Source organism: Papio anubis, chromosome X, assembly GCF_008728515.1.
Source record: "Papio anubis isolate 15944 chromosome X, Panubis1.0, whole genome shotgun sequence".
Lineage (NCBI taxonomy): Eukaryota > Metazoa > Chordata > Mammalia > Primates > Cercopithecidae > Papio > Papio anubis.
Genome location: NC_044996.1, coordinates 96,569,582 through 96,712,073, shown reverse-complemented (window position 1 = coordinate 96,712,073; position 142,492 = coordinate 96,569,582). Strand labels below are relative to the sequence as shown.

At 48.2% G+C, this 142,492-nt stretch overlaps 6 protein-coding genes, 1 long non-coding RNA gene and 1 other non-coding gene across 17 annotated transcripts in view; 5 read left to right on the top strand and 3 right to left on the bottom strand.

The window, feature by feature from the left end:
• SUV39H1 (suppressor of variegation 3-9 homolog 1) overlaps positions 1–5,020 on the top strand; it is a 13,470-nt gene extending 8,450 nt beyond the window's left edge. For both annotated transcript variants that reach the window (XM_003917674.4, XM_003917673.5), the window contains exons 4-6: positions 2,269–2,415; positions 2,502–2,631; positions 3,441–5,020. In XM_003917674.4, coding sequence (XP_003917723.1) covers positions 2,269–2,415; positions 2,502–2,631; positions 3,441–3,574 — 411 coding nt within the window. In that variant the 3' untranslated portion in view covers positions 3,575–5,020. The remainder of the gene's footprint in view (positions 1–2,268; positions 2,416–2,501; positions 2,632–3,440) is intronic.
• Positions 1–35,443, bottom strand: part of LOC116272079 — a 40,556-nt gene extending 5,113 nt beyond the window's left edge. Inside the window, exon 1 of the long non-coding RNA XR_004180803.1 lies at positions 34,797–35,443. This is a non-coding gene — a long non-coding RNA (uncharacterized LOC116272079). The remainder of the gene's footprint in view (positions 1–34,796) is intronic.
• On the bottom strand, positions 21,331–21,437 carry LOC116272191. Its single transcript, XR_004180918.1, has one exon. It is a non-coding gene; the product is annotated as a U6 spliceosomal RNA (small nuclear RNA).
• Positions 35,444–59,751: 24,308 nt separating the features above from the next.
• Positions 59,752–71,531, top strand: GLOD5 (glyoxalase domain containing 5). 3 transcript variants are annotated; one of them, XM_009197532.4, is made up of 5 exons: positions 59,752–59,855; positions 59,978–60,046; positions 63,827–63,964; positions 68,818–68,973; positions 71,185–71,531. In XM_009197532.4, the coding sequence occupies exons 1-5, from the start codon at positions 59,793–59,795 to the stop codon at positions 71,308–71,310; spliced, it is 552 nt and encodes a 183-aa protein (XP_009195796.1). In that variant the 5' UTR covers positions 59,752–59,792; the 3' UTR covers positions 71,311–71,531. The 3 variants fall into 3 exon arrangements, with proteins under 3 accessions (XP_009195796.1, XP_003917724.1, XP_017809625.1); XM_003917675.5 differs by lacking the exon at positions 59,978–60,046; XM_017954136.3 differs by lacking the exons at positions 68,818–68,973; positions 71,185–71,531 and adding an exon at positions 64,046–64,399.
• An 11,967-nt stretch (positions 71,532–83,498) lies between these two features.
• On the top strand, positions 83,499–91,272 carry GATA1 (GATA binding protein 1). Its single transcript, XM_003917676.2, has 6 exons — positions 83,499–83,599; positions 88,069–88,307; positions 88,823–89,200; positions 89,302–89,447; positions 90,148–90,273; positions 90,754–91,272. The coding sequence occupies exons 2-6, from the start codon at positions 88,088–88,090 to the stop codon at positions 91,123–91,125; spliced, it is 1,242 nt and encodes a 413-aa protein (XP_003917725.1). The 5' UTR covers positions 83,499–83,599; positions 88,069–88,087; the 3' UTR covers positions 91,126–91,272.
• A 7,497-nt stretch (positions 91,273–98,769) lies between these two features.
• On the top strand, positions 98,770–122,334 carry HDAC6 (histone deacetylase 6). Of its 7 annotated transcripts, none has more exons than XM_009197533.4 (29): positions 98,770–98,887; positions 99,614–99,736; positions 99,822–99,950; positions 100,081–100,169; positions 102,689–102,773; positions 102,883–102,923; positions 103,655–103,751; positions 103,896–103,993; positions 105,639–105,743; positions 105,864–105,932; positions 112,069–112,195; positions 112,305–112,370; positions 112,465–112,524; positions 112,593–112,682; positions 113,022–113,128; positions 113,218–113,285; positions 113,526–113,694; positions 113,783–113,911; positions 114,107–114,275; positions 114,980–115,113; positions 115,695–115,763; positions 115,875–116,067; positions 117,468–117,617; positions 119,986–120,160; positions 120,278–120,954; positions 121,038–121,151; positions 121,288–121,434; positions 121,522–121,650; positions 121,902–122,334. In XM_009197533.4, exons 1-29 carry the CDS (start codon positions 98,792–98,794, stop codon positions 121,968–121,970), a joined length of 3,774 nt encoding a protein of 1,257 aa, XP_009195797.1. In that variant the 5' UTR covers positions 98,770–98,791; the 3' UTR covers positions 121,971–122,334. The 7 variants fall into 7 exon arrangements, with proteins under 7 accessions (XP_009195797.1, XP_009195799.1, XP_003917726.1 ...); XM_009197535.2 differs by having other exon boundaries at positions 98,859–98,977; XM_003917677.2 differs by lacking the exon at positions 98,770–98,887 and adding an exon at positions 98,950–99,097.
• Positions 122,335–126,291: 3,957 nt separating this feature from the next.
• ERAS (ES cell expressed Ras) lies at positions 126,292–127,389 on the top strand. Its single transcript, XM_021933072.2, has one exon. It carries the CDS (start codon positions 126,503–126,505, stop codon positions 127,202–127,204), a length of 702 nt encoding a protein of 233 aa, XP_021788764.1. The 5' UTR covers positions 126,292–126,502; the 3' UTR covers positions 127,205–127,389.
• A 1,070-nt stretch (positions 127,390–128,459) lies between these two features.
• Positions 128,460–133,286, bottom strand: PCSK1N (proprotein convertase subtilisin/kexin type 1 inhibitor). The gene is made up of 3 exons (XM_003917682.4): positions 133,071–133,286; positions 129,236–129,711; positions 128,460–128,820 (listed from the first exon to the last, which is right to left on the bottom strand). The coding sequence occupies exons 1-3, from the start codon at positions 133,182–133,184 to the stop codon at positions 128,625–128,627; spliced, it is 786 nt and encodes a 261-aa protein (XP_003917731.1). The 5' UTR covers positions 133,185–133,286; the 3' UTR covers positions 128,460–128,624.
• Positions 133,287–142,492: the final 9,206 nt, after the last annotated feature.

Here is a 142,492-nt window from a genome sequence, read left to right as displayed (position 1 = left end):
GGGGGCAGAGCAGCAGCTGACTCCAAGTCTTCTAGTTCCCAATCACGTCAGCACCCTCTCAGAACTGCCAGCTTATAGCCTGTCTTTTCCATTCATTCTGGAGAGCTGTTAGGGAGCGGAGACAGGCCGATCTGTTCCCAAGCTTTCAGGGTTGACCAGTCATTAGAGAATGGGACTGAAAAGAATAGGAGAAGGAACCAGGAAGCGTTTGTGCCCTGGAGGGCCTGCAGTATGACTCACTCCTGGTGAGATTGGGAGAGCAGGTAGTGGCAGAATAGGCATGAAGATGGAGACCAGGGAGGATGTGGGCACTCCCCCTGGCTCGAGGAGGGCCTACAGTGAAAAAGATGGCTCATACCCCACCCACTAGGCCCGTGAGCCTGGGAGAGGCTGCCCTTTGATCCCAGGGCTTTATCAGACAAGTGGCCAGCTTTTGAGGTAGGGGAGGAACGGGAAGCTTGGAAGGCTGCCCAGAGAGGTCCCATCTGTTTGAGCTGATGCCACAAGGAAGACTGTGTGTTCTCCAGAGGTGAAGGGAGACTGATCTTGACATATTCCACCCTCATGCTGTGCCCCTTAGGAGAGAGTCCCCACTCTTCCACCAGGTGGTAAAGCCCTTTTATGATCTGCAACTTGTTTTAGAGAATCCTTCTCTTCTCCATTCCCCCTCAAGCCCTAAGCATTGTTTCCTGATCACAATCTTACACTGTGGGTGTCTGAATCTGTCTCTCTGTGACCAGACTTTGACCCCTTGAGGGCAGGGACCAATCCTGGTTCCTGTGTATCCCCTACCCACCTGTGACCCCTGAGAATGGTGACTGGGCCTGGTCCCTGTGTCTCCCTGATCAGACCGTGAGCCTGGGTGCTGGGACTGGGCACAAGGAAGGCCTCAATAAAAACTCACCGAATGGATGAGTAAACAAACAAAAACAGGGTGCAGGGGAGCCAGGTTCCTCAAGGAACAGAACTGGAGCACGGGGCAGTGGGTAGTGTGGCCCGAGGGTGGGGGTAAATTTTGGTTTCCTCAAGGCATTGTTAGTCAGCCGTTGGCATGGAACACAGCCTTGAGGGGACAGCCAGGAGAACACCAGTGTGGCCATCCTAGCTAAGGAGATGGATTCCCAAGTCAGAAGGGCATGGTCACCGGCCCACATGAGGGTGAGCAAGGAAGGAGGCCTGAGAGGGGTCTCTGGAGAAGGGAGGGGAAGGAAAAAGTGTGGCAGGGGAGTGCTGGAGCTACCTGGAGGGCCGCCACTTGGACAGAGGACAGGCTGCTAAGCCAGCAAGCAGAATCAAAGTAAACAGCAGTCCCCATGTGTCTCCTGTGTGCTGTGCACTGTTCTTGGCTGAGGTACAGTGGGACCCCCACCCAGGGAAGGGCCTGGTCAGCTATGCTTGAGGATTGCCAGGAGGCTGCCATTGCTGGCCTCGGGGAAGAGGGGCCATGGGGCCGCAGAGGAGAGATTTGTTGGGGTGGATTGGGAGGCAAGGACAGGCTGGGGCTAGGATGGCAGCAAAGCTTCCTGTTTCCTAGGACAGGCAGGGACCCAGCTGGAGAGGAGGCACCCACTGCTGTCTGAAGCACCAGTTGACACCACGCAGCCCTGAGCCGAGGGAGAGCTCCTCTCACCGTGTTCTCCCTTCATCTTTCCTCCCTCTCTGCTGCTGTCTCTGAAGTGTGTGGCCTCAGCCTCTTTCTGGCTCTCTGGACCTAGGCCTCCCTCTGCCTCTGCCTCCACCTCTCTTGCCTGAGGCCCTTGCCCCTTTTCCCCATGGCCTGGATCTCTTCTTCCCCTCTCCCCACGCCCTCCCTGCTCGGTCCTACACGGGCTCAGGCTCCCTTGCCTGGATCAGTCAGTGTCTCTCCCCGTGGCACCCCAGGTCACTTTCTTTCTTGCCCTTGCTTTGGTCTCTCCTGATCACCTTCCTGCTCCGTCCCAGGGTGCTGGAGGCTCCAGGGGTTCTTGGGCAGCTCTTGCTGGGTGGTGGCAGGAGGCGCTCACATGGCCCCAGTTGAGCCCTGCAGCCAGGCCAGCCTGTGTTCACCGCCAGGGACTCCTCCTGTTAGCCAGAGGCCTGAGGCGGGCCGGGTGGTTGCCAATTGAGGCCCAGCTCCCCACAAAGGGCCAACAGACCCTCTGCGTCACTGCCTGCGTGTGTCCATGGGCAGGGGTGCCTCCTGCTCCCTGTCCTTCGGAGGTCAGGAGCAGTGCCGGCTTTCCTGAGCCTTCGCAGTCAATCTCCCCTCACCCATGGCCCTTTCCCTAGATCATTACCTCAGAGGAGGCGGAGCGGCGGGGCCAGATCTACGACCGCCAGGGTGCCACCTACCTCTTTGACCTGGACTACGTGGAAGACGTGTACACCGTGGATGCCGCCTACTATGGCAACATCTCCCACTTTGTCAACCACAGTGTGGGTACCCCCGGCAGGCGGGCAGGGGGTCAAGAGGGGCAGACTGGGGCCCCTCCTCACTCTCCCAACTGTTCTTTCTCGCCCAGTGTGACCCCAACCTGCAGGTGTACAACGTCTTCATAGACAACCTTGACGAGCGGCTGCCCCGCATCGCTTTCTTTGCCACAAGAACCATCCGGGCAGGCGAGGAGCTCACCTTTGATTACAACATGCAAGGTGGGGGTGGCACGGGACTGGGGGCAGGGGCGCACTGTGACTTAGGACACAAGGACCCCTCCCGAAGGCACACCAGTCACTCAGAGAACCAAGGAAAATTCTGTAGCGGGGGCTTTAAGATGCTCTTCCTGACTCCCAGTCCCCATTCGGACTACTAGACCCCTGCCTACCCCTTGAGTCTCCTCATTCCCAGCCCCTGAACCCTAACCCTGAGGCATTCATACCAACCTCTCCCAAGATTCCCGGAGAGTTAAGACACTCCTGACTCCAGTCTTGACTGAATTTCCCTCATCCCCCAGCCCCTCCCCACTCCTAGCTCCCTTTGGCCTTCTTCATCCCAAGCCTCTGGACACCCTTGTGGCCTCCAGCCAGTCCCCTCCTTGATAAGCTAGCCACCTCTGAGACCCTCAAAGGTAGGTCTTTGGCAGGAGAGTTCAGATGTACCTCTGGATGCCCAGGTGGCCCTCTATTCCTGCCCCCGCCCCCCCCCCCCCCACCTAAAATGACCCTCCTGGTTCCCTGACAGCTCCCTGCCTCCCCCAGCATTCCTCAACCCCTGGCCTGAACAACCTCCAGTGCTGAGCCCTGGCCCCAGCCCCAAACCACCAACCCTAAGATCTCCTCCCAACTCAAATTCCAGAGTTGCTCCCAGCCCCCAAGATCCTTGGTCTCATGGTATAAAGGGTAGTGGGACCCTTCATCCAGGCCTTCTAACAAGTCCCCTGCCTCCTTTCCTGCCTTCCTCCCTCCCTCCTCCCCCTCCCTCCCTGCCTCCTTCCCTCCTCTCCTCCCTGGCTGTGACTCCACAGTGGACCCCGTGGACATGGAGAGCACCCGCATGGACTCCAACTTTGGCCTGGCTGGGCTCCCTGGCTCCCCTAAGAAGCGGGTCCGTATTGAGTGCAAGTGTGGGACTGAGTCCTGCCGCAAATACCTCTTCTAGCCCTTAGAAGTCTGAGGCCAGACTGACCGAGGGGGCCTGAAGCTACACACACCTCCCCCACCGCTGCCCTCCTGTCGAGAATGACTGCCAGGGCCTCACCTGCCTCCACCTGCCCCCACCTGCTCCTACCTGCTCTACGTTCAGGGCTGTGGCCGTGGTGAGGACTGACTCCAGGAGTCCCCTTTCCCTGTCCCAGCCCCATCTGTGGGTTGCACTTACAAACCCCCACCCACCTTCAGAAATAGTTTTTCAACATCAAGACTTTCTGTCGTTGGGATTCATGGCCTATTAAGGAGGTCCAAGGGGTGAGTCCCAGCCCAGCCCCAGAATATATTTGTTTTTGCACCTGCTTCTGCCTGGAGCTTGAGGGGTCTGCTGCAGGCCTCCTCCCTACTACCCTAAAGGTATGGGGAAGCAACCCCAGGGCAGGCAGACATCAGAGGCCAGAGTGCCCAGCCCGACATGAAGCTGGTTCCCCGACCACAGAAACTTTGTACTAGTGAAAGAAAGGGGGTCCCTGGGCTACGGGCTGAGGCTGGTTTCTGCTCGTGCTTACAGTGCTGGCTAGTGTTGGCCCAAAGAGCTGTAGGGTCTCTTCTTTAGGGCTGCATATCTGAGAAGTGGATGCCCACATGCCACTGGAAGGGAAATGGGTGTCCATGGCCCACTGAGCAGTGAGAGGAAGGCAGTACAGAGCTGGCCAGCCCTGGAGGTGGGTTGGGACCAAGCTCTGCCTTCACAGTGCAGAAAAGGTACCTAGGGCTCTTGGGAGCTCTACGGTTGCTGGGGGCCCTGACCTGGGGTGTCAAGACCGCTGACACCACTCAGAGCTGGAACCAAGATCTCAATAGTCCGTAGATAGCACTTAGGACAAGAATGTGCATTGATGGGGTGGTGATGAGGTGCCAGGCACTGGGTAGAGCACCTGGTCCACGTGGATTGTCTCAGGGAAGCCTTGAAAACCACGGAGGTGGATCCCAGGAAAGGGCCCATGTGGCAGAAGGCAAAGTACAGGCCAAGAATTGGGGGTGGGGTAGATGGCTTCCCCACTATGGGATGACGAGGTGAGAGGGAAGCCCTTGCTGCCTGCCATTCCCAGACCCCAGCCCTTTGCGTTCATCCTGGGTCCACTGGTCTCAAAAGTCACCTGCCTACAAATGTACAAAAGGTGAAGGTTCTGATGGCTGCCTTGCTCCTTGCTCCCCCACCCCCTGTGAGGTCTTCTCTAGGAAGTCCTTTCTGACTACCTGTGCCCAGAGTGCCCCTACGTGAGACTGTATGCCCTGCTATCAGACGCCAGATCTATGTGTCTGTCTGTGTGTCCATCCCGCCGGCCCCCCAGACTAACCTCCAGGCATGGACTGAATCTGGTTCTCCTCTTGTACACCCCTCAACTCTACGCAGCCTGGAGTGGGCATCAATAAAATGAACTGTCGACTGAACAAACCAAGATGTGAGGTGCTTGTGTGGGTGGGGGTTGAGGGGATACAGGCTGGGAGCTGGGTTTGCCCAGTAACACGTTCCTCAAACCTCAGCCATTTGACTCTAATCCTCAAAATTTCAGCCCCCACAGCATATTACTTACACCATCGTCTATATAACATCTTGACCTAAAATAAGTTTGTTTTATACTTAAACTTTAAAATGCACTTAAGGCTGGGTGTGGTGGCTCACATCTTTAATCCCAGCACTTTGGGAGGCCAAGGCAGGCAGACTGCTTGAGCTCAGGAGTTCGAGACCAGCATGGGCAATGTGGTGAAACCATGTCTCTACAAAAAATACAAAAATTGGCCAGGTGTGGTGGCATGTGCCTGTGGCCCCAGCTACTCAGGAGGCTGAAGTGGGAAGACTGCTTGAGCCTGGGAGGCGGAGGTTGCAGTGAGCTGAGATCTCACCACTGTACTCCAGCCTGTCTCCAAAAAAGAGCCAGACCCTGTCTCAAAACAATGCAATTAAATTGACTGGTTTAGACTGGCCATAACTAGTTTTGACTGGACTTGACTGATCTTGACCTGTGTTGGCTGACTTTGACTCGTCATGATTGACTGTGACTGGTGGTAGCTAGCTGTGACTGCCTCAACTCGTCTTGACCAATCAGGACTGGCTTGGACTGAGATTGACCAGTTTTGACTGCTTAAACTGGCTGTGATCAGCCTGAACTGGCTTGGATTGGCCTGGACCAGCAGGGACTGAAATGGACTGGTTTTGACCAGCTTTGACCAGCCTTGACTGGTCTTGGCCTGCTGTGACTAACCTGGACCAGCTGTGACTGGCTGTGACTATAATTGACTAGTTTGGACTGGCCATGACTGGCTTTGACCCATCCTGACCAGCCATGACCAGTGGTTTCTGGCCTTGACTGGCCGTGATCAGCTTTGACCAGCTTAGACTAGCCATAACCAGCTTTGATCAGTCTTGACTGGCCATGACTGGTGGTGACCAGCCATGACTGGTAGTGTCTGGCTAGACCCTGCCACCTCCTGCCTGACCAAGTGCCCAGGCCTCAGGTGCTATATACAGCACTGGGCGGGGTAGGGGGAGGATAAAAGGAGTGGAGCAAAGTGGAGAGAGAGAAAACCAAATCCACTGCTGTCTAAATGGAAAAACCATAATCACTTGCCATAAGCAAACAAAAATAACCACAGAAATACATCAATGGAAATATTAAAATGTGATAATATTCTAGCTAGACCTTCTAGCTGGACCTTCCCTGCTCTTAAAGGCTTTGAACCCAAAATCTGCCTCCTGCATTCAAAATGAAAAGTTTGTGTGTGCTGGGGAAGCTTTTTCTGCAAATATTTATTGAGCATCTATATGGTGCCAGGGTATAAAGTGGAGAACGAAGAGCACATTTCAGATATACTTACTCATTTTCATCATCTCTCAACCCGAATGGGAGCCAGTGCTCTTTGTTTTTGCTCAGAGACCTCACATGCCATGACACAGATACCCAAATATTTCAAAGACCTCATACAGAGGTGACAGGATCCCAAAGAGCCCAGAGACCTCATACACAGGGTACCTAGGACATACACAGGGCACCTAGGGTATAAGGCCTCATAGACCATATACCCTGAATATTGACCCCAAACTTCTCAGAAACCTCATACCCTGGGATACACACCTACATATATCTCAGAGCTCTCATAACTGGACACACCGCAAGTAACACAGGTTTCACTGAAACTATGGGCTACAGACTCCTAAACAGCTCTTAGACCTCACATACTGCCTCATATACCGGGATTCAGACCTCAAACACATCAGATAACTTTCCTTTGATGACAGAGATGCACAACCATCTCAAAGACCTTACAACTTGAGATGTCACTACCCAAACTATTTGGAGGCTCCACACCCTGATCATTGACTTCCAAACCGCTCAGATACTTAATATCCTGGGACAGACCCCTAAACAACTGAGCTGGCATACCCTGGACACAGACTGCCCAAACACCCGAGATACCTCGCCCTCTGAAAACAGATCCTTAAATGGTTCTGAAACCTCATACCTTGGATAGAGACCCACAAATTGCTCAGAGACACCCTTGAAAACAGACAAGTAAACATCCCAGAGACCTTACACGTGAATATAGTGCCACAAACAACTCAGAGACTCAAGTCTTTGACGCAGACCCCAAGAGCTTAGAGATCTCACAGCCTGGAAACAGACCGTGCTCACAGGACTCATACCTGGGAAACAAATCTGTTTACAGCTCAAACATGACCTCACGCCTTCTGACACAGACCCCTCAACAGTTCAGAGCCAAGGCAGCCTAGGAATCAATATATTTCTATTCTGTTGGTAACAGACAATACCAAACACTTCAGAGACCTCACGCTTTGTAACCCACACACCCAAAGAGCTCAGAGACCTAGAAATCTGATTACAGACCTCCGGGAAGCTCAGAGACTTCACAATCAGGGATAAAGATCCACCAATTTCTCAGAGAACTCACAAACTGGGACAGAAATGGACCAACAGTTCAGAGACCTCACACACTCTTCTCAGACCACCAGACAGCCCAGAGACCTCACACCACAGACACAATACTAGAGAGCCCTAAAATCACATACGCTGGAACACAGGCCTGAAAACTACTGAGAGGCTCACACCTTGGACACAGATTCCTGTTCGGAGATGTCATATACTGGACATAGAGCTCCCGGAAATAGCTCACAGCCTTTATACACTGAGACAGATCCCCAAACAGCTCAGAGGCCTCACAGACCTGAAAATGTGGACACAAACCCTCTATAGAGCTTAAAGACCTCACACCCTATGACAAAATCCCTGAGGAACTGAGATCACACCCCCTGGACACGGACCCCAAATAGCTTAGAAACCTCATATCCTAGGCTCAGACCCCCAAACAGTTTGGAGTCTTCCCACTCTAAATGCAGACCTCTAAATGCTTCAGGAATATCACACCCTGGACTCAGTCCTCAAAACCATTCATGGAACTTGCCCTTTGTCCTCATCCAGAAAGATTTCAGATGGCTGACAGTCATGGACATGGATCACCAAACAGCTTTGAAACCTTTGTGCAAAGTTGGCCACAAACAGTGGAGAGACTTCGTAATTGGAACACAGACCCAAAACGGCTTAGGACCTCACATTGTGGACACAGGCTCCCAAATGACTCAGAGAACTTCTAACCTGGGAGACACACATGAAAACAGTTCAGAGACATCACATCCTGGCTAAGTATGCCCACACAGCTCAAGCACCTCACATTATGGGACACAAACCCTCAAAGAGTTAACCTCACAACCTGAAAAGTAAACCCACAAACATGCCAGAGACCTCACACAGCAGACAGACAATGCAAAAATGCTCAGAGTTGACAAACTTTACACCCTAGGATACAGACCCCTAAATAGCCCAGTGACCCAGTGACATACAACTTGGGCACAGACCCCCAAACACTAGAGAGATGTCAGAAACTGATAACAGAACCCCAAACTGCTCAGAGACCCCAAACCCTAGAACCAGACCCCTAATAAGTCACAGACCTCATACCCTGGGACTGAGACTCCCCCAACAGGAACTGTCTCACTCTTGGAAACATAACAGTTGAGGGACCTCAATACCAAGGAATACAGAGATCAGAGATCTGACACTTTGGGACACAGAGGGTGAAGCACTCCAGAGGCTTGAAACAGTAAAAAGACATTAGTACAAAGACATCAGACTCTGGAAACAAATCCTGAAACTGCTCAGAAAAATCAACCCTAGGACAAAACCCACGGCATCAAAGAGAACTCATTCGTTTGGGACATTGGCTCAAAACAGTTCGGGGGTGATACTCAAATACATCAGAGTTCTCATACAAGGGTACAAAACCTCACACCTGAAAAGAGAGACTGCTAAATAGTTCAGAGACATCATACTCTGCACAGGGACAACCAGAGAGTCAAGAAATTTCACACCTATAGACCTTCAAACACCTTTGAAAACTCACTCACTGGCGAACACACACCCATTAAAAGCTCAGAGACCTTAACCCTGGAACAAACCCCTAATGAGTCAGATATATCAAACCCTGGGACTGAGCCCTCTGAAAAGGAACAGAGACTTCACACCTGAAAATATATTCCAAACAGGTCAAGGGACTTTGAACCCAAAAGAGCTCAGGGACCATGTATCCTAGGACACCAGTGGACAAACAGCTCAGAGACCTCACAATGTAAACACAACCCGCAAAACAGCCCAGTGAACTCACCCCCCTGGAATGTAGACCAGAAAAAGCGCAGAACCCTCGAATTCAGGATTCAGAATCCTTCTGAGACTTAAGAGTATAGATCCCAAAATACAATTCAGAGAATTAATATGCTGGATGCAGAATATCAACTAATTCAGAGGCCTCAAATTGTGGGACGTACACACCCAAAGAGATCAGAGACCTCACATCCTGGACATACACCAACAAACAGACCAGGGACCTCAACCCTGTGACACGCACACACACACACACACACACACACAGAGCTCAGAAAATTCAAATTCTAGGAAACACACACCCAAAAAGAATGGGGACCTCACATCCTGTGACATACTCACAGAAAGATCAAAAACCACACAAGCTGAGACATACACCCACAAATATTTCAGAGAACTAACATCTGGGGCCTTATACCCACAAACAGATCACCGAACTCAGTCCCTGAGACACATACACATAAAAATACCAGACACTTCACATGCCAGGACATATACCCATGAGTAGATCAGAGCACTCACACCTTGGGAAATAAACCAAAGACTGTATCAGGGACCTCACATATTAATTGGGGCACACATTCACAAAGAGACCAGAGACTCAATTCCTGGGACATAAACCCAAATACCTCAGAGATCTCGCATGCTGGGACAAAGAAATCAAGACAAGTCAGAACCTCACAACCTGGGACCCAGAGCCACAAGCAGATAAGAGATTATACACTGCTGACAAACATACAAGAACAGATCAGAACCTTCACATCCTGAGACATACAACCACAAGGAGATCAAAGAGCACACATCTTGACATACACCCATAACCAAACCAGAGACTTGACATTCTGGGACACTGATCCTCAAAGAGATCAGAGAATTCATACCCTTGGACTTACACCCACAAATAGGTAACAGACCTTGCAGGCTAGAAATACACATAGAACTAGATGGACGACCTGTCATCCTGGAACATAAACCCAAAAAGAGGCCAGAGAATTTACGTCTTAGGACACACACCCACAGTCAGAACAGAGACTTCACATCCTAAAATATAAACCCACAAAGGATCAGAGATCATAAACTAAGGAATATACATCCACAAAGGAACAGATACTGTCCACCCTGGGATATATATTGAGAAAGACCAGATAAATGCACAACCTAGGAAATACACTAAAAAAATCCTGGGAAATGAATCCACAGATAGTAAACAAACACTGGGGTATACAAACCCACAAACAGATCAGAGATCATGTACCCTGGGACACATATCCACAGACAGTTTGGGGTTTCACGTCCTGGAACAAAGAGCAAAAAACAAATCAGAGACATTAAACGCTTGGCAATACATGTGAAGAGATCAGAGATAACATAGCCTGGGACACTGACAAAATGTTCACAGATCTCGCATGCTAGGAAATTTGCCCAGAAAAAGATCAGAAACCTCACATCCTATGACACACAACCTCAAACAGATCACAGACATAAAATCCTGCAAAATACACCCACAAACCATTCACAAATCTTGCATCTTGGAACATACAACGACAAACAAATCAAAGACCTCACATCTAGGGGAGGTCACACCCATAAAGACAATACAGATAACAGACCCTGAGACACATGCATACCCAGATACATATAGATAACTGACATCTTGGGAATATAGTTGCAAACAGATCAGAGGGCTCACATCATGGGATATACACTGACAAAAAGATTAGAGACCTTACAACGTGGACATGCACCCACACAGATCAGAGACCTCCACTCCAGCAATGTACATGGACAAATGGCTCAGAGATCTCACATCCTGGAGCATACAAAAACAAACAGATCAGAGACTTCAAATCCTGCAGTACACAACCATAATCCAGTCACACTTCATGTGCTGAAAAACACACCCATAAACAGATGGTAGACATGACATCTTACAGCATAACTCCCAAGAGATCAGATGATTCAAGAGTTTTGGCTTCAAATTTCTCTCTGACCTCTGCTTCTGTCATCGCATCACCTTCTGTGACTCTACTTCCGTCATCACATGGTCCTCTCTGATGTGACACACACAGTCTTCTCAGACCCTGAAGGTCCTACCTTCCTCATATAAAGACTCTTGTGATGACAGTGGGCCCACCTGGATTGTCCAGGATAACTGCCCCCATCTCAGGATGCTTACCTAATATGTATTTGCAAAGTCCCCTTTCCAGATAAGACAACATATTAACAAGCTCCAGGAATGAGGTGAGGACATATTTGGGGATCTATCATCTGACGAAACAGAACATACATGCACAAAGAGAACCCTCACATCCTGGGACTTTCACCCATGAACTGCTCACGTATCTCACAGCCGGAGTCATAGACCTCCAAAGGGATCGGAGAACTCCCACTCCTGGACATCAATCCAAAAAGATCAGAGAGCCACACACTCTGGGGCATACGCCAAATGATGCTCATAGTCCTCACACCCTGGGGATTAAACCCACAAAGACATAAGAGAACCACACTCTGCCAAGTACATTCTCAAAGAGAACCAGAACCTGACATGCGGGATAGACACTAGCGAAGAGATCAGGGACCCCACATCCTGGGACAAACAGCCTCGAACAGACTAGACTTCTGACTTTGACACACAGACACAAAGAACACAAAAAAACATATTCACTGACAGACACCCACAGACAGGCCAGGAACCTCACAAATTAGACATAAAACCACAAAGAGAATGGGACTCACACCCTCTACAAACACCCTGAGGAGATGACACACTCACATACTATGACACACACGCACAAATGGATCAGAGACCTATCTGAGAAACAACCAGAAACCACACCAGAGACCTCTAATACCACGACACGAACCACCAGGTCACAGGCCTCACATGCAGAAAATACTCCTGAAGAAGTACAGAGACCTGCTGTCTTTGGGTATAGACCCAAGAGGAGATCAGAGGTCTCCCACAGAGTGCTCCAAAACCTCACATTATGGATACATGTACCACAACAAAACCTGACTTCTGCTATAAATACCAGCACACAAACCAGAAATTTTATATGCTTATCATAAGTACCCCCAAATATTGGCAAAACAGCTCAGAAAATTCATGCCAGGGATATATACCCACAAACAGATCAAAGACCTCATATCCTAGGCCAAGCATTCAGAATCAGATCAGAGAACTCACTTCCTGAGAGAACCCTCTCAAAGAGGTGAGAGGCCGGGCGCCGTAGCTCATGCCTATAATCCCAGCACTTTGGGAGGCCAAGGTGGGCGGATCACCTGAGGTCAGGAGTTCGAGACCAGCCTGGTCAACATGGCGAAACCCCGTCTCTCCTAAAAATACAAAAATTAGCCAGGCATGGTGACATGCGCCTGTGGTCCCAGCTACTTGGGAGGCTGAGGCAGGAGAATTGCTTGAACCTGCGAGGCAGCAGTTGCAGTAAGCCAAGATCGCACCATTGCACTCCAGCCTGGGCGACAGAGTGAGACCCCATCTCAAAAACACAAACAAAAAAAGAGGTGAGAGACTTCACTCTCTGCTTCATTCACCAGCAGACATACCAGAGGCTTCACTCCATGACACAGAGACAGACAAATCAGGGAGTCTCACATCTTGAGATATAAACCCAGAAACAGGGCAAGAATTTCAAGCAAAAGGAAATATACTCACAAAGAGCTTGGAATCCTTACACCCTAGACGTACGCACCTCAACAGATCAGAAAACTCACACGCTGGCACATGTACACAAAATCAGATTGGAAATGTCTCATCCTAGAACATATGCTCCTCCACAAAAGCTGAAAGCACAAATTCTGGGACACACACCACCAAATAGATCATCAGATCAGAGACCTGCACAGAAATCAGCGACCTCCACTATCAGACACACACCCTCACAAATAGATCATGGAGTTCACATCCTGACAACCAGATAGAGACAGCACAACCTGAGACACTGTATTCATTTTCTATTGCTGCTGAAACAAACCACTAAAAAAGCTTTTTGTCATAAAACAATGCAAATTTATTATCTCAGCTGGGGGTGGCTCATACCTGTAATCCCGGCCTTTTGGGAGGCTGAGGTAGGCAGATCCCTTGAGCCCAGGAGTTCGAGACCAGCCTGGCCAACATGGCAAAACCTCTCTTGTCTCTACTAAAAATACAAAAATAAGCCAGGAGTGGTGGCGGGCGCCTGTAGTCCCAGCTACTCGGGAGGTTGAGGTACGAGAATCACTTGGGCCTGGGAGGCAGAGGTTGCAGTGAGCCGACATGGCACCACTGCACTCCAACCTGGGCGACAGAATGAGACTCTTGTCACCAAAAAAAAAAAAAAAAAAAAACTTATGATCTTACATTTCCGACAAAGAGTCTTACAGGGTAAAAGTCAAGGTGTTGGCAAAGCTGACTTCTTTCTGGAGTTCCTTGAGGAGAATCCAATTTCTTTTTTCTTTTTCTTTTTTTTTCATTTTCTTTCTTTTTTTTTTTGAGACAGAGTCTCGCTCTGTTGCCAGGCTGGAGTGCAGTGGCGCGATCGCGGCTCACTGTAACCTCCGACTCCCTGGTTCAAGCGATTCTCCTGCCTCAGCCTCCTGAGTAGCTGGGATTACAGGCACGCGCCACCACGCCCAGCTAATTTTTGTATTTTTAGTAGAGATGGGTTTTCAACAGGTTGGCCAGGATGGTCTCCATCTCCTGACCTTGTGATTTGCCCACCTCGGCCTCCTAAAGTACTGGGATTACAGGCTTGGGCCATCATGCCTGGCCAGAGAATTCCAATTTCTGTAGGCTGCCTACATTCCTGAGCTCATGGCCCCTTCCTCCACCTTCAAAGCCAGAGGTCTGTTTCACCTTCAATCTTTCTTTCTCTCTCTCTCTCTCCCCACCCCTCTTTCTTCCTTCTCCTCATCTCTGTCTCTCCTTGTATCCGTCTATCTCTAGCTCTCTTTGATCTCTGCATATGTTGTCCATCATCTTTTCTCTACTTCCATCACTATATAGCCCTCTCTGACTCTTGCCTTCACACCTCCCTCATATGAGGACACCTGTGATTACACTGGGCCTGCCCCGTTAATCTAGGATAAGCATCCCCATCTCAGGATGCTTAACTTCTACAAAGTCACCTCTGCAAAGTCCCTCACAATCACCTCTGCAAAGTCCTCCTTTCCATGTAAATTAGCATAATTGTAGGTTTCAGAGATTAGGAAGTGGACATCTTTGGGGTACCATTAGCTACCAGAGACCTACATACACACACAAACAATTCACAGACTTTACATCCTGAGTCATACACTTCCAAATAGATCAGACGCCTCCCACTCTCTAACAGACATCCAAAAAGAGCAGAGACACATTCTGGGACATATACCAAAAAATACTCAGAGTCTTCAATCACTTGGAATTAAACTCACAAACACATAAGAGAACTCACCATCTGGGACATACACACTGAAAGAGAAGATGGACCTGACATAATAGGATGTATACCCACGAAGATACCAGGGGCGCCACACACTGCAAAATACACCCCCAACAGATCAAATCTCCAAACCTGGGACATACACACGCACACTGCAGAAAGAAACATTCTCAGGCATAAACCCACTAACAGGTTAGGTACCTTACAATCCGGGACATGTTGAATTAGACCTCACATCCTTGACAAATACACACAAAAGAGACACTCACATACTGTGATATTCACTAGCAAACAGATGACAGACCTCATGTAAGAAACACAACCAAAAAGAGATCAGAGACCTTGAATCCTGCAACATGAAACTACAAACAGCCTAGAGACCTTACCTGCAGGGTATATATGCAGAATAGGTATACAGACCTGACATCTTGAGATATATAGCCACAAACAGATCAGAGACCTTGCAACCTGAGATAGATACTCATAAACAAATCAGAGGTCTCAATCCTGCAATAAGCACCCATAATCAAGCCAGAGACCTCACATGCTAGAAAAAAGAGCCACAAATAGGTCACAGACCTGAAATCTTGCAACATACACCCATAAAGAGATCAGAGAGCTTATATTCTGAGACATATTTCCAAACAGGTCAGAGGTTTTCAAACCAAGGGAAATAACCCACAAATAGCTCAATAACTTCACAGCTTGGACACATACACACCTCAACAAATATATATATTATACACACACACACACATACAATATATATATTATATCTACTATCGGCCCTCGGATTCAACCAACTCTGGATCAAAAACATTGAGGGAAAAAATAATTTAAAAACATAGTAAAAATAATACAAATAAAAACAATGTAGTATAACAACTACTTACGTAGCATTGTGTCAGGTATTATAAGAAATCTTGAGATTATCTATACAGAAGAATTTACATAGGTTACATGCAAATACCATATCATTTTATATAAGGTACTTGATCGTTCATGGATTTTGGTATACACAGGGCTCCTGGAACCAATTCCCCCAACCCACAGATATTGAGGGACAGCTATATTGTTACATATATATATGAATATATATGCCAGCATATAAATCACATATGCTTGAAAATAAACCTAAAAAAACCTTCAGAGATCTGATAACCTAGAACATTAGAACATGTATGCCCCAACAGCTCAGAGAACTCACATCCTGGGATGTACATCCATAAAGAGCTCAAAGATCAAACATCTCCTAGGGCATGCTTTTACAAACGGATCAGAAAACTCAGATCCTATGATAAAACCCTCAACAAAGGTCAAAGACTTCACACAGTGGTTCATTCACCAGTGAACACATTAGACATTTCACACCATCAGACACCACCCACAAACAGATCAGGGAATTCACATCCTGAGACATACACCAACAGATCAGAGACATCACAAACTGGACATGTATCCACAAACATCAGCGGCTACAGGACCTGAAACCACAAAGGGTTCACAAACTTTCTTTCCTGGACACACATACCCAACTAGATCAGAGATCACTCATCCTAGGACATGAATCCAGAAACAGACCAGAGAATTCATATTCTGGGACACATATCCTCAAAGAGGTTAAAGACCTTCCACCCTGGTTCATTCTCCTGCAAATAGATCACAGAATTCACATCAGATACACCCCTACATGTGTATCAGGGAGTTCACATCCTGGCACATATACTGACAAATAGATAACAGACCTCACAACATGGACGTGTAACCACAAACAGATCAGAGACCTCAAATACTAAAAATAGTGCAGAGCCCTCAGATTATGTGCCATACAGCATCAAACAGGTCAGGGAACTGAAATCCTGGGATATGCACCCACAAACAGAGTAGAGGCCTTACAACCTGCACATGAACCCATAAAGAGACCACAGACATCAAACTCCGCAACACAATCCACAAACAGATCAGAAACCTCAGGCCCTGAGTCATATATAACGAACTGATCAGAAAGTTCACGTCCTGGGATATACTCCACAAGCAATGCAGAGACCATACACTCCTGAGACACACACCCACAAACAGAGATCTCAAATCTTGCAATGTACAACTCCAATGAAGTCAGATACCTCACAGGTTAGGAAAACACCAGAAATAGACCTGACATCTCGTAACACAGAACCATGAGCAGATCAGAGAGCTCATGTGCTGGGACATTTCTTTACCAGCAAGCAGATCAGAGGCCTCAATCCTGAGACATACACCCACAAAGAGCTCAGAAACCTCACACCCTAGACATATAAACCTAAACAGACCAGACACCTAACAACCTAACATCCTGGTACATATGTAAGCAAACAAATCAGAAACCTCATGTCACAGGAAACACCCCCAAACAGATGACAGACCTAACAACCTGGAACAGAATCCTTAAATATCTCAAAGACTTCACCTACTGGAATATACTCCCAAAAATCAGCTCAGAGATGTCACATCCTAGGACATGCACACACAAACAGCTCAGAGACCACAGATTCTGGGACACACACCCTCAACATTCAGAGACCTCTCAATGTGGTTCATACACCTGCACACATATCAGAGACTTCCACCATCAGACATACACTCACAAACAGATCATGGAGTTCACATCCTGGGATGTGTACCAATAAACAGAGATCAATGCTGTAACAAATCATAATCATAACGTCATAAAACAACACATATTTATTATCTTACTTTTCTGCAGGTCAGAAGAAAAAAATGGGTTTCAAAGGGCTAAAATCACAGTGTCAGCAGAGCTGCACTACTCCTGGAGGTTCTAGGGGAGAATCTGTATCCTTGCCTTTTCCAGTTTCTAGAGCTGTTTGCATTCCTTGGCTTGTGGCCCCTTCCTCCACCTTCAAAGCCAGGAGCATTTCATCTTCAAATCTCTATCTCTCTGATATCTGCTTCTGGCATCACATCTGCTTCTCTGACTTGGACTTTCCAGCCTCTCACCTCTAAGGACCCTTGTGATTACACTGGGCTCACCTGGGAAATCCAGAACCACCCCGACATCTCAAGATGATTACTTAATCACATTTGCAAGGACCTTTTAACATGTAAAGTCACATTCACACGTTCCAATGATATAAGGATGTGGACATATTTCGGGAACCTTCACTCCACCGACCAAGATATACATCTACAAGCAATGAAAAACATCATTTGCTGAGGTATCCACCACACATAAGCAACTCAAAGACTCCACATCCTATGTTGTATAATTCCAAAGGGATCAGGGACCTCCCACCCTTGGACATGCATCCAAAAAAGAAGTGAAGCACATGTTCTGTGTCATATACCCACAAAGAGGGTGGGGACTTCACACACTGGGACATATAATCACAAACAGAAGATACTTCACACCCTTGAGAAACACACATGAGGAGATTAGAAACTTAAATACTGCAATATAAAGGCAAAAGTAGAATGGAGGCCTCATCTGAGAAATACACCCACAAAGAGATGAGAGACCACAATTCCTGCAATACATTACTCACAAACAGATCAGAGACCTCACACCCCAAGACATCCACAAACAGAACAGAGATCTCAACCTGTAACATACACCCACAATCAAAGAAGAGATCTCACATTCTAGAACAAACAGCCAGAGACTGAGTATACACCTAACATCTTCAGAATACACCCACAGAGAATTCAGAGTTCATATCCCTGGAATATAAACCCACAAAAATATCAGAGACCTCAAGCCATGCATAATATAGTCCCAATAAGCATTGTGACTATATTATATACCATAATATAATATATATTATATTACTATATAATACAATATATATTATGGTATATATATATAAATATAATATATACTATACCGTCATCTGTTCATGTTAATATGTTAACATATTATATATACTATTATGTATATATAATATATACTTAACATATGCTTATATGTTAATATATTGATATATTAGGATATAATATAATCATACAATAATTATAATTCACAATTATAAATATTGAGAACATATATATTATGTTATATAATATGTATTACTATATTATATATTATATAGTGTATATGTGTTCACAATATTTATAATTCTGAATTATAATTATGTTATAATATATTACATTATATGTTAATATAATATAATTATATTAGATAAATATAAAATATATAATTATAATACATTAGATTAATATAACAAAATTATGATTATATTAGATTAATATATAATTCACAAAAATGAAAAATAATAATTATTGTGAATATATTATGTAAGGCTTGAGGTCTCTGATATTTCACACCTCACACTTGGAGATACACATCTAAACAGATCAGAGGCATCTCATCCTGGTACAGGTTGGATATCCCTTATCCAAAATGCTTGGGACCAGAAGTGTTTTGTAGTTTGGATTTTTTTCAATTTTTGGAATATGTGCATTCCAGTTGAGCATCCCACACCTGAAATCTAAAATGCTCCAATGAGCGTTTCCTTTGAGCATCATGTCAGTGCTCAAAAATTTTCGGAATTTTTTTTTTTTTTTTTTTTTTGAGACAGAGTCTCTGTTGCCCAGGCTGGAGTGCAGTGGTGGGATCACGGCTCACTGCAACCTCCACCTCCCAGGTTCAAGTGATTCTCCTGCCTCAGCCTCCTGAGTAGCTGGAATCACAGGTGCGCACCACCACACCCAGCTAATTTTTGTATTTTTAGTAGAGACGGGGTTTCAACATGTTGGCCAGGCTAGTCTTGAAATCCTGGGCTCACGCCATCTTCCCACCTCGGCCTCCCAAAGTGTTGGAATGACAGGCATGAGCCACCATGCCCGGCCAAGTTTTGGATTTTGAAGCATTTCAGAGTTTAGATTTTCAGATTTGTGAGGCTCAACCTGCATAAAGATTTTCAAATGAATCCGAGATCTCATATTTCAGAAATACCTACAAAACATCAGAGACCCAAAACCCAAACACAACCCGCCCACAAATACCTCAGATACCTCACATACTGGAACATACACCCCAAATCAGCCAAGAGACCTCACATCCTAGGACATTCACCCACAAACAGGTCAGAGACCTCATATCCTGAGACGTATACTCACAGAAACCTCAGAGAACACAAATTGAGGGATAGACACTCTCAAACAGGTCAGAGACCTCCTCCCTGGTTCATACACCCACACACAGATGAAAGACCCACCACATAAGACACGCACTCGGCTGGGCATGGTGCCTCACACCTGTAATCCTAGCACTTTGGGATGCTGAGGTGGGTGGATCACCTGAGGTCAGGAGTTCGAGACCAGCCTGACCAACATGGTGAAATGCTGTCTCTACTAAAAATACAAATATTAGCCAGGCGTGGTGGCACACGCCTGTAATCCCAGCTATTGGGGAAGCCGAGGCAGAAGAATCACTTGAACCCAGGAGGCGGAGGTTGCAGTGAGCCAAGATCGTGCCACTGCACTCCAGCCTGGACGACAGAGCAAGACTCCATCTCAAAAATAAATAAATAAATAAATAAATAAATAAATAAACACACACTCACAAACAGATTGGGGGTTCACATCTTGGGATGTTCACTAACAACTGGACAGAGACATCATGCACCTTGGACAAGGTGCTCATTTCTTACTGTTGTAACAAATCACCACAATCTTAGTGCTGTGAAAAAACACAAATTTATTTATTATATTACATCTGTGTAGGGTAGAAACCCAAGAATGGGTCTTAGGGTACTAAAGTCAGGTGTCAACAGAGCTGTCTTCTTTCTGGAGACTCTAAGGAAGAGCACGTTTCTTTGCGTTTTCTGGGTTCTAGAGCTGCCTATAGTCCCTCATCCCCTTCCCCCTTTCTCCATCTTCACAGCTGACAGCAGTTCATCTTCAAATTGCTCTCTGATGTCTGCCTCTGTCATGGCATCTCCTTCTGTGACTGTGCTTCCACCGTCACATTCCCTTCCGTCATTTAGGGCTCCCTGGTCATATCTCTTTCACTGGACATCTTTGAGGGATGCTTTATTCAGCCAACCACAGACAGGTGTGCACAAACAATTAGAGATTTCACCTCCTGGGATATACTCCCATGGACAGTGCAAGGACTTCGTGAGCTGGGACCCACATCCACAAACACTTGTGTCATCATATCGCTGTCTCTGACTCAGTCTGTGTCATTACATTCAGTGAAAATCCAATAAAATATCCCCATCTCAAGATGCTTAATTTAATCACATCTGCAAGGTACCCTTTAAAAAAAATTTTTTTTTTTTGAGATGGAGTCTTACTCTGTCACCCAGGTTGGAGTGCAGTGGCACCATCTCTGCTCACTGCAACCTCCACTTCCCAGGCTCAAGCGATTCTCTCTCCTGCTTCAGTCTCCCGACTGCCTGGGATTACAGGCGTGCACCACCACATCCATCTAATTTTTCTATTTTTTGTAGAGACAGGGTTTCACCATGTTGGCCGGGCTGGTCTCAAACTCCTGACCTCAAGTGATCTGCCCACCTCAGCCTCCCAAAGTGCTGGGATTACAGGCATGAGCCACTGCACCTGGCCTTTAAAAAATGTTTTTAATAAACATTTTTAAAATAATTTAATTTTTAAAAAATTTTCTGGAACGCTTCACGAATTTGCATGTCATCCTTGCACAGGGGCCATACTAATCTTCTGTGTATCATTCTAATTGTAGTATATGTGCTGCTGAAGCAAGCACTTAAATTTTTATATATTAATTTAGATATACATTTTTATAGATTTAGGTGTACAAGTACAGTTACGTTACATGGATATCTTGTGTAGTGGTGAAGACTGGGCTTTTAGTGTACCTACCACCTGAATAATGTACTCTGTATACAATAGGTAGTATTTCATCCCTCACCTCTCTCCCACTCTCACATCTTTTGGAGTCCCCCATGTCTATTATTCTACTCTGTATGTCCATGTGTACCCATTGTTTAGTTCCCACTTATAAGTGAGAACATGCAGTTTTTGACTTTCTGTTTGAGTCATTTTACTTAGGATAATGGCCTCCAGCTCCATCCATGTTGTTTGCAAGGTACCTTTTAGCATGTAAGGTCACATCACAGTTTCCAAAGATTAGGACATAGGCATCTTCGGAGGCCTTAAGTCAACACAACAAAAACATACATGCACAAACAATGGGAGACTTCACACTCTTCCAGAAAGCTCAGAGACCTGAAATGCTGGGACATACACCACAAACAGCTCACATACCTCATCCTGAGTTATACATCTAAAAAGTGACCACAGACCTCCTACCTTGAGACATACATCTAAAGAGAGCAGACACACACGTGGTTCTGGGACATACACCCACAAACAGGTCTGGGATCTCACAAATTGGGACATACACCCACAAACAGAACAGACCTCATACCCTTGATAAGCAAGCAAAAGAGGTTTTTTTGTTTGTTTGTTTGTTTTTTTGAGACAGGATCTCACTCTGTTACCCAGGCTGGAGTGCAGTGGTGCGATAAAGACTCACTGCAGCCTCGAACTCCCAGGCTCAGGCAGATCCTCTCACCTTAGCCTCCTCAGTAGCTGGGACTACAGGCACGCCACCAAGTCTGGCTAATTGTTTATTTTTTGAACAGACAGGGTCTCACTATGTTGCCCAGGCTGGTCTCAAACTCCTGGGCTCAAGTGATCCTTCCACCTTAGCCTCCCAAAGTGCTCAGATTATAGGTGTGAGCCACCATGCCCAGCCAAGATATTTTTTAAAAACTCTCATACTGTAATATACACACAAAAATAGATCAGAGACTTCATCTGAGAAATATAACCAAAATGGATCAGGTCTAAAATCCTGCAACAAGAACCCACAACATGTTAGCTATCTCACATCCTGGCAAATACACCCAGAATAATTAAAGATACTTGACATCTCGGGGTACACACCCACAGAGATGAGAGACCTACAATCCTGGGACATACACCTGCAAACAGATCAAAGGCCTCGACCCTGAGACATACCAGCAAAGAGCTCAGAAACCTCATACCCTGGATGTATACACTTTAAAAAATAATACAACTTGCAGCCTGTTATGTATATGAGCATACAAATCATAAATCTCATAGGCTTGGAAATAATGCCAAAAGCCTAAGATATCTACCAACCTGGGATGTACATCCATGAATGGCTGAGAAGACTCACACCTGGGATATATATCCACAAATAGCCCTGAGACATCACATCCTAGGATATGTATTCGGAAACATTAGGGAACTCGCATCCTGAAAAAACTCCCTCAAGGATGTCTGACTTATCTCAACCCAGTTCATTTACCAGAAAACAGATCAGAATCTTCACACCATTAGGCATATACCTACAAAAAAAAGATCAGGGAGTTCTCATGCTGGGATATACATCAGCAAACAGATTAGAGACCTCATAACTTAGACATGTAACCACACAGAGACCACAGGCCTCAAACCCGGCAACATATACCCATAAAGATACCAGAGACGGCCGGGCATGGTATGGCTCATGCCTGTAATCCCAGCACTTTGGGAGGCCAAGGTGGGTGGATCATTTGAGGTCAGGAGTTGAAGATCAGCCTGGCCAACATGGTGAAACCTCACCTCTACTAAAAATGCAAAAATTAAGGCCGAGGCGGGTGAATCACAAGTTCAGGAGAATCCCAGAGACCATCTAGCTAACCGCGGTGAAACCCGTCTCTACTAAAAATACAAAAAGTGAAAGCTGGGGCGAGGCTGGCGGTGGCTCAAGCCTGTAATCAGCACTTTGGGAGAGCTGAGATGGGATCCGCGAGGTGGGAAGTCGAGACCATGCTGGCTAACCACGGTGAAACCCGTCTCTACTAAAAAATACAAAAAATTAGCGGGCCGAGGGTGGCAGGCGCCTGTGATCCCAACTGCTTTCGGGAGGCTGATGGGAGAATGGCCGTGAACCAGGGGCCGAGGCACCACAGTGAGCTGAGATCAGCCACTGCACTCAACCCTGAAGTGACAGAGACTCCGTCTCAAGTGGCTGGATGTAGTGGTGGGCACCTGTAGTCCCAGCAGCTTCTCGGGGAAGAGCTGAGGCAGGAGAATGAGTGTATGAACCAGGGAGGCGCAACTGCAGTGAGAGCCGAGATAAGCCACTCCAGCCCTGGTGGTCAAATGAGAGACTGTCTCAAAAAAAAAAAAAAAAAGAAAAAAGCATAAAAATTAGCCAGGCATGGTGGGGCGGGGCACCTGTAGTTCCAGCTACTTGGGAGGCTGAGGGAGCAGGAGAATCACTAGAACCCGGGAGGTGGAGGTTGCAGTGAGCTGAGATAGCACCACTGCACTCCAGCCTGGGCGACAGATCGAGACTCTGTCTCCAAAAAAAAAAGATATCAGAGACCTCACACTCTGAGATATACACCAACAAACAGATAAGGGAGCTCATTATGGGATATACTCCAAAACACATCAGAGACTATATATGATCAGGGATCCTAAATTCTGCAACATACACTTACAAGCACATCAGAAACCAGACATGCTATGAAAAAAAAAGTCAGAAATAGATCATAGATCTCATATTCTGTGACATACACCCACAAAGAGATCATACGGCTCATATCCAGGAACAGGTACCCACATGTACCCACAAAGAGATCAGAGGATTCAGACCAAAAGATATACACTCACTATGGGCTCTTTGAAACCCCACACCCTGGACATTCACAACTAAACAGATTATATTAGGCACATCCAGAACATATATAGAAACATGTGAGAGTCCTCAAAGTTTGGTATGTATATGCATAAAGAACTAAGCTTGGGTGCGGTGGCTCACACCTGTAATCCCAGCATTTTAAAAGGGAGGCTGACGCAGGAAGATTACTTGAGATCAGGAGCTCAAGACCAGCCTGGTCAACATGCACAAACATGCCCGTCTTACTAACAATACAAAAATTGGCCAGGCATGGTGGTGCATGCTTGTAATCCCAGCTACTCAGGAGGTTGAGGCAGGAGAATCACTTGAACCCAGGAGGCAGGGCTGCAGTGAGTGGTCGCACCCTGCACTCCAGCCTGAGGCGACAGAGGCCGAGACTCCATCTTTAAAAATAAATAAATAGGCGGTGGCGGTGGCTCAAGCCTGTAATCCCAGCACTTTGGGAGGCGAGGCAGGGTGGATCCACCCGAGGTCAGGGGTCCAGACCATCCTGGCTTCTTAGCGGTGAAACCCGTCTCTACTAAAAAGATACAAAAACTAGCGGGGTGAGGTGGGGCCTGTAGTCCCAGCTACTCGGGAGGCTGAGGCAGGAGAATAAGCGTAAACCGGGAGGTGGAGGCTTGCAGTGAGAGCTGAGATCCAGGCACTGCACTCCAGCCTGAAGCGACAAGTGAGACTCTGTCTCACAAAAATAAATAAATAAATAAATAAATAAATAAATAAATAAATAAATATTAAATCCTGCAGTATATAATACAAACAGATCAGAGACTTCACACACTGGGAAATCAACTCAGAAATGAATCAGTCCTCTCAAATTGTGACATACTATCCAAAAGAGACAAGAGAGTTCATATCCTTGGGAATAAACCTGCAAAAAAAAAAAAATACGAGCCTCAAATCATAGAACATACACCGTCACATAGTTGAGAAACCTCATGTTTGGAAATACACTGAGGAATAGATGAAATACCTCACACATCCTCGAAAAGATCAGAGACATTACATCATGGGACATACACCTGCAAACAGATTGATGATGCCAAACTCTAGGAATTAAATCCACAAACTGATCAGAGACCTAATATGCAGGGACATATAATCACAAATAGATCAGAGACCTTATATTATTTACATGCACCCATGAAAAAAATCTCACATACCAGGATACACAATGATACAATGATAGCCACGGACCTCACATCCTGAGACACACAAGAAAAAGGTCATAAGCCTTATATCCTAGTAAATAAACCCCCAACCAGCTCAGGAACCTCTCACTGTGGGACACACTCACAAACAGATAAGAGATCTCACACTTAGGTTGATACAATCACAACCATATCAGAGAACTTCTATTCTTAGCATATACCCATGAAAGATGCCTCACATACTGGTAATTACAATGACAAACACATCGCAGACCTAAAATCCTGGGACATACACGCACAAACACAGATCAGATCAGTGACCTCACACACTGGGACATACATCCACAAACATGTCAGAGATCTTCTATTCTAGTAAATACATCTACAAACATCAGAGACCTCAACCTCACATCCTGGGACATACTTGCAGAAATAGCCCAGATACCTAAAATTTCTGCATAAATCATCCCTTAATTTGCATGTAACTAAAAGTGGGCATAAATATGACTGCAGGACTGCCTCTGAGCTGCTACTCTGGGCACACTGCCTATGGGTAGCCCTGCTCTGCAAGGAGCAGCACCTCTGCTGCTGCTATACACTACCTCTTCAATAAAAGCTGCTGTTTAACACCACCAGCTCACCCTTGAATTCCTTCCTAGGCAAAGCCAAGAACCCTCCAGGACTAAGCCTCAACTTTGGGGCTTGCCTGTCCTGCAACCAGATGAAAGATCTCAAACTGAGTATATCCATGAACAGATAAGAGACCTTACACACAGAGACATATGTGGGCACATGGATCAGAAACTTCTTACTTGGGAACATACACCCAGAAACAGACCAGAGACCTCATATCCTGAGAAATATACCAACAAACTGACTTTGACATACACCAATGAAAATCACATACTAATATATGGCAACAAATGGATCAGAGACCTCACATCCTGGGAAATACACCACCAAACAAATCAGACACCTCACACCTCTGCATATATACCATCAAAGAGCTCAGAGACTTCACACCATGGGACCTACACACCCAAAAAGATCAGATACTTAAATCCTAGCTCATATAACCACAAACATACTTGAGAACTCACTCTGAGCAATCCACCCCCAAACAGATTAGAAACTTCGTATCCTGGAACGTATAGCCACAAAAATATCAGAGACCTCATACCCTTGTCACTTCACATATACAGGGACATATACAGGGATAAACAAATCTGAGATCTTACACGCACCCACTAAGAGCTCAGGGAACTCACATCCTGGGAAATATACCCACAAACATGTTAGAGACCTCACACCCAGAGATGTACACCCACAGCCACAGCAGAGACCTCATGTCCTAGGACCATACACCCTCAGACAGACTAGTCCTCATATTCTCCAACACACACCAAATAAACAGATTAGAGTACTGACATCCCTAAAAAAATACAACCAGAAAAGCTCAGAAATATAACATCTAGGGAAATATAGCCACAAGGAGCTGAGACTCACACCTTGGCACATACATCCACAAAGAGATCAGAGATCTAACATTCAGAGACATAAAACCAAAAACAGATCAGAGACCTCACACCCTTGACATGCACTCATGAACAGAGACCTCACAGCTGGGATGTACAATGACAAGCAGATCAGAGGCCTCATACCCTGGGATGAATACTCACAAGCAGGTCAGAAACCTTACACCATTGGACATATACCCACAAACAGAACAGAAACCTCAAATATACTTCCAAATGGATCACAGAACTCACATCTTGGAATATATACCCCCCCAAAAATCAGAAATATCTTATTCTAGGAAATATAGATTCAAACAGATTAGAGACCCCACAACTTTGGACACACATGATCAAAGAGCTCAGATACCTTGCACCCTGGTATATACACCCATGAACAGAGATCTCATATACTGTGACATACATGTCAGGGATACACATAAACAGCTCTGAGTTGTTTATGAGCTTTACATCCTGAGACATACAAAGAGTGCAGAGCACCGATTCCCTCTGCCCTCAAACTCAGAAATATCAAAGTCGGGACACAGGCTCTCAAACACATTAGAGACTTCATTCCAGGGACTCAGTGGCCCAAACAGCTGACACCTAGTGTTCTGGATGCAGACTCGAGTCACCTTGGTGATGTCTCTTCCTGGGACTTAGAAATCCATATACCTCAAAGAATACACAGAAACAATACACAGTCCTCCAAAGAGTTCATGGATGTGAAACCCGGGACACTGACTGCCAAACACTTCAGTGACCTCATACCCAGAACAGACTGCCAGAGAGCTCAGATAATTCAAATTCTGGACTTGATCACATTCTGGATATGAACAGAAAAAAAAAAAAGCCCAGAATCCCCATGCTTTGGAACATAGATCCCCAAATAATTCAGAGATATAAAAACCTAGAGAGAAAACCCCAAAAGGTCACTTAAAAATGCGAAACACAGAATGCCCAAAAGACCCAGACATCATGGCATGGATACAGACCCGGAAAAAGCTCCAAAGTCTCGAACTCCAGACAGACCCATCAAAGAGCTCAGAAACACCTCTTATGAGTTATCTATTGCCACATAAAAAACAACCAGCTTTTGGCTGCTTGAGCATCCTCGAATGATGGCTGGCTTCCACTAGAGTCAGTGATCCAAGAAAAAGCACAGCAGAAGCCATAGTGCCTTTTAAATTTCCCTCTAGGTAAGTACTGCTTTGCTGCATCCCACAAATTTGGTAAGTTTTATTTGGATTTTCATTTAGTCCAAACTATTTTTTATTTCTCTTGAGACTACTTGGAGCCACTGGGGCCCTGCATCCTCCCCTAAAGTCTTTCTCTGGAGTTCATACCCTGCCTCTCACATAAATGTATAAACCTGTCTCATAACCACAGTTTTTGGAAGAGGAACAAAGTTTTTTCTCACTGTGCATCCTTGCCTCATGGTGCACAATCTATTATGCATGTTCTCAAGAGAACCACCGAAGTAAAATTGTGGATTTACTGGAGATGAAGACACAATTCTGTTTACTCTTTCTTAAACCCAACATACATTTACATTAAACAACATGTGCACATGATTCCTAAGTTCCAACTGAGATAGTCCCAGGCCCACACTGGCCCCTGGCATTTATATGGATTGCCTGCTTCCCTTCCCCTAGCCCTGAATTCTGCTTTCAGAAGGAGTGTGGGATTAGGGGGAAGGGACTGAAATCAGGAGAGCGTGTAACTGTGCATTGTCCTACCGCTTCTTACCAGTCTTGTAAAAACCTCAGCAGATCAAGGTTTAGAGAGATGATCCAAAACGCTAGACTCTCCTACCATCCAACCAGGACTTGGGTTCCAGGTTTTGAAAGAGGGTCTATCAGACTCCAAAGTCCATGTGTTCTGGGTTATCATCAGCGTGATCAAAGCCTAAGGGAAGATGGACTCCAACATCCATCTGAGCAACGTCCATCCTGAGAGATGGGGGTCCCCACTCAGTCGCTGATGTCAGGAGACACAGAACAAACATCTCCCTACAACAACAATCTCCACAAACAGTGTCAACGGAGACTGTGCCCTCCAGAACAGAGGGTGAGATAGGTTCTGAAGGAAGTTGGTCATTTATACTTTATGGTCTAGGCCAAGCTTGTCCAACCCAAGGCCAACGAGTCACATGCAGCCCAAGATGGCTTTGAATGCAGCCCAACACAAATTCGTAAATTTTCTTAAAACATTATGAGATATTTTGGCAATTTTTTTTTAGCTCATCAGCTATTGTTAGTGTTAGTGTATTTTATGTGTGGCCCAAGACAATTATTCTTCCAATGTGGCCCAGGGAAGCCTGCTGGTCTAGACAAAGAGGCTGGGATTGCTGTGAATCCTGATCCTAATGTGGAGTGGAGGAGTTCACAACCAACTGTGGGGTTCCTACTTCTCACCACCTTTCTTTTTCTTTTTCTTTATTTTGGAGACAGAGTCTTGCTCTGTTGCCCAGGAGTGCAGTGGTGCGATCTCGGGTCACTGCAACCTCAGCCTCCCAAGTAGTTCGGATTACAGGCATGCACCACCATACCTGGCTAATTTTTGTATTTTTAGTAGAGACAGGGTTTTGCCATGTTGGCCAGGCTGGTCTCAAACTCCTGACCTCAAGTGATCCACCCACCTTGGCCTCTCAAATGCTGGGATTCTAGGCGTGAGCCACCATACCCAACCCTCACTGCCTTTCTGAACTGGCATATAGTTCAGGCAGAGGGAAAGGGGGATGTCACACATACTACATGTCTGGATTCGGTATGTGATAAGGTCACTAATTCCTGATATAGCACCCCGAAAGAGCTCAGAGCTTTCAAACCTTGGAACAGAAACCGTAAGACAGACCACAGACCTCACACTATAAACCTCAGACAAAGACCCCCAAATTGTTCAAATGCTTCATACCCCAGACCAGTGGTTCTCAACCAGAGGCTATTCTGCCCCCCAAAGAACATTTGGCAATATCTAAGGACATTTTGGCTGTCACAAATGTGTGTGTGTGTTGTGGGGGTGCTACTGTCATCTGTGAGTTGAAGCCAGGGATACTGCTTGCCAGTGTCCTTTAGCCAAAGACCCCCGCCCCACCCAGGAACATACCTGTAGTTGAACAAGTTGGGATGATTACTCATTGCAGCGAGGGAGAACGCACTCCATGGGGAAGTGTGGGGTGGTGGGGTTTGAGTGATTTGGGGGAAGGTCTAAGGAAGTGGGGGCTCACTCTAGATTAGATGCTGTCAAAAAACAAGGGCAATTTTACAATTGGGTATTTCAATAAATCTTATCTATAGGGAGGGCAGAACAGAGTGAGGCTAACGCTGTCATTGGTAAGGAAGTGGCAGTCACTCATTTTAACCAAGAGAGGAGAATATTTGGTATTTTATGGGCAACACAGTGAATCCTTATTTTTGTTTGTGCTTAGACAGCATTATAAAGTGGCTGTGTTCTATTTTTTTTTTTTTTTTTTTTTTGAGATGGAGTCTCGCTCTGTCTCCCAGGCTGGAGTGCAGTGGCGCGATCTTGGCTCACTGCAAGCTCCACCTCCCAGGTTCATGCCATTCTCCTGCCTCAGCCTCCAGAGTAGCTGGGACTACAGGTGCCCACTACCACGCCCGGCTAATTTTTTGTATTTTTAGCAGGGGTGAGGTTTCACCGTGTTAGCCAGGATGGTCTTAATCTCCTGACCTCATGATCCGCCCGCCTCAGCCTCCCAAAGTGCTGGGATTACAGGCATAGCCACCACGCCCGGCCTATTTTATTATTTTTTTGATACAAGATCTCACTTTATCCCCAGGCTGTAGTGCAGTGTGGCATGATCTCAGCTCACTGTAACCTCAAATTTCTGGGTTCAAGCAATCTTCCAGCCTCAGTCCCTCAAGTAGCTGGGATTACAGGCACCCGCAACCATGCCCAACTAATTTTTGTATTTTTTGTAGAGACGGGGTTTCACCATGTTGTCCAGGCTGGTCTCGAACTCCTGAGCTCAAGCGATCTGCCCACCTCGACCTCCCAAAGTGCTAGGATTACAGATGTGAGCCACCTCATCCAGCCAAGCTCTGTCGATTTTATCATGGTCTCAGACTAACCTTACCTGAGGCTAGTATTCGGTGAGATTGTTCATGTCTGTTAGGAGAATAACATGGCCTAGCTACGGGGTCAGGCCTGCTTCTGGGTATCAGGGGCTGCTCCCTTCTTTCCTCCCTTTCTCTCTCATGCTAAACATCTCTTACGGGTGAAATTATATCCCCTCAAAATTCCTACGTTGAAGTCCTAAACCCCAGTACCTCAGAATGTGACCTTATTTGGAAATAGGGTTGTTGCAGATGTAATTAGTTAAGTTAGAGATCATGCTGGAGTAGAGTGCCTAATCCTAATCCTGCGCTACTGTTGTCTTTATAAAAAGGGGAAATTTGGACACAGACACACAGGGAGAATGCCAGGTAAAGATGAAAGCAGAGATGGGGTGATGCAACAGAAGCCAGGGAACAGCAAAGATTACCAGCAGGCATGCGAAGCTAGGAAAGATGCAGGGCACACATTCCCCTCACAGCCCCCAAAGGAACCAACCCTGCCAACACCCTGATCTCACACTTCCAGCCTCCAGAATTGTGGGACAATACATTTCTGCCATTTAAGCTACCCAGATTGTGGTACTTTGTCATGACAGCAGCCCTAGTAAACGAATACAATAGATCCTACAATGCAAAGAATAGCCCTCCATAACAAAAGAAATTTCTGGTCCAAAATGTCAATAGTCCCAAGGCTGAGGAACCCTGCCCTGGACACAGAATCTAAAAGTATTTACTGACCTCATAATCTCTGATAGAAGACAATAAAAACCAGCTGATAGTACACACATCTTTGAATATAGTCCTTCAAAGTGCTCAGAAACCTCACACCTTGAACATGGAAGCCCATACAGCCCAGAGAAGACAAGCCTAACGAGACCACTAACAGGTCAAAGACATCATACTCTGCAACAAAGACTACCAAGAAGATGAAAGCGCTAGCATCTAAAAACATACACCAAATGTTCAGAGACAACACATCACGAGACACAAAACCCAAGAGAGCTCTGGGTCCAAAGAGCTCAGATATTTCACACCCTGGACACAAACAGGTGAACAACAGCTCATAAATAACAGTGTCATTCATTTCCTGGTTTAAAAAATTGTACTAAGATTATATAAGTTAACATTAAGGGAAAAAGAGTATACAAGAACTCTCTGTACTATTTTTATAATTTTTTTAAGTCTAAAGTGCTTTGAAAATTTAAAAAACGTTAAAGGCTGGACACAGTGGCTCACATCTGTAATCCCAGCACTTTCAGAGGGTGAGGTGGGTAGATCGCTTGAACTCAGAAGTTGGAGATCAGCCTGGGCGATATGGTGAAACTCCTTCCCTAAAAAAATACAAAAATTAGCCCAAGGTGGTGGTACACACCTGTATTCCCAGCTACTTGGGAGGCTGAGGTGGGAGGATTGCTTAAGCCCAGGCGGTCGATGCTTCAGTGAGCCATGATCACGCCAGTGCACTCCAGCCTGGGTGACAAAGCAAGACCCTGTGTCCAAAAAATAAAATAAAATAAAAATTTTAACAAAAATGATCACAGGACATAAAAGGGAATTTAGAAAACTTAAATAAGGCCAGGTGCAGTGGCTCATGCCTGTAATCCCAGCACTTTGGGAGGGTAAGGCAGGAGGATCCCTTGAGCCCAGGAGTTCGTGACCGGCCTGGGCAACATGGTGAGACGTGGTCTTCACAAAAAAATTAAAAAAATTGGTGGGGTGTGGTGGCACATGGCTGTGGTCTCAGTTACTTAGGATCAGGAGGCTGAGGTGGGAGGACTGCTTAAGCCCAGGAGGTCAAGGCTGCAGTGAGCCATGTGCATGCCACTGTACTCAGCCTGGGCAACACAGTGAGACCCTGTCTCAAAACAAAACAAAACAAAAAAAAAACTTAAATACATCTTGCCAACAAGCACAGAAAACAATGTTAAGCTCCTCTAGCAGTCACAGAAATGCCAATAAAAGAAAAATGAAAATCAATTTTAAGAAAAAAAAAAAGGCCGAGTGCGGTGGCTCACATCTGTAATCCCAACACTTTGAGAGGCTGAGTCAGGAGTATCATTTGAGCCCAGGAGTTTGAGATCAGCCTAGGAAACAGAGGGAGACCCTGTTGCCACAAAAAAAAATTATTTTGAGACAGGGTCTTGCTCTGTTGCTCAGGCTGGAGAGCTGTGGTGCAATCACCGTTCACTGCAGCCTTGACCTCCTGAGTAGCTGGGACGACAGGCACGTACCACCATACCCAGCTACATTTGTGTGTGTTTGTTTGTTTGTTGGTAGAGATAGGGTTTCACCAACTTGGCCAGGCTGGTCTAAAACTCCTGGGCTCAAGTGATCCACCCACTTTGGCCTCCCAAAGTGCTGGGATTACAGGTGTGAGCCACCATGCCCAGCATACAAGAAAAAAAAAAAAAAAAAAAAAAATTAGCCGGGCCAGGCATGGTGGTATGTGCCTGTGGTCCCAGCTACTCAGGAGGCTAAGGTGGGAGGATTGTTTGAGCCAGAGGTCAAGGCTGAAGTGAGCCATGATTGCACCACTGCACTCCAGCCTGGGCAACAGAGAGAGACCCGGCCTCTAAAAACATACAAAAAGGCCTGGGCAACATAGTAAAATCCTATCTCCACAAAAAATAAAAAAAATTAGCCGGGTGTGGTGGCATGTGTCTGTAGTCCCAGCTACTCAGGAGGCTGAGGTGGGAGAATCACCTGAGCTTGGCAAGTGAAGGCTGCAGTGAGCTGAGATCACACAACTGCACTCCAGCCTGGGTGACAGAGCAAGATCCTGTCTCAAAAATAAATAAATAAAAGTAAAGACACACACATAAAAAAAAAAGAAAAAAAAATCCTGCACATCCGGGGACAAAGATCCATAAACAGGTTAGAAACCTTCGGACATTCTGGACCAACGTAAACAGAAAAACAGAAAAGAAAAACAAACAAACAAACAAACAAAAAGAAACCAACCCTGGGACAGAGACCCACAAACATCTCAAACACCTAAACCTCTGAGACACAGATTTTCAAACAGCAAAGAGCCTTTACAGTCTTTTTATAAGTCATACTCTGAACTGAGATTCCAAAACAAATCAGACTTCACATCCTGCACACAGTCCTCCAAACTGCAGAGTGTAATAACTACCTTATGATGAGCTGACTTGACTTGAGAACCACTTTATTCCTACTACCTACCCCTCTCACCAGCCAAACACCTCCCCTGTCCAATGTTTAACATCCCATCATTTAAAAGTGTACTCTTTTAAGTCTTGCCCTCGCTCCAAAATTCTCCTTGTAATTGCCACAAGCTCTTCAGCATCCCAGAGCATGAAACCATGCATCTCTCTTTAGTCACTTATGGCCCACCCCATCACACTCCTAGTCAGGCCTGGTCCTGGGAGAAGCCTCCAAGTCACCCTCTTCTGGGAGATGGGAGCTGGCCTGGAGGAAGATCATGAGATCACCTTGAATCTTATCTGCTGGACTCAGACCTACAGGTAGCCTGAAAAACAAATGCCAGGGACCTGGAGAAGAGTTTTTCTCAGTACTGTTGTGAACGGTGAGTGGGTCCTGAAATCAGTATAATGGGATGCAATAGGCATTGTTTAAAAAAAGAAAGAATAGGTAAAAGAAAATGGAAAAGATTACCCGACACACTCTGTGCCAGCCCTTGAGTACAAGCCAATAATGCCAGCTTCTTTTACAGATGCACAAGTTGAAGTTCCCAGACGGGATTCGAACCTACGGTCTCCAGTAGCCAAAGCCCTGCCTCGGCAACCCTGAACGCCAACCCAGGAGCCAAAGCGCTTGCGCCGAAACAGCAGCCAATGGGAGCGCGGAGCCGAAGGACCCGGTTTGTAGCCTCTTAGTGATCCCGGAAAACCTCGGTACCCTGGAAGAGCTTAGGTAGGCAGTCTCGCGGTGACCAATCAGAGCTCAGGGCAGGACTTTGTCCCGCCCTACGCAACTCGTCCAGGAAGCAATCACCGCTCCGCGGCCTTGCTCCTCACCCCACCCCCGGAGTTGATTCGCATCTGTACAGCCAACCCGGCGGGAACGGATATATTAATAAAAGCTTGGTGGTGGCGGCTTCCAGAAAGGTGGACGCTTTAGGCCGAAGATCCGGTCCGCCCGGCGCGGGGGTCGGTCCAGGCAGAGCCATTCTCTCCTCGGTCTAGGGTGGAGGCCGATCCACTCGCGGGATGAGGAGACCGTTCGTGTCTCCACTAGTACAATGGTGTCTTCCGGAATACACGACCCCTCCCCTGTGGTACCTCCCATCACCGTAGTGGTATGGTCCTGGAGCTGCACAGTCTAGCCATTAACCCTTCATTTCCACCGCTCACACTCTCCTTGTGTGTGCGACAAGGACTCTTTCATGTCAATGTCAAGTGAATCAATCTTCAGTTCACCGCAAAACTACTAAATGGACTCTCTCTTTCATGCCTTCCTCCTGCCCATGTTCCAGCCCTGTCTCCCCAAACCCATGTCCCAGAGCACTCTCCTTGCCCCATACTCTGATCATCCGGTTGAGAGCAAAGGCCCAGGCGTCCAAACCCTTGCTGCAGAGCCACTGCCCATTAATGGGCATTCATTCCCCTGAGGCCACTGATGGAAGTGTGCCTTTGTGTGGCAGCATTTATCAAAATAAAAAGCAGACACCCCTCCTTACTGGAATGTCACCATCATGAAGGCAGGGAGGGATGTGTATATTTCTAGACCCCCAGAGTCTCCGCCTGAAACTGCCCTGCACACAGTAGATGCTCAAAAGGGGATCTGTTGAATAAATGACTCCTTTGGCCTGGCAGTTTCACTTTTAAGGATGTGTTCTAAGGAAATAATCATACATACGTGCACAGTCCTGTGTGCACAAGAATGAGAGGAGCAAACAACTAAGGGGGAAAACGGCAAACGCATAAAGGCAATTATACCATACAGTACCAGCTGGCTGTGAAACAGAATGAGACCTCATTACTGGAAACGCCCAGATAGCTCAGGGACTTCACATCATTGCACACAGAGCACGAAAGAGCTCAGAGATCTCACACCATGGGACACAGAGTCCAAAACAGTTCAGGGAACTCACACTGAACACAGACCACAAAACAAAATTTAGAGAACTCAATAATGGAACATATCTTAATAGATTCTCAGTCACTTCATAGATCTCATCCTCATCACAAAATCCTACAAACATTTCAGAGACCTCATACCCTGGGGCACAAAGGCCGAAACACCTCAGGGACGTTGCAAGCTGGGAAAACAAATCCCAAACACCTTACATACCTCATACCCTGGACACAGACTCCAAAACAGCTCGGAGACCTCACCACCTGGGATACAGATTAAATCTGTACAGAGACCACATCTTCTTTTTGCAGGGTCTCACTCTGTCACCCAGGCTGGGGTGCAGTGATGTGATCACAGCTCGCTGCAACCTCTGCCTTCCCAGCTCAAGCAATCCTCCCACCTCAGCCTCCCCAGTAGCTGGGACTACTGGAGCAGGCCACTACACCCAACTAATTTTTCTATTTTTTTCTAGAGATGGGGTTTCACCAGATGGGAGCCTCGAATCCTAGGCTCAGGTGATCCACTGGCCTGGGCCTTCCAATGTGCTGGGATTACAGGCGTGAGCCACCGTGCCCACCATGAGACCACATAACTCCATGTAGACAACAAAACAATTCAGAGGCCTGAACACAAACAAAATGAAGGTGACACACTTGTACTGCCTGGAGAGACCACCTAAAGAACATGCTGTTAATGCAGGCAAAGCAAGTGGGAAAAAAATGCTCAAAGAACGGCCTCATAACCTGAGAACCAGCCCTGAAAAGTGTTCTGAGATCTTACACCCAAACAGCTCAGAAATCACAGAAAATATATTCTTTTACCATAATGGAATTAAACTAGAAATCAATAACAGAAATATATCTGAAAAATCCCGAAATACTTGTAAATTAAACAAAACACTTTTTTTTTTCTTTTTTTGAGACAGAGTTTTTGCTCTGTTGCCCAGGCTGGAGTGCAGTGGCATGATCTCGGCTCACTGCAACCTCCGCCTCCTGGGTTCAAGCGATTCTCCTGCCTCAGCCTCCCCAGTAGCTGGAATTACAGGCGCCTGCCACCACGTCCGCCTAGTTTTTGTATTTTTAGTAGAGGTGAGGTTTCACCATGTTGGCCAGGCTGGTCTCGAATTCTTGACTTCAGGTGATCCACCCACCTCGGCCTCCCAAAGTGCTAGGATTACAGGCATGAGCCACCCCGCCCAGCCACAAAACACTTTAACCCATGAGCCAAAGAGAAAATCACAAGGGAAATTAAAGAACTATTGTGAATTGAAAAAAATGAAAATACAACAAATCAAAATTTATGAGATACAGCTAGAGTAGTGATCAGAAGAAAACTGATGGCATTAAAATGCTTACATGAGAAAAGAAAGGTCTCAAATCAATTATCTGAATTTCCAATTTAGGAAAGTCTAAAAATTACACCTGAAGGAATGAAATAATAAAGATAAGGGCGGCCAGGCCGGGCGCCGTGGCGCAGACCTGTAATCCCAGCACTTTGGGAGGCCAGTGTGGGCGAATCAGACGTTGGAGACCAGCCTGGCCAACATGGTGAAACCCCATCTCTACTAAAAACACAAAAAACTGACACCTATAATCTCAGCTACTTAGGAGGCTGAGGCAGGAGAATTGCTGGAACCAGGGAGGCAAAGGTTGCAGTGAGCTGAGATCACGCCATTGCACTCCAGCCCGGGCGACAACAATGAGACTCCGCCTCAGAGAAAAAAGCCGGGTATGGTGGCACATGCCTGTAGTCCCAGCTACTCGAGAGGCTGAGGCGCGAGAATTGCTTGAGCCTGGGAGGCAGAGGTTGCAGTGAGCTAAGATTGGGCCACTGCACTCCAACCTGGGAGGCAGAGTGAGACTTCGTCTCAAAAAAAAAAAAAAAAAAGAAATTAAAAAAAAAAAAAATCAACCACGTTTGGTGGCATGTGCCTGTAGCCTAGCTACCTGGGAGGCTGAGCAGGGGGGAATCACTTGAACCTGGGAGGCAGAGGTTGCAGTGAACCAAGATCATGTCACTGCACACCAGCCTGGGTGGCAGAGTCAGACCCTGTCTCAAAATCAATAAAAAATAAAAATGTAAGAGCAGAAATCAATGAAATTGAAAGCAAAAACAATAGAGAAAATCAATGGAGGCCGGGCACAGTGGCTCACGCCTGTAATCCCAGCACTTTGGGACACCGAGGTGGGCAGATCACCTGAGGTCAGGAGTTCGAGACCAGCCTGGCCAACATGGTGAAACCCTATCTGTACTAAAAATATAAAAATTAGCTAGGTGTGTTGGTGGGCGCCTGTAGTCCCAGCTACTCAGGAGGCTGAGGCAGGAGAACTGCTTGAACGTAGGAGATGGAGGTTGCAGTGAGCCAACACAGTGCCACTGCACTCCAGCCTGGGCAACAGAGTGAGACTCGAAAGGGGAAAGGGGAAGGGAAAATTAATGGAACCAAATGCCAGTTCTTGGAAAAAAACAATAAAATTCAAAGTCTCTAGCACCAAAAGCAGCACATTTTTCTCATAAGATCCAAATTCAATAAAAGTCTCTGCAAAAAATTTCTCTTCTTTCTGAAATCTCAACTGAAAGGGATTTTACTCGAAACAGCCTAATTAACAGGTCTTTTTCTTTTCAAAAAAAAAAAAATTCTTATTTATTTATTTATTTAGAGACAGGATCTTGCTCTGTCGCCCAGGCTGGAGTGCAAGGGGGTGATCATGGCTCACTGCAGCATCGACCTCCTGGACTCAAGTAATTCTCCCACCTCAGCCTCCCAAGTAGCTGGGAATACAGGTGCACACCACCACACCTGGCTAATTTTTTGTATTTTTGGAGAGACAGGGTTTCACTATGGTAACCAGGCTGGTCTGGAATTCCTGAGCTCCTGATCCCACCTCGGCCTCCCAGAGTGCTGGGACTACAGGTGTGAGCCACCGCGCCTGGCCAAAAATTTATTTATCAGTTTCTTTGGCGTGAGTTGAGGAAATCTTATGTCCTTTATACTTAGCTAGACTATACTGGTTTGTATCTGACTTTCTACTATTTTTGATATTGAATGAACCATTGGATAGTACTCAAAGAGCTTCAAAAGGACTTTTTTCTCGTTCATAAATGTCTACTGTTCAGAAAATTTATCACGAAATTTATACCTACATTTTAGCAGCTTGAGAGTTAAATAAACACAAAAAAGAGATTCTTAGCAACCCCAAGAACTTAAAAGATTGAATTTAAGCATCTCACAGTGCTCTGTTACACGTCGTTATGCATAAACAAATCCTAAGAACTCGTGAATTTACCACAAATTGTACTGGATATTCAATGCAAATAAAGCCAATTTTGTGCTTACTTGTGAGGGAAAGCTGTACTTGTCAGACGATATATTCCAGAACAAAGCCAGACCTTTGGGAAAGTTTTGGGAAGCCAGGTCTTCAGTGATGGGCACACTTCGGGAAGCGGGAGCATTGAGAGGCAGGCCACGGGGCTTTCTAGCATGTTCCTCTACTCACTGCAATAAGGCTGCTACCAAGGCGCGACTTTAAAATGGCGGCGACAGGAAAGACTGCTCGCTGACTGGCTGTTGTCTAGAAGGGTGGGGCTGTCACTGATTGGCTGACTTTGGCTGACTTTCACGGGGGCCGTTGCTAATTGGCTGAGTTTCAGGACTGAGTGTATATCACCTAGTGATGATTGAGTATATTTCCTGATTTGCTTGCTCCCTTCTCTTAGTGTACTTGGAGGGATGGAATTTCTGGGTCATCAGGGATGCATATCTTTAAATTTTCCTAAATAATTTCAAATGGGGCCGAGTGCGGTGGCTCATACCTGTAATCCCAGCAGTTTGGTAGGCTGAGGTGGAAGGATTGCTTGAGGTCAGGTGTCCCAGACCAGCCTAGCCAACACGGCGAAACCCCGTCTCTACTAAAAAACAAAAATTAGCCGGGCGTGGTAGCGCACGCCTGTAATCCCAGCTACTTGGCAGGCTGAGAGGCAGGAGAATCACTGGAACCTGGGAGGCGGAGTTCGCAGTGAGCAGAGATCACAACACCATATGCTGTAGCAGCACACCCCCCCAATTCCATCTCCACCTCTTTCTTTACCTTCCCCTGCCAACTGTGCTCTCTGCGAACCTAGAAAGGTCAGGGAGAGATGGGGGTGAGTGTTACTCACATGCCAGCTCAGGAGTTGACTCTAGTTCCCACTTTTTTTTTAGAGACAGTCTTGTTGTCGCTCAGGCTAGTCGCTCAGGCTAGAGTGCAGTGGTGCGGTATCAGCTCACTGCATCCTTGACTTCCCGGGCTCAAGCAATCCTCCCACCTTAGACTCCCGAGTAAGCTCCCACATTCTTCATGCCCTACATGAGCAGTGGCTCACAGTCAAGTCCTGATCCTTTCTCCACATGGCCTGCCCCCATTCCAACCACTTATACTTCCCCTGACGCCCCAGGGCCCCGCGCGGCCCCTGACCTCTCACCTGCCTGTACAGCCCAGATGTGATTGGTGAATATTTTCTCTTTCTTTTTTTTTTTTTTGACAGTCTCACTTGCCCAGGCTGGAGTGCAGTGGTATGATCTCAGCTAACTGCAACCTCTGCCTCCTAGGTTCAAGCGATTCTCCTGCCTCAACCTCTTAAGTAACTGGTACTACAGGCGTGTGCCACCAGGCTAATTTTTGTATCTTTTGTGGAGGTGGGGTTTCACCATGTTGGCCAGGCAGGTCTCACACCTGTAATCCCAGCACTTTGGTAGGCTGAAGGGTGGATCTCCTGAGGCCAGGAGTTCAAGACCAGCCTGGTCAACATGGTGAAATCCCATCTCTACTAAAAGCACAAAAATTAGCCGGGTGTGGTGGCATGTGCCTGTAGTCCCAGCTATTCAGGAGGCTCAGGCAGGAGAATCGCTTGAACCTGGGAGGCAGAGGTTACAGTGAGCCGTGATCGCACCACTGCACTCCAGCCTGGGTGACAGAGTGAGACTCTGTATCAAAAAAATAAAAATAAAAAATAAAAATAAGAACTGAGGCCAGGCACGGTGGCTGACACCTGTAATCCCAGCACTTTGGGAGCCTGAAGCAGGAGGATCTCTTGAACCGAGGAGTTCGAGACCAGCCTGGGCAACATAGCAAGACCCTGTCTCCACAAAAATGTTTAAAAATTAAAAAATTAAAATTGATCCATATTCCCATTAATAGGGATGTCTAAATAACACATGTGTTAACCTTGAGTTAATGGAAAGAGCCAGGAAGGGTCTGGTTTGGTTTTGTATCTGTAAAATTAAAATTAGGAAGTGTTAAACAAATGTCTTCTATGGTTTTTGTTACTTGAACCCAGGGGTTCAAGTCTATAGTGAGCTATGATTTCACTGCTGCACTCCAGCCTGGGTGACAGAGCAAGACCTTGTCTCTAAAAAAAGGGGAGGAGGGCAAAAATATATAAAATTAATATTAGCAACTTTTTTTTTTTCTTTTTTTAAGACAGTCTCGCTCTGTCACCTAGGCTGGAGGGCAGTGGCACGATATCAGCTCACTGCAACCTCCACCACCCTGGTTCAAGCAATTCCCCTGCCTCAGCCTCCTGAGTAGCTGGGATTACAAGCGTGTACCACCATGTCCGGCTAATTTTTTTTTGTATTTTTTAATAGAGAACATGTTGGCCACACTGGTCACGAACTCCTAACCTCAAGATTCGCCTGCCTTGGCCTCCCAAAGTGCTGGGATTACAGGCGTGAGCCACCACACCTGGCCATTAGCAACTTTTAAGCAAATGTTTTGTATGCTTTTCATTACTTATAAAAGGCTCTCTGAAGGATAGGATGGGGCCATCTTAGAGATCTGGACCAAACACCCATGTGATTCTTCCAGAAGACTGTGATTTGACGGACTGTCAGAGATGAGAAGACCAAATTCCTGGCTCCCTTTCCACATCTTCCTGATCTCAAGGCTTCAGGGTTGGAGTCTGAAAATCTGAATTCTGGCTATGTAGCTTTGACCAAGTCATGTGTCCCCCATGGGACTCAGTTTTCCTTCTGCCCAGTGGGGAATCATAAGTGCCATTCTGACTTGTCACAGGGTTACAGGTTTGTCGGGAGTTTACAAGACAGTGAAAATGAAGTATCTTTGACTAATTAAATTAGCTCTCAGAATAGTACACATTTTAATGCTTTTATTTATTTATTTTTTACAAGAGTGTGCCACCATGCCCGGCTAATTTTTTTGTATTTTTGGTAAAGACGGGGTTTCACCATGTTGGCCAGGCTGGTCTCGAACTCCTGGCCTCAAGAGATCCTCCCACATCTGCCTCCCAAAGCTCTGGGATTACTAGCGTGAGCCACTGCACGTGGCCAAAAGTTGTTTCTTTGGAGCAAAAGAGGTGATAATGCCAGCATATTCGCTTGCTAAGATTTCCATAACAGAATACCAGACTGGGTGGTTTCAACAACAGAAGTTTATTTTCTCACAGTCTGGAGGCTAGAAATCAAAGATCAAGGTGTCAGCAGGGTTGGTTTCTTCTGAAGCCCGTCTCCTTGGTTTGTAGATGGCCACCTCTTCCCCATGTCTCCACATGGTCCTTCCTTCTTGTGCACCCATGTTTGTGTTCTGATCTCCTCTCCTTATAAGGGCCACAAGACAGATTGAATTGCAGCCCACCCTGCCAACCTCATTTTAATGTAATCACATCTTTAAAGGCCCTATCTCCAAATACACTCACATTCTGAGCTACTAGGGGCTTTAACATATGAATTGGAGGGGGACAAAATTCAGTCTATAACAGCCAGAGATGAATGTTATCTATTTGCGTGAAATGGGGAAAGAGTAGAAGGCAGCTGGCTGCATTTGGGCTGGGGTGGTTTGCTTTGGGAAGAGCTCATCAGGTATGGGCAGGTTGCTCACTCAGTGGTGGCCGTGGGTAGCAACACAGGCTTTGTCAATGAAAATACATAATCATGACCTCACTGTTTTGGCAAAAAAAAAAAAAAAAAAAAAAAAACAATTTGTTGTTGTTGTTGTTGAGATGGAGTCTCACTCTGTCACTTAGGCTGCTGGAGTGAAGTGGCGTGATCTCTACTCACTGCAACCTCCGCCTCCCACAAGCAATTCTCCTGCCTCAGCCTCCCTAGTAGCTGGGATTACAGGTGCCTGCCACCACGCTTGGCTAATTTTTTTTTTTTTTTTTTTTTTCCAGACAGAATCTCGCTCTGTCACCCAGGCTGGGGTGCAGTGGTGCAATCTTGGCTCATTGCAACCTCTGTCTCCCGGGTTCAAGCAATTCTCCTGCCTCAGCCTCCTGAGTAGCTGGGATTAGAGGTACACACCACCATGCCTCGCTAGTTTTTTTTGTATTTTTTTAGTAGAGACCAGGTTTTACTGTATTGGTCAGGCTGGTCTCGAACTCCTGACCCCAGGTGATCCACCCTCATCAGCCTCCCAGAGTGCTTGGATTACAGGCATGAGCGACCACGTCCAGCCTAATTTTTGTACTTTTCGTAGATATGGGGTTTCACAATGTTGGCCAGGCTGGTCTCAAACTCCTGACCTCAGGTTATCCACTCCACCTTGACCTCCCAAAGGGCTGAGATTACAGGCATGAGCCACTGTGCCCAGCCACAAAGATGTAAACTCAAAAAAACACTCCAAATCCCACTACCAACAAATAATCAAGGTTCACACCATGCTCTCTCCACATACACAGATAGAAGGCAAGAACACTGGGGGGAAAAAAAAAACTGGAGCCAAAAATAAAAGAAGGCAAGAACACTGGGTGGAGAGACAGAAAGAAACAAAAGCAATTTTTACAAATGGATGTGTACTGTGAGTGTTAGTTTAAGTAAAAAGTGTTATACTTTTCTGCAATTGAATCAACAGAAGAAAACCAAATGGACACTGTGCTAGTTTCTTAATTCTTAATGCTGCCGTAACAAGTTACCACACACTTAGTGGGTCAAATCAACACGAATTTCCTCTCATACAGTTCCTTTTTTTTTTTTTTTTTTTTTTTTCTTTCTAGAGACAGGGTCTCACTCTGTCACCCAGACTGGAGTGCAGTGGTGTGATCTCGGCTCACTGGAGCCTCTGCCTCCCAGGCTGAAGCTATCCTCCCGCCTCAGCCACCTGAATAGCTGGGGCCACAGGTGTGCCACCACCATGCCCAGCTAATTTTTAAATTTTTTGTAGAGATGGGATTTCGTCATGTTGCCCGGGCTCATCTCAAACTCCTGGGCTCAAGCGATGCTCCTGCCTTGGTCTCCCAAAGTACCGGGATTACAGGTGTGAGCCACCATGCCCTATCATACAGTTCTGGAGGTCTGAAGTCTACTATGGGTCTCAATGGGCTAAAAGCAAGGTGTCAGCAGGGCTCTGTTGCCTTTTAGAGGCTCTAGGGGAGAAACTGTTTTTCTGCTTTTTCCAGCTTCGAGAGGTCACCCACATTCCTTTACTCATGACCTTCTTCTTGCATCTTCAAAGCCAGCAACTGTGGTTGTGTCTTCTCAAGTCACATCACTTCTGCCTCCTTCTACTTTTAAGGACTTTTGTGATGACCTTGGGTCTACCGGATAATCCAGGATAATTTCTCTATCTTAAAATCAACTGGTTAGAAACCTGAATTCCACCTGCAACCTTATCTCCATTTTTTTTTGTTTGTTTGTTTGTTTTTGAGACAGGGTCTCTCTGTTGCCCAGGCTGGAGTGCAATGGTGCGATCTCAGCTCACTGCAACCTCCACCTCCCAAGTTCAAATGATTCTCCTGCCTCAGCCTCCCAAGTAGCTGGGACCACAGGCGTGTGCTACCACGCCTGGCTAATTTTTGTATTTTTTATAGAGACGGGATTTCACTATGTTGGCCAGGCTGGTCTCAAACTCCTGACCTCAAGTGATCCACCCACCTTGGCCTCCCAAAGTGCTAGGATTACAGGTGTGAGCCACCATGCCTGGCCTTAGTTCCTTTTTACCATGTAACATAGAATATCCCCAGGTTCCAGGGTGCAGGTATTGTTCTACCTACACAGGAGGAAGGGAGGGAGCGTAGAGGGAGGTGGTAATCCACAAAAGTTTGGGTTTTTCTTGGAGGAAAGGCATGGAAACACCACGGCCCCCAAGACTGGGGGAGCAGGGTTGTCTCTGAGCTGCCTTTGCAGGTGGCAGTGAAACAGCCGACAGAAGGAAGCTAAAAGGCCACCAGAATATCCACTCTTCCCCAGGGACTCCGATGCTGGGTTAGGGGCTCTGAGTGAAGGCAGTGTCAAGGCCTCAGCTGAAATCAGGTTGTTAGCTCTGAAAGCAGCTCCAGCTCCCCTGTGACGGGGGAGCTCTCCGTCTTTCTCTGACAGCCCCTGACTCCATGCCACTCCCCCTGCCCCTGCCCCACTTCCTGCCTCCAAGGGCCTCGCACATTCCCAGGAATGCAGACTTCACCTTTCTCTTCCGTCTCCCTTAAACCCAATCAGCCTCAGCAGTTTAGGGTTATAAAGTCCAGCAGAAACCATCTTGTCTAACCCCCTCACTGAATAAACAGGGAAATGGGCCCCTGGCTCTGTCCCTGGCTCTGTCCCAGGAGTCCTTTATATACCCTCAGAGTGACCTCTTCAAGGACAACCAAAAATGACCTTAATCCCAGGGGAAGAGAAATCCTCACCCCTACTAGGTGGCAGTCTCTACACCTTCTCTATTCAAGACTCAGTAGGGGCCGGGTGCGGTGGCTCATACCTGTAATCCCAGCACTTTGGGAGGTGGAAGCTGGCAGACAACCTGAGGTCAGGAGTTTGAGACCAGCCTGGCCAACATGGTGAAACCCTGTCTCTACTAAAAATGCAAAAATTAGCCAGGTGTGGTGGCGCATGCCTGTAATCCCAGCTACTCGGGAGGGTGAGGCAGGAGAATCTCTTGAACCTGAGAGGTGGAGGTTGCAGTAAGCCAACCTCACGCCATTGCACTCCAGCCTGGACAACAAGAGCAAAATTCTGTCTCAAAAATAAATAAATAAATAAATACTCAGTGGGCAGCCAGGCACAGTGGCTGATGCCTGTAATCCCAGAACTTTGGGAGGCCCAGGTGAGAGGATTGCTTGAGCCCAAGGAGTGAGCTGACCGTGGCACGCCACTCCAGCCTGGGTGACAGAGTGAGACCCTGTATCTTAAAGACTCAGTGGGCCTTCTCTGAGGTAGACTCCACAGCCCAGTCCCCAGGGCCAAGTCAAAGCCACAGGGTCACCAATGCACGGAGTGCCCTTTGAGATCACTAAGCTCACCTCTTCCTGATACAGAAAAGGAAAACAAGGTGCAGAGAAGGCAAGGGACAGAATCCAAGCCACACAGCAGCGCCAATGCAGAACTAGGCCTAGAACTCAGTTCACCTTGCCTCCAAGTCTGTGGTTCTATGAAATATGCTTTCCACTGCTTTCCCTACAATCTTCATCTCTATCCCCTTCTTTTGCACTACCCCATCCCTACTCTCTTCAGATTGGAGGGCAGAGATCTATCCCCCCTCCACCATTTTTTTTTTTTCTTTTTTTTTGAGACGGAGTATCACTCTCTGTCACCCAGGCTGGAGTGCAGTGTCGCAATCTTGGCTCACTGCAGTCTACGCCTCCTGGGTTCAAATGATTCTCCTGCTTCAGCCTCCTGAGTAGCTGGGATTACAGGCGCACACCACCACTCCTGGCTTTTTTTTTTTTTTTTTTTTGTATTATTAGTAGAGATGGGGTTTCACCATGTTGGCCAGGCTGGTCCTGAACTCTTGACCTCAGGTGATCCACCTGCCTCAGTCTCCCAAGGTGTTGGGATTATAGGCGTGAACCACCGCGCCTGGCCTTTAGTAGGGCTTTCTATTAGTTAAAGGGGAAGAATGCCTAACTGCCAAAGTCTCTTTACACATAATCTCTTAACTACCCTTTAGGATGGCGAGGCTAGGTTCTAGCATGCCCATTTTATGGACAGGGAAACTGAGCTACCGAGCCTATGTGATTTCAGTGTTTGTCCTCAAGTCCTCACAAACTCCAGATTTGAGAGAAAGGCAGACATTTTCTTTGAAGTAGAAATACACTTTCTAATAAAAAGGCAACTCACAGAACAGGAGAAAATATTTGTAAAGCATATACCTGACAAGCGATTAAGATTCAGAATCTATAGAGAACCCCCAAAACTCAACAATGAAAAGACAAACAACCCAATTCAAAAATGGGTAAAGGACTTGAATAGACATTTCTCCAAAGAAGACATACAAATAGCTAATAAGAACATGAAAAGATGTTCAGATCACTAATTATTAGGGAAATGCGAATCAAAACTAGAATGAGATACCACCTCACATCCATTAGGATGGCTACTATAAAAAAAAAAAAAGGAAATAACAAGTGTTGGCGAGGATGTGGAGAAACTGAAACCCTTGTGTACTCTTATTGGGAACATAAAATGGAACTGCCACAGTGGAAAACAAAATGACAGTTTCTTAAAAAGTTAAAAATAGGCTGAGTGCAGTGGCTCACGCCTGTAATCCCAGCACTTTGGGAGGCCAAGGTGGGAGGGCTGCTTGAGCTCAGGAGTTCGAAACTAGCCTGGCCAACATAGCAAAACCTCATCTCTACAACAAATGTAAAAATTAGCTAGGTATGGTGGCATGCACCTGTAGTCCCAGCTACTTGGGAAGCTGAGGCAGGAGGATCACTTGAACCTGGGAGGTGGAGGTTGCAGTGAGGTGAGATTATACCACGCCCTTCAGCCTGGGTGACAGAGCGAGACCCTGTCTCAAAAAAAAAATAAAAATAAAAAAAATAGAATGACCATATGATTCAGCAATTCCACTTCTGGGTATATATCCAAAAGAACTGAAAACAGGGTCTTGAAGAGATATTTGTACAACCATGCCCATAGCAGCATTATTCACAATAGCTAAACCATGGAAGCAACCCAAGTGTCCACAGACAGGTGAATGGCTAAGCAAATGTGGATTATCCATACAATGGAATACTATTCAGCCTCAAAAAGGAAGGAAATTTCGGCTTCTCACACATCCTACAACATGGATGAACCTTGAGGACACTATGCTAGGCGAAATAAACCAGTCACAAAAAGACAAATACTGTATGATTCCACTTATATGAGAAACATAGTGTAGTCAAAGTCACAGAGATGGGCCAGGTGTAGTGGCTCACACCTGTAATCCCAGCACTTTGGGAGGCTGAGGCAGGAGGATCACTTAAGCCTAGGACTTCAAGACCAGCCTAAACAACATAGCGAGACCCTGTCTCTACCAAAAAAGTTAAAAATTAGGCCGGGTAGGCCGGATGTGGTGGCTCACGCCTGTAATCCCAGCACTTTGGCAGGCCGAGGTGGGCAGATCACGAGGTCAGGAGATTGAAACCATCCTGGTTAACAGTGAAACCCCGTGTCTACCGAAAAATACAAAAAATTAGCTGGGTGTGGTGGTGGGTGCCTCTAGTCCCAGCTACTCAGGAGGCTGAGGCAGGAGAATGGCGCGAACCCGGGAGGCGGAGCTTGCAGTGAGGTGAGATCGCACCACTGCACTCCAGCCTGGGTGACAGAGCGAGACTCCGTCCTCCACCCCCTCCCCCCAAAAAAAATTAGGCCGGGTGTGGTGGCTCACGCCTGCAATCCCAGCACTTTGGGAGGCCGAGGTGGGTGGATCAAGAGGTCAGGAGTTCAAGACCAGCCTGGCCAACATTGTGAAATTTCGTCTCTACCAAAAATACAAAAATTAGCCGGGCATGGTGGCATGTGCCTATAGTCCCAGCTACTCGGGAGGCTGAGGCAGGAGAATTGCTTGAACCTGGGAGGCAGAGGTTGCGGTGAGCCGAGATCATGCCACTGCACTCCAGCCTAGGCAACAGAGGGAGACTCCATCTCAAAAAAAAAAAATTAGCCAGCCATACACGTGTGGGCCCGGCTGCTCAGGAGGCTGAGGCAGGAGGATTGCTTGGGCCCAGGAGTTCGAGGCTGCAGTGAGCTGTGATTGTGCCACTGCACTCTGTGCTGGGTGACAGAGTGAGATTGTGTCTCAAAAAGAAAAAAAAAAATCATAGAAACGGAAAGTAGAAGGGTGGTTGCCAGGGGCTTTTGGGAGGAAAGAATAGGGAGTTGTTGGGTACAGAGTTTCAATTTTACAAGAGAAGAAGAGTTCTGGAGATGGATGGTGGTGATGTTTGCACAATATTATGAGTGTATTTAATACCACTGAATGGTACACTTACGATGATTATAGTGATACATTTTGTCATATGTATTTCACCACAATGTTTTAAATGGGGAAGAGGAGAAAGAAATGCATCTGCTAAACAAGCGGAGTCCCAGCATGCTGGTAGGCCTGTGTTTGCAGGAATACCAACTGGCCCTGAAGGTGGCCATGGTTTGGGAAGCCCTGACTGCTGCCTCACTGGTTCTCTGGGCTTTGTCCTGGGAGATGTGCTGGGGCCAGCAGTGGATGGGGAAGAAGCATGGTAGGTCTCTGTTACTCAACGGAAAGTGCTTCCATTCTAAGGAGACAAGAAATCGTCTGCTGGAAACATTTAGTAAAACCAAAGGTATCTTCGATCCGTTTATGGAAAGGAGTGGCTGAGTTCTCCCAGACATACCCTGAAGCCTGTTACCAAAGCCAAGCCAAGCATCAGAACACCAAGCAGCATCTCATTCACCTCTGGAGAACAGGGTCCCACGTCCAGGAGCCTCCCACAGTGCAGCCAGTGTCCAGGTTGGAGGTGCAGATGCTCTCCTGATTACCACCTCTGCTCTGGCCTGGTTCTCTTCACCCTGGACAGAGCTCTTCCTGCAGTAGAGGAAGCAGTCATCTCCTGGAAGCCAGGAGGTCCTTCTGGAAGAATGCTTCCCTGTCCCTGAGTTTTCCAGTGTGCAGAGAGCTTTTCCACACAGAATTTGATCCACTGTATTGAGGAATTCCTTCTCCTGCAGTAACAAACCAATCTGACAATGCCATGGCTTCACAGGCTAATAAAAGTTTATTTCTTGCTCTCATCACAGACTGCCGTGGGTGTTCCTGGTTAACGAGCGGACTTCCATGTGGGGGCTAAAGATCCCAGCCTCCCTGGACACTGTGGCCTCACCACCCTCCACTCGGGCTCAGGACCTCCAAAACATAGACAAAGAGCAATGGGGAAAGCACTACTGCTTCTTAAGGACACACACCATTTTAGCTCAAGTTCCATTTGGGAGAATTGGTCACATGGCCCCACCCAGGGGCAAGAAGAGACAGTGGGAAGTGGAATTTCTGGCTGGACAGCTATTTTGCAACAGCACAACATGTGTGACTTTTGGGAACAGCCAAACATCACTGTGACACCCTGTCAGATGGGTATCATCCCCATATTACTGATCAGGAACCTGACGCTCAGTGCAGGCAACAGACTCACTCCAGGTCACTTAGCTAGATTCGTTATCATGATCACAAACTAGGTGTCCACTCTTCCAGCTCCTGGCCTGACGCCACCTTGATCAGCCAGCTCACTGCTTTGAATTTTAGGAAGAGTCTCAGGCCTCCTCATCCAGAGGGTGCTTTACTTTATAAAGCAGTTTTAACCTGAGAACTTCACCTCATCTTCAAAATGTCCTGGTGAGGGAAGCAGGAAGCCAGTGATCCCCATTTAACAGACTAAAAAAAAAAAAAAAAGCAACTGAGTATAATCAGTTCTGAAGAGCAGTGAAAAGCCCAAGGTCCCAGGCACTACAGACCTTCCCAGCAATAGATTCCAGATGTTTCTCTTCCTCCGGTATCCTCAATGTCCATGAAAAGAGGCCGGCTGTGGGTCTTCCACGGTGATGAAAAGTGAAGCCCACATTCTATAACCCGTCTGTCATGTGCACTGCTTAGGTGATATTCAAACTTTCCCCCCTTTTGTCGGTGACTCCTGAATGTGGACCTCCAGCATCATTCCCTCCCCAGTGTGTGTGACCTCAGGGGCACCCCCTCCGCATTCTGTGTGACAGCACAGCTGTCCACCCCACAGTCTGTCTGACCCCAGGAGCGTCCACTTACCAGTCTGTATGACACGAGTGTTCATACTCTTGTGATGACAGAGATGTCCCTACCACAGGGTGTGTGACTCTAGGAGTGTCCAAACCCCTATCTGTGTGACTACAGTTGTGTCCACATGCCAGTATGTGTGACCCCAGAAGTGCCTAACTCCAAAGTTGTGTGACACCAGCAGCATCCAGCCAGTCTGTGTGACCCCAAGAATGTCTACAACTCACTGTGTGTGAGTGTTCAAGCCCCCATGTGAGTGACCCACGGGAGTGCTGACCCCCCATGTGTAGTACCCCATGACAGCCTGCTGCCCTTCCTATGTGATCCCAGGAGGCACACTGTCCAGGGGGTGTTACTCCATTTATGAGACCCAGCGATGTTCACACCTGACCTGTGTGACCCCAGGGTAATTCACATTCCAGTCTATGTAACCCGAGGGCCACCCACACTGCAACTGCTGTGACGTCAGCAGTATCTACTCCCAAATCTGCATACCGAGGAGTGTCCATGACTATCCTGGGCGACCATGGCAGCATCCACACCTCAGTCTGTGACCCCAGGGGTACCAATTCATCATTTTTTTGGACCACAGGAATATCCACTTCCCTAAAACTGAGATTGCAGGAATGTTCACAACATAGCCTATGTGACCACAAGACTGTCCCCCCCTTAGTCACTGTGGCCCCAGGAGTATCCACACCCCAGTCTGTGTAACACTAGGAGTGTCTGGTCCACAATGTGTGATTTCAGAGGTGCCCACTGCCCAGTGTGTTTAACATTAGGAGTGTCCCAAACCCCCGTGTGACCCTGGAAATGTTTACTCTCCAATATGGGTGGCCCTTGGAGTGTTCACACCTCTGTCTATATGACCCCAAGTCTGTCCACAGTCCAGTCTGAGTGACTCTAGGGGTGTCAAAACCCCCATCTTTGTGAACGGCCAGTACTCTAGGTGACCTCACTGTTGTCCACATCTCAGGCTGTATGAGCCCAGGAGTGGCCACATTCCAGTCTGAGAGGCCCCAAGAGGCTCTACATTCCAATCTGTGTGAACCCAGGGACATGCACATCCCAGACTATCTGACCTTTAGGATGTCCACATCCTGGTGTATGGGACCCTAAGGATGTCCACTAGCCAGTCCGGATGACTCAGGAGTGTCCGCTCCCCAGTCTACGTGGGAAGTGTCCACATACAAATCTATGTGACCCTGGGAATGTCCACACTCCAATCATTGGGACCCCAAGACTGCCCACCCCTCAGTTTGTTTGACAACAAGAGTGTTGAAACCCTAGTCAATCTGACCCCAGAAGTGCCTGCATCCCCCTCTGTGTGACCCCAAAAGTGTGCATTATCCAGTGTGTGTGATTTCTAGAGTGTCCGCTCTGCAGTGTGTGTGGACTCCTGGAATGTCCAGAACCCCATCTGTCCACATGTTGTCCACATGCCAGTGTGTGCTGCCTCAGGTGGTATTCACACTTCTATCTGTGTGACCCCAGGAGTGCTCACACCCCACTCTGTGACTCCAGGATTACCCACACCCCTGTCTTTATGACTGCAAGGTTGTCTACACAACAGTCGTGTGATCCCAGGAGTATCCACACAACAATTGCACAACAGCAGGTTCCAAGACAGTACTAAGTTCCTCATCACCGCCACTCTCGCACACCTCTGTGGTGCGACCTGTGAGGGGCTGTTCATGCCTCAATTCAATGGATCATTTTGTCCCAAGCTCCCTCCAACACCATTAAGTGGTCTCTTCTATTCCTATTGCCCCTCAGTCTCTCCAGTGGACTATTCAATTTCCATCCCCCGCTTCCCAACCACATGAACACACACAGGTGCCCAACTGCATACACATATATGCACATGCACATCCCCAAATGGACCGTCCCAGCATCAGACCCTGCACAGCTTGTAGAGAGCAAAGATCAAGGAAGCCAACCCCCTGCTGCAGGCCCCACCCCATAGAGAGTAGTGGGGAGGAAGTCAGGAAATGCATTCCTGACGAGAGTAAAACCTTCTAGGACCTTGTGAAGCATCTACAGAGAAATCAATATTGGACTCTCTCCCCACTCCCCCCAGCTCCATGTTGGCAGGGACATTTGTCTGCCTTATTTTCTGTTGTCTGGTCAGCATATAGAACAGTGCTGGGCACACAGTACACACGCATTAGGTGTTTGTTGAATGAATGAAACTTGATCAAGCAATTCCACTTTTGGCTGGCGTACAATGGTGCGATCTTGGCTCACTGCAACCTCCACCTCCTGGGTTCAAGCAATTCTCTTGTCTCAGCCTCCTGAGTAGCTGGGATTACAGGTGCCCACCACCATACCTGGCTTATTTTTGTATTTTCAGTAGAGACGAGGTTTCATCATGTTGGCCAGGCTGGTCTCAAACTCTTGACCTCAGGTGATCCACCTGCCTCGGCCTCCCAAAGTGCTAGAATCACAGGCGTGAGCCACTGCGCCTGGCCTGAGCAATTCCACTTCTAACTCTAACACTCACACATGTGCACAAAGCTGTGTGCACAAGGCTGGTGGGAGCAGATCAGAAAAACCTTGTAAATGTCCATTTATAGTGAATGACTGTTGCAGAGTGAAATGAATGATGGAGGTTCATGTCGCTCCACAGAGCACCTGCAGGATGTGATACAGAATGAGGGGGACCTGCTGCATTTCTGGAGGGATTGCAGAGGACTTCAAGGAAGCAGGAGTGGTGATTCCTACCACATGCCCATTCAACTCTCCTATTTGGCCTATGCAGAAGACAGATGGATCTTGCAGAACGACGGTGGATTAGCCAGGTGATGACTTCAACTTAACGTAAGCTTAACTAGGTGGTAATTCCAACTGCAGCTGCTGTACCAGAGGTGGTTGCATTGCTTGCGCAAATTAACACATCCCTTGGTACCTAGTGTGCAGTTATTTGATCTGGTAAATGCCTTTTTTCTCCATCCCTGTCCATAAGGCTACCAGAAGCACTTTGCTTTCAACTGGCAAGGCCAGCTGTACTCTGTCACTATCCTGCCTCAGTGGTATATCAATCAACTCTCCAGTCCTATGTCACAATTTAGTCCACAAAGACTTTGATTGCCTTTCCCCTCCACAGGTATCACACTGGTCTACGACATTGATGACATTATGCTAAGTGGACATAGTGAGCAAGAAGTAGCAACTACTCTAGACTTATTGGTGAGAAATTTCTGTGTCAGAGAGTAGGAAATAAATTCAACAAAAATTCAGGAACCTTCTACTTCAGTGAAATTTCTGGGAGTCCAGTGGTGTGGGGTCTGTCAACATATTCCTTTTTTTTTTTTTTTTTTTTTTTTTTGAGATGGAGTCTTACTCTATCTCCCAGGCTGGTGTGCAATGATGCAATCTTGGCTCACTGCAACCTCTGCCTCCCCGTTCAAGCGATTTTCCTGCCTCAGCCTCCTGAGTAGCTGGGATTACAGGCACGTGCCACCAAGCCCGGCTATTTTTGTATTTTTAGTAGAGACAGGGTTTCACCACATTGGTCAGGCTGGTCTTGAACTCCTGACCTCGTGATCCGCCCGCCTCGGCCTCCCAAAGTGCTGGGATTACAGGCGTGAGCCACTGTGCCCAGTCAATATATTCCTTCTAAGGTGAAGGATAAGTAGTTGCATCTGGCCCCTCCTACAACCAAAAAAGAGGCACAATGCCTAGCAGGCCTATTTGGATTTTGGAGGCAACACATTCCTCATTTGGATGTGTTACACAGGCCCATTTACCAAATGACATGAAAAGCTGCAAGTCTTATGTGGGGCCCAGAACAGGAGAAGGCTCTACAACACGTCCAGGCTGCTGTGCAAGCTGCTTTGCCACTTGGGCCATAGGACCTAGCAGATCCAGTGGTGCTTGAAGTGACAGTGGCAGATAGGGATACTGTTTGGAGCTCTTGGCTACATATATATATATATCCTATAGGTTAATCACAGCCTAGCCCTTTAGGATTTTGTTTTACTTTATTTTTTGAGACAGGGTCTTGCTCTGTCACCCAGACTGGAGTGCAGTGGCACAATCACAGCTCACTGCAGCCTTGACCTTTCAGGCTCAAGTGATCCTCCCACTTCACCCTCCCTAGTAGCTGGGACTGACTGCAGGTGTGCACCACCACATCTGGCTAACTTTTGTAATTTTTGTAGAGATAGGGTTTCCCCATGTTCCCGAGGCTGGTCTCGAACTCTTGGGCTCAGGCAATCCACCCGTCTCAGCCTCCCAAATGAAACTTGGTGAGCCTCCTTTAGGATTTTGGAGCAAAGCCCTACTATTCTCTGCAGATAACTACCCTCCTTTTAAGAAACAGCTCTTGGCTGGGCGTGGTGGATCACTCCTTTAATCCCAGCACCTTGGGAGGTTGAGACCAGCAGATCTCTCTCGAGCACAGGAGTTTGAGACCACCCTGGGCAACATGGCAAAAATCCATCTTTAGGCCAGGCGCAGTGTCTCACGTCTGTAATCCCAGCACTTTGGGAGGCCGAGGTGGGCGGATCACGAGGTCAGGAGATCGAGACCATCCTGGCTAACACGGTGAAACCCTGTCTCTACTAAAAATACAAAAAATTAGCCGGGCGTGATGACAGGCGCCTGTAGTCCCAGTACTTGGGAGGCTGAGGCAGGAGAATGGTGTGAACTCAGGAGGCGGAGCTTGCAGTGAGCCGAGATAGCGCCACTGCACTCCAGCTTGGGCAACAGAGCGAGATTCTGTCTCAAAAAAAAAATAAAAAATAAAAATCCATCTCTATAAAAAAATACAAAAAGTATTAATAGCTGGGTGGGGTGGTGCATGCCTGTAGTCCCATCTACTCAGGAGGCTGAGGTGGGAAGATTGCTTGAGCCCAGGAGGTCGAGGCTGTAGTGAGCTGTAATTGTGCCACTGCAGTCCAGCCTCGGTGACAAAGTGAGACCCTGTCTCAAAAAAAAAAAAAAAAAAAGAGAGAGAGAGAGAAATAGCTGTTGATCTGCTACTGGGTCTTAGTAGAAACTAAATACTTGACCATGGGCCACCAAGTTACATTCCTGCCCATCATGAACTGGGTGTTACCCAACTAACCAAGAGTCGGTGTGCACAGCAGCGCTCCATCGTGGAATGGAAATGGGAAATATGTGATGGGGCCTAAGCAGGCCCTGAAGACACAAGTAAGTTACATGAGGAAGAGGCCTAAATGCCCATGGTCCCCACTCCTTCCACCCTGCCTCGTTTCTCCCAGCCTGAACCTGTGGCCTCATGGTGAGTTCCCTACAATTAGTTGACAGAGAAAGAGAAGACTTGGGCATGGTTTACAGATGGTTCTGCATGTTATGCAGGCACGCTCTGAAAGCAGACAACTGAAACACTATGACCCCTTTCTGAGACATCTCTGAAGGACAGTGGAAAAGGACAGTTGACAAGGGGTGGACTTGTGATGGTAAATTTTATGTGTCAACTTGATAGGGACACAGGGTGCCCTGTTGAATGTTATTTCTGGGGGGATCTGTGAGGGTGTTTCCAGATGAGGTTAGCAAATGAATTGTTGGATTGAGTAAAGCAGATGGCTCTGCCCAGTGTAAATGGGCATCACCCAGTCCACTGAAGGTTGGAATAGAACAAAAAGATGGAGGAAGGTGGAATTTGCTCTGTGACTGCTTGAGGTGGAACACCAGTCCTTTGTCCTTGGCTGGTACTTACACCATCAGCCCTTTGTTTTTTTGTTTTGTTTTGTTTTTTAGAGATGGAGTCTCGCTCTGTCACCCAGGCTGAAATGCAGTGGCACAATCTTGGCTCACTGCAACCTCCACCTCCCGGGTTCAAGCGATTCTCCTGCCTCAGCCTCCCAAGTAGCTAGGACTAGAGGCATGCACCACCAGGCCCGGATAATTTTTGTATTTTTAGTAGAGATGGGCTTTTGCCATGTTAGTCAAGCTGGTCTTGAACCCCTGACCTCAAGTGATCCGCCCGCCTTGGCCTCCCAAAGTGCTGGGATTGCAGGCGTGAGCCACCATGCCCAGCCAACACCATCAGCCCTTTGGTTCTTGGAACTACACCACTGGCTTTCCTGGGTCTCCAGCTTGCTGATAGCAGATTGTGGAACTTCTCAGCTTCCAAAATCACATGAGCCAATTCCTTATAATATATTACATATTGGTTCTGTTTCTCCTACTGGTTCTGTTTCTCCAGAGAACTCTGACTAATACACCCAGCAATTCCACTTCTAATTCTAGTACTCGGACATGTGCACAGAGCTGTCAGAACAAGGCTGGTAGGAGTAAACAACTAGGAAAATCTTATAAATGTTCACTGATAGCCAAGGACTATTACAGAGTGAAACGAATAATAAGGGGTTCATGTTACAGCACAGAGTGCCCACTGGACATGACACAGAATGGATGGGACTTGTGTGTACCTGTGGGGGTGGGGGTTACCTTCTACAGGATGTGCTACAGGCAGGGAAAAGCAAGGGGGAGTCAGTTACAGTGACCTAGTGCATCTGTGTAGTGTGCACACACACACTATGTAAACACAGAGAACTGAATCTGGAAGGAAACACCAGAATTTGACCCCAGTGGTCATTTTGGGGAAATGGGGGTGGAGATGATTGCTAGAGTCCATGTACTGATGTGTTGTTCAAATTTTTTTTTTTTTTTTTTTTTTTTAAGAGAAAGAGTCTCCTTCTGTCGTCCAGGCTGGAGTACAGTGGCACAATCTCAGCCCACTGCAACCTCTGCCTCCCGGGTTCTAGTGATTCTCGTGCTTCAGCCTCCCAAGTAGCTGGGATTACAGGTGTGTGCCACCATGCCCAGCTAATTTTTGTATTTTTAGTAGAGATAGGGTTTCACCATATTGGCCAGGCTGGTCTCGAACTCCTGACCTCAATTGATCCACCTGCCTTAGCCTCCCAAAGTGCTGGGATTACAGGTGTGAGCCACTGCCCTCGGCCTGTTTTTCAAATCTTTTATACAAACCTGTATTCACATATTATTTGTGTAACTCTTTTTAAAGGAAAATCATATGCTTAAAAACAATATCTGGCCGGGCGCGGTGGCTCACGCCTGTAACCCCAACACTTCAGGAGGCCAAAGGAGGCCAATTGTAGGCAACATAGCAAGACCTCATCCTTACTAAAAATACAAAAATTAGCCAGGTGTGGTAACGCACACCTGTAGTCCCAGCTACCCAAGAGGCTGAGGCAGGAGGATCCCTTGAGCCCAGGAGTTTGAGACTGCACTGAGCCATGATGGCACCAGTGGGCTCCAGCATGGGTGACAAAGTGAGATCCTGTCTCAAAAAAACAAAAACAAAACAATATCCACAACACAAAGTGTTTGTGTTGGGGGTAACTAGAAACAAAAATCTCAAACTCACATGCTCCAGGGGCCAGACAGGTAACTTGTAAGACAGATGGGGAGCTCAGCAGCTCAGCTCAGGGTAAAGTGAACAACAACCGGGCTGATGAATGTTCTCTGACTCTCAGCAGTGGAAAGTGAGGGTGAGTGGGGAGGAGGAGGAAGACTGCAAATCTCATCCCCCAAAACTCATCCCCCAAAATAATTCAGGAACATCACACCCTGGGGCTCAGAACTTTTTTTTTTTTTTTTAAACAGTCTCACTCCATCGCTCAGGCTGGAGTGCAAGGGCACAATCTCAGCTCACTGCAACCTCCGCCTCCCGGGTTCAAACTATTCTCCTGCCTCAGGCTCCTGAATAGCTGGGACTACAGGTGCACACCATCATGCCCGGCTAATTTTTGTATTTTTAGTAGAGATGGAGCTTTACCATGTTGGCCAGGCTGGTCTCAAACTCCTGGCCTCAAGTGATCCGTCCACCTTGGCCTCCCAAAGTGCTGGGATTACAGGCGTCAGACACCGTGCTTGGCCAAGGGGCTCAGAACTCTTAAGAGTTTAGGGATCTTGGCTTGGAAACAGACCCATAATAGGTCAGAGCAGTCATACTCTAACTCAGATAGCTCACAACTTCACACCCCTGACACACACTCTCAAACAGCTCACAGATCTCACACTTTGGAGACATACCCCTAAGTAGAACAGAGGCATCACACCCTAGAATAAAGATCCCCTTAATACTTGGTGGTTTTTCAGTATTATTATTATTATTGAGATGGAGTCTCGCTCTGTTGCCCAGGCTGGAGTGCAATGGTGCCATCTCAGCTCACTGAAACCTCCGCCTCCCGGATTCAAGCGATTCTCCTGCCTCAGCCTCCCAAGTAGCTGGGATTACAGGCGCCCGCCACCACGCCTGGCTAATGTTTTGTATTTTTAGTAAAGATAGGGTTTCACCATGTTGTCCAGGCTGGTCTTGAACTCCTGACCTCAGGTGATCCACCTGCTTTGGCCTCAAAGTGCTGGGATTACAGGTGTGAGCCACTGCACCCAGCCTTCAATGTTAACAAGAAGTAATCCCTTACACATCCACTTTAAGCTTTTAATTTCGAGGCCCTGAGTTTAATGTCAAAGTCCTTCCATTTGCACCACTTACCTGTGTCACCTCCCACAGTCCTCAGCCTGTGCCCTCCCATTCCTGCCCCTTGATCTCCAGGTGCTGAGCCAGAGGGTTGTCGGGAGGCCCCTGGACAAAGACACCTACCCTGCCATGCTGCGCCATCTGCCCTCCAGGCTGCCAGTCAAGATGTGGGGCAGGATTTTGGAGAAACAGGTGAACAAAGTGGCCGCTGGGGTTCTGGGGCAAGGGTGTTGACACTGAAGCTAGTCTAGTAACCTGTTTCCCTTCTCTGCCGGCTTCCATTTCCTGTCCTCCTCTTTCCCTTTCTCTTTCAGAGACAAGCAGAGGGCAGCAGAGGCCCATGGAAAGGCCCGGCTCTAAGCCACGGAGGGCCCTGTGCTCAGGTGTGCAGGGCTGGGCCAGGGCTGAGGGCTGGCTCCTCCCCCAGTTTACCAGGGACAGGTGGAGAGATACGAAGGTGACTCACGCAGGGTGTCCCTGAAGCTGTCATGATTAAGGCCGTGTGGAGAGAGGCTAAGAAACACAGCACTGACCTTGAGCTTTAGGAGAGGAATTCAGAGGCCCCTGGCAACCTGAAGGGGACCTTGAAGAGGACCCTGTAGGAAGACAGAACCATTCCCTGTGGAGGAGGCCAAAGGAGGAAGGACATGGTGTTCCGGGTACTCTGACTATAGGGATTTTATAGGTTGTGGTGAGAAATGAAATGGATTACATTTTTGTAGAGTGTGTAAAACAGGGCTTGGCACACAGTAAGCCTTGTGTGATTACTATGCCTTTTTTTTTTTTTTTTTTTTTTTTTTTTTGAGACCGAGGTTTGCTCTTGCTGCCCAGGGTGGAGTGCAGCAGTGCGATCTCAGGTCACTGCAACCTCTGCCTCCCAGGTTCAAGCGATTCTTCTGCCTCAGCCTCCCTAATAGGGGATTACAGGCGCACACCACCATGCCCACCTAATTTTTGTATTTTTAATAGAGACAGGATTTCACCATGTAGGCCAGGCTCAAACTCCTGACCTCATGTAATCCACCCACCTCAGCCTCCCAAAGTGCTAGGATTACAGGTGTGAGCCACCGCACTCAGTCCTTTGTGTGATGACTATGTCTTGATCATCATTTTATAAAGCAGGCTTTGTAACTTCACCTCCAAGACCCCGCAGGATCCAGACCCTGCCTTGTCCTCCCACTCATCTCTTACTCACTCTTGGGTTCTGAGCCACGCTGGCCTTCCTGTTCTTGAAGAGAGCCATCCCTGCTCATCCTTGAATTTACAAGGATGGAGCTCCGAGTCCACAAAGCAGGATCTGGGGAGTGAATCTGAGCTGGCAGGGAACTGAATAATGGGAGGAATAGGTGGAGTTTATTTCCAATAGACTATCAAAATGATACGGATGTGGCCAAAGCAGTGCTTAGGAAAAATCTATAGTTCTAAATGCATAGATCAGAAAAGTAGAAAAGTTGAAAATCAATGACCTGAGCTTCCCTATCAAGAAACTGGGAAAAGAATGGCAAATGGAACCTAAGACAGTAGAAGGAAAGAAATTATAACAGCAGAAACTGGTGAAATAGAAAACAAACATACAATAAAGCCAACAATGTCAAAAGTTGATTCTTTGAACAGAATAATAAAATATTAGCAATGTCTATTTTATCTCGAGAAATTAAGAGAAAATATATAGATTGCCAATTATCAGGAAAGTAAATAGGGTATTGTGACAGATTCTATAGATGTTAGAAGGTTAATAAGGGCTGGGTGCAGTGGCTCATGCCTGTAATCCCAACACTCTGGGAGGCTGAGGAGGGAGGATCGCTTGAGCCCAAGAGTTCAAGACCAGCCTGGGAAACACAGTGAGCCCTCACCTCTACAAAAAAATGAAAAAAGAAAACAAAAAATAGTTGGGCATGGTGGCACACACCTGTAATCCCAGCTACTAGGGAGGCTGAAGTAGGAGGATTGCTTGAGTCCAGGAGGTTGAGGCTGCAGTGAGCTGTGATCATGCCACTGTACTCCAGGCTGGGCAACAAAGCAAGACCCTGTCTCAAAAAGGGAATTAAAAAAGAAAGTTAATAAAATTTTTTTCAACATATGACTTTATTTTCAATGGAGCCAAAATGTTGGTCATTTTCTCTTTCTACAGTTCCTATGTCCATGTGGATCTTTTGTATCCACTGGGAGAGCAGAACTCAGCAACTTCGCTAATGCCTCCTCCGCTCAGGAAAATAGAATGGTACAGGATTTTTTTTTAGCTGGAGCTCAGTGAAATCAATTGTTTAAAATGGGCTGGTTTCAATGGAACTAAACGCAGTGGAATAGAAAATAATAAAATAGCAAAGGGTAGAATGGAATCCAATTGAATCGAATAGAACAGAATAGAAATTAGTCAGACTTTGTGCCAAGCACTGTCCCTAGTTGTTCCAGTAGATATTTATTTATTGAACAAATATGATTGAACCAGTTGTTTGGGAAAGAGTGGGGAACAAAACAAACAGAAGCCCCTGCTCTTATGAAGCTTACATTCTAGTCAGGGAGACAGGCATTACCATCTGCAAAGGCCCTGAAATGAAAGGTACAAGGGTGGTCCTTATGAGGAACAGGAAAAAGGACAGTGTAGATTGGAGTTCAAGAGCAATGGATGAGACTGTAGAGATAGGGGGTCATTGTAACTGAGTCTAGATTTTAAGAAGATAACTACACATCATCATCATCAATCCTTTTATAGCACTTGATATGTATCGGGCATTATTCTATGCCCTTAAAAACTACTTTTTAAAAACTCTCACAATACTCCTATATGTATAAAATCATGCTCATTTTATAGAAGGGGAAACCAAGGCACAGAGAAATTAGAGAAATTATTTAAATGTCAGTCTGGCTCCAGAATCTTTTATTTTTATTTATTTATTTATTTATTTTTTGAGACATGGTCTTGCTCTGTCACCCAGGAGTCTGGTTGCGTGATCATAGATCATTGCAATCTCTGGTCCCAGGCTCAAGTGATCCTCCCACCTCAGGCCCCCAAGTAACCGGAACTACACGTGAGCGTCCCCCAACCTAGCTAATTTTTGTATTTTTTTGTAGATACAGGGTCTCACTGTGTTGCCCAGGCTGATCTCAAACTCCTGGGTTCTAGGGATCTGCCTGCCTCAGCCTCCCAAAGTGCTGAGATTCCAGGCGCCACCGCCAGAATCTATTCTTTTAAGCACTATACTCCATTGCTTATAGTGCCAGACCACAGGTGCTTTATAATCCTGTAGCAGAGATACTGTAAATACACAAATTACTAAACAATTCAAGTCAAGAGAAAGATCTGATGGGAAGTGTGCTGACAGCGGGAAAGTGGAAGGGGTGGTAGTAGTCCTCCCTCTGGGTGTCAAGGTGGATCTGTAAACACGCATGCCCAGAAGCCTTCATTTCTTCTGAGATGCCCCCTTCTTGTCCTGTTCTCTGTGACTGAAGCTGCAGAATGAGAAAGGAGGGGGCTGGGTAAAATTGGCCAATTCACAGAACTGGGCCTCCTCTGTGTCTTGTCACTTCTTGGAAAAGAGATGAATTCTATTTAGGGGAAAACAGGGAGGGCATTGTCTTGGTCTCCACTCCACTAATCTTCACTTCTGGAAGAGGAGAAAGGGAACAAGAAGGCCAGGTACAGTGGCTCACCCCTGTAATCCCAGCACTCTGGGAGGCCAAGGCAGGCAGATCACTTCAGGTCAGGAGTTTGAGACCAGCCTGATCAAAATGGTGAAACCCTGTCTCTAATAAAAATACAAAAATTAGCTGGGCATGGTGGCGCACACCTGTAGTCCCAGCTACTCAGGAGGCTGAGGCAGGAGAATCGCTTGAAGCCAGGAGGCGGAGGTTGCAGTGAGCTGAGATTGTGCCACTGCACTCCAGCCTGGGCAACAGAGTGAGACTCTGTCTCAAAAAAGGAAAAAAAGAAAAGAAAGGGAACAAGAAAACAGTGGAGAGTGGTCATGGCAGACAGGTGGGCGCTCGTGAATCCACACATGGGCAGTAAGACTCTACCAATAAGTATTCTCTCAGGCCTTTCCCCTTGAAAGAGGGTGAGGAGGAAGTAGAGTAATTGGGGAGGTAGGGGGAGGTAAGGAGAAGAAAACACGGGCGTGACAAGTGGCAATGTGGTCTCCTCTGACTTTTTTTTCTTTTTTTAGTCATGGAGGGACAGCAGTCAGACCCCTCCCCCATGTCTTATCCGTAGACTTGACCACATCGTGATGACGGTGAAGAGCATCAAAGACACCACCAAGTTTTATTCCAAGATCCTGGGCATGGAGGTCGTGACTTTTAAGGTAACCACTTTCCCAAATGCCAAAATTCAGGTGGGCTAAAATTTGTTGATAACACTTTAACATATAACTTAACTCTAAAAGGAAAACCACGGGAAATCTGAGAGAAAATATAAAGAGATCAATAGAGGAGATTCCAGATTGAATATATGGGCTTCCAGAGAGACAATGGAGAAAAAGGAGAGGAGGAAATTATCATAGAAACAATACAAGAGAACTCTGCAGTCGCCACATGAAAAAGGTTAACCAAGTATCCAGCATGTTGACACTTAAATGGATCCTTATGAAATTATAGAACATCAAACTGAAAAAGTAGATGCTAAGAGCTTTCATAGAGATTAAAAAGTAGATTATCTACAAAGGAAAAAAAAAAACAAACAAATATCAGATTTTCCAAGAGACCAGAGACCAAAAGATAAAAGGACACCTTCAAGACTCTGAGGGGAAAATTTTCCACCTAGAATTCTATGTCCAACCAAACTATTAACCAAAGGTAAATGTAGGGGCCAGGTGTGGTGGCTCATGCCTGTAATCCCAGCACATTGGGAGGCCGAGGTGGGTGGATCACTTCAGGTCAGGAGTTTGAGACCAGCCTGACCAACATAGCAAAACCTCGTCTCTACTAAAAATACAAAAATTTGCCATGCATGCTGGTGCACGCCTGTAATCCCAGCTACTTGGGAGGCTGAGGCATGAGAATTGCTTGAGCCTGGGAGGCAGAGGTTGCAGTGAGCCGAGATTGCACCACAGCACTATCTAGTCTGAGTGACAGAGCAAGACTGTATCAAAAAAAACCAACCAAACAAACAAAAAGGTAAATGTAGAATAAAAGCATTTTTAGTCATGCGAAGTCTTAGAAAATTTCCCACTTGCTTTGAAAATTACTTAAGGGTATGCTATATCAAAATGGGGGACTGGCCGGGCACGGTGGCTCATGCCTGTAATCCCAGCATTCTGGGAGGCAGAGGTTGCAGTGAGCCGAGATTGCACCACTGCACTCCAGCCTGGGTGACAAAGCAAGACTCCATTTCAAAAAAAAAAGATGACTAATCTCAGAATATGGAAGTCAGGCCACAACAGATCCCAAGAGGAGGATCCCAGAAAGGCACTTAGAGAACAATCAGTCCAGTTTGGTACAGGTGTAAGAAAGACCCCAGGAAAGACAGATCCAAGGGAAAAAAGAGGTTTCCAGAGATTGAACTATCCTTGAGAATTTGGAACAACTTCAAAAAAGGCAAATGCAAAGAAAGCAAAAAATGCCTAAGATGTGCTTCAGTAAGTGAATGGCTATATCAACTGTGGCACATCCAGACAATGAAATATTATTCAGTGATAAAAATAAATGGATTATCTGCCAGGTGCGGTGGCTCACGCCTGTAATCCCAATACTTTGGGAGGCTGAGGCGGGTGGACCACCTGAGTCAGGAGTTTGAGACCAGCCTGGCCAACATGGTGAAACCCCATCTCCACTAAAAATACAAAAATTAGCCAGGCATGGTGGCGGGTGCCTGTAATCCCAGCTACTCAGGAGGCTGAGGCAGGAGAATCACTTGAACCCAGGAGGCAGAGGTTGCAGTGACCCAAGATTGCGCCATTGCACTCCAGCCTGGGTGACAGAGCAAAACTCTGTCTCAAATAGATAAATTAATTAAATAAAATAAATGGACTATCAATCCATGATAAGACATGGAGGAAACTTAAGTGCCTATTACTAAGTAAAAGAAGTGGGGGAGGCTGTGCATATGTGGGGGCAAGGTGTATATATCCCTATACCTTCTGTTCACTTTTGCTGTGGACCTAAAACCGCTCTAAAACAATTAAGTACACATGAACACCTCCCCCCCGACACACACGCACATATAACTTAAATAGAAAGGGCTCGAGGAATCACAAACAGGAGAAGAAAAATTTTTTTGGACATGGTCTCGCTCTGTTGCCCAGGCTGGACTGCAGTGTTGCGATCATGGCTCACCACAGCCTGAACCTCCTGGACTCAGGTGCTTCTCTTGCCTCACCCTCCTGAGTAGCTGAGACTGTAGGCACGTGCCACCACATCTGGCCAATTTTTTCTATTTGGGTAAAAATGTTAAATCTAACATGGAACCTTATGCAGAAATGTAGTATTATGCAACATCAGACTGGATGTGTACACAGCAACATGAATGGGTCTTGAAAAGAACGTGCTGAGTGAAAAATGAAGAAACAATCAGGTCTACAGCATGCTACCCTTTACAATACACACACATAAAACAGTAACACACTTTTTACAGCAATTTATGAAAACCCAAGGATACACATCAAACACATTATAATGGTTGCTTAAGGTAGAGATGGGAATGGAGAATGAAGAGAAAAAGATAAATAAAACAAGAGATAGTCCTTGCGTGGGCCAATGGTGACAACGAGGTGTATGATGCCTCAACCTCTGTACTTGGACACAATGGAGTGAAATTTCAGAACATTCAGATTAAGAAAAATCCTAAAGCTGCAGTAGTGGAAGATGGATGTATCACCAACCAAATAATAGAAAATGCAGATGAACATCAGACTTCTTAACAGCAACACCACATTTGGGGAAGACAATGAAGCAACATATTTAAAAGGCTATGGGAAAATAAGCTGCAACCTACAACTGTACACTGAGCCAAACTATCTTCAAGTCCAAAAGTGAAATAAAATCGGCCAGACGTGGTGGCTCACACCTGTAATCCCAACACTTTGAGAGGCTGAGATGGGTGGATCACTTGAAGTCAGGAGTTCAAGACCAGCCTGGACAACATGCTGAAACCCTATCTCTACTAAAACTACAAAAATTACCCAAGCATGGTGGCTTGCGCCTGTAGTCCCAGCTACTCGGGAGGCTGAGGCAGGAGAATCGCTTGAACTCAGGAGGCAGAGGTTGCAGTGAGCCAAGATCTCACCATTGCACTCCAGCCTGGGTAACAGAGCGAGACTCTGTCTCAAAAAAAAAAAAAAAAAAGAAAAGTGAAATAAAGTCATTTTCTGATTGAATGGATGTGGTATCATTCATAGTGATATAAAAGAGATAGAAAAAGAAAAAAAAATGGCACATGTTGAGAGGTCCAGGAGAGGGAGGAGCCATGAAGAACATGGCAGGGCTGTGAGTTAGTCTGTAGTTGATCTACAAAAATAAACTTGCAGCCAGGCGTGGTGGCTCATGCCTGCAATCCCAACACTTTGAGAGGATGAGGCAGGAGGATCACTTGAGCTCAGGAGTTGGAGTCCAGCCTGGGCAACATACTGAGACTATTGTCTCCACACACACACACAAAAAAAAGTTTTATAATTAGCCAGGCATGGTGGTGCGCACCTGTAATCCCAGCTACTCAGGAGGCTGAGGCAGGATTGCTTGAGGCCAGGAAGTCAAGGCTGCAGTGAGCCATGATTGCACCATTGCATTCCAGCCTGGGTGACAGAACGAGACTCTGTCTCTTAAAAAAATTAAATAAATAAAATAAACATGCAAGTGGGTTATTTAAAGATTGTAAAGGAGCTAAAAGAGAAACTAAAAATGATAATCAAATTGTGTTGGAAGAGGTAGTAATGTGAATGAGCTAAATTCTCATTTATCATAGCAGGGAGATGATAGGAAATATCTCAAGTTGCTAAATCAAGAAATAGTGATGCGGCTGGGCACACTGGCTCACACCTGTAATGCCAGCACTTTGGGAGGTTGAGGTGGGGATCACTTGAGCCAGGAGTTCGAGACCAGCCTGGGCAACATGGGGAGACCTGGTCTCTACAAAAAATAAAAAAATTAGCCAGGCATGGTGGGGTGTGCCTGTGGTCCCTGCTACTCAGAGGCTGAGGCTGCAGGATTACTTGAGCCTGGGAGGTTGAGGCTGCAGTGAGCCATGATCGCTGCCCTGAAGCCTGGGCAATAGAGCAAGATCCTGTCTCAAAAAAAAAAAAAAAAAAAAAAAGAGACCAGCCACAGTGGCTCACGCCTGTAATCTCAGTACTTTGGGAGGCCGAGGTGGGCAGATCACCTGAGGTCAGGAGTTCGAGACCAGCCTGGCCAACATAGAAAACCCCATCTCTACTAAAAATATAATAATTAGCTGGACATGGTGGCGTGCGTCTGTAGTCCCAGCTACTCCGGAGGCTGAGGCACAAGAATCACCTGAACCAGGAATGTGGAGGTTGCGGTGAGCCAAAATTGTGCCACTGCACTCCAGCCTGGGCAACAGAACAAGACTCTGTCTCAAAAAATAATAATAAATAAATAAATAAACAGTGGTGCATCAGTTAGGGACTTTGGAGGCACATAGGAGAAAACTCAACTAACTAACTGTGGGTTAAACAAGACAGAGTTTTCTTTTCCTCTCACTGAACAACCAGTCCAGAGGTAGTCAGGTCATGGGCAGTGGCTGGGAAGCAAGAGGAAGTGAATGGGCAATAAGAGCCAGCACAGTGGTCCCGGAAGCCCCACCCACACCTCTGCCTGCATCTCATTACCCAGTCCAGCTAACGTGGCCTCCGGACGTGCTGGGAAATGTAGGTTTTTTAAGTTGGGCACACAGTTGAACCCACTGAAATTTCTGTTGTTTATAAGAAATAAAGGGGAAATGTATACTCGGTAGGCAAATTGCTATCTCTGCCTTGGGTGGTATAAGCACTATTTGGAGATACGGAAATAATTTCAGGGAGAAATGAACTCGTACACTTGCCTCTAGGGAATGAGACTTGGGTGGGGCAAAAGGTTGTTGTGTAGTAGCCCCATTCTAGTTTTTATTTTTTTAAAACCTTGTTGGGATGGGTGGAAAGGCTTCATCTCACACTCACCTTGGAGGTTTAATTCTAGGCTGTTGTCTCTGCCCTTCCCCGCCAAGTAGGAAGACCGGAAAGCACTGTGTTTTGGAGACCAGAAATTTAACCTCCACGAGGTGGGAAAGGAATTTGAACCCAAAGCCGCTCACCCGGTTCCTGGCTCCCTGGACATATGTCTGATAACAGAGGTGCCTTTGGAGGAAATGATCCAGCACCTCAAGGTGAGTGGGACTTCTCTTCTTTTTGCAAAAGCTGCTGCAAACACAGTGAAAACAGAAGCATGACCCAGAGAGGTAACGAGTTTTACCACAACCAGATAATGTCTGCACACAGTTATGTACTCACTATTTTGACTGACATAATTTTTTCATGTAAATAAATGTATTTAAAAAGGAAACTAAGCATCCCCATCGTAAAACAAACCAACAAGAAACAAAAAAACCTACATTTATACACTTACTTTTTTTTTTTTTTTAGATAGTCTTGCTCTGTCGCCCAGGCTGGAGTGCAGTGGCGTGATCTCAGGGTCACTGCAACCTGCACCTCCCAGGTTCAAGCGATTCTCCTGTCTTAGCCTCCCAAGTCGCTGGTACTACAGGCGCGTGCCACCACACCTGGCTAATTTTTGTAGTTTTAGTAGAGACGGGGTTTCACCATGTTGGCCAGGATGGTCTCAAACTCCTGACCTCAAGTGCTCCACCCACCTTGGCCTCCCAAAATGCTGGCATTACAGGCATCAGCCACGTGCCCAGCCCTAAATACATTTATATAAAAAGAAAATGTTCATCTAAGTACACGAAAAACCCATTATGTCTTGGCATAAAGGAAAAGTAACTGTAAAAACCAACAGCTATAAAAGCATAACAATGTCATTAGATTCTAGCCACTTCCATTCCCTGTACTCCCTGGCCCTGACATTACAAAGGGAGATATAGCAGGTGGTTAAAGAGATACTAAGAACTTGTTAGCATCCACCTTCTTTGTATAACAAGAAGGACTGAAAGAAGATTGAAGAGGGAATAATTTCTGATTTGCTGTTATTTAATCCAGTGTCTCTGTAATACTTAAAATGATGTCATCTAGAAGAGGCATTGGCTGGGCATGGTCACTCACGCCTGTAATCCCAGCACTTTGGGAGGCTGAGGTGGGAGGATCATTTGGGCCAGGAGTTCCAGACCAACCTGGGCAACATAGTGAGATCCCATCTCCACAAAAAATAAAAAAATTAGCCAGGCATGGTAATGCATGCCCGTAATCCTAGCTACTTAAGAGGGTGAAGTGGGAGGATCACTTGAGCCCAGGAAGTTGAGGCTGCAGTGAGCTATGATCATGCCACTGCACTCCAGCCTGGGTGATACAGCAAGACCCTGTCTCTAAAAAATTAAAATAAGGCCAGGAGCACAGTGGCTCGTGCCTGTAATCCCAGTGCTTTAGGAGGCCAAGGAGGGAGGATCACTTGAACCCAGGAATTTGAGACCAGCCTGGGTAACATGGTGAGACCCTGTGTCTACATAAAATACAAAAAAAATTAGCCGGACGTGGCAGTGTGTGCCTATAGTCTCAGCTACTTGGGTGGCTAAAAGGTAGGAGGATTGTTTGAGCCCGGGTGGAGGCTGTAGTGAGCTGTGATCGCACCACTGCATACTAGTCAGGGTGACAGAGCAAGGCCCCGCCTCTACAATAAATAAAGGGATATTAGTTTCCCTTTTGCAGAACACGGATTGAGGTCTTATATATATTCTGTGCAAATAACCTACACACCTTCTTTGGGAAGTGTCAGTGAAAAAGACTGGTTTGGAAGGAAAATGGGTGAAGCATAGGGGTTCAGAGTATGGTCGTTGACCCAGACTACCTGGGTTCGAATTCTGGTTCTGCCACTTACTAGATAATACTAGGCACTATTATCCTTCCCATTTTACAGATGAGGAGACCAAGGTACAGGGTAGTTAGGTACTGTGCCCAAGGCCATCTAGCTGATAAGTGGCTGGAACAGAGTGATGGGGGGAGGATGATAGGAGATGAGGTCAGAAAGATACAGTGGTGTTCTAAGGTCTTCTGGGCCACTATAAGGAATTAAATTTTACAGACCGGGTGCAATGGCTCATGCCTGTAATTCCAGCACTTTAGGCGGGCAGATCACTTGAGGTCAGGAGTTCGCGACCAGCCTGGGCAGCATAGCAAGACCTCATCTCTATGAAAAACAGCTGGGCATGGTGGCATGTGCCTGTAATCGCAGCTACTCAGGAGGCTGAGGTGGGAGAATTGCTTAAGCCCGGGAGGCAGCAGAGGTTGCAGTGAGCTGAGATCTCACCACTGCACTCCAGCCTGGGCAACAGAGTGAGACTCTGTCTCAAAAAAAAAAAAAAAAAAAGAATTAAATTTTGGTCTCACACACTTTGATGAATGACTTTTGTCTTTTCTTCCCACCTCAGGCTTGTGATGTCCCTATTGAGGAGGGGCCAGTCCCCAGAACAGGGGCAAAAGGGCCTATTATGTCCATCTACTTCCGAGACCCCGACAGAAATCTGATTGAGGTGTCAAACTACATCTCCTCGTGATGGAGGCACATTCTGTCCTCCTCCTCCATTCTGTCCCCCTCGATGTCGCCCTCTCCTTTCCTTCCTGCAAACCCCCACCCAGGCCCAGAGACCTCTGAGGACTGAGGACTTAGGCACTTCACACATCCTGCTCAGGGGAGACCCAAGACAGGTTTGGGACCAAACCTACATGTCTGTATGTCATCCAAACTGGCCTAATAAATGCATAACCTCTCTACAAATACGGGATCTTCGTTATTGTATTGGAGCCATGCATGGGTGTTTATGTAAGGTGTGAGATCTCTGAGCTATTCGGTCAGAGGCCTATGACCAGGGTATGACACCTCTGAGCACGGAATCTAGGATCATCCCCTTGGGATTCAAGGCTCCTGACAGATTTCTCCTTGTCAGTGACGCCATCATCTTCATCCTTTCCTAACTCGCCTCACTCCTCCAGTTGCTGCCTGCTGTTTCCTCCATTCCTGGGCCTCGCAGAATCCCAGGATCTCTCATTCCCATCAGACCTTCCAGGACCAGCATCAGGCGATACTACCTCTTCCCGGAGAGCCTTCTCTAGTCTCACTCTCAGGGTATTTAGCACTTTCTACCTTTGGATCTAGTAGATCGAAGAGTTCAAGACCAGCCTGGGCAACATAGTGAAACCCTTCCCTCCACAAAATAAATAAATAAATAAATAAACCAAATCATCTCAATTGAAGCATAGCTCATGGCAGGGTAGGCGGGACAAGGTCAAATTTCCTCTGTTTCTGTGCCCCTCCATCATTCAGTCAACTAAAAATGTATGTTAAGCACCTACTGTGTGCCAGGCACTGTTCCAGGCACTGGAGAGACAGCATTGAGCAAAAGAGATAAGCATACCTCTGTTTGTGGAATTGCCATTCTAGTGGGAGAGATAGAAAATAAATAAAACTAAGTAGGTAAAATATTAAGTATGTTACAGGTTGATAAATGGTTTGGAGAAAAAGAAAACACGGAAAAGAGGGAATGCAGATAAAAACTGTTGGGGCAGGTTGGACACAGTGGCTCATCCCTGTAATCCCAGCACTTCGGGGGGCCAAGGCAGGCGGATCACTGAGGTCAGGCGTTCGAGACCAGCCTGACCAACATGGCAAAACCCCGTGTCTACTAAAAATACAAAAATTAGCCGGGCGTGGTGGCCTATGTCTGTAGTCCCAGCTACTCGGGAGGCTGAGGCACCAGAATTGCTTAAACCCAAAGGCAGAGGTTGCATGAGCCGAGATCGCGCCACTGCACTCCTTCCTGGGTGACAGAGCGAGACTCTGACTTGAAAAAAAAGAAATTGCTGGGGCAGCTTCTGATGTCTAATGAGGTGGTCCCGGAAAGTGTGACTGAGAAGGGTCTTGAGCACAGATCTGAAGAGATGAGTAAGTCACACAGCTAGCCAGTGGAGGAAGGGCACACCAGGCAGAGGCATCGGCCAGTGCAAAGGCCCTAATGCATGAATGTGCCTGGTGTGTGTGAGGAACAGCAAGGAAGTCAGTGGGGGAAGCAAGCGGTATAGATGGGTGGGGTCTGGCAGGCCAGGGCAAGGGCTTTGTCTTTTACTCTGAGTGACAGGCAGCTGAAGGAAGGTTGTGGACAGAGGAGGGACGTGATCTGATTTAGGATTTAACAGGCTCCCTCTGGCCACTGCATGGAAAATATACTGTCAGAGCGAGGGTGGAAACAGGCGATCAGTGAAGGGGAGGCCACTGCAGTGGTCCACGCAAGTGTGATGGTGGGACATGGGAAGTGATTTTTATTTGTTTGGGGTTTTTCCTTTTTTTTTTTTTTTTGGTAGAGTCGGGGTCTCACTATGTTGCTCAGGCTGGTGTCGAACTCCTGGCCTCAAGAGATCCTCCTGCCGGGCGCGGTAGCTCACATCTATAATCCCAGCACTTTGGGAGGCTAAGGCGGGCAGATTACGAGGTCAGGAGATCAAGACTATCTTGGCTAACAGCCTGGGTGACAGAGCCAGACCTGTCAAAAAAAAAAACAAAAAAAAACCAGAAAACCTGCTACAGTTTTTGTTTCTTCTTTCTTTCCTTCCTTCCTTCCTTCCTTCCTTCCTTCTTTCCCTCCCCCATCCCTCCCTTTCTTTCCTTCCTTTCCTCCTTTCCTTTCCCTTCCCTTTCCTTCCTTCCCTTCCCTTTCCTTTCCTTTCCCTTCCCTTTCCTTCCTTCCCTTCCCTTTCCTTTCCTTTCCTTTCCTTCTTTTTTCCACTGCCGGAAAATGCTACAGGTTTTAGGAAAACCTTTTACATACTAAAACTCATATCCTTATACTCCCTCTCTTCGCAGCACTTTTGGGGCTCCTTGGCGGTTCATTCACAGGGTCTGGCTGAACTACCCTCTGAAGACTATTTAGCGACCAGAGTCCAGAAGACCAGGGGCTCCTTTACTTCAAGAGACTCTCACACATGCTCCTTTATCCATCACTCCTTCACTCAGGAATCCGCACACTTTCCTTCCCACTTGCCTGACTCATCTGCCTGTCCCTTCTCTTGTTTTAGAATCCGAAATGTCCTCAGGCCTCTTCTCTAGCTGACATCCTCTTTTTTGGGAACTCATCCAGTCCCTATCTTCAAAATATCTCCAGAATCTAACCATTAAAAAATCATCTCCTGGCTGATTTAGCCCTGCCTCCAGCCTGGGCAGCAGAGGCGAGAGACTCTGTCTCAAAAAAAAAAAAAAAAAAATCATCTCCTGGCTGGGTGCGGTGGCTCACGCCTGTAGTCCCAGCAGTTTGGGAGGTTGAAGCAAGAGGATTTTTGAGCCGAGTCTCGGCTCTCTTCGCAGGCACAGATCTGGTGGGGCTAATCTCGTCGTGCAAGCTCCGCCTCCTGTTCACCCCATTCTCCTGCCTCAGCCTCCCAAGTAGGTGGGCTGAGCGTGATGCCACCGCCTTGACTAATTTTTGTATTTTCAGTAGAGGCGGGTTTCACCATGTTAGCCAGGATGGTCTTGATCTCCTGAGCTTGTGATCTGCCTACCTCGGCCTCCCAAAGTGCTGGGATTACAGGCATGAGCCACTGTGCCCGGCCCCGGCAAATTTTTAAATTTTTTGTAGAAACAGGGTCTCGCTATGTTGCCCGGGCTGGCTTCAAACTCCTGGGGTCAAGGGATCCTCCCACCTCAGCCTCCCAAAGTGCTGGGATTACAGGCATGAGCCACCAAGCCCAGCCAGGTTTTCTGCCTCATTCTAAAAGACAATTTGCCATGGACCCAGACATTATATGCCCGGAGATGGATGATTTATGGATGAAAGGAAAGAGAAAATGAAGGAATAGAGGAAGGAAGGAAGGAACAGATGGGTGGATGGGTGAGTGGGTAGGTAGATGAATAAATGGGTAGATGCTCTGATATTTCCTCCCTCCTCCCCTGAGAAACTCCTTCACAGTTGTGCAGAGAGAGAGGAATATGAGTTTATAAATTGCAGATTTGTTATAATAGGGAAAGAAACTAGAAACAATGTAAATGTTCATCAACAGATGAATGGTTAAACAAAATGTGGTATATCCGTTCCATGGAATATTACTTTCAATAAAAGGGAACGAACTTATGAGGCCAGCATTACTCTGATGAGAAAACTAGACAAAGACATCACAAGAAAACTACAGACCAATATCTCTTATAAGTATAGATGCAAAAATCCTCAATAAAATACAAGTAAGTAGAATCCAGCAACATATAAAAGGATTATACACCACGGCCAAGTGGGATTTATCCTAAGAATGCAAAGTTTGGTCAACTAATGGAAATCAATCAATATAATGCATTATATTAATATAATAAAGAACAAACACCACATGATCTTTTCAGGAGATGCAGAAAAAACGTTTGACAAAATTCAACACTCCTTCATGATAAAAACACTCAACAAACTAGGAATAGAAGAGAACTTCCTCAACCTGATAAAGGACACCCACAAAAAACCCACAGCTAACATCATACTTAATGCTGAAAGTTGGAAAGGAACAACACAAGGATTCCCCTTCTCACCACATCTTTTCAACATTGTACTGGATGCTCTAGCTGGGGCAATTAGGCAATAAAAAGAAATAAAAGGTATCCATATTGGAAAGGAAGAAGTAAAACTATCCCTCTATGCAGATGACATGATTTTATACATAGAAAATATTAAAGAATCCACAACAAAACCATTAGAGCACCATTAGTGCATAACCATTAGAGCAAGGTTGCAGGATATGAGATTTTGTATGATTCAAGATCATACAAAGCTTAACCATATATGCTAGCAATTAACAATCCAAAAGTGAAATTAAGAAACTATTCCATTTACAATAGCTTCAAAATGAATAAAATACTTAGTAATAAAATGAATGAAAGAAGGGCAAGATTTACACACTGAAAACTATAAAATATTATTGAAAGCACTGAAAGAAGACCTAAATAAATGGAAAGACATCACATGTTCGTGGACTAGAAGACTTTATAGTGTTAAGATGGCAATACTCCCCCAATTGATCTATAGGCTTGATGCAATCCCTATCAGAATCCCAGCTTGCTTCTTTGCAGAACTGACAAGCTGATTCACATGGGAGTGCTAGGGGCCCAAAATACAACAATCTTGAAAAAGAAAAACAAAGTTGGAGGACTTGCACCTCCCAGTTTAAAAACTTACTATATAGCTACAGTAATCAAGACCATGTGCTACTGGCATTAAAACATACATATAAATTAACGAAATAGAATTGAAAGTCCAGAAATAAATTCATACATTATAGGCAACTGATTTTTTTGAGACAGGGACTTGCTCTGTTGCCCAGTCACAAACACAGCTCACTGCAGCCTCAAACTCCTGGGCTAAGTGATCCTCCCACCTCAGCCTCCCAAGTAGCTGGGACTACAAGCATGCACCATCATGCTCAGCTAATTTTTTAAAAACTTTTTGTAGAGACAGGGTCTCACTGTGTTGGACAGACTGAACTCCTGGGTTCAAGTGATCCTCCCACCTTAGCCTCCCAAAATGCTGGGATTACAGGTGTTAGCCACTGTGTCCAGCCAGCAATTGATTTTTGACAAGTGTACCAAGACCATTCAATGGGGAAAGAATGCTCCTTTCAACAAATGGTGCTGAGACAGCTGAGTATCCACATGCAAAAGAATAAAGTGGGACCCCTTCCTCATACCATATACAAAAAACAACTCAAAACAGATCAAATACCTAAATATAAGAGCTAAAACCATAAAACTTTTAGAATGGGGGTCCCCAACTCCCGGGCCACAGACCCATCTGTGGCGTCTTAGAAACTGGGCCACACAGCAGGAGGTGAGCTGTAGCTTGCTGCCATTCATGAAGCTGAGCCCTGCCTCCTGTCAAATCAGCTGCAGCATTGGATTCTCTTAGGAGCTGAAACCCTATTGTGAACTGTGCATGTGAGGGATCTAGTTGTGCACTCCTTATGAGACTCTAATATAATGCGCTTGAATCATCCTGAAAACATCCCCACTTCTGTGGAAAAAAACTGTCTTCCACGAAACCAGTCCCTGGTGCCAAAAAAGGTTAGGGACTGCTACTTTAGAAGAAAACAGGCATAAGTCTTTGTGATCTTGGATTAGGCAATGGTTTTTAGACATGACATATAAAGCATAAGCAGCCAACGAAAAAATAGATACATTGGAGTTCATCAAAACTATAAGCTTTCTGGCCGGACGCAGTGGCTCACGCCTGTAATCTCACCACTTTGTGAGGCTGAAGTGAGTGGACTGCTTGAACTCAGGTGTTCAAGACCAGCCAGGGCAACAAGGTGAAACCCTGTCTCTGCAAAAAGTACAAAAATTAGCCAGGAATGGTGGCATGCACCTGTAGTCCCAGTTACTTGGGGGACTGAGGCAGGAGGATCACTTGAGCCTGGGAGGTCAAGGCCTCAGTGAGCCACGTTCATCCCCACTGTACTCCAGCCTGGGCGACAAAGTGAGACTCTGTCTCAAAAAAAAAAAAAAAAAAAAGTGAAAAGACAACCTATAGAAGACAATGTTTGAAAATCACATATCTAAAAAGAGTCTAGTATCCAGAGAACATAAAGAACTCTTACTACTCAACAATGAAAGGACAAACAACCCAATTCAAAGTGGGCAAAGGATTTAAATAAACACTTCTCCAAAGAAGATAAATGAGCCGGGCACAGTGGCTCATGCCTGTAATCCCAGCATTTTGGGAGGCTGAAGCAGATGGATCACTTGTGGTCAGGAGTTCAAGACCAGCCTAGCCAATATAGTGAAACCCCATCTCTCCTAATAATACAAAAATTAGCCAAGCATGGTGGCGGGCGCCTGTAATCCCAGCTACTCAGGAGACTGAGGCAGGATAATCGCTTGAACCCGGGAGTTGGAGGCTGCAGTGAGCCAACATCATGCCACTGCACTCCAGCCTGGGTGACAGAACAAGACCACATCTCAAAAAAAAAAAAAAAAAGAAGAAGAAGAAGATAAATGACCAACAAGTTTATGAAAAGATGCTCAATATCAGTGATCACAGGGAAATGCAAATCAAAACCATAACGAGATACCACTTCACACCCAGTAGGACGGCTAGAATCAAAAGAGGGACAATAAAAAGTGTTGGAGGCCAGGTGTGGTAGCCTGTAATTCCAGCACTTTGCAAGGCCAAGGTGGAAAGATTGCTTGAGCCCAGTAGTTTGAGACTAGCATAAGCAACATGGCGAAAACTCCACCTCTACAAAAAAATTACAAAAATTTAGCTGGGTGTGATGGCATGCACCTGTAGTCCTGGCTACTCAGGAGGCTGAGGTGGGAGGATCACTTGAACCCAGGAGGTTGAGGCTGCAGTGAGCTGAGATCATGCCACTGCACTCCAGCCTGGGCAACAGAGTGAGACCCTGCCAAAAAGAAAGAAAGAGAGAGAAAGAGAAAGAGAAAGAAAAGAGAAGAGAAGAGAAGAGAAGAGAAGAGAAAAGAAAAGAAAAGAAAAACAAGTGTTGGAGAGAATGTGGTTAAATTTAAATTTGAATCCCCGTACAGTAGCTGTGAAGAACACTTGCAGTTCCTCAGAAAGTTAAACATAGAATTACCATATCACCCCGCAATTCCATTCCTAGTTATATACCCAAGAAAACGAAGAACATATGTCCACAAAAAAACTTTCACATGAATGTTTATAGCAGCATTATTCATGATAGCCAAGAGTCCATCTATGGGTGAATGGATAAGCATAATGTGGTATTTCTTTTTTCCCTTTTACCTTTTGAGACAGGGTCTCACTCTGTTGCCTAGGCTGGAGGGCAGTGGTGCAATCACGGCTCACTGCAGCCTCAACTTGCTGATCCTCCCATCTGAGCCTCCCAAGTAGCTGGGACCATAGGCATGCATCACCACACCCGGCTAATCTTTTTTGTAGACACGTGTTCTTGCTATGCTGCCCAGGCTGGTCTCGAACTCCTGGGCTCAAGCAGTCCACCCACCTCAACCTCGCAAAGTGCTGAGATTACAGGCGTGAGCCACCATATCCTAGCTATAATGTAGTAGGTATTTTCATACAGTGGAATATTATTCAGTCATGAAAATGAAGTACTGATACATGCTACAACATGAATGAACCTTAAAAAATCTATGTGAAGTAAAAGAAGGCAGTTACAAAAGGCCACATATTATATGAATACATTTATATGAAATGTCCAAAACAGACAAATTCATAGAGACAAAGAGATTTGCGATGGCCCGGGGATGGGAGGAGAGGGAAATGGAATGGGAGGGTGAATGTTAATAGATACAGAGTTCCTTTTGGGGGTGACGAAAATGTTCTTGAATTAGGTAGTGGATAGTTACACAACCTCGTGAATATACTAATCGCTTTACTATACATTTTAAGAGTGAATTTTATGGTTAAGAGTGAATTTTATGGTATGTGAATTACGTCTCAATAAACAGAAAAAGAAAAAAAAGAATGAACTATTGATACACACGACAACGTGGCAGAACGTCACAGACATTAGGCTGAGCAAAAGCAGTACATACTGTATGATGTGCTTCCATTTCCATGAAGTGCAAAAACAGGCCAACAAAAACCCTGGGCATCATATGGTGTTTATGGGTACCAACATATGGAGCGATGGAGTAAAAATACTCATGAGGAAGATAAACACCAAGCTCAAGGCAGTAGAAGGAGGGAAGGAAATGGAATCAGTACAAGAGCATCTGTAATATCACATATCTTTTAAAAACAATCTGAAGTCAATAAGGCAAAATATTAATGTTTGACAAAAGCAGATGCTTGTTACAGTACCCTTTATACTTTCGGTTTTTTTAAAAAAATCAACCAACAGTTTGGTTCTGAGGGCAAATGCTTGACTCCTTAGCCAGGCTTTGGTTGACATTTGCCTTGGTGCTTTTGACACCACAGTCTGTCAGGCTCTGTCCCCACCCTGGTGAGCTCCACAGTACAAAGAGGCACAAACAGTACAAATGCCATGGGGCCTGGACCAAGCAGGGGCCCTAGAACCCCAAAAGATGCCAGGAGGGAGTGAGCCAGTCAGGGAAGGCTTCCGAGAAGAGAGGACATTGAAGATGAGTCTCAAACTTAGGCCTGACGGAGAAGATGCGCGGCCAGGACACCCCACCCCCACCCCCGCCCTCGTCTCCCCCAAAGCCTGATCTGGCCCTGCCGATTCCCTTATCTGCCCACTCCCAGCTGCCTCCTTGCCGGCTGAACTGTCGCCGCAGACTTCTGAGCCCGCGCCCCCTCCACGAGGATGGGGGAGGGAATGGGGTGAGGCCTGGCCTCACAGCCTTTGGGTTTCCAGCTCTTGCTGGAGGCAGGGCTCTGGGGTGCCCCACTCCTCACCCTTGGTTTCTCTTCCTGAGCCCTTTGTGCTCTCCAGAAATGAAGAAATGGGGTGAGTCCAGCAGCCTAATCCTTGTCTTAGCTCTTAGACATGCCTCCAGCCTGCCATTCCCTGTGAGGACAGATTTCCCTATGTTGTGACCACTGCTTCTAATAATAATAATGATAATGAGAATTCCCATTTACAGAGCACACCATTTATGGTGTGCCAGCAGGCCCTGTGCTGAGTGGTTCCTATACATGTGGGGGGCTATGACCGTACCCGTTTTCCAGATGAAGAAACTGAGGCTCAGAGGGTGTCTGGCCCAGGAATCACACAGCAAATCAGTGTCAGAGTTGAGACAAGAACCCAGGGCCCTGGAGGAACATCTTCATTTCCTAACACCTATGTAGACCCAGTCTGGAGGTGAGGGCAATTATACACACTTGCACCACAAGGAGCTGGTAAGAATGTGATAGAATTATGGGTGGAGGGAGCTTAGCACAGTGCCTGGGGTCACTCAGCAAATAATGCTGCTGCTGTTATTATTAGTCTATTAATGCTACCATTAATATCAGAATTAAACAAGCCTGGGCAGCATAGCGAGACCTCATCTCTACTGAAAAAAAAAAATTTTTGCCGGGTGTGGTGGCATGCACCTGAAGTCCCAGCTACTCAGGAGGTTGAGGTGGGAGGATCGCTTGAGCCCAGGAGGTGGAGGCTGCAGTGAGCTGAGATCATCACTGCATTCCAGCCTGCGTGACATAGTCAGACACTGTCCTCCAAAAAGATTTAGTATGTATCATTATCACTATTGTTGTTAGAATTAGAATAGTTTTAGAATTAGTATTAATAATAGTATTACTGTTAGATTAAAATTAGTATTAGCATTAGATGAGTATTACTATGAAAATTAGTATGTCCTTATAGAAGTTGAGAGTAGAATAGTGGTTACCAGCAGATGGGAGGGTAGGAGGCAGGGAGGGATGGGGAGAGGCTGTCAATGGGTACAAAGCTACAGTTAGATAGAAGGCATAAGTTCTGGTGTTCTAATGCATAGTACAATGACTAGAGTCAACGATAAATGTGCATTTCAAAATAGCTAAAAGAGGCGTTTTTGAACGTTCTCATCACAAAGAAAAGATGAATGTTTAAGGCGATGAATATGCTAATTACCTTGATTTGATCACTACACAATGTATACATGTATCAGAACATCATGTTTTACCCCATATATATGTACAACTATTATGTGTCAATCATAAATTTAAAGAAATAAAATTAGTTTTAGTGTATTAATATTACAATTAATATTGGTATTACTCTTGGTGTCAGCATATTATTAGCATTAGTACTATAAGTAGTTGTAGGGTTAGAAAGGGCTGTGTACTCTCCCCTGTATACAGTAGGTACTCAATAAATAAGGATACTTAATATTTATTGAGATTTCAGATTCAAGTAAGCTAAAATCATGTAACATGGGTTAAAACTCATTTAGTCTCCCCAGTCACTGCATGGAGTGGCTTATTGGGGTATACTATTACCCCATTTTTACAGATGAGGAGCTAAATTCCAGAGGGGATGGTAACTCTCCCAAGGTCACCCAATCCGTTAGTGTTTAGGGCAGTCTCTGAAAGAGGATGAGCTGGCTCTAGAGTCCATCTCCTGAAACCACTGCCACTTAAGTCAGAGGAGTCTTTGTAGTCGTTCTCCTTATTACTGATGTGGGCTCAGCACGGGGTGTGGCACACCAGCAGGAGCTCAATAAATAGGAATTCATGGGCTTGCTCTCTTTCCTCCTCAAATCTCTCATTTTGCATATGAGGACACTGAGGTTCAGAGGAGTGAGATAAGAATGGTAAGATCCCTCCAGGGTGGGCCAGTGGGCAAGTCGACCCCACTGACCTGGGGCTCCATCCTTGCCCTCTGCCCTTTGTAGGTCTCAGTCTCCCCATCTGTAGACTAGGTGGGCAGGACAGCTCCTTGTCCCATGTGTGCATGTGTGTCAGATGCTTTCATGTGGAAAAAGTGCTCAGGTTAGGTACAGGTCTATGAGACACTGTGGTTGTTGTCATTAATATTTGGAGGAGGTGGAGCAGGGCAGGAGTGTGGGTACTGGGGTGCAGAGGTCTAGCCACATTCTGGTTGTCCGTTGCTGAGGGCTGAGGGCAGAGTCACAAGCTACATCAATTCACATCCCCCCATCCCACTTGTGTGGGCACCACATGCCAAGGGTGTGATCCAGTCGGCCACCGGAGGTCTAATGACCTTCCTCTGAGTCTGTCTCTGAATATCCCTCTGTCTCTGTCTCCCTTCTCAGTTCTCCACTTGTGTCTTTGGCCTCTTTCCCTTTCAGGTTTTGTCTGTCGCTTCTGTCCATCTCTGTCTCTCATTCTCTCTTTGCCTCTCTCTATCTGTCTTTAATGGTCTCTGGTTCTCCCCGGATGTCTCGCCCTCTTTGTTTCTCCTTTCCTTTTGTGCCCTCTCTCTGCCTCCTTCCACGTCTGTCTCCTTCTCTATTTATCTCTGTCACTCTCTTTCTCCCCATTTCCATCTCTCTCCGCCTATCTCTGTTTTTGTCTGTCTCTCTGCCTCTGTCTCTCCCACTCTATCCCTATCCTTCCCTACCCTATCTCACTCCTCGAGGAATCATCCCTGGCTCCCACCTCAGTTTCCCGCCTCCAAGGCAGCATGGTGGGGAAGAAGTTGAGGCCGCTGTCCCTGGGTGTTCCTACCCCCACACCCTCACCCCAAGACAGCCTGTTACTGCGGCGCCAACAGCCACAGTCGCCTACATCTGATAAGACTTATCTGTTGCCCCAGGGCAGGCTGGAGCTGGCGTAAGCCCCAGTGGGGCGCTCAGTGAGTATGCCCCTGACTCCCGCCAGCACTGGCCTGGCCCGCAGGCTTAGCCTGGGTCATCAAGGTATCCCACAGGCTCTAGTTCAAATCCAGCAGAACCTCTCTGAGCCTCACTCTTCTCACCTGCAAAATGGGTACAGCCACATCCCTTCTCTCCCTGCAGCCAGGAAGACGCACATACATAGGAGTCTAGCCCACACCGGCCCCGCACACCTTAAGGGCTTTACTCTCTGAAAAGCCCAGTGAAGTCATGAAACCATATCTGCTATTTTCATTTATCTTGGTTTCAGCTTCTTTTGCTTGTCTGGACACTACAGTCCCTGGGAGCCTAAGTTGAGCGGGGTTCAAGAATCCCCAGCGTGGGCAGGGAGGGTGGAAGAGGGCCTCCAGTGCCCAAGAGGTGCCCCACAAGCATGGGACCCGGCCCCTCCCCTGGACCGCCCCACCCACTGGGGCACCAGCCACTCCCTGGGGAGGAGGGAGGAGGGAGAAGGGAGGGAGGGAGGGAGGGAGGGAGGGAGGAAGGGAGCCTCAAAGGCCAAGGCCAGCCAGGACACCCCCTGGGATCACACTGAGCTTGCCACATCCCCAAGGCGGCTGAACCCTCTGCAACAACCAGCCCAGGTCAGTCTCAGCCCCCACTGAGCTCCCACCAAGGCAACCCTGGGCCTGCTACCCCTACCTTTATGGCTACCCACCCCTCAGCTTGCTCCAGGCTCCCCAACCCACGGCTGGTCCCCAAAGTGTCAGCCAGCCCTGAATCCCTTTACAGCTCCTCAGACCCATCTGTCTTTCCAACTCCCATTTCTACCCCAAATCTACCCCCTAAACCCCACCTCTTTCTGCCCTCCCATCCATTCCGTCCAAGATATCTATATCCTCTGGATCCTTTCACTTTGCTCCCTATACCCCTAGGTCTGTCTCCCCTGAACACTAACTCTGCCTCTCAAAACATGACTTTATCCCCTGAAATCCTTTCCCTGTCCCATATCTGATTTCCACTCACCCACACTTGTCTCTGTCTCCCTGACTTCTCCTCCAAACCTCACTTTTCTGCTCCCAAACCCCTTATCCGCTCTATAACACCTTGTCTTTGCCCCACTCTCTCTGAGCCCCCAAACCTGTCTCTGATCTGCCAAACCCTAGCTCCATCCTCTTACCCCATCTCTCCCTCTCAAACCCACTCTTTGTTCCCAATGACTTCTCTCTGATCTCCCCAAACCATTTCTCTCTCCCAACTCCCTGCCTACTCAGTAAAATATCTTTGTCACTCCAAATACCAAGTCGACTCCCCAAAATCTGTTCTGCCGCATGAACCCTCATGTCTGCCTTCCCAAAACCCTATCTCAGCCCTAAAACACATCTCTTTGTCTCCCTGAATCTCTCCAGCTCCAAGTCTTTCTCTACTCCAATTCTATCTTGGCTTCTCAAACTCCCCTTTAATCACTAGCCACATTTCTGTCTCCAAACAGATCTTTCACTCCTAAACTCCATCTCTCCTCCAGAAAAACCCTTGAACTCCCCAGATTTTTCTATGACCCTCAGAATCTGACTCCCACACTACTTCTCAACTTTATTTCTGACTCTCAAACTTTGCCTCTGATCCCCCAACCTCGTCTGTTTTCACAACCTATTCCTGAGCCCAAAATGTGTCCCTGAACTTCCAAGCTTGTCTCTGCTCCATAAACCCCCATATCTGCCTTCCCCCAAACTCCATGGCTACACCCCAAACCTCTCTCTGACTTAACCCCATATCTGACCCTCAAACTCCACCTCTATCTCCCCGCAAGCCCCGTATCTGCTCCCTAGACCTTATATCTGCTCCTTTCAGCCCCGTGAGACCCTCCCTTGAGGGCTAAGATTGGAATGTTACCTGGGGTGAGGGGCTGGGGCCGAGGGAGAGTGGAGGGTGCCGGCTGCTGCCTGCTGCCACCGTTGGGGCAACACTTACTCTAGTGGGGCAGCTGATAAGGAGCTTTCATATCCCCCAGCCTCGAGATAAACTTTATCTCTGTCCGGAGAGTGATAACTGGGGGTGAGGGGGCTGGGCCCCTGCCATGGGAGGGGTGGGCAGCCCTGGACTCACCAAGGTGTGAAGTGCAGGGGTTGGGGGCAGTGGGGCTAGAGGGAGATCATGGTGTGCAAGGTGGGGTTGAGGGGATGAGGGAATAGTAGGTGAAAGAAAGAGAGCAGGAGACACACAATGAGACAGGGACGGGAAGGAGAAACAGAGGGAGAGATGGGAAGAGAGAGACAGAGACACAGAGACAAAGAGCAAGAGACAAAAGAGACAGAAAGAGAAAGGAAAAACAGAGAGAGAGAAACTTAATGAGTAAGAGACAGAGACAGACAAACGGCCGGAGAAAAAGAAAAAAAGACCCAGGAGCAGAAAAGGAGATAGAAATGCAGAGATACCCGCAGGTAGCACTATGAAGAGACAGAGACTAACACAGAATTAGAGACAGAGAGGAAAGAGATAGAGACCAAGATGGGGAAGCAAGACACTCTCTTCAGAGAGCAACAGCAGGCACCCTGGGGCTGTGAAGGTGTTGGTGGTGGGCACACTTGTGGCCCATCTCTTTCCTAGCACAATCCCCAAGCCTGGGCCTGCCCCTTAGCCTGTCTATACCATGGGTCATGTAAGCAGGGGTGAAGGGCAGTTTGAAGACAGCCTTCTAGTCTAGCCCTGTCACTCCACCCTACAGACACAGAAACAGAGCAGGCCAGCACAGTAGGGCCAGGGCCAGCATTCCAGGCTCCTTATCCCGAGCTGCATGTGGCTGGGTATGGTTAGGGGTATGAGACTACTACGAGGCACATGGACATAAGGTCAGAGGACCCAAAGAGAGGGAAACAGAGGGAAGAGACAAACAAGCGGGAAGAATGGGAGACATGCAGAGATGTTCAGAGAGATAGAGGAAAGGGAGAAAGCAAGAGTAACAGAGAGAGCCAGAGAGAGAAACATGGAAAGACAGAAAACAAGACAGAAAATCATCAAACATTTATAAAAGCACAGAAAGAGGCCGGGCGCGGTGGCTCACGCCTATAATCTCAGCACTTTGGGAGGCCAAGGTGGGCAGATCACTTGAGGTCAGGAGTTCAAGACCAGCCTGGCCAACATGGCAAAACCCCATCTCTACTAAAAATACAAAAATTAGCTGGGTGTGGTGGCACGTGCCTGTAATCCCAGCTACTAGGGAGGCTGAGGCATGAGAATCACTTGAACCTGGGAGGCTGAGGTTGCAGTGAGCCAAGATCGCACCACTGCACGCCAGCCTGGGTGACAGAGTGAGATTCTGTCTTAAAAAAAAAAAAAGCACAAAAGGAGAAGACAAGACAAGCTATATCATAGAAACACAGAAAGCTGGGGGAGCTACAGAGTCAGACTTGAGAGGAAACAGAGTCAGGGGAAAGAGCCCTGGGGGACAGAGAGGTGGAGAGCTAGATGACAGAGACACACACAAGGCAAAACAGAGGCAAAGGACCATCCCACAAGTCTCAGCTCAGCTGCAGCCCATCACCACCCCCAATACAGCAGATGGGGAAACTGAGGCCTGGGAACTGAAAGAGCCTGAAAGCAGAACTATGGCGGGCCTCCCAAGGGGAAAGGGTACCGGTAGAGGTACCTCCCACCTGTCACCCTCTTCAGAGGAAGTCAGTGGCCTTGGGGTGATTTCAAAAGTTGGGCGGGGAAGGCAGAGATAAGCAGTGGGGGGTACTGACCCCCCCACACCAAGAATTACGGAGGAACTAAGGGGGCCTTCTGTCTGTAGATGCAACGGAGGTGGAGGGAGGAGGGAGTCAAGCCCGGAAACCATGGGGTTTCTGAGAAAGTTAGAGGGCAAGATACAACAGATAGGGATGAAGTTGGGGAGCAGAGGATGGTGAACCCCAAAGTCCTGGGGGAAGTGACCAAGAGGCTCAAGGGACTCTGGTCCTGCACCCCATCCCACCTTCACCCAGACTCTTCTAGAGGGGGAGGGAAGAAAGGATGGGGGGATGGGGAGAATAAGAGGAAGTGGAGGAGGGGAGGAGAGGAGATGGGGAAAGGGAGAAAAAGATGAACAGAAAAGGGAGAGAGGAGAAGGATGAAGAAAATGGAGGGGAGGAGAAAATGAGTAGTAGGAGAAAGGAGTGGAGAGTAGATGTAGACAGGTGAAGAGAGGCCGAACATGGTGACTCATACCTGTAATCCCAGTACTTTGGGAGGCTGAGGTGGGAAGATCACTTGAGGCCAGGAGTTCAAGACCAGCCTGGGCAACATAGTTATACCGCATCTCTACAAAAAAAAAAACAAAAACTAGCCAGGCGCGGTGACATACACCTGTAGTTCCAGTTACTCAGGAGGCTGAGACAGGAGGATCACTTGCGTCTGGGAGGCAGTGGGTGTAGTGAGCTGAGATCATGCCACTGCACTCCAGCCTGGCAACAGAGGAGACCCTGCCTCAAAAAAAAAAAAAAGTGGTGTGTGCGGATGGGGGAGAGGGAGATAAGGTGTGTGAGGAAGATATAAAAGGAGAATGAAGACAAAAAGAGGAGGACAAGGAAGAGGGGAAACAGGAAAGGAAAAGGAGGAGGTCAATGAGGAAAAGAAGAAGGTAGAGAAGAAAAAGGAAGTAGGAGAGGAGAATGAGAAAAGAGTGGAAAGAGAAGGAAGTGGGGAAGAGGGGGACAAAGAAGAGATGGGAAGAAGAGAGATGGGAGAAAGAGGGGGAAAAGGGAAGAGGGGGAGGAAGAGAATGGAAGGAAGAAGGGAGAGGTAGGAGCAGATGAAAGTGGAGGAAGAGCGAGAGGAGGGAGGAGAGGAAAGACAAACGGGGCAAGATAGAGAGAATGAGGAGGAAGATGAAAGGAGGGGCACACAGGAGTGGAAGGGGAAGATGCAGGAGGAAAGAGAGGAGAGGGAGGAAGAGAAGGAGGGGAAGGAGAAGGGAGACTAAGGTGAGGAGGAGGAGGGGAATGGGAGGTGGGAAGGAGGAATATGGAAACTGAGGTGATGGAGTGGGAGGAGGGGGAAGGAGGGAAGAGGAGCAGGTGAAAGGAGGTGAAGGACAGAGGATTTCTGTGTCTGAGGACCCCTTCTGTCTTCGCAGGTTAACCCCCAGAGGCTCCATGGAGTTCCCTGGCCTGGGGACCCTGGGGACCTCAGAGCCCCTCCCCCAGTTTGTGGATCCTGCTCTGGTGTCCTCCACGCCAGAATCAGGGGTTTTCTTCCCCTCTGGGCCTGAGGGCTTGGATGCAGCAGCTTCCTCCACCGCCCCAAGCACAGCCACCGCTGCAGCTGCAGCGCTGGCCTACTACAGGGACGCTGAGGCCTACAGACACTCTCCAGGTAACTCCATTGGGTGGCTGTCTTGGCATTGGCTGAGTGCTGTTGGGGTTGCCATGGAGATCCTTGGCTAGGTCAGAGTACCACTGTGAGGATATCTCAGAAAAGGCTGGAAGCTTCTCAAATGGATGTGCTGACCACTTTCCCTAGTTAAGGGCAGACCTGGGAATCCCAATGCTCCTCAACCTGCCACATTGGGGTGACCACACTGAAAGGCAATATTGGAAGTATGTGGTGGTTGCCCTAGTTGTTGAGTGATCTGTGGAGCTCCAAATCCCAACAGTCATCCTCAAAAGCCCACTTGGAAATGGTCATAGGTTATTGCAGAGGCCACACTGACCAGTGGGTGTCAGGATCCAGGAAGCATCCAATGGCCAGCAGCTGTTCTGGCAGCCTGTGGAAAAGCTGGGAACTTGGCCACCATGTTGGGGGTGCCGGGAACCACTGCACCCTGACATGGGCTGACCCTAGACTGATTTTGCCTCTTCTTTCCTCTGTCCCTACCTGCCCCCCAACAGTCTTTCAGGTGTACCCATTGCTCAACTGTATGGAGGGGATCCCAGGGGGCTCACCATATGCCAGCTGGGCCTACGGCAAGACGGGGCTCTACCCTGCCTCAACTGTGTGTCCCACCCGCGAGGACTCCCCTCCCCAGGCCGCGGAAGATCCAGATGGAAAAGGCAGCACCAGCTTCCTGGAGACTTTGAAGACAGAGCGGCTGAGCCCAGACCTCTTGACCCTGGGGCCTGCACTGCCTTCATCACTCCCTGTCCCCAGTAGTGCTTATGGGGGCCCTGACTTTTCCAGTACCTTCTTTTCTCCCACCGGGAGCCCCCTCAGTTCAGCAGCTTATTCCTCTCCCAAGCTTCGTGGAACTCTGCCCCTGCCTCCCTGTGGTGAGGAACTCAAAAAAGGACAGGGAAGTTGAGGTGGGAAGGGTGGCTCAAAGTAAAGCTGAGCTAAGCCTAGCTCCCTCTTCTCCTCTTCACCCCACCAGAGGCCAGGGAGTGTGTTAACTGCGGAGCAACAGCCACTCCACTGTGGCGGAGGGACAGGACAGGCCACTATCTATGCAATGCCTGCGGCCTCTATCACAAGATGAATGGGCAGAATAGGCCCCTCATCCGGCCCAAGAAGCGCCTGGTAAGACCACAGACCTGCTTCACCATACACACAGGAACCCCTGTCCTCATCCTGTACAAGCAGCCACCTCTTCTCATTGTATAGGAACGCTGTTCTCATGCTTACAGGAAGCTACTGCAGGCCACCCTGTACAGGAACCCCTGTCCCAATATCACATGGAAACCTTTGCCTTCATCCTACACAGGAAAATTTCATTCCGTATGGAAATCCTTGCCCTCACCCTACATAAGAACTCTTGCCCTTTCCCTGTACAGGAACCCAGATCTATAGAAGCTCCTATCCTCAATCTACCCTTATAGGCTTCAAACAGAAACCTTTGTCCTCACCCTGTACACCAGTGTTTTCGTCCTTGGCTTCACACTGGAATCACCCCAGGTCCCTTCTCCCAGATGTGCTGATGGAATTGGACTGGGGTGCTGCCTGGGCATCAGGATATTTTAGCTCCCCAAGTGATTCTGATACGCAGCCAAAGCTGAGAACCACCAATGTAGTCCCCCATAGAATACAGAACAAAAGAACCTTATACCAGACAGGAACCCCTGTACTGGCCCCATACAGAATCCTCAGGCATCACCTTGTATACAAAGCCCTGCCTTTAACCTGACCCTCAATTCTTGGGTCCTCCTGACATCCCCTGTGAGCCTCTTACCCCCACTTCCACATCCCCAGGGCACTGATCTCACATCCTGTTGTCCCCTAGATTGTCAGCAAACGGGCAGGTACTCAGTGCACCAACTGCCAGACGACCACCACGACACTGTGGCGGAGAAATGCCAGCGGGGACCCCGTGTGCAATGCCTGCGGCCTCTACTACAAGCTACACCAGGTGACACCCTGCCCCTTGGAGCCACCCCTCTGCTTTCCCTGTCTTCATGCCACACTGCCCCGGACTCTGTTCCTGTTCCACCTTCTCTCTTTCCCCACAACCCTCTTTCTTCTTTCCCCTTCCTCCTTTCCCTCCTTCCTCCCCCTTCCCTCATCTCTTCTACTTTCCCCCTTCTCTGTTATTACCCTCCCTCCTTCCTTCTCCATTCCCTCCTCCTCCACCCTCCTCCCTCCTCTCCTCTCCCCTACTTCCAGGCATCAGTTAATGTCCACCCCCCTGTCCTAGACCTTGGGCAGCTCCTATCAGCCTTGGAGGCTTTCCCAAGCTCAGGGTTTCACAACCTCAGGATTCCTTAAGACAATCTCTGCACCCCAAAATTATCTTACCCTGAAGGAAGTGGGGTAGAGAGGGTGTCCCTGGTTGAGACACAGAGATGCAAAGGTCTGGAGTTGGGGACACCCGCAGCCTCCCTTTTGGCAGGTGAACCGGCCACTGACCATGCGGAAGGATGGTATTCAGACTCGAAACCGCAAGGCATCTGGAAAAGGGAAAAAGAAACGGGGCTCCAGTCTGGGAGGCACAGGAGCAGCCGAAGGACCAGCTGGTGGCTTTATGGTGGTGGCTGGGGGCAGTGGTAGCGGGAATTGTGGGGAGGTGGCTTCAGGCCTGACACTGGGCCCCCCAGGTACTGCCCATCTCTACCAAGGCCTGGGCCCTGTGGTGCTGTCAGGGCCTGTTAGCCACCTCATGCCTTTCCCTGGACCCCTGCTGGGCTCACCCACAGGCTCCTTCCCCACAGGCCCCATGCCCCCCACCACCAGCGCTACTGTGGTGGCTCCACTCAGCTCGTGAGGGCACAGAGCACAGCCTCCAGAGGAGGGGTGGTGTCCTCCTCCTCTTGTAGCCAGCTGTCTGGACAACCCAAGTCTCTGGGCCCTAGGCACCCCATGGCCTGAACCTTCAAAGCTTTTGTAAAATAAAACCATCAAAGTCCTGAAATTGGGGGTGTGTCTGTGTGTGGCTGGACAGTAGAGCCAGGTGGAGTGTGTAGCAATGCCTGTGGCTTTCTGATGACAGTGCCTGCCTGCAACGTGTGACCATGTGAGGCTGGCTGAGGCGGCACATGTGACACTTTGTGACCAAGGTTTATGTTGTGTGATTGGAACAGTCTATGTGAAGCTTTTTGTGAAATGTCCAGGTGGTTCCATATGTCATGGTAAGAGGCCATGCAGGGCCTGCTGACGTTGGGGGTGGTGCCGTGTGACTGTATGAGCACACTGGAAGTGTGTGTGATGGAGCAGGTGATAAGGAGGTGTGCAGGGCTGTGGTCGTGCAGCTGGGCACAACGCTGGGGGACCTTTGAGACAGCAGGACAGCATACATGGTGGGCACAGAATCTGATAAAGAGTCTTGGAATGTTGAAAAAGAAGTGTGTGTCAGGATGTGTTCGTGGGTCTGGCAATGGCAATATTTTGCTGCAAGTCCCTGTGCATGGGCGTGGGTGTGCGTGTGTGTGCATTACGTGTGGCATGTACCATGTCACAGTGTCTCTGAGTGGCCGACAATGTGAGCAGCTCTGTGTACATTTGTTTGTTGAGGTCTCAACAGGCAGAGTTTCAGAGGGTGTAAGTTAGGGACTCTCTTCCAAGGGACAAAAGACACGTTTAGGAAAGGAATGCGGAGAAGGGTGGAGCTGGAATGGTAGCTGGCAAGGTCAGAGGCCAGTGCTGGGGCGTGGGGTTGTCTGTGGGTCTTCCTGTCGGATGGGTCTTATCTTGCTCAGCCCAGCTCGGCCTGCAGCCCTGTGGGAAATGGCAGAGAATGAGAGGGGGAGATTAGGGGGACAAAGCAGCCCCTGGAGGTAGTTTCAACCTCAGTAGGTGGAGCGCTCCACACAGGGCCAACCCCTTCCCCAACACTCCCACTCACCTGGGTGAGCTGCTCTCCCCACAGCGAGTCTGTTCCTCAATTTCACAAACACACAAGAGCATACTCTGAGTCAGGGGACATCCTAAGGCAGACTGTTTAAGTGGCTCAATGGAGGCCACACAGCCGGTGGCAAGGGGCCCAGCGGGGCAGTCTGGCCTGGGGTCCATGTGCTCAGTCACTCCCCACAGCCAGCAGCAGCACCCTTTCCTGAGGGCTCACTGTGGGTCGGGCAGCAGGCTTGGAGGCTCCAGTTGCTTTAGCTCATTAGTGCCTGAAACAAAGATTCTGAGGATAATATACCCATACTCATTTCACTAATGGAAGAGTGAGGCCCAGAACTGATGAGTAACTTACCCTGACCACCAAGTTTAAAGAGCAGATTTTGGATGGGGTGACACACCCAGCCCAGCAAATAAGTGCTGCCCACACTTAACTGCTCTTTATGGCTTCTCCCCTAGAGCCCTGGATATGGGGGTTGCAGGGACCCATAGATCCTGACCATATTATAGGTAAGCAGTTGTCCTCCACAGAACACCAGCCCATCCATCAGCTAGTGGGCATGCCAGTTCCACTGAGTAGCCTGCTGCAGAATCACAGGAGTCTATGCTCATTGTGGGCATTGTCCACAACAGCCCTGATCCCATAAAAGACATGTGTCTGGCCTCCCCTCAGAAGCCCAGCCCTCACACCCTGCAGGAGGCCCCATCCTCTAAAAACCCCTCTCAGAACCTGTGCTGGACACATGCCTGGCCCCACCTTGTTCAGGAACCCTGGGCCTCACCCCCATAAGTATAGCTCTCCAAGCCTGGTACAGAAGACTAGCTCTGAAGCTCTAGGGGAACCCTTCATCTAATTATCGACAGGAAACCCATCCTGATCCTGTACAGGAATGCCAGCCCTTGGATAGTAAGAACCTCTGCCTAACCCCAGCTGGAGACGTCTGAACTAAGCTGTAAGGAAGCCCCTGCACATCTTGGACAGGAACGCTTGTCCTGACCATCCACAGAAGCCCCAGTCTCCCTATATGAATCCTGTATCGACCTCAGACAGGACTACCTTTGTCCTCACACTGCTGCAGTCCTGTCCTCCAGGTAGCATTTTAAAAACACCTCACTCACAATAAACTGAGTAGTAAACCATGAACCCAGCTCTGTCTTTACAGAAATCCCTGTCCTCAACCTCTTCAAGAACCCCAACTGTGTGTGGAACCTCTTGCCTTCATTGGTGACAATGATCCCTGACGTTGCCCTGCACAACAATCCGTGATCTCACACCCTATCCGGTAGAGTCCACAGGAACCCATGATCCAACTCTCAACATGAACCTCAGTCTTAAACTTGTATAGAAAACCACTTCCTGACCTTATGGCAGGAATGCCTGTCTTGACCATTTACTTTAAGCCATGACCTCAGCCTATACAGGCACCTATGGCCTCACCTGATACAGGACCCCCCCCTTCTCACTATATGGGTGGCATTTACTGATGCTGCATGAGGCTCCTGGTCCTTACCTTGCATTAGCTCCACTACCCTAATCCTCTACAGCAGGGGTTCCCAATCCCCAGGCCATGGACTGGTACCGGTCCATGGCCTATTAGGAACTGGTCCACACAGCAGGAGATGGGCAGCAGGCAAGCAAGCATTACCACCTAAGCTCCGCCTCCTGTCAAATCAGCAGTGGCATTACATTCTCATAGCAGCACGAACCTTACTGTGAACTGTGCATGCGAGGAATCTAGGTTGCACACTCCTTATGAGAATCTAACTAATGCCTGATGATCTGAGGTGGAACAGTTTCATCCCCAAATCATCCCCCGCCATCCATGGAAAGACTGTCTTCTACAAAACTGGTCCCTGGTGCCAAAAAGGTTGGGGACCACTGCTCTACAGGAAGCCTGACCCTAAAACTGTACCGGAACCTCTGACCGGTCTCTGCAGAAAGCCTTTGTCCTGAACCTCAACAGAAATCCTTTACTTTTACAGTAATTTATTTACAGGAATCTCTGTAATTTACAGGAATCTCTGATCTTTATAGGAATTTACAGGAATCTCTGATCTTTATAGTAACTCCTAGCTTCACTCCCTGGAAATACACTGCTGATCCTGAACAGGAAGTCTAATATGATTCTCTAAAACAGCCTTTTCCCTGGCCTTGTCCTAGAAGCCCCACCTGCACCTTGTACAGGAACCACTGCCCTGACCCAACAGAAGAAACACCAACCTGAATCTCTGAAGGGGCAGTGTCCTAACTACACACAGGATCTTTGTCCTGACCCCGCACAGGAACCTCTATGACCCTCAGCGGGAACCTGTGTCCTAAGCTGGCACAGAAAATCCTGCCCTTACACTCAACAGGAACCTTTGATTTGCCTCTTTAGAGTAATCCAAAGAATGAACCAGTATAAAAAACCTCTACACTGTAGAGGAACCTCTGTTCTGAACTTGTAAAACCCATAATCAGAATCACCATGAATACCTGCCTGGAGACTGCACAGGAACCCCTGGTCTAACCCCCAATGGACCCACCTGATCTGTCTGTCTCTAGTAACACAGCTCTGATCCTGGACAGAAATACCCGGCCCGAGTATGCTGTGATCCTCTGGCCTGGCCATCTACAGAAAACCACTCTCCTGGCCTCAAAAGGAACACCTAACCTTAATCTGTATGGGAAGAAAAATGCCTTCACAGCTTTCCCTCTCACTTTACAATGTCTCCAATCTTCGTATTTCCCTGCAAACCTGCCTTACCAGGTAACAGAATCATTCTCCTGACCCCAGACAGGAAACACTAACCTGACCCAGAGATGCTCCTACCCCTACACAGTAAGAGTCCCTGTCTCAATACTTTAAAGAGAACTTTCTATAGCAGTGCTGTCCAATAGAAATATGTGAATCACACGAGTAATTTTATATTTTCAATGTAGCCACACTAAAAAGAGAAAAAAAAAACAGATAAAATTATTGTTAATAACATCAATATATTTTTTACCCAATCTATTCAAATATTATCATTTCAACATGTAATCAATATAAAAATTACTGAGCTATTATAAACTTTTTATACTGAGTTTCGTGATCTGGTGTACATTTCACATTTATAGCATATCATCTCAAGTTGAACTGGCCACATTTCAAGAGCAGTAGCCGCATGTGGCTAGTAGCTACCATATAGGACAGCATAGGTCTGTGGGGTCTATGGAACCCTATAGCAGACACTGCTATAAGCTCATTGAAACCTGTTCCTGTTCTTCCTGAGCTCACTCTACCTTTTCCAACATCCCCTGCTGATAGATATGGGCACAAGACGGGTTCTGACCAATGGAGTATGGGCAGAAGTGACATATACCAATTCCAGGCCTGGCCCATAAAAATCTCTCATGCAATCCTCCATTTTCTCTCTTTCCCTGTCTACTAACTGAAAACCAACTAACTCCAAGGACCTAAAGGAGGACAGAGTCACAAAATAGAGTTTGCCTGGGTCCATGAATGAACAGTAGTAAATATTCAGATTGGCTTTTGAATGAGCAATAAATAAACATTTATTTGTTAAGCCCCTGAAATTCTGGGTTACAGCAGCTAGGATAATTTAGCCTAATTAACAATAATCTCTCTTTTTTTTTTTTTTTTGAGACGGAGTCGCCCAGGCTGGAGTGCAGTGGCGCAATCTTGGTTCACTGCAACCTCCGCCTCCCAGATTCTCCTGCCTCAGCCTCCTGAGTAGCTGGGATTACAGGTGTATGCCACCACGCCCGGCTAATCTTTGTATTTTTGGTAAAGACGGGGTTTCACCATGTTGGCCAAGCTGGTCTCAAATTCCTGACCTCAAATTATTTGCCCACCTAGGCCTCTCAAAGTGCTGAGATTACAAGCGTGAGCCACCATGCCTGGCCAGTAATCTTTTTTTTTTTTTTTTTTTTGAGACAGGATCTCACTCTATTACCCAGGATGGAGTGCAGTGGCACAATCTCGGCTCACTACAACTTCTGCCTCCCCTCCCAGGCTCAAGCGATCCTCCCACCTCAGCCTCCCAAGTAGCTGGGACTACAGATGCACACCACCACACCCAGCTATTTTTGTGTTTTTTATTGAGACGGGGTTTCATAATGTTGCCCAGCTGGTCTTGAACTCCTGAGCTCAAGCAATCTGCCCTCCTTGGCCTCCTGAAGTGCTGGAATTACAGGTGTGAGCCATTCTTCCTGGCCAGTAATAACCTCTTGACTGAAATCTACACACTTGATCTTACTATCTATATGAACACAAGCTCTGAACCTATACAGAAACACCTGTGACTCAGTACTGGCCCACCTGATCTCTTTGTAGGAAGCTGTCATAACATAGGTCTAAGAAGCCCCATCCTGGCCCCGAACGGTGGCTCACACCTGTAATCCCAGCGCTTTGGGAAGCTGAAGCGGGCAGACTGCTTGAGTCCAGGAGTTTGAGACCAGCTTGGGCAACATGGCAAGACCCCATCTCTATAAAGAAAAAAAAATTAGGCAGGCACGGTGGCATGCACTTGTAGTCCCAGCTACTCGGGAGGCTGAGGTGGGAAGATAGCTTGAGCCCAAGAGGTTCAAGCTGCAGTGAGCCGTGTTCACACCACTGCACTCCAGCCTAGACAACAGGGTGAGACCCTGTCCCGTCTCAAAAAAAAAAAAAAAAAAGCTTAATCCTGAACTTGTACAGGAACAGGAACCCATAGTCTGGAGCTCTCTAGAAACCCCTGCTTGATTCAGTAAAGGAACAATAATATAGAAACCATAGGAATCCCTGGAATCCCTGTCCTCACTCTGTCTGATCAAGAGGATCAGAGGGCACATTTGTAATGACCCACCAGAGGTACACTAGAAGTGACCTGACCCTGCCCATGAATCCCTGTCCTCACACACCTCACACAAAAGGAAAAAAGGCCCCTACCCTCAATCCTGTAAAAGAATCCCAGCCAGATAGAGACGATCAAGGCCTGACACTACAGCACAGACCGGCAAACTACGGCATTCAAGCCAAAGCCAGACTGTGGGCTGTTTTACATTTTTAAGTTGTGTTTTAAAAAGAGAGAGAAAAAAAGAAAAATGCCACTGAGACCGTATGTGGCCTGCAAATCCTAAGATGTTTACTCTCTGTCCCTTTATAAAGTTTGCTGACCCCTGCTCTACAGAAACCTCTCTTCTGATCCAACAGAAAAATGGGCCTTGACCCTTTGCAAGACTCCCTACTCTTTTAGGCTGCAGGTATCACAACTGTAAAATTTTTTGTACTGTGTTATCATTGTATGTGTTTTCTTTGGTGAGTGTAGGGGTTTAAAGGTCTTAGGTCTGCAACTCTTTTGCGCTGAGACAAAAGATAGGTTCAGGTAGGAGGGGTGAAAGGGAATCGGCGTCAGGAACTGCCATCAAGAGGATTAGAGGGCACAGCTACTGGGCGGTGAGACCGTCAATCTGTCAGTCTGATGCTGAACCCTCGAACTGCTTATCTCTCCGGTCCCAGCTTATAGCCCGGTAGGAAATGGTGGAGAATGAGAGAGGGAGATTAGAGGACAAACCGGCCTCCTGCAGAGCTGACATTCAGACACGGAGTGGGAGTTGCGGGGGAGACAGGGTGCCCAGGGACAGCTCCCCAGACTCACACACACTTTCTATTACTGCTTGGGAGCAGTGGTTACCCGTTGGAGGGGGCAGATAGGGAGAGCTGCTGCCCATGAGAACTCCCCTCCTCAAGTCCATTCTGGCCCTGGGCACTATTATTATCACAACTTTCCAGATGAGGAAACGGAGCACAGAGCTGTTCAGTAACTTGCCCAAGGTCACATGGTTAAGTCCCGTAACCTCAGTTTCCTTATCTGCAAAGCAGTCTTAATAATGGGAACTACCTCATAGAATTGTGGTTTACAACGATGCCTGTCACATAATACTTGCTATCATTACCATTCCCTGCCCCCACTAAGACTCCTTCCACCCAGAATATTGCGGCAGAATATTAATAGCTAACATTCGGCGAGTGCTTCCTGTGTACCACCGTAGTGAATATTAACTTGGAAAATCATCACAACATTTAGCATCGTCACCACGCCTATTTTGGCCGCCGCCAGCCAAAATCCAGTGGCAACCTCGCTCTCGACCCAGCCACAACCAGCCCGCCCGCTCTACGTCATCACGGCGTGTCGCGCGGGAAGTCGCGGGGAAAAGGGAAGACGCCCCTTCCTAATTCCTTCGCTTCCTTGCTTCCTTTCGCGACACCGCCGGCCCGAAGGGCTCTTAAGTGACTGGACAGGGACGGAGGGGCGGCGGCTATGGCATCCAGGACGACAGCGACGGTAGCCGAGGCACGGCAAAGCTTGCGCCTCAGCCCCGTTGGGAACTGCCGGCGCCTGCGTTTTACGCAAGCGCAGCACAGCTGGCGTAGCACGCCGACGCACCGCCCCGACGCCTGTGAGCTCGCGAGAGGTGTGGCTCAGCACAGCTGGCGTAGCACGCTGGCGCGCTCCCCCGCCGCCTGTGAGCTCGCGAGAGGTGTGGCTCGCGCGAGGGGCGCGGCCTTGAGGCACGCTCCCCTCTGGAGGCGGGATCTGGGCGGGCAGTCGAGAGACCAGGCCCAATGGAAAAGAAAGGCCAGGGCGCTCGCGTCCCCACAGGTCGCCAGAAACTTGGCGGAGCGAGCCAAGGGCGGAGTTTGAGAAAGGGGCTGCGTCCAGTGAGTGGAGCGGCGAGTACAGCGCGTCGACGGCGGAGGCGGGAAGGGGGCGGAGGCCGACCGAAGGCGGCTAGGGACTGGCTGAAGGGGGTTAGCGAAACGTTAGCGGTCGGGTCTGGGCAGGGGGTGGAGCTGGTTGAAGGAACGGGGCAGTCCCCTGAGGAGCGGGGCTGGTTGAAACGCTAGGGGCGGGATCTGGCGGAGTGGAAGGTACCGGTCCGGCCCGATGAGGGGTGGAGTTAAGTGAATCGTTAAGGGTGGAGCCGGGGCCGGGGCCGGGGCTGGGGCCGGCTGAGTGAGAGGGTGGGTGATTATCCCGGGAGGTAGGCCGAAAGGGCAGATTCGTGAAGGAATGGGGTCTGGGCCGGGCTTAGAGGGTCTGGGAATGGGGTTTGGGAGAGTGGAAGGGGCGGTGATTGGTTGGAAAGGGCAGGCCCTAAAACGGACTGAGTGAGCCAGGGGGCTCATTGCTCAGTGAAAGGGCAAGACTAGGGAAAGAGAATCCTGTAAAAGGGGTGGAGTCTAGCGGACCGGGCGGGGCCAGGTAGAATGGCCACCTGAGTGGAGGGAGAAGGCCTGAGAGAGGCGGAGTTTGGAAGGCTGTGGAGAATCAGATCGTGTAAGGAATGGAATCTAATAGAGGGGGCGGAGCCTGGAAAAGGGCAGAGAGGTGGGGTCCTCAGGGCACACTAGCCCCCTCACATACCCACGCTCCCACCTCTCCAGAACCGCGGCAGGGGTCAAGCCTCCTCAACTATGACCTCAACCGGCCAGGATTCTACCACAACCAGGCAGCGAAGAAGTAGGCAGAACCCCCAATCTCCCCCTCAGGACTCCAGTGTCACTTCGGTGAGGCCCTAGACCCGCCCTCATGAGGGGGAGAGGGAGCAAGTTGGTCATGCCCTGGACTCTGACCCTTCTCTCTGATTCACAGAAGCGAAACATTAAAAAGGGAGCCGTTCCTCGCTCCATCCCCAATCTAGCGGAGGTAAAGAAGAAAGGCAAAATGAAGAAGCTCGGCCAAGCAATGGAAGAAGACCTAATCGCGGGACTGCAAGGGATGGTGAGCAGGGCCTGGCTGCAGTTTAGACTCCTATGACAATCAAAACCCAAAGGTTCCCAACCCTGGACAGTTCCCTCTGACTCCGGGCCTGAAATGGATCTGTATGTCCTTTTTTTTTTTTCCTCTGCAGGATCTGAACCTTGAGGCTGAAGCACTGGCTGGCACTGGCTTGGTGTTGGATGAGCAGTTAAATGAATTCCATTGCCTCTGGGATGACAGGTGAGGCTGGGTCCTCCAGGCTGTCTCCAAAACACAAAAATACACACATTTAGAGCCCATTAGCAAGAATAAATCCTTTCTTACCCCAGCCTGGATACTGGAAGCAGATGATTTGGAGAGGTAGGGCTCACACTTGAAAGGGTTCTTCTGTGTAGCTAACAAACATTTATTGCCTATTGTGTGCCAAGAGTTGGTGATACAAATGTACCAAACAATAGACAGGGTCCCTTCTCTAGGAGCGGATTGATGAGTAGGAGGGCAGATCATTAAACAGCCAACAGCAGTATGATGTGTTTAATGAAAACAGACTAAAGACCAGGGGATTCAAGGGTGTATAAAAGAGGATCCTAAACTAGTATCCAGGCTTCCCAGAAGGCTTTATAGAGGAAGAGACGTTTGTACTGAAACAGAAGGATGAAACCTCCCATTTGCTTTACTTTTCAAAAAGAATCAGCAAATCTTTTTGACTATATGTTCTGACCTCTCCTCACCACCTCCACTGCCACCATCATCATCACTCACCTAGACTTGCAGAAGCCTCCTCCGTGGTCCCCTGCTTCCAGCCTCACCTCTATTGTCTGTTCATGCAGCAACCTAAAAAAATACATATGAGATGATGTCTTTGTTAAAATACTTTAAGGAGGCCGGGCACAGTGGCTCACGCCTATAATGCCAGCACTTTGGGGGACCAAGGCAGGTGGATCACTTGAGGTCAGGAGTTCGAGACCGGTCTGACCAACGCAGTGAAACACCGTCTCTACTAAAAATCCAAAAATTAGCCGGGCGTGGTGGCACGCACCTGTAATCCTAGCTACTTGGGAGGCTGAGGCAGGAGAATCACTTGAACCTGGGAGGCAGAGGTTGCAGTGAGCCGAGATTGTGCCATTGTACCCCAGCCTGGGCAACAAGAGCAAAACTCTGTCTCAAAAAAAAAAAAAATGCTTTAAGGGCAAACTGTTGCCCTCAAGGTAAAGTCCAAATTCTTCATCCTGGCCTCGAAGGTTCCACATGATCTGGCTCCACATCACTTTGTGACCTCATCAGCCAATCCTCCTCACCCACACTAGTCCCCTTGTTCTTCCAACATGCCAGGCACCCTCTTACCTCTGGTCTGTACCCTGACCAACCCCTTTCCCAGAGATTCTTTTCGACCTTCTCTTCCAGCTACCTTTCACATCCCAATGAGACTTTCTCAGAGAAGGTTTTGCCTGACCAAACCCTACCCCAGTACCTGATCTTATTTTCCTAGCCCATGACATTGTTTGCTAATTGTCATACTTGTGTGTTTACCAATTAATATCTATATCCCTTATCCCAACCTAAGAGTAACTTACTATGGGAAAAGACTTCTTTTATGGAATACCTATTTACCATCTATTGAGGAGCTAGGAATGCAGCAGTAAACAAAACAAACAAAAGCCCGTGCCTTCAGGGAAAAGGGGGAAGACAGACAATAAATAAACGAAAAGTAAATGATACACTGTGGTAGAAAAGGGCAGTGTTATGGAGAAGCAGTAAAGGGAGGATAGTAGGAGAAAGTACAGTGGAGGAGACTTCAATTTTCAATACGCTGGTCAGGGCAGGCCTCACTGACATTCGAGCAGGGATCTGAAGAGGTGAGGGAGTAAGTCATGGAGACAGTTGGAGGAAGAGTATTCTAGGCAGGGCTGGGGGGGCAGCTAGAGTAAAGTTCTAGGGCTGGCTGAAGAGTATTTGGTTCGACTGAGAACCAGGGAAGAGACCAGTGTAGGTGAAGCGAAGCAAAGGAAAGAAAGAGGGGTAGGAGATGGGGTCAGAGAAGTGATGGAGAACAGACAGTTTTGGGCCTTCTGGGCATGGGAAATACTTTGGCTTTTACTCAGAATGGGATGGGAGCCTCAAAAAAAAATGGGACATGAACTGATTAGGGTTTTAACCAGTGTCTGGCTGTCATGCACAGAAAGGACTGTTGAGGTGGCGAGGGTCGAAGCAGGGAGGCCGAGGAGATGCCACCACAGCCCAGGCAGGAGGGTATGGTAGTAGCAGTGGCAGTGGTGAGGAGAGGGTCACACTCCAGAGCTGATGGAAGGCAGGACTGACACCACAGTTTTGGGTTTTTTTTTTTTTTTTTTTTTTTTTTGAGACAGAGTCTCACTCTGTCGCCCACGCTGGAGTGCAGTGGCCGGATCTCGACTCACTGCAAGCTCCGCCTCCCGGGTTTACGCCATTCTCCTGCCTCAGCCTCCCGAGTAGCTGGGACTACAGGCGCCCGCCACCTCGCCCGGCTAGTTTTTTGTATTTTTTAGTAGAGATGGGGTTTCACTGTGTTAGCCAGGATGGTCTCGATCTCCTGACCTCGTGATCTGCCCGTCTCGGCCTCCCAAAGTGCTGGGATTACAGGCTTGAGCCACCACGCCCGGCCTCACACCACAGTTTTGGGGTAAGCAGCTGTGGAAGGGTGGATGGGGAGATGTGGAGAGAGCAGATGTGGAGCTCCCCAGTGTCCCCATGCATCTGTGACTGTGTCTCCATCTCCCCAGCTTCCCGGAAGGCCCTGAGCGGCTCCATGCCATCAAAGAGCAACTGATCCAGGAGGGCCTCCTAGATCGCTGTGTGTCCTTTCAGGTAAGGCCCCCAAGCCAACACTCTGGGTAAAGGGCAGGGAGCTGACCTGACCTGGGCTCAGCCCATGCCTTAACCCTTTATCCCGCCTTTATTCCTCATCTCTCCCCAGGCCCGGTTTGCTGAAAAGGAAGAGCTGATGTTGGTTCACAGGTGAAGGCTTGGGAGCCTTGTAGGGATGGGGAGGAGCCTGCCCTGGACAAACCAGGGCAAGCTAAACGCTTTGGGAAGGAATGTCCTTCCTTGGGCAAGTCGCTAAGCCTCTCTGAATCTATGTCATCGCCTGTAACAAGGGAACCAGTAAACTTAAGTTCTTCAGGAGAGTTCGATGTGTGTCAGGTGCTTAGAACAGGGCCTGATGTATCATCAGTCCATCATGAGCTATTACTGTTATCATGATCTGATTGAACAGATGGTGGATGTGTGGACAGAGTGATTGGGTGGATGTGTGGATGTGTGGACAGAGTGATGGTGGATGTGTGGACAGTTTCCCCAGGGGCTGCAGGAACCCAGATTTAGAGGCCTGGTGCTGTGTGGCTCGAGGAAAGCTAGCTTGGCAGAGTGGGTATCTGAGCTGAGCTTTAAGAGGAGAAAAAGAGTGAGTCAGATGAAGAGGGTGACTGAGGGAAGGGAAGAACAGACAGCTAGACAAGAGTGGCCAAAGGCCTGAAAGTAGGATTTGGTATGGCTAGAGCAGGGGAGCAGAGAATATTACTGGAACTGAGGCGGGCTAGGGAAGAAACAGAATGTGTCTTAAATCCCGGCTATTCCTTCAGGTTGACAGTTGGGGGAGCCGAGCCCTAATTTGACCAGGGGTTTGGTGTGTGGACGGCTCAGGTGGGGAAGAGACAGGGCCCTGAATCTCATCTCCCATCTGTGTCTAGCCTAGAATATATTGATCTGATGGAAACAACTCAGTACATGAATGAGGGAGAACTCCGCGTCCTAGCAGACACTTACGACTCAGTTTATCTGCATCCGGTATGGATGAGAACTGTGGGGGCAGGGAATGGTGGCAATCTTGGGGTCCCTATCCCTATGCCCACCCCACCCTGGGGCAAGCAGCTGAGTGGATAGGGCTGTTCTCTCCCTCACTCCCTCTCTGGCTCCCCACTGTCTCTCCAGAACTCATACTCCTGTGCCTGCCTGGCCTCAGGCTCTGTCCTCAGGCTGGTGGATGCGGTCCTGGGGGCTGAGATCCGGAATGGCATGGCCATCATTAGGTAGGACTCTCCAGCATTTGACTTTTTACATTGTTTTAAAGTCCTTCCTTCAAGTGTAAAATGTATTGATATGGGTAATATATTCATGTGATTCAAGAATCCAAAGGTACAAAAGAGAATATAATTAAAAATCTGTCTCCCATCCTTGTCACCCAGACACCTGCCTCCTCTCATGGGAGGTAGTCATTGGAACCACTGACTCATGTGTCCTCCCACAAAGTCTTATTCAAGAAATAAATACCATATTTCATTGATTCTAAGGTGTACATTTTTTCATATCTGTAACATCTTGAAATCCAGATGCATCTTACAAACAGTGACATCTCAGAATTCCATTGGCAGTATTTTCTGCTTTGTTTTTGGCATGTAAAATCATGGTACATCTTATCATCGTTGGCATCCCAGAATTGATGAAATGCAAAAGGTTTCTCCTCCCTCCCCTGTTTTTAACCACAAATGGTAGTAACACGACATACTCCCTTCGTACCATCTTTTCACTTACACATCTTGGAAACCTTTCTCTGACAGCATGTATCTTGGAGCCCGGTACAACACCATTGTGTAAATGTACTCTTTGTTAATCAGCTCCCGACTAATGGGCATTTTGGTTCTCCTCAGTCATTTGCTGTTTTAAAAAAAATGCTACAGCAGGCCGGGGGCGGTGACTCAAGCCTGTAATCCCAGCACTTTGGTAGGCCGAGATGGCTGGATCACGAGGTCAGGAGATTGAGACCATTCTGGCTAACACAGTGAAACCCCGTCTCTACTAAAAAAATACAAAAAACTAGCCGGGCGAGGTGGCGGGCGCCTGTAGTCCCAGCTACTCGGGAGGTTGAGGCAAGAGAATGGCATAAACCTGGGAGGCGGAGCTTGCAGTGAGCTGAGATCCGGCCACTACACTCCAGCCTGGGCGACAGAGCGAGACTCCGTCTCAAAAAAAAAAAAAAAAAGAAAAATGCTACAGCAAATATACTAGTACCTTTATAAAAATAAAATGTTATTTTATACTAACATAAAATAAAAATGTTACTTCACCCTTTTTAAAATATAGGTTGTGGGCTAAGTTCCTGCAACAGAGTGACTGGGTTTGAGAATGTATGCATTGATCATTTTATTTTTATTTTTATGTATTATTTATTTTTTGGAGACGGAGTCTTGCTCTGTCACCAGGCTGGAGTGCAGTGGCGCAATCTTGGCTCACTGCAACCTCCGCCTCCTGGGTTCAAGTGATTCTCCTGCCTCAACCTCCCGAGTAGCTGGGACTACAGGCACCCACCACCACAGCTGGCTAGTTGTTTGTATTTTTAGTAGAGACAGGGTTTCACCATGTTGGCCAGGATGGTCTCGATCTCTTGACCTCGTGATCCACCCGCCTCGGCCTCCCAAAGTGCTGGGATTACAGGCGTGAGCCATCATGCCCGGCCTTTATCATTTTAATGAACATTTTCAAATCTCCTTTGGAAACAGAGGGGTAGATTGGCAGGGGGTGAGAGTTTGAGGGGCTCCATTACTCAGTTCCCGGCAGATTTTTAGGCATCAGCATTAAAGGAATTGGTGGTCCAGGATTAGAGAGCAGGGGATAGTATGTCTCTGAAGAGGAGGACCCCTCACACACTCCAGGCTGTTACTTTCTTGTCTTGCCCAGGCCTCCTGGACATCACGCCCAGCACAGTCTTATGGATGGCTATTGCATGTTCAACCACGTGGCTGTGGCAGCCCGCTATGCTCAACAGAAACACCGCATCCGGAGGTCAGCAGCAGAGGGCAGATGTGATGGAGGTGGCATGGGGTGGGGTGTCCTGGTCTGGGCTCTTCCCCCAGATTCACCTTGATCCCCTTGCACAGAGTCCCCTCTCTCTCCTGCTCCTAGGGTCCTTATCGTAGATTGGGATGTGCACCACGGTCAAGGAACACAGTTCACCTTCGACCAGGACCCCAGGTATACCCCAACTCCCACCTAGGTGCTAGACTCCCAGCCACCTCCCACCCTTACAGGCCCAGCCAGAAGGGGTCCAGAGGGAGGAAAAAGCATTCACATTCATGGGGCCTATCCTGGGATCAGGATCTGTGCTACTTTCTGTGTGTCTGCCGTCTCTCCTAATTTCACTCTGAGGCAGGGACTGTTGGGTTCCCCATTTTACAGATAGGGGGACTGAGGCTTATAGGTTAAGAGGTCACACAGAGAAGAACTGGGAGAGATGGGATTTGACCCACAAATATTTGAAGATCTTATTCACTGATTAACCCTTGAGTTGGAGTGAACCTCAAATTAGTGCTTTATTTTTTCTGATTAGGATAATGCTTCAAATTTGTTTATCCTTTCAGTAGATAGTAAAAAATAAATATAAATAAATAACAAACTATTTGTTTAAAGAAATTAAATAATACAGAAGTGTCTGAAGTAGTGAGTCTCCTCTAATTTCCATTACCTCAAAAATAAGTGTTGACAGTTTAGGTTATATCCTTACAGATTTTTTTCTACAGATGTCTGAATTTTTATTATTATTGTTATAATTATTAATAACACTGCCTAATGGAATAATTCTCCCCATGTTCTTCGACAACTTGCTTTATTCATTTAACAGCATATCTGGGACATTTCTCCATGTTAGTACCCCTTAAAGTATCTTGTTCTTTGTAGTATTCAATTTTATGACTGTACCTCTGGTTATTTAACACCAGGACTTTTAAGATGCTTCCCAGTTTTTGCTATTACAAGCACTTCTACTGTGAATAGGCTAGTAAATATGTAATTCTGCACTTCTCTGAGTCTATCTGTAGGATGAATTTCTAACTGACTTTTTGGCTTGGGCCAAAAAGTCAGCATACTTTAAAGTCTGGTATACACTGTCTGACTTCCCTCCAGGAGGGGACCAGTTTACCCTTCCTGCAGAAAGTGATTGAGCAAGTCCTTGTGAGTAGGGGACATTACTAAGTACGGGTTGATTATCCCTTATATGAAGTGCTTGGAACCAGAAGTATTTCAAATTTCAGATTTTTTCAGATTTTGAAATATTTATATTATATTTAGTGGTTGAGCATCCCTAATCTGAAAACCCAAAATCCGAAATACCCCAGTGAGCATTTTCTTTGAGCATCATGTTGGCCTTCAAAAACTTTAGGATTTTAGGGCCAGGCGCGGTAGCTCATGCCTGTAATCCCAGTACTTTGGGAGGCTGAGGCAGGTGGATCACCTGAGGTCAGTAATTCAAGATCAGCTTGGCCAACATGGTGAAACCCTGTCTCTACAAAAACACAGAAAAATTAGCCAGGCGTGGTGGCACACACCTGTATTTCCAGCTACTCAGGAGGCTGAGGCAGGAGAATCACTTGAACCCAGGAGGCAGAGGTTGCAGTGAGCTGAGATCACACCTCTGCACTCCAGCCTGGGTGATAGACCGAGACCCTATCTAAAAAAAAAAAAAAAAATGTTTAGGATTTTACAGCATTTCAGATTTCTAGATTAGGGATGCTCAACCTGTAGTAGTTGTTTTATCTAGCCTTCTACCCAGCTGACTACAGGGAATCCACTTATCCAAGACATTTTACATCTGAAGAATCCAATTTAGGTTGGTTGTTCTCTAGACATTGCTTTACTATTTTCCAGCATTCAGTGTTCCTGACAGGTGTCTGCTTTTCATTCCTTTACAAGTAATCTACTTTCTGCTCTGCAAGGTTATCTTGGTGTTCTTTTTTCTTTCTTTCTTTCTTTTTTTTATTAGATAGGGTATCACTCTGTCACCCAGGCTGGAGTATAGTAGCGAGATCATAGCCCACTGTAACCTCAAACTCCTGGGCTCAAGCAATCCTCCTGCCTCAGCCTCCCAAGTAGCTAGGACTGCAGGCATGTGCCACCACACCCAGCTAATTTTTTAAATTATTTGTAGAGACAGGGTCTCACTATGTTGCCCAGACTGGTCTCAAACTCCTGACCTCAAGTGTCCTCCCACTGCAACCTCCCAAAGCACTGGGATTACAGGCATGAGCCACTGTACCTAGCCTTGATGTTCTAAACTTTTACCCTGGCCTTTTCACTCTGCTCAGTAGTAGGTAGACATTTTACATCTGAAGATTCATGCTTTTCTTAAATTCTTGGAAATTATTCTCTATTAGATCTTTGATAATTTCTTCTTTGTTTTCTCTGTTCTCATTCTAGGACTTCTATTAGTCAGATGTTAGACTTCCTGGGTTGATCCTCTATGTCTATCTCTTTTTGAGTTTTTTTTTTATTTATTTGAGACAAGGTCTTGCTCTGTTGCCCAGGCTGGAGTACAGTGGCACAAATGTGACTGACTGCAGTCTCGACCTCCCGAGCTCAAGCAATCCTCATGCCTCAGCCTCCTGAGTAGCTGGGACTACAGGTGCACACCAGCATACCCAGCTAATTTTTTAATCTTCTGTAGAGACGGGGTCTCACCATATTGCCCAGGCTTATTTTTTATCTCATGTTTTCTGTCTCTTTTTTCTTTTGCTGTGACCTGGGAGATTTTGTCAACTTTATCCTCAAGCCCTTCTGTTGAATTATGTATTTAGATATTCTGTTAAACTCCAAAAGCTCTTTCTTCCTCTCTGTTTCTGTGCCCTCTCATTCCTGATCTTGTTTTTATAGAGTATGAATTAGAATTGCCAGCCGGGCGTGGTGGCTCATGCCTGTAATCTCAGCACTTTGGGAGGCCGAGGTGGGTGGATCACTTGAGGCCAGGAGTTCAAGACCAGCCTGGCCAACATGGTGAAACCCCATCTCTACTAAAAATACAAAAATTATCCAGACGTGATGGTGCGCACCTGTAATCCCAGCTACTGAGGAGGCTGAGGCAGGAGAATCGCTTGAACACAGGAGGCGGAGGTTGCAGTGAGCCAAGATCATGCCACTGCACTCGAGCCTGGGTGATAGAGGGACACCCTGTCTTTAAATAAAAAAAAAAAAAGAAGTGCCTTAAGTTTCTTCTGTTGTCTGAATTATGTCTCTTTATTCTGAGGCTGGTTGAATTATTTTTTCTTGGTCCTTCTCTTTTATGCTGATGGTTTCCCTCAAATGTCTAGCAATCCTTATTTGGCTATTTATACCCAAGAATGAAGGCCCATTGTAGGGAGCAGAGGACTACGCTGCTGCTGCGGTGTTTGTAGATCTGTTTTCCTGAAAGGCATTTCCCCAGAATGGGGACAGGGAATGTCCACTGACAGGTTGCAACGTTAGCGAGTGTGGGCAAGTACCCGGGCATTAGATGGGATCCTGCCAGATGTCAGAACAAAGGAGGCCTCTTCTTTGGGGTAGTATCTCTTTTCCCTCAGCCTTGCCAAAGGTGTGTCTGTTCTACTTACCTTTCCCAGTCTAGCTTTGGGCTTTGTTGGTCATCTCTACTGTTTTATTATAGTGGGTTTTTAATACTTCATTAATTTTTCTGGTTTTATCTTTATTATTTTTTTCCTACTACATTCTTTATTTTGTTCATTTCTGGCTTCTGGAATTGAATGCTTCAACATTTATCAACTCATTGGCCGATCTCATTTCATCTATACCTGTACCCACTGCCCTCTTCCTGTTTTCCTTCAAAGCTAATCCCAGATACCTACCATATAATTTCTCCTGTAAATATTTCAGAATGCATCTCTAAAACATAAGTATACTTTTTTAGAAAAGCATTACCTTAGTATCAATACCTGAAAATTAACAAGAATTATTTTCTCAATCTGCCAAGGGTCTGTCATTCAAAGAATTCTTTAATATCATTAATCATTCTTTTTGTTTGAATAAATGCATAGGAGGCTATAGCTGTGTGTTCTTTCGTGGGTACACTATTGACTACACACACAGATGTGAAACGTGTGCACATTCAGTGCATTCTTCCTTATAAACAAACATGTGTAAACAAACAAAAAGAACATGTCCATACCCTTGAATCTCCCAGCTCCCCATCTCTCAGTCTCTGAACTCCAGCAGCAGGGAGACAAACTGGACAGTCCTTAAAATGCTGTTGTGAAGACAAGGAAAGCAGATGATCTAAAACTAAGTAGTTAAAAGAAACAAATAACTTTGGTGCATTGGTGATTCGATGGGGCTCTTCAGAAGGGATTTTGTGTGCATTGACCTGGATCTGTACTGGATTTCTCCAGAAAAGAAACCTCAGGTTATCTTGGGTGCCCCCTTATCCTGCTCAGCATGAGACAGAGCACCCTGGGGCTCCTGGAATCTCAAAGTCTACTTTCTAGAAATTCATTGAAGTCTCTTATTCTCTGACATCCTTTCTTCCACTCTCTCTTTCTGGGTTGCTGTTTATTTACAATTTCTTTACTGTATTTTGACCGGGGTGGTAGGAGGGTGAGGTAAACCCGTGCTATCAGTCCACCATTTAACTTGAAGGTGGTTGAACTTATTTTGAATTTCCCTTCTGTTTTCTTTTTAAACTTAGCTTCCTTGACTGCTAGTTCTGTTGTTTGTTGACTTTGATGGCTCTCTTTTAGAGTCAGCTTTCTTCAGATCTTTTCTTTATTGCTGTCTTCCCCGATGATTTTTTTTTCTTTTTCTTTTCTTTTCTTTTCTTTTTTTCTTTTTTTGAGACAGTCACACTCTGTCGCCCGTCTCCCAGGCTGGAGTGCAGTGGCCCAATCTCAGCTCACTGCAACCTCCACCTCCTGGGTTCAAGCAATTCTCCTGCCTCCATCTCCCAAGTAGCTAGGATTACAGGCACATGCCACCACGCCCAGAAAATTTTTTGTATTTTTAGTAGAGATAGGGTTTCACCATGTTGGCCATGCTGGTCTCCAACTCCTGGCCTCTAGTGATCCGCCCACCTTGGCCTCCCAAAGTGCTGGGATTACAGGTGTGAGCTACCGCACCCGGCCCCTGATGATAATTTTTATGTCCTACTGTGTTTCTCTTCCTCTAATGATTAATTTACCAAAAGTTTAGAACCAAGATTTATCTATCAATGTCAAAAATAAAACAATCATCCTCCACCCACTCAAGACCAGAGCTTTTGCATGTTTTTATTCCCAAATTCCAAGCTCCTTTCCCTCAATTTTAAGAATCTTTTTATATCACTTGCATTAAATTTCACAACTACATTATCAACACATTAAAATGTGACTCTTAAGTTTGTCTAGATTCAGTGCATACCACTATTTCTTGCATTTCCCTAAAAAAGCTGCCTTAGATCCTCTCTGGAACAAGGCAGGGGGTAAATGACCAGATAGAAGGATGGATGGATGATAGATTATTCATTTTGCTTTCCCCAGTCAGAATTAAGCCCTCCCATGGCCCCTTGCTGGGCTTTCTGTTAAAACACGTGCATCGCATCTTTTCAGTATCTATTTTGCATGTCGGTCCATCTCATCCCTCTGAGTGCTCACTCTCTTGCCTATAAAATAGAAGTAGTAGTAGAGGTGACCTGTAAGGCATTGGGGAGAAGGAATTGCCCTCTCACTGGCCTTGTGGCAGCCCCAGCCAGCACCCCGTCTCCAGTTCCACCCACAGAAGCAAGTCTCACCCCTTCCCCCCAGGTCTCTCTACTTCCTGCTAGAGAATCACCCAACTCCCCAGCCTGGCTTGAGGCTTTTTTCAGCCTTAGCTAGCTCCCCGCAGCTAAGAGACCCATGCTCCATTTGGGACTCCAGCGTCACAGTGTTTGACCTGCTGTTACTACTACCTTTGTCATAGGGGCAGGTAGTGGGCAGACATGATCTAGAATACCCCACAGAGTCAGGAGCCCCCATGATCTGGGATAGACCCTAGAGCTGAGCCTGAAATTGGGTGGGCACTGAGGGGGCAGTGATGTTTGCTGAGGAAGAGGTTCTAGTGAGAGACTAAATGAATGAGTGAGTGAGGTAATCGATAAATAAAGATAAGAATGGATAAATGCTAAGATAATTAAATTGGTGACTGAATGTAAGGATAAATTAATGGAAGAATGGATTCATGGATTAAATAATTAATGGGGAAATTAATGAATGAGAGAATGAACGAGTGGTTGAATGGGGAAATGAGTGGTAGAGGAAACTGGCAACTGTTGGGTTGGGAGTGTCTATGGGGATTGACTCTTCTCCAACTCTCTTACCTCTTTTTCTTCTGCCCCCAGTGTCCTCTATTTCTCCATCCACCGCTATGAGCAGGGTAGGTTCTGGCCCCACCTGAAGGCCTCTAACTGGTCCACCACAGGTTTCGGCCAAGGCCAAGGATATACCATCAATGTGCCTTGGAACCAGGTCAGCATCCACCCACCCTTTGTCCCCAAAGTGAGGCCCAGCCCCGCCCTTCTGTCAGCAGCTCGGGACAGGTGGCTGAACATCCCCCACTACACTCCTGTGTCTGCAGGTGGGGATGCGGGATGCTGACTACATTGCTGCTTTCTTGCACGTCCTGCTGCCAGTCGCCCTCGAGGTCCTGGGGGTCTGGGGTGTGTTGGGGGAGAGGAGTGGCCTTGAAGGTTAGGCCATGAGGGCAGGTAGCCTCATGGAGTCTGTTCCCCCTTCAGTTCCAGCCTCAGCTGGTCCTGGTGGCTGCTGGATTTGATGCCCTGCAAGGGGACCCCAAGGTAAGGCAGGCTCCCTGGGGCGGCAGATGGGCTGCACGGAGCCAGACTGACCCTCCATGTCCCCCCAGGGTGAGATGGCCGCCACTCCGGCAGGGTTCGCCCAGCTAACCCACCTGCTCATGGGTCTGGCAGGAGGCAAGCTGATACTGTCTCTGGAGGTGAGTGACTCACCTTCGTCCCTCAGCCTGTGGATCCTGGAGGGCTTAAGAACGAAGCTTTCAAGTCCAACAGGAGTTCCTGGCCCAGCATTTCACTTACTAGCTGGACAACCTTGCATAAGTCACTTCACTTCTTTGTGCCTCCGCTTTCCTTCTGTAAAACGAGCATAATAATGGTAATCACCTCATATCATTGTCCAGTGAATTCAATGAGGCCCCCTTCTAAGTTCCTTGTTGCTTGACATTTGGTATGCACTCTCTTATTATTATCATCATTATTGTTATTCCCTGGTCATGTCTGGTCCTTTCCTGATCCCCCTTCACAACTCCTTGCCCCAGGGTGGCTACAACCTCCGCGCCCTGGCTGAAGGTGTCAGTGCTTCGCTCCACACCCTTCTGGGAGACCCTTGCCCCATGCTGGAGTCACCTGGTGCCCCCTGCCGGAGGTGAGCCCCAGTGGAGGAGGGGAAAGCGGGAGCCTCACTGCCTGCCCACATTCCTTGACCTCATATTTTCTCCCTGCCCTGCCCTGCAGTGCCCAGGCTTCAGTCTCCTGTGCTCTGGAAGCCCTTGAGCCCTTCTGGGAGGTTCTTGTGAGATCAAGTAGGAAGTGGGGTGTGGGCCTGGTGTGGGGTGGATGTGGGATGAGCCCTGGGGCAGACTGTCTTCGGACTTTCTCTGACTTTACTGGGCTGCCTTGGAGGTAGAGGGTCAGACCCTCTCTCTCCCTGGGCCCTGGTTTCAGGCCTCCCACCCCATTTTCTATTTGGGGTCACCTGAGTTCCAGAGTATGACAGGGATTCAGAGTGAGAGGGTAGGACAAACGTGGCCTCCCCCTTGTAGCTGAGACCGTGGAGGGGGACAACATGGAGGAGGACAATGTAGAGGAGAATGAGGAGGAAGGACCCTGGGAGCCCCCTGTGCTCCCAATCCTGACGTGGCCAGTGCTACAGTCTCGCACAGGGCTGGTCTATGACCAAAGTATGATGAATCACTGCAACTTGTGGGACAGGTAGGCATTTGGAGGGCTGGATGAGTAGGTGTTGGGGGTCCCTCCCCATCAGGCACTAAGCCCCTACCTCTCATTTCCCCACTGCTAGCCACCACCCTGAGGTACCACAGCGCATCTTGCGGATCATGTGCCGTCTGGAGGAGCTGGGCCTTGCTGGGCGCTGCCTCACCCTGACACCGCGCCCCGCCACAGAGGCTGAGCTGCTCACCTGCCACAGGTCAGACCCCAGTGCCTGGGGTGGGTGGCTTCCCAGGACTGTGGATGAGGTCTCAGGGGCTGGAGCTTGGGTTTCCCCTCCCAGGGAGCTGCTGCAGGACTTGAGAGGGGCTGAAGTTCCTGTCTTGCGGGTGGGGTCCAGGGAGGGGATGGACCCTCCTCACTGTCCTGCCGGTGCGCCTCTCTGTACCTCCAGTGCTGAGTATGTGGGTCATCTCCGGGCCACAGAGAAAATGAAAACCCGGGAGCTGCACCGTGAGAGTTCCAACTTTGACTCCATCTACATCTGCCCCAGTACCTTCGCCTGTGCACAACTTGCCACTGGCGCTGCCTGCCGCCTGGTGGAGGCTGTGCTCTCGGGAGAGGTGTGTCCTCTGGGCTGGGGAGAGGAGGACCTGGGGAGAATGGAAAAAGAGGGCCACCTGCTGTTTTTGGAGGCTCTGAGAGAGTCAAGCAGGGCCTGAGGAAAGGGGCCATGGGGAGGGGCACAGGAGGGGGCGGGCCTAGAGGCTGCAGTAATAATGGAAGGAACTGGAGAAAGGGAAGGGTGGCCAAGTGGGGTGGCTCACATCTGTAATCCTAATGCTTTGAGAAGCTGAGGTGAGCTCAGGAGGTCAAGGCTGCAGTGAGCCATGATTGTGCCACTGCACTCTAGCCTGGGCAACAGAGTGAGACTCTGTGTCAAAAAAAAAAAAAAAAAAAGGTTGGGCACGGTGGCTCATGCCTGTAATCCCAGCACTTTGGGAGGCCGAGGCGGGCGGATCACGAGGTCAGGAGATCGAGACCATCCTGGGTAACACGGTGAAACCCTGTCTCTACTAAAAAACACACAAAAAATTAGCCGGGCGTGGCAGTGGGCGCCTGTAGTCCCAGCTACTCAGGAGACTGAGGCAGGAGAATGATGTAAACATGGGAGGCGGAGCTTGCAGTGAGCCTAGATAGCACCACTGCACTCCAGCCTGGGCGACAGAGCGAGACTCCATCTCAAAAAAAAAGAAGAAGGAAGAAAGGAAGGTGAGGGTGAGCTGGAGGGCAGGCTGTCTGATCTTAGCACCCTGCTGCTTCCTAGGTTCTGAATGGTGCTGCTGTGGTGCGTCCCCCAGGACACCACGCGGAGCAGGATGCAGCTTGCGGTTTTTGCTTTTTCAACTCCGTGGCTGTGGCTGCTCGCCATGCCCAGGCTATCAGTGGGCGTGCCCTGCGGTAAGGACTCCTGGGGACCCCCCCCCAAATCCTGATCCTTGTGGGGACCTGGATGCTCTCCCCAGCCCATTGCTTACTCATCATGCCCCATGGTCCAGCTCCCAGGACTTCCCCAGAAAGAAGTAAGGGTACAGCCCTTACCCAGAGAAGGACTGAGGATGGAGCCTCTCAGTGCCTATTTAGATAGGACCCCCAGATCATATTACCTGGGTGCTTATAAAACAGGATTCAGGGTCCCACCCCAGCATTTCTGGCCTATAGCAGCTGCCTCGACAGAACCCAGGTCCAGGCTCCTGATGCATACTCCAGAAGACCCAGGAACCAGTCCCCAGCATTAGCTGCCCAAGGCCCAGGGTCCAGTTCCCTAGCAATGACCCAGAAGAGCCCAGGGCCCAGCCCCGAGCACTTGCTCAGGCCTACAGGGCAGCCCTCGGGAACCAGGATCAGACTTTTCTCCTTAACTGATAGGACTAGGGTCCTGCCACTCAGCACTAAATGCCCCTACAGACCCCAGGGGTCTGGCCCAGCCCTCTTCCAGGGGGTTAGTATCCTAGGTTACTGAGGTGCTGTCTTCTCCCCAGGATCCTGATTGTGGATTGGGATGTCCACCATGGTAATGGAACTCAGCATATGTTTGAGGATGACCCCAGGTAAGGGGCTGCAATCAGGGGCCGCAGTGTGATCAGGGAGGTGAGTGAGCACCTCAGGGGTACTGGAGCCCCTAACCAGCCATGGCCCCCTTCCTACCCCCTCCCCGGCAGTGTGCTATATGTGTCCCTGCACCGCTATGATCATGGCACCTTCTTCCCCATGGGGGATGAGGGTGCCAGCAGCCAGATCGGCCGGGCTGCTGGCACAGGCTTCACCGTCAACGTGGCATGGAACGGGCCCCGCATGGGTGACGCTGACTACCTAGCTGCCTGGCATCGCCTGGTGCTTCCCATTGCCTACGAGGTACAGCTCAGGATAGATCGCAGGATGTATGTGACATGCCTGTGCAGGTGGCAGCCTGGACCTGCCTCCTCAGCATGTGTGCGTCTGACTGCCAGGTGGCTGATGATATGAGACAGCCCATGGGTGATTAATGAGGCTACCAGGGCAATTGGTGACTGTGATCACTTTGTGTATTTGCCTGTGCACAGGTGACTATATGACTGCCTTCTCTGTGTGACACTATGTGGGTGACTGTCTTGGCTGTGTGTGTGAGGGCCTTCTGACTATGCAGCAGTGGCCCGTGTCCTGGCTGGATCTGTGTTGTGTGTGTGCCATCACAAGTGCTTGAGTATGTGTGTGTGCGACTCTGTGCAGGCAGGTATTTCTCACCTTTTCTCTGTGTGATGGGTGTGATATTGTATGTCACTAAATGCAACCATCTCTGTGACAGCCTGTGTGGGACCCTCTGGATGTGAAAGGCTGTGTGTTACAGCAGTCACTGTCTGGCTGTCTGCCCTGGCTGTTTATGTGTGTGTCTCTGACTGGGAGGTAGCTGCCTTCCCTCTGTGTGAGCTGGGGGGCTAGTGGCTTGCGTATGGCTGACTCTGGGAGGGAGGGAGGGGGTGTGAGCACCGCTCTGTCACCCTGGGCGCTGATGTGCATCTTTGGATCTGCACATGCGCGGGTGGCCAGGACAGCCTTCTGTATGTGTACAACTGTATGTGCAAGTAACCAGCTCTTGTGGACACACCAGAGTGCATGTCGCCATTGTGGCTGTGTGGTAATGGCATGTGTATGTGACTCTGCAGGGTGGCTGTGGGTTATTGTCCTCTTTGAGAAACTGTGTGTGTGTGTGTGTGTGTGTACATGACTAGTGCAGATATGTAGTACTGGTCTATATGGGACTGTGTGTGGCAGTACTTGTGGCTCTGTGTGACTATCTTCTCTGTGTGTGGCACTTGCATTGCCATCTTCTGTTATGGAAGTGTGCAAACACCTCTCTTTGACACTATGTATATAAAACCCTATATGTTGTGTATGTGTGTCCCACATTTGACCCTGGGGTGTGTGTGTGTAAGGACATGTCTCTGTCTCTCTGTTTTTCATGTCACTCTCTTGACGTCTGAGTCTGTCTCATGTCTCATGACTATGTCTCATGTCCCCATCTGTCCCTTTCTACTGTCTCCATGTCTCTAAGTCTGCATCTGTTTCTTCTGAGTCTGTATTTCTTTTCTTCCCCTCTTCATTTTCAGTCTCTGCTTCTGCATCTCCTAGTCTGCAGATCCTGTGTCTCCATCTCTCTGACTGGCATCTCCATGTCTTCATTTGTCCTTTTCTCCATGTCTCTGGGTCACCATCACTTACTATCTACCAAAAGCCCCCACCCTCATGCTTATACATCTCTTCTCTCCCTGCCTCAGTTTAACCCAGAACTGGTGCTGGTCTCAGCTGGCTTTGATGCTGCACGGGGGGACCCGCTGGGGGGCTGCCAGGTGTCACCTGAGGGTTATGCCCACCTCACCCACCTGCTGATGGGCCTTGCCAGTGGCCGCATTATCCTTATTCTAGAGGTAATTCTCTCTTGGTCCCTCTTCCCACAGTGGGAGGGTAGTTTGGAAATGTTGGCACCATCACTCAGGACAGTTTCCTGAAATCTCCTTTGAGTGTCCCTGCCTGGGATTGTTGGCACATACTGGGTAGTAATAAGAATAACAGCAACATTAACAGCCTTAATTGAGTGCTCACTATGTACAGAGCACTCTTCTGAGCACTTCATGTGTCTTATTCATTCAGTTACTTGGCAAGGCAGCCTTATGAGGTAGGGTCAGCTTACCTCATTTTCCTCTCTCAAGATCTGGGAAACTGAGGCAAAAAGAGGTGTGATGACTAGCCTGAGATGGCACATTTACTGATGGCAGAACCAGGACTTGAACCCATGCAGCCTGGCTCCAGGATTTGTACTTTTTACTCTACCTAAACTGCCTCTAACAAGTTCCTGGGACAAAGGAAATTCACTGACCTTTGTAAATGGCCCAGTATCCCCATGCCCTGTGCCTCAGTTTCCTCATTTTTATGAGGCAGGCTAATCATGGAGGAATATCTGGCATATGGTAAATGCTGAATCTGTTGGATCTGGTTTTTTGTTTTTTTGTTTTTCTTTCTTTTTTTTTTTTTTTTTTTGAGGCAGAGTCTCACTCTGTCACCCAGGCTGGACTGCAATGGCACGATCTCAGCTCACTGCAGCCTCCACCTCCTGGGTTCAAGTGATCCTCCTACCTCAGCCTCCTGAATCACTGGGATTACAGGCACCAGCCACCACGCTCGGCTAATTTTTGTAGTTTTAGTAGAGATGGGGTTTCACCATGTCTGCCAGGCTGGTCTTGAGCTCCTGGCCTCAAGAAATCCACCCACCTCAGCCTCCCAGAGTGCTGGAATTACAGGCGTGAGGCACCGCGCCTGGCCCCTGGTTACTGTTATGCATTGTTCAGATATTAATCGGCTCAGCAACCTTCTGTGCTCTTATTCTCTTTTCTTTTTTTTTTTTTGTTTTTTGTTTTTTTTGAGACGTTGTCTTGCCCTGTTGCCCAGGCTAGAGTGCAGTAGCGCAATCTCGGCTCACTGGGTTCAAGCAGTTCTCTGCCTCAGCCTCCCAAGTAGCTGGGATTACAGGCGCCTGCCACCACACCCAGCTAATTTTTTTGTATTTTTAGTAGAGATGGGGTTTCACCATGTTGGCCAGGCTGGTCTTGAACCCCTGACCTTGTGATCCACCCGCGTCAGCCTCCCAAAGTGTTGGGATTACAGGCATGAGCGACTGTACCTGCCTCTTTTTTTTTTCCTTTTGAGACAAAGTCTTGCTCTGTCACCCAGGCTGGAGTGCAATGGCACAATCTCGGCTCACTGCAGCCTCCATCTCCTGGGCTCAAGCAATTCTCATGCCTCAGCCTCCCGACTAGCTGGGACTACAGGCACATGCCACCATGCCTGGCTAATTTTTGTATTTTTAGTAGAGATGGGGTTTCACCATGTTGGCCAGGCTGGTCTCAAACTCCTAACCTCAGGTAATCTGCCCGCCTCGGCCTCCCAAAGTGCTGGGATTATAGGGGTAAGCCACCATGCCTGGCCTGTGCTGTTATTTTCACCACTTTACAGATGAGGAAAATAAGTCACAGAGAAATTAATTGGCTTGCAAAAAGTCCCACTTACTGTGTGCCCAGTACTGCTTGTGACAGGACACGGTGGGAGTTAAGAACACAGATGACTCCATCAGAGAGCCCAAGTTCAAACCCCAGTGCTGCCTCTTCAGCTGTTATGACCTCGGACGAGTCATCTAACCACTCTGATCCTCAGTTTCTTTATCTGTAAAAAGAATAGCAACTGGGATTCCTGTGGAATGTAAAAAAAAGTCAATACAGGAGTCCATGTGGAGAGGGAGTCCAGTTGTTCCTGTACTAGGTCAGGGCAGGGTCTTTTGTATGGATTCACAGCAGTCGTCTTGTGCAGGTCAGGTCAGTGGTTACTGTATGATGTGAGGCCAGGGGTTCCTGGACAGTGTGAAGACGGATTTCTGTATGGCATGAAGGCAAGTTCCTGTATAGATTGAGCACCTGTGGTTGTGAGGATTGAGTTAATATGCATGAAGTACTTAAAATCAGGTCTGGCACACAGCAAACAATAAATGTCAGCTGTTACTAATGCTTTTATCAGTATCGTTATCTTGCACTTTACGTCACAATTTACTCCCCACAACAACCACCTTACACAATGGGTGCTGCCCATCTTACAGGTGTGGGTTCTGTTCACTTGTTCCCAGTACTCTCCCTCCCTCTCCAGACTTGCAGGGCTCAGTAGGGAGGATTGGGGAGGCAGGACATGTTGCCCTCCAAATTCCCCAATGAACCCCCACCATACTTTTCCCTCCCCTTTTCCTTAACAAAGGGTGGCTATAACCTGACATCCATCTCAGAGTCCATGGCTGCCTGCACTCGCTCCCTCCTTGGAGACCCGCCACCCCTGCTGACCCTGCCACGGCCTCCTCTATCAGGGGCCCTGGCCTCAATCACTGAGACCATCCAAGTCCATCGCAGATACTGGCGCAGCTTACGGGTCATGAGTGAGTGGATTTGGGGGCGATGGAGGGAACTCAGGGAAGGAGGGGGCTGGGGGGCAGGGATTAGAGGTAGGAAGGAGGACAGTACCCACACTCAAGGATCTCCCTCCCTGGTTCCAGAGGTAGAAGACAGAGAGGGACCCTCCAGTTCTAAGTTGGTCACCAAGAAGGCACCCCAACCAGCCAAACCTAGGTTAGCTGAGCGGATGACCACACGAGAAAAGAAGGTTCTGGAAGCAGGCATGGGAAAGATCACCTCGGCATCATTTGGGGAAGAGTCCACTCCAGGCCAGACTAAGTCAGAGAGAGCTGTGGTGGCCCTCACTCAGGACCAGTCCTCAGAGGCAGCCACAGGGGGAGCCACACTGGCCCAGACCATCTCTGAGGCAGCCGTTGGGGGAGCCATGCTGGGCCAGACCACCTCAGAGGAGGCTGTCGGGGGAGCCACTCCGGACCAGACCACCTCAGAGAAGACTGTGGGAGGAGCCACTCTGGACCAGACCACCTCAGAGGATGCTGTTGGGGGAGCCACGCTGGGCCAGACTACCTCAGAGGAGGCTGTAGGAGGAGCTACACTGGCCCAGACCACCTCGGAGGCAGCCATGGAGGGAGCCACACTGGACCAGACTACGTCAGAGGAGGCTCCAGGGGGCACCGAGCTGATCCAAACTCCTCTAGCCTCGAGCACAGACCACCAGACCCCCCCAACCTCACCTGTGCAGGGAACTACACCCCAGATATCTCCCAGTACACTGATTGAGAGTCTCAGGACCTTGGAACTAGGCAGCAAATCTCAGGTAAGGCCCACCACACCCAGGTAGGGGCAAGAAGGGGCAAGAATCAGGCTTCTCTGATACATCTCTTACTTCTGCGTGTCCAGGGGGCCTCAGAATCTCAGGCCCCAGGAGAGGAGAACCTACTAGGAGAGGCAGCTGGAGGTCAGGACATGGCTGATTCGATGCTGATGCAGGGATCTAGGGGCCTCACTGATCAGGTGAGCTCAGGGAGAGGCTGGGACTGTGGCTTCCTTCTCTTGCCACTTTGTGTCTCCAGGTAGGAGCATGTGATAAATAAACATATAATGGGGAGATGGGGTCTTCAGCTTACTCAGTTTCATCCACCCACTCCAGGCCATATTTTATGCTGTGACACCACTGCCCTGGTGTCCCCATTTGGTGGCAGTATGCCCCATACCTGCAGCAGGCCTAGACGTGACCCAACCTTGTGGGGACTGTGGAACAATCCAAGAGAATTGGGTGTGTCTCTCTTGCTATCAGGTATGGAGCAGAGGAAGGGGATGGGGCGGAGGTTGGAACTACAGGGGGGTGCTGACCCCCACCTGTCACTCACACCCCCAACCTCAGGTCTACTGTGGTCGTTACATCAATGGCCACATGCTCCAACACCATGGAAATTCTGGACACCCGCTGGTCCTCAGCTACATCGACCTGTCAACCTGGTGTTACTACTGTCAGGCCTATGTCCACCACCAGGTGGGCCCTGGGTAGACCCTTCAACACGTGCACACTCACCCCACACACACACACACCCCTTCTGTGATTGGGTAAAGGGAGACCACAGGCCCCTCTGCATGGCTGCCTCATGTGATTATTTTGCATGGGGCGGGGGCTGTGGGATAGTCCAGAAGACAGAGTGGTTGAGGGCTGGAGTGGGGGCAGCCCTGCAGCCGAGGTAGAGGGGTCCTCACTCTCTCTCACCTGCCCTATTCTTGCCTCCTCCTCAGGCTCTCCTAGATGTGAAGAACATCGCCCACCAGAACAAGTTTGGGGAGGATATGCCCCACCCACACTAAGCCCCAGAATACGGTCCCTCTTCACCTTCTGAGGCCCACGATAGACCAGCTGTAGCTCATTCCAGCCTGTACCTTGGATGAGGGGTAGCCTCCCACTGCATCCCATCCTGAATATCCTTTGCAACTCCCCAAGAGTGCTTATTTAAGTGTTAATACTTTTAAGAGAACTGCGACGATTAATTGTGGATCTCCCCCTGCCCATTGCCTGCTTGAGGGGTACCACTACTCCAACCCAGAAGGAAAGGGGGGCAGCTCAGTGGCCCCAAGAGGGAGCTGATATCACGAGGATAACATTGGCGGGAGGGGAGTTAACTGGCAGGTATGGCAAGGTTGCATATATAATAAAGTACAAGCTGTTAAAAAACCTGGAGAAAGCCTTTTGACTTTGAGCAGGTGGAGAACCCCACATCCCTGGCCAGCAGAGCCAATGAGTAATGAAGGAAAGAGGGAGTGGGTCTCTGTCAGGTCAATCCCCTACCCATCCATTGCCCCCAAAAAACTAACTGAAAATAGAGCAGCCATTTTGACTGGCTCCATGGGAGATGAAATGGTAGAATCCATGAGAAAATGGGTGCTTGCCTTAGAAATAGGGGCCTCACAGCCAGTCCCAGCCACACCCACACCCTAGGCTGAGAAGGCAAGAAAACTAGCAGGAAGTATCCTCACCAGGCCTGTTTCCCCATTTGTCTCATTGGCCTGACGGGATGGTGGGAGGTCCACGTTTAACTTGAATGTGGTGGTCATGGTAGCTTCTTGGCAGAAGGGGTGCCTGCCATTGACCGGAGGTGGGAAATTGGAGGACAGTCTGAGAGTTGAATTTCTCCCACGTGGTGAGAATTGCTTTGGCAGCTCAAGGGAGTAGGACCTGAGGTTTCCAGGACTTGTCTTCATGGCCACCTTATGATCCCGAGCTGACCACCACAGCCTTACTGAGTCAAGAAGAGGAAGGATGGGGAAGGGCCGGGGCTGCCCCGTTTTTGTTTTGTTTTGTTTTGTTTTTTGAGATGGAGTCTTGCTCTTGTCGCCCAGGCTGGAGTACAGTGGCACGATCTTGGCTCACTGTAGCCTCTCCCTCCCAGGTTCAAGTGATTCTCCTTCCTCAGCCTCCTGAGTAGCTGGGATTACAGGCGCCTGCCACCACACCTGGCTAATTTTTGTATTTTTAGTAGAGATGGGGTTTCGCCATGTTGGGCAGGCTGGTCTCGAACTCCTGACCTCATGATCCACCCACCTCGGCCTCCCAAAGTGCTGGGATTACAGGTGTGAGCCACCACTCCCGGGCCAGGGGCTGCCCTGTTTTAAGAGCCCTCTGGATGCCCCACCTCTGCTGCCCTCTCATTGATCAGGGCTGTGCATGTGGTTGCCATAGCTGCAAGGGAGCCTGGGAAATGTGTAGCTTGACAGGCAGCCGCCTCTGATCAGGGGCTTTCTTCCCTGACAGAATGACCTCTCCTCTGTCACTCTCCACTTTTCTCCAGAGCTACCAAAAAACGGAGCTGAGGCAGCACGGGCTCTGTGGCCTCAAAGAGCTTCCCACAAAACGGTTCCCAAAGTCAGGCCATCCTGGTCAAAATCTGACCCCCAACTCTCCCACACACACACACCACCAATAGGAAAGCAAGGGAGAGGCGCTGTAGGGGACACACAAGGAGGTTTGGCCGCCGTCCGCGCACCCCTAGAGGCCGCTGTGGCACCCACGTACCTGTGCGCAAGCCACCTGGGGGCACGACCCCGTGCTCCCCCGGGGCAATGGTAGGGGCAGGGGCGGGGCAGTGGCAGTGGCAGGGGCAGGGGCGCGGCGCAGGGGGGTGGGCGGCCTGAGGAGCAGAGGGAGGGCGGCTGCGCATGTCCACTCCCCCACTCGCCGCCGGGGGTCCCCGGGGAGCAAGCGTAGCCCCCTGCCAGGCCTGTCAGAGCGTCCCAGCGCGCCTGCCTCCCCACGGACACAGGTGAGCGAGGCACCCGTGCCCCCGGCCCCGCCAGGCCTGGGGGTATCCCCGCGCCGGCTTTAGGGGACCCTCCCCCAAGCGCCAAGCCTTCTCCCGGGCGAGCGGCCCCTCACCCGGCCTGCCGGGAGGGGTGTTGGCGCTGGGCTGGAAGAGGGGCCGCCTCACCCGGAGTCGGAGTGGGTCTTGACAGGATGCCTGGGCGACACTGCTCACACGGAGTCCGAAGTGCAGCCCTGGTTTCGGGGACCCCTCCGTACTCCGAGCTTTGCACCTCACCCGGCCTCGTCCGGGAAAGCGCGACCTGGCGAGGCTGCCCTGACCCCAGATCCAGGCTCCTCAGTGCGCCGGCCTCGGTGAGCTGGACGAAGCCCCCCAACCTGGTCCCGGCGGCTCTGAGCGCGCAGCCACCGCCAGGAGCCCAGGGGACCCACCGGGGGCTCCGCGCCACTTGAGAGGACCAAGCCCCCCATCCCCGGCGCCTCCCGCGGGCTGAGACCCCGGGCCAGTGCCCTTGGCACGTGCTTCTGCGCCTCGTGGCTCCTCCCGGGAGTGGGGCCGTGAGGACCGGGGTCGCGGCCTCCCTGCGCGTGGAGGGAACTGGGCGAGTGTGGCCCGGTCCCGCCAGGCAGCTGGGGTGGGAGCTGCGCTCGGCCACTCGGCCAGTCCCCGGGCTCCCCTTCCTCACCGTCGGCGCCCCCAGACTCCAGCCGCTTGGACTCCGACTTAAGAGGCAGCCTCGACCCCGCCTCTGCCTTCTGACCCATCCCTAAAGATGGCCGGGCACCCCTACAGGACCCCCAGAAGCCGACCTCTCCCTCCACGTGCGCCACCGCCTCGCCCCTCCCCGCAGTCCTCCAGGTCTTCTTCCTGTCCCCAACGGTCTGGGACCCCCAAGCTCCATCCTCCGCTTCCTGCTCTCTTCATCCCGCCCCCGCTCCTTCTGGGCCAGCGCCTCCAGTGACTATTCCCAGGGATCCCTCAGAGCTGAGGACGCCGAGGCCACATCCCCATTTGGGACCTTGCCCCGACCCCGACCTCCGGATCTCCAACTCCACCAAACCTCGAAGCCACCATCTGCCCCCAAACTGTCGCTGCTCCAGGCTTTCGGAGGGGAGTCGTGGCAACAGCCATTAGGATGCACTAAGCGGGGCACTTCCTGAGCCCAAGGACACCGAGGGGCATTCACTGAGTGAATGGGGATGTGCTGCTAATAACTAACACTAATTGACCACCTGCCGTGTGCCCATCCTCTTCGAACATGCAACTTCCTTGTTCCTTATCTTGTTATTGTCTCTTTCTCTCTGCCAGAATCTAATCCTCACAAGGGCAGGGACTGGGGTCTGTTTTGTTAACTGCCACACCACAATGCCTGGCACGAAGGAAGATTCTTGAATTAATGAATGGAGATTAAATTATAATTTAAAAGCCTGGCATGAACTAAGCACCTTCTGCATGCTTATCACCTGCTACTGACATATAGTTCACTTTTTTTTTTTTTTTTTGAGATGGAGTTTTGCTCTTGTCCCCCAGGCTGGAGTGCAGTGGTGAGATCTCACCTCACTGCAAGCTCCGCCTCCCGGGTTCACGCCATTCTCCTGCCTCAGCCTCCCAAGTAGCTGGGACTACAGGCATCCGCCACCACGCCCGGCTAATCTTTTGTATTTTTAGTAGAGACGGGGTTTCGCCATGTTGGGCAGGCTGGTCTCAAACTCCTGACCTCAGGTGATCCACCTGCCTCAGCCTCACAAAGTGCTGGGATTACAGGCGTGAGCCATTGCACCCGGCCCACTTTTTTACCTAGTTTGTTGTCTCTCACCCAGACCAGAATATAACCTTCATGAGGGCTACAGTTTGTTGTCTATTTATTGCCCACCTCTATGTCCTTGCCACACAGTAGGTTCCCAATAAATGTATGTTGAATAATTAATAAAGACAACATTCTAATGATAATGGCTAACAGACCACGTAATTGACATATTTATTTGGTTTATTGTCTTATCTGCCTCTGCCTTTTAGAACATAAACCTTCTGGGGGTGGGAATGTTGAGTCCCTACTGTCTGGCAGGCACCGTGCTGGGCTGGGGTTCAATGGTGACCCAAACCGGCAAAATCCTGCACTCCCTCCATCATGGGGAGGAACTGCTAATGGGCATAGGCATTCTCTTCGGGGTGAGGAAAATGTTCTAAAATTTAGTTATGGTGATAGTTGCGCAACTTAATGAATATGCTAAAACCCGTTAAATTGGACACTAGCTGGCTGAACTTGATGGGATGTAAATTACATCTCAATAAAGCTGTTTGGGAAATCCAGACTTCACAGTTGTTGGTTCGTGTGAGGAGGGAAGGAGAGATGGGGGGGACGTGGGGCAGGGAGAAAACAACATAAATCATATATATATAGCACGCAAATTGGAAGGTGATCAGCACACAATAGGCACTCGGTAAATGTTAAAATAATGACACCCCACTGTCTCCTTGCCCTCACATGGTCTCCCCTAACGTATTGCCTGTTGTCTTGCTTCTTCTCTTCCCACTTGCAGAGCCCGCTGCCCACGTCTCTTCCCTGAGCTGCCTGCTGGGGTCATGGAGCTGCCAACAAAGCCTGGCACCTTCGACCTGGGCCTGGCCACATGGAGCCCTTCCTTCCAGGGGGAAACCCACAGGGCACAGGCACGCTGCAGGGATGTTGGCAGGCAGCTGCCTGAGTACAAGGCTGTGGTGGTGGGCGCGAGTGGCGTGGGCAAGAGTGCGCTGACCATCCAGCTGAACCACCAGTGCTTCGTGGAGGACCACGACCCCACCATCCAGGATTCCTACTGGAAGGAGTTGACCCTGGACAGTGGGGACTGCATTCTGAATGTGTTGGACACAGCAGGGCAGGCCATCCATAGGGCCCTGCGTGACCAGTGCCTGGCTGTCTGTGATGGTGTGCTGGGCGTCTTTGCTCTCGATGACCCCTCGTCTCTGATCCAGCTGCAACAGATATGGGCCACCTGGGGCCCTCACCCCGCCCAGCCCCTTGTCCTCGTGGGCAACAAATGTGACCTTGTGACCACCGCTGGAGATGCTCATGCCGCTGCTGCAGCCCTTGCACACAGCTGGGGGGCCCACTTCGTGGAGACCTCAGCCAAAACACGGCAAGGCGTGGAGGAGGCCTTTTCTCTGCTGGTCCATGAGATCCAGAGGGTCCAGGAGGCCATGGCCAAGGAGCCCATGGCAAGGTCCTGTAGGGAGAAGGCCCGGCACCAGAAGGCCACCTGCCACTGTGGCTGCTCTGTGGCCTGAAGGTCTTGGCCAAGAAATGTAGACCTACCCCCAGGCCAGGGTGATTGTTTATTTGACATGAGACCCCTGAAACAATTAGCTTTGAGGGACACATTCAGTATACTAGGGAAAGATGGACACCTCTCTTGTTTTCACTTGGTGAGGGGCTTTTTGGTAACATGGGAGTGCCTAATGTTGCTTTTGTTATGTCGAGAGATTTTGTGCAAAATTAAATAAATGGTGTTTTTGGTTTCAAAGCTGCCTCCGTGCTGAGTGTTGTGTGGGTGAGAGTGAGACTGGGTAGAATGTTACTTGAGTTGTGAGAATTCTTTCATTCAAGAAATTCAGGGGGAGCCCACGGTGTGCCAGGCTCCGCTTTAGATACAAGAGAGGTAGAGACAAACAAGACACTTAAAAATCCCTGCCCTGATAGATATGGCATCAGGCTAGACAGTGATAAAGGCTACGTGTTAAAGGCAGGTGAAGGAATAGGGTGACAGGTCCAGGAAAGCCTTCTAGAGAGTAGGTAACATCTGGACAAAAACTTGAAGATATCCAAAGGCAGAGGGACTAGCCAGTGCAAAGGCCATGGCTACAAATCAGCTGCTACCACAGCAACCCTCAGTATCTCCAGGGCCTGGAGCAAGAGTACAGGTAGGCCTCTACACTACATAACTAAATAGGTAAACAGACATTGCAAATCAAGCTTTACAAAGCAAACGAAATACACCCTATCCTAATTTGGCAAATACACTTTCTTGGCGACCTGGATATCCAGGCTCCAATTTCTCAGCCTTCTCAGAGTTCCCTGCCAGAATGTGCCTGTCTGCCAAAGAGTGTGCCTGTATTGGGACCTCCGGTTCCCCAGCGCGAAGTCCTCTCCCGTTCTCTCCCCCGCATCAGGAGGTGTTCATGTGTGCCTGTGACATCCCAGCCCGCACCTCAAGCTCTACTCCCGTGCCCCACAAAGCCACCCCTTGGCCCTCAGGAGGATGGTCCCTTGGAAGATGATGGTGCAGGCCCTGAAAGTGGCCTGAAAGCCTGGGATCCCCATACCCAAGTGAGGCCTAAAAGGGGGACACAAGATCCGCGTGGGCACTGCCATTGTCCATGTTGATGCCTTCCCCTCCACCTCAAGGAGAGACATAGACTGAGCAGGTGATTGCTCTAAAGTGCAGGACCCAGGGTAGGGGCTCCTCTCCCCTGGTCTAAGGGCAACCACCACCGTGGGCACCACCAGCCCCTAGAAACTGCCACTCACACAGACAAGCACAGAGCTGCTTCAGATCATGTTTATTGTGGGGCCGGGGGTAGGGATCCTCGGGTGGGAGGGCTGGTTGGCCGGGGTAAGTTGCTCTGGACGTGCTGGCGGGGAGCAGTCCTGGTGGTGGGATGGCGGGGGCACTCCTGGGTCCCAGGGTGCAAGGGATCCGGGCTGTGCTCAGGGTGGCAAGAGGCGGCGTGCAGGCACCTGGGGCGCCGGGGTCTCTAGGCGTTTCACGCGCAGCAGTGCCCCCAGCACGCCTTCAGGGGGCACGTCGGAGCCCACATCCTGGTCGGCGGCACGGCGGAGGCGGCGCGGGGCTGCCACCCCCTCGGAGTCCGCGCTTCCGGCAAGAATCCGTCCCAGCAAGTACCTGCAGGGCCGAGCGCAATGCAGTGAGGCTACGTCCGCGGTGGGGCATTCCCTGGCCCCACCCCCGAGGCCCAGAACGCAGGATCCACAACCACGTACTGCCTGGGGACAGGTTCCCTCCCCAAGGAGGCGTCCTCAGTCCACTGCTTTCAGGAGACAGCCGTCCCCGTCTTTCATCCCAGAAACGGTGGCTTCCCTGCCTCCCTCTCCCCTTTCCAGGACCTGGGGTCCACTTCCCCCACTGAGTACTCAGCCAGGCATCCTTGCCCCGACTCCCTGGATCCAGGACCTCACTCCCTCTTAGGGCCCCAAGACTTAGAGGTTCGCACTCCACGGGAGAAGCAGGCGTCCCAGTTCCTCTCCCTCGACCTCCCCGGACGGAGGAACCCGACCCCTCCCCACCCCCTGCTGGGCACCTCAGCAGCTCGGGGTCCACGTCGGGTGTCTCGTCGCCTGCCTCCTCGGCATCTGGGCCCGCGGGGCCGTCGTCGTAGACTGGGGGCCGGGGTCTGAGCGCTGCGGCGGGGACAGGCGCGGGGACAAGCTGGGCTGCGAGGGCGGCAGGGTCAAGGCGGGCGCGGAGCAGAGCGCGAGCTAGCTGCGCTGCAGGCGCGTCGGGGTCGTCGTCCAGGCCCAGAGCCGGGTCAGAGTTGCGGGGGGCGCCCCAAACACGCAGCAGCTGCGCCAGGACGCGCGCCTGCTGATCCTCAGCCTCCTGCGCCTCGGCCCGCGCCCGCTCCTGACGTTCGGCCTCCAGCAGATGCGCCAGAGCCCGCGCCAGCTCCTGCACCGCCCCCGCCGCCGCCTCACCTCGGGGCACTGACCGCCGGAAGCGGCGGGGAGCGCCAGTCTCAGCCAAGGGCGGCGACGCTGCGCTTAGGCCGCGGGGCTCCTGAGGGAAAATGAGGTGGGGGAAAAGAGTTTGTCAGCGTCTGTCGAGCCAGGGACCCCAGCCTGGGAAGCTCCGTGGGCCTCAAGCATCCCAGATGCCACCAAAAGCACCGTGACCATCCAAATACACCCGGACTCCCCTAAGGCCACTGGAAACCACCAAATATCTCCAAACACACTTAAGGCCACCAAAGATCCCCAGACACCCCCCTACTCCGCCCCACAGCGCGCCAGTGATCCCTTGGTGACTCTCATAATTCCTCCCTCCCCACCCCCACTCCTGGGGACCGAGTTTCTTTATAAGAGTAGCGATGGTAGATATGACAGTTACAGATTTTTCCATATTTAATATTGTGGACAACAGGAACTATATGAATAAACTTGTTCATATACCATTTGGCATGTGTACAAGTTCATCTGTAGAATAAATTACCCAATAACAAATTTTCAGTTCAAGCAGTTTTGAAACAATTTCCACAAGTTTAAAGAAATAAAAGAGGGTACCAATAATCTGAGCAAGGAATAAAAAAGATCATAAAAATGACTGTGAAGGTTTGGAAAAGAAACATACAGGCCACATATAAATATGTTTAAAAGGAGTGATGCCTGCAACACAAATAGCCAATAAAAGAGTAGTACACAGGGGCCGGGCGCGGTGGTTCACGCCTGTAATCCCAGCACTTTGGGAGGCCGAGGGGGGGCGGATCACAAGGTCAGGCGATCGAGACCATCCTGGCTAACACGGTGACAGCCCGTCTCTACTAAAAATACAAAAAAATTAGCTGGGTGTAGTGGCGGGCGCCTGAAGTCCCAGCTACTCAGGAGGCTGAGGCAGGAGAATGGCGTGAACCCGGGAGGCGGAGCTTGCAGTGAGCCAAAATCGCGCCACTGCACTCCATCCTGGGCAACAGAGCGAGACTCCGTCTCAAAAAAGAAAAAAAAAAGAGTAGTACACAGAAGATACAGAGAATTCCTAAACAGTAGTAAGAGAAAAACTCATACAGAAATAGAAAAAATACATGATCACCTACTTCACAAAAATGATTACTAAACATGAAAAATTGGGCCAGCTGTAGTGGTTCATGCCTGTAATCTCAGCACTTTGGGAGGCCAACGCAGGAAGATCGCTTGAGGCCAGGAGTTTGAGACCAGCCTGGTCAACATAGCAAGACCCTGTCTCTACAAAAAATAAAACCAAAAAAATGAGCGAGGCACATGCCCATAGTCCCAGCTACTTGGGAAGATGAAGTGAGAGGATCACCTGAGTCCAGAAGCTCAAGGTTGCAGTGAGCCCAGATTGCACCACTACACTCCAGTGTGCATGACAGAGGAAGATGCTGTCTCTAACAAACATAAAATAAAATTAAAAACCTCATTAGTAATCAGGGGAAAGCAAATTAAAATGCCAGTGAGATACTATGCATAATATAACTAAAAGATTGACCCAAATCAAAAAGTCTGATAATATAAAGTGTTGATATGAATGCAGAAAAATAGGAACTCTCATACTATGCTGGTGAAAATTAAACTGGCAAAGTAATTTTGAAGAGTGGTTTGACAATATCTAAAAAGATGCACATATCCTATGACCCACTCCTGGGACGTTATGCCCCAGAGTAGCTTTGGCACATATACTACTGGTCACAAGTTCATGACAGATGACGGCAGCACTGTTCGTAATAGCATAAAAGGGCAGGGGAGAAAGAAAAGCCTGGAAACAATCCAATGTCCACTGACAAATTGAGAACACATATATAAATCATGATGTCCTCATAGGATATAATGTTATGCAGTAATACAAATAAATGAATTATAGCCACCAAGCATAAACTTGGATGAATCTCGCAACCAAAGTAGAGCCAAGGGAAAAAAAAAAAAAAAGCCAAGTTCCAGAATTTCACTGCAGACTGCCTGAGACTACTAGACACCCTGAGGACTTCCTAGTGACCCCTAGTGACTACGAGGAACCAGTCACCCAGTATGATTCTATTTCAATGATGTTCAAAAAGCAGGAAAAACTAAACAATGGATTGTTTTGAGAGCTACACATATGTGATAAGCTACAAACAAAAGTAAGGAAGTAAGGGATCAATGGACAGAAAATATAGAATATGGACTGTGCAGGAACAGGGGCTGCCATGGGGAGGGGCACACAGCGGCTTCTAACTCTTGGTCAGGCTCTATTTATTCAGCTGAGTGACTGCTACACGGCGGAGTTATTTTGTCATCATTCTTTACATTGTACATATATATTAAACACATTGTTACACGGATATAAGGTAACAGTTTTTGGTTTTTTTTTAAATTCCCATCTTTGATGCAGACAGTATTGAAGAGCTAGAGGAGGATGCCTCTGCAAGTGCCCTTGCTTGGCGCCTACCACTCCTCAGTCACCCCGGGGTGTCACACTCACCAGCAATCACAGCCTCACACACATTATGAGGACTGACAGGCCTGGAGATGTCACATATACAGCCCAACACTGCCACAGCCACATGTAAGGACCTGCACATGTTCACATCCGCAGCTGCCCCTGCAGTTACAGTCGCCAAGCCACCCAGGTGCAAGGACATGCACCATCCTTAAAGACACAATGCAGCAGAGAGACATCATGGCTCCTCTCCTCAGGATGACACAGCTCCACAAAGAAACAGAGAGAAACAGTCTCAGGAACACGCAAATGAAATCCCAGGCACTTGGTCCAACAGAACCACTACGGAATGTGCACACGGAGATGCGAAGACCACTCCCTCTCAAACAAAAACGAAATCACAGAGAGAGTGAGAGAGAGAGAGAGACGCCCATAGGCCATACCAACACACATATAAAGATTCATAAATATACACACGGTGTCACCGAGAAAACAATCGGGCCCACAGAAGAATCGCGCACAGAAGTATTCCGGTATCACACACACTACACACCCAGACGCACCACGGCACCTTTGTAGGACACTTGGAAGCGCTCAAACCAGAGACCACACACTTTCAAGGACACGACACCTCCACACCGCTGTCCTCACATCACACGCACACACACCGATGCGCGCGCGCCCTTTCTTAAAGCGCCTTAGTGCCGTGGAGAGCGTCACAGGCACCGGGCTCGGAAAGGTGGGCAGGGCAAGGTTACCGGCGGCGCCCGGGACAACGCCACCCGCACAGGCAGAGACCGAGTCAGGTCTCAGGTGTGCCGGCGTGGCCTGGGCGCGGACCCGGCGGCCGGAGCCCAGGCCACCCTCGTCGATCTCTCCGCACGTACCGGGAGCCGGCTTGGGCGAGGATGAGGTGGCGCAGCCCCAACTCCAACCCTCGCCGGTGGCATCCTCCCCCAACCCCACCCCGCGCGGGACTGGAGTCGCACCTTTACCGGCCGCGCGCAGAGCGCGGAGGGCGGCTGAAAGAGGCCCAGCAGCAGCAGCACCAAAAGGCCGACGCCCCCGGCCCGCGGCCCCCAGAGCAGCGGCGACTCCGCCATGCTGCCCCAGCGAGCCGGGCTCCGGACGGGCGAACTGGCTGGCAAGTGCGCAGTGCCGGGGCGAGCTGGCGAGGCTGCGGCGCTCTGCGGCTGCGCACGCCCGGAATCAGGGCCTCCCCTCCCCCCCCACCCCCCACCCGACGCAGGCGCAGCCTCGGGGAACTGGCAGCCCCTCCAGACCTCCCGTCGCCATGGAGATGCCCAAAGGGCAAGGTGGAGAGCTGGCGGTTGCCATGGCAGTCGGAGGGCAGTTGCTGGGGCAACCGACCTTACAGTTACCTTGGCAGACAGGAAAACAGGCAAGAAAAATGGACTCAGTGGAGTGAAATGGGGGTCTGGTCCTCATCTCTCTTCCTTGGGGAGGAGATGGACTTTAGTTTGTTCATTAGATAAATAGTTAATGGATCACCCGCAGTGGGCCCGGCCCGCGCCAAGGGAGATGGTTTCAATCTAGGTGATGTGACCATGGACAGCTCAGTTCGCCATTCTAAGGCTCAGGCTCTCAGAGGCATAAAGGGGTTATTACTGACAGCCTCCCTCAAAGTGACCTTGGAGGTTTAGAATGACATTCAGTAGGAGCTCAATAAATGCTCCTTTCCATTCTCTCCTTGTCTCTTTGTCTTTTTTTTTTTTTTTTTTTTTTCTGACAGGGTCTCACTGTGTCCTCCAGGCTGAGGGCAGTGGCCAGATCTCAACTCACTGCAATTTCCACCTCCAGGGTTCAAGCAATTCTCATGCCTCAGTCTGCCAAGTAGCTGGGACTACAGGTGCCCACCACCACGCCTGGCTAATTTTTGTATTTTGGTAGAGATGGGGTCTCGCCATGTTGCCCAGGTTGGTCTCCAACTTCTGAGCTCAAGTAATCGGCCCTCCTCAGCCTCCCAAAGTGCTGGGATTACAGGTGTTGAGTCACCATGCCTGGCCCTGGCCCAATACTTTCATTTCTCCATGGCTCTCTGTGTTTCTCTTTCTGTCCTTATGTGCCCACAGCTCTCTCTGTGTCTTCCTCTCCCCATATGTCTCTCCCTGTCTATGACTTTCTCTCCTTTCATCTCTCCAACCCCTGTCTTGTCTCTGTCTTTATTTTACTGTCTATACCTACTTGTTTTCCGTAGATAGATATATACATAGATACATATATACATAGACTTTACCCATATATTGTTCCAGAAATAAGTTCAAGTCACTGAAATGACATATCAAAGCAAACAAGATCTTGAAAAAATGTGTATCCATAGGGCAAAAAATGTTGGGGAGGGAATGTTAACAATGGTTATCTCTGGGGAGGTAACTAATGGTTTGTTACTTTCTCCTTTATACTTCTCTATTGTCCGAAAAAAGAAAAAGTTACAATAGGCCAGGCTCGGTGGCTCACGCTTGTAATCCCAGCACTTTAGGAGGCCGAAGCGGGTGGATCACCTGAGGTCAGGAGTTTGAGACCAGCCTGGCCAACATGGTGAAGCCCCGTCTCTACTAAAAATACAAAAATTAGCCAGGCCTAGTAGCACATACCTGTAATCCAAGCTACTCAGCAGGCTGAGGCAGGAGAATCACTTGAACCCGGGAGGCGGAGGTTGCAGTGAGCCGAGATTACACCATTACACTACAGCCTGGGTGACAAGAGCGAAACTCCTTCTCAAAAAGAAAAAGAAAAAAAGTTACAATAATTATGTATCACTGTTATAATCAAATAAAAAAGAGTACAGATATTTTCATTTTGGAATTAAAACAAAATATGAAAACATGGCATAAATTTAAAGGGATGAAAAGAAAGATCCATTCATGGTGCTGTGGATGTATCTATCTAACCCATTGACTCTAACTGCCTTCATCTTGATAGTGTTACAAACAACTTTACAATGAAAATCTTTGTATAAATCTTTTTGTGAACCTGAAGATCATATCCACAGGAATGGTGTCATCAAAACACACTTAAGATGGCCCCCATGATTCCTCCCATCTGGCGCTCACATGCTTGCATAATCCCCTGTCCTTGAGTTTGTGCATGACCAAGGGTGACTGACTGTATGCCATTACATGTATGTGATCATATTAAAAATAAGGTTGAGGCTAGGCATGGTGGCTCACGCCTGTAATCCCATCACTTTGGGAGGCCGAGGCGGGCGGATCACATGAGGCCAAAAGTTCGAGACCAGCCTGGTTAACATAGTGAAACCCCATCTCTACTAAAAATACAAAAATTAGCTGGGCGTGGTGGGGGGCATCTCTAATCCCAGCTACTCAGGAGGTTGAGGCATGAGAATTGCTGGAACCCAGGAGGCAGAGGTTGTAGTAAGCCAAGATTTCACCACTGCACTCCAGCCTGAGCCTCAGAGTGAGACCCTGTCTCAAAAACTAAATAAATAAATAAGGTTGAAATGACCACGTTGTAGAAGACTCTCACTGCCTTGTTGGCTTAAGCAGGTGGCCACTTTGGGGAACCTTAAACTCTAGGAAATGAGGGTGGCTTCCAGTTGACATCCAACAAGAAACCGAAGCCCTCAGTCTTATGACTGTAAGAAACAGAATACTGCCAAGAACTCCAGTGAGCTTGAAATTGGATCCTTTCCCAGGGAAGCCTCAAATGAGACAGCAGCCCTAGTGGACACCTTGATTTTCAGCTTCTGAGACTATAAGCAGAAAATCCAGCTAAGCCACACCCTGACTCCTGATCCACAGAAACCATGAGATAATATTGCATGTATATAGTTTAAAAGCTGCGAACTTTGTGGTAATATTCTTTTTTTTTTTTTTTTTTTTTTTTTTTGAGGCGGAGTCTCGCTCTGTCACCCAGGCTGGAGTGCAGTGGCCAGATCTCAGCTCACTGTAAGCTCCGCCTCCCGGGTTCATGCCATTCTCCTGCCTCAGCCTCCCAAGTAGCTGGGACTATAGGCGCCCACCACCTCGCCCAGCTAGTTTCTAATTTTTTTTGTATTTTTTTAGTAGAGAGGGGGTTTCACCGTGTTAGCCAGGATGGTCTCGATTTCCTGACCTCGTGATCTGCCGGTCTCGACCTCCCAAAGTGCTGGGATTACAGGCTTGAGCCACCGCGCCCAGCCTGTGGTAATATTCTTTACACAGCAATAAAAAATTAGTCTGACTAGGATAAGACCTCTATGGAGAAAAAGTTAAAACTCCATTAAAAGGTATAAAAGAGGCCGGCCGCAGTGGCTCATGCCTGTAATCCCAGCACTTTAGGAGGCCGAGGCGGGCAAATCACCTGAGGTCAGGAGTTCAAGACCAGCCTGGCCAACATGGTGAAACCCCATCTCTACTGAAAATACAAAAATTAGCCAGACATGGTGACACGTGCCTGTAATTCCAGCTACTCAGGAGGCTGAGGCAGGAAAATTGCTTGAACCTGGCAGGCAGAGGTTGCAGTGAGCCGAGATCGTGCCACTGCATTCCAGCCTGGGTGACAGAGCAAGACTGTCTCAAAAACGAAAAAAGATCATCTGAATAAATGAAGATGCAATTCATGTTCTTGGATGAGGCAATTTCGTTTTATACAGATGTCAAGTCTATCCAAACTAATATATAATTTCTATGTAATTTCAATTTAAATCCCAGCTGAATATTTTAAAGAAAATCAATTAAATGTACTTTTTATTTTGTTTTATTTGTAATCCTCTCCTTCTGTAATAAAATGTATTTTTTTGTTTGTGTGGGTTTTGTTGTTGTTGTTGTTTTTGTTTGGTTTTTGGTTTCTGGTTTTGTTTTGGCTTTTTTGTTTATTTGTTTGTTTGTTTGTTTTTTGAGACAGTGTCTCACTCTGTCACCCAGGCTGGAATGCAGTGGCAAAATCACGGCTCACTGCAACCTCCACTTCCCAGGCTCAAGCAATCCTCCCACCTCAGCCTTCCGACTTGCTGGGACTACAGGTGTTTGCCACCATGCCCAGCTGATTTTTGCATTTTTTTGTAGAGACGGGTTTCACCATGTTGCCCAGGCTGGTCTTGAACTCCTGGGCTCAAGTGATCCTCCCATCTTGGCCTCCCAAAGTGCTAGGATTACAGGCATGAGCCACCACACCTGGCCATATTTTTAAATGTATATAAGAATCCATGCAAAAATTTGTACACAAATGTTCAAAGCAGCATTATTTATTTATTTTATTTATTTATTTTTGAGTCAGAGTCTCGCTCTGTGGCCCAGGCTGGAGTGCAGTGACCGGATCTCAGCTCACTGCAAGCTCCGCCTCCCGGATTTACGCCATTCTCCTGCCTCAGCCTCCCAAGTAGCTGGGACTACAGGCGCCAGCCACCTCGCCTGGCTAGTTTTTTTGTATTTTTTTTATTTAGTAGAGACGGGGTTTCACCGTGTTAGCCAGGATGGTCTTGATCTCCTGACCTCGTGATCCGCCCGTCTCGGTCTCCCAAAGTGCTGGGATTACAGGCTTGAGCCACCGCACCCGGCCCAAAGCAGCATTATTTATAATAGCAAAAAGTGGAAACAACCCAAATGTTCATCAGTAGATGAACAGATAAGTAAAATGAGGTTTCTCCGTATAGTTGAATATTATTCAGCCATAAAAAGGAATGAAGTGAGGTCAAGTGTGGTGCCGTAATCCCAGCACTTTGGGAGGCCAAGGCAGGCAGATTACTTGAGGCCAGAAGTTCGAGACCAGCCTAGCCAACATGGTGAAACCTTGTCTCTACTAAAAATATAAAAATTAGCTGGCCGTGGTGGTGCACGCTTGTAATCTCAGCTACTCAGGAGGCTGAGGCAGGAGAATCGCTTGAACCTGGGAGGCATGGGTTGCAGTAAGCAGAGATCGCACCACTGCACTCCAGCCTGGGCAACAGAGAGAGACTCTGTCTCAAAAACAAAAAACAAAAAGCAAAAAACAAAAAATGAGAATGAAGTGCCGATACACGTTACAACATGGATTAATCATGCACAAGGAAGAATATTGATGAGAATGCGCACATCACAATTTACAGATTCTGCTTAATGAAGACCCCACATGAAAAGTAACAGATATGCCAGGTTGGGAAATGATATTTGCTCTGTCTGAAATGACAAGAGGTTAAACAAACAGAATAGAAAAGACTTTGAGAAATCAAAAAGAAAAAGACAGGCGCCCCGAGGACAAATGGATGAAAGATAAAACAGGTGGGACATGGTGGCTCACGCCTGTAATCCCAGCACTTTGGGAGGCCGAGGCAGGCAAATCTCTTGAGGTCAGGAGTTCAAGACCAGCCTGGCCAACATGGTGAAACCCAGTGTCTACTAAAAATACAGAAATTAGCCGGGCGTGGTGGTGCTCACTTGTAATCCCAGCTACTCGGGAGGCCAAGGCAGGAGAATCACTTGAACCCGGGAGGCAGAGGTTGCAGTGAGCTGAGATCATGCCATTGCACTCCAGCCTGAGAGACAAAGCTAGACTCTGTCTCAAACAAACAAACAAACAAAATAGCCTGGGCCTCTATGGATTCAAAATCCAACTGCCTCTTCAACATTCCACTTGGATGTTTAATAAGCAAAGTAATGTTAACCTCTCCAAAGCTGAGTTATTGATTTACTGCCTCCAAGCACCTCCGTTCTCGATCCCTCCCCCCACCAAAAACCCCTCCCTCTGTCTGCCCATCTTAGTCAACGGTCCGTCACTCACTTAGCTTCTCCTGTCAAAAATCACACAGAAGCCCAGCATGGTGGAGTGCACCAGTATTCCCAACTTCTTGGGAGGTTGAGGTGGAGGAATCACCTGGAGGCCAGGACTTCGAGGCTGAAGTGAGTTATGATTTCGCCACTGCACTCCAGCCTGGGTGACAGAGTGACACCCTGACTCTGAAAAACAACCAAAAAACAAACAAACAAAAAATCGGCCAGCCATGGTGGCTCATGCCTATAATCCCAGCACTTTGGGAGGCCAAGGCGAGAGGAGCCCAGGAGTTCAAGACCAGGTTGGGAACATAGTAATACCCCTCTCTACATACATACATACATACATACATACATAAATGCCGGGCGTGGTGGCACAACTTGTAGTCCCAGCTACTTGGGAGGCTGAGGTGGGAGGATCGGTCGAGGCTGCAGTGTGCCGAGATCATGCCACTGCACTTCAGCCTGAGTGACAGGGGGAGACCCTGTCTCAAAAAAATAAAAAATAAAAACCACCTAAGTGAACTTTTTCCTCAGTCTTGTCTTTGTGTCCCTAAGAATTGCTTTTAAGTTTCTTCTGACCAGAATCAGGAAGGTTTTTTTGTCTTGTTTTGTTTTTTGTGTGTGTTTTTTTCTCCTAGCCCATAATCAGTGGTGATTGGCCTTTGGCCAAAACATGAAGACATGAAGTTACACAAGCACCCCCCTTCTGGAACCTTCCAATTCACATGTAATCTTCTCAGTCTGAGGCGGTGCCTCTTCCAGAACAACACTTGCATCCTTCATGTTCTGTCACTATAATAGCAACACATATATTCATCTCTCTAAATGACACAGTTTCACCAGGGGAATTTGCAAATTGAAGCAACCACTTTGGGAAACTTTTGAAAAACAAGATTGTTCATTTGAAAGGTGCCTTATAACAACATGGGAAGAAATTCACATGGAGAGAGTGTTTGTCTTATGTTTTTCGAAGAGAGAAATCCTTTTGTTTAACATAGGAGAGACCCTCCTTGTCATTTATGTATTTGGGGATGCAGAAGTGCTGACTTTTTAATAGTATGTTTTGATAGCGTTGTCAAAGGCTTGAATTATTGTTTAAACCAGCTGTGTTGGCACACGCTGTCATCCCAGCACATTGGGAGGCCGAGGTTGGCGGATCACTTGAGCTCCGGAGGTTGAGGCTGCACTGAGCTGTAATAGCCCCACTGCAGTCCAGCCTGTTTGACAGAGTGAGACTTTGTCTCAAAAATATCACAGTAATAAATAAAATAAAATAAAACAGATATAATAACTCTTTTGTGTATGTTTATGCCAAATGGGTTTTCCTGCAACCAAAATTTCTCCTCTGTCCTTTCAGAGGGAATCTAACAAGTCTTTAATAATGATAATTTCTTTCTTTCTTTCTTCTTTTTTTTTTTTTTTTTGTTGAGACAGAGTCTCCCTCTGTTGCCCAGGCTGAAGTGCAGTGGCACGATCTCAACTCATTGCAACCTCCGCCTCCCAGGTTCAAGAGATTCTCCAGCTTCAGCCTCCCGAGTAGCTGGGATTACAGGCGCCCCCTACCATGCCCAGCTAATTTTTGTATTTTTAATAGAGATGGGGTTTCACCATGTTGACCAGGCTGGTCTTGAACTCCTGACCTCAAGTGATCCACCCACCTCGGTCTCCCAAAGTGCTGGAATTACAAGCATGAGTCACTGCGCCAGGCCTAATAATGATAATTTTGTGTCCATCTGAAGCCAGCTCCTTCTCTCTCTTTTATTTCTAATTGTCTCCATCTCTTTTGCGCTCTTTTGGGAAACTTTAAGTATTATCTGGTTTAAATTAAAAAAAAAAAAGAAAAAAAAAACACTTTGGGCTGGGTGCACTGTCTCATGCCTGTGATAATCTTAGCACTTTAGGAAGTAGAGGCAGGAGGATGACTTGAGCCTGGGAGATCAAGGTTGCAGTGAGCTATGACTAAACCACTACACTTCAGTCTGGGTGACAGAGCAAGACTTTGTCTCAAAACCAAACAAACGAAAAACATTTCAGTCATATCTAGTCCAGAGAAACATTGACATCTAAGAGAAAGAAAGAGGCCTGGTGCACTGACTCATGCTTGTAATCCCAGTACTTTGGGAGGTTGAGGATTGCTTGAGCCCAGGAGTTCGAGACTAGCCTAGGCAACATGGCTAAACCCCGTCTGTACAAAAAAATTTTTAAATTAGTTGGGTGTGCTGGTGTGTGCCTGTGGTCCCAGCTACTCAGGATGCTGAGGTGGAAGGATCACTTGAACCCTGGGAGGCAGAGGTTGCAGTGAGCCGAGATGGTGCCACTGCACTCCAGTCTGGGTGACAGAGCGACACTGTCTCAAAGAAAAAAAAAATGTGAACACTCGGAATTGTATTTACATGAAATTCTTCATTACAAGCATTATGAGATAAAAAAGGAAAGTTCTTAATACGGAGACAAAAGAAGACCTTCGACCTGAATTAATTTTTTTAATTAAAAAAATTTAATCTTGGGGGGAGGACAGGGTCTCACTCTGCCACTACCAGCTGGAGTGCAGTGGCATGATCTTGGCTCACTGCAACCTCCACCTCCTGCGCTTTAGTGATCCTCCCACCTCAGACTCCTGAGTAGCTGGGATTACAGGTGCGCACCACCACACCTGGCTTTTTGTATTTTTCGTAGAGATAGAGTTTCTGCCACATTGGCCAGGCTGGCTTTGAACTCCTGAGCTCAAGTGATCCACTCGCCTCAGCCTCCCAAAGTGCTGGGATTTCTGACCATGTCCATTCAGAAAAATGTATATTTAAAACGAGTTGGCCAGGCGAAGTAGCTCATGCCTGTAATCCCAGCACTTTGGGAGGCCAAAGCGGGCAGATCACTGGAGGTCAAGAGTTCGAGACCAGCCTGACCAATATGACAAAACCCCATCTCTACTGAAGATACAAAAATTAGGCCGGATGCGGTGGCTCACAGCTGTAATCCAAGCACTTTGGGAGGTGGAGGCAGGTGGATCACCTGAGGTCAGGAGTTCAAGACCAGCCTGGCCAACATGGCGAAACCCCATCTCTACTAAAAATACAAAAATTAGTCAGGTGTGGTAGCGGGTGCCTATAATCCCAGCTACTGAGGCTGAGGCAGGAGAATTGCTTGAACCCGGGAGGCGGAGGTTGCAGTGAGCCGAGATTGCACCATTGCACTCCAGCCTGAGCGTAAGAGTGAAACTCCGTTAAAAAAAAAAAAAAAAAAAACCCAAAAAACTAAAATTACCTGGGCGTGGTGGCATATGCCTGTAATCCCAGCTACTCTGGACGCTGAAGCAGGAGAATCGCTTGAACCTGGGAGGTGGAGGTTGCAGTGAGCCATGATCGCATTACTGCACTCCAGCCTGGGTGGCATAGTGAGACTCCATCTCAATCAATCAATCAATCAATCAATAGTTTAACAGTATTAAATTCTTAAAATGCTACAACTTGTAAGAGTATAATGTGCTAGTTAAAATTGTAACTTTTCTGTAATTAAAAATTCTGAATTACCTAAAAATAAAAAATAAAAAATAAAAAAAAATTGTAACTGTTCAGATGCAGATCCTTAACTAATTCAAGACCTTAGATAACTGATTAAGAAATAATCCAGCCAGGTGTGATGGCTCACACCTGTAATCCCAGCACTGTGGGAGGCCGAGGCAGAGGGATCACCTGAAGTCAGGA

Excerpts from the sequence above, each read along its gene's own strand:
- GLOD5 (XM_009197532.4), top strand. The coding sequence starts at position 59,793 with ATGCTGCGCCATCTGCCCTCCAGGCTGCCAGTCAAGATGTGGGGCAGG. Across the intron at positions 63,965-68,817 it reads TGGAGGTCGTGACTTTTAAG|GAAGACCGGAAAGCACTGTG; the intron begins GTAACCACTTTC and ends CCCGCCAAGTAG. Across the intron at positions 68,974-71,184 it reads AAATGATCCAGCACCTCAAG|GCTTGTGATGTCCCTATTGA; the intron begins GTGAGTGGGACT and ends TTCCCACCTCAG.
- GATA1 (XM_003917676.2), top strand. The coding sequence starts at position 88,088 with ATGGAGTTCCCTGGCCTGGGGACCCTGGGGACCTCAGAGCCCCTCCCC. Across the intron at positions 88,308-88,822 it reads GGCCTACAGACACTCTCCAG|TCTTTCAGGTGTACCCATTG; the intron begins GTAACTCCATTG and ends GCCCCCCAACAG. Across the intron at positions 89,448-90,147 it reads TCCGGCCCAAGAAGCGCCTG|ATTGTCAGCAAACGGGCAGG; the intron begins GTAAGACCACAG and ends GTTGTCCCCTAG.
- HDAC6 (XM_009197533.4), top strand. The coding sequence starts at position 98,792 with ATGGAAAAGAAAGGCCAGGGCGCTCGCGTCCCCACAGGTCGCCAGAAA. Across the intron at positions 112,196-112,304 it reads TCAATGTGCCTTGGAACCAG|GTGGGGATGCGGGATGCTGA; the intron begins GTCAGCATCCAC and ends CTGTGTCTGCAG. Across the intron at positions 121,152-121,287 it reads CTAGGGGCCTCACTGATCAG|GCCATATTTTATGCTGTGAC; the intron begins GTGAGCTCAGGG and ends CACCCACTCCAG.
- ERAS (XM_021933072.2), top strand. The coding sequence starts at position 126,503 with ATGGAGCTGCCAACAAAGCCTGGCACCTTCGACCTGGGCCTGGCCACA.
- PCSK1N (XM_003917682.4), bottom strand. The coding sequence starts at position 133,184 with ATGGCGGAGTCGCCGCTGCTCTGGGGGCCGCGGGCCGGGGGCGTCGGC. Across the intron at positions 129,712-133,070 it reads TCTGCGCGCGGCCGGTAAAG|GAGCCCCGCGGCCTAAGCGC; the intron begins GTGCGACTCCAG and ends ATTTTCCCTCAG. Across the intron at positions 128,821-129,235 it reads GTGGACCCCGAGCTGCTGAG|GTACTTGCTGGGACGGATTC; the intron begins GTGCCCAGCAGG and ends TCGGCCCTGCAG.